The 130184-nt window shown below is 35.0% G+C and overlaps 13 protein-coding genes, 1 long non-coding RNA gene and 2 pseudogenes across 15 annotated transcripts; 12 read left to right on the top strand and 4 right to left on the bottom strand.

Moving 5' to 3' along the window:
- The first annotated feature begins 2268 nt into the window (after positions 1–2268).
- LOC125828255 (26S proteasome regulatory subunit 7 homolog A-like) lies at positions 2269–15702 on the top strand. 2 transcript variants are annotated; one of them, XM_049507569.1, is made up of 11 exons: positions 2269–2432; positions 4314–4395; positions 4524–4615; positions 4697–4774; positions 5308–5369; positions 5874–6018; positions 6149–6367; positions 6445–6626; positions 6808–6983; positions 8271–8371; positions 15411–15702. In XM_049507569.1, the coding sequence occupies exons 1-11, from the start codon at positions 2337–2339 to the stop codon at positions 15465–15467; spliced, it is 1290 nt and encodes a 429-aa protein (XP_049363526.1). In that variant the 5' UTR covers positions 2269–2336; the 3' UTR covers positions 15468–15702. The 2 variants fall into 2 exon arrangements, with proteins under 2 accessions (XP_049363526.1, XP_049363533.1); XM_049507576.1 differs by lacking the exon at positions 15411–15702 and having other exon boundaries at positions 8271–8660.
- Positions 9328–11379, bottom strand: LOC125831307 (protein STRUBBELIG-RECEPTOR FAMILY 7-like; annotated as a pseudogene).
- Positions 11702–14296, top strand: LOC125828443 (uncharacterized). The gene is made up of 4 exons (XR_007443049.1): positions 11702–11733; positions 13835–13916; positions 14045–14136; positions 14218–14296. It is a non-coding gene; the product is annotated as an uncharacterized LOC125828443 (long non-coding RNA).
- A 689-nt stretch (positions 15703–16391) lies between the features above and the next one.
- LOC125828154 (protein STRUBBELIG-RECEPTOR FAMILY 7-like) lies at positions 16392–21486 on the bottom strand. The gene is made up of 16 exons (XM_049507473.1): positions 21400–21486; positions 20786–20921; positions 20591–20662; positions 20441–20506; positions 20262–20333; positions 20100–20171; positions 19799–19870; positions 19651–19716; positions 19488–19547; positions 19105–19394; positions 18117–18403; positions 17746–18011; positions 17254–17386; positions 17003–17139; positions 16762–16918; positions 16392–16531 (listed from the first exon to the last, which is right to left on the bottom strand). The coding sequence occupies exons 1-16, from the start codon at positions 21482–21484 to the stop codon at positions 16424–16426; spliced, it is 2079 nt and encodes a 692-aa protein (XP_049363430.1). The 5' UTR covers positions 21485–21486; the 3' UTR covers positions 16392–16423.
- A 3402-nt stretch (positions 21487–24888) lies between these two features.
- LOC125828112 (glutamate receptor 2.8-like) lies at positions 24889–28501 on the top strand. The gene is made up of 5 exons (XM_049507420.1): positions 24889–25207; positions 25404–26740; positions 26879–27191; positions 27284–27690; positions 27797–28501. The coding sequence occupies exons 1-5, from the start codon at positions 24922–24924 to the stop codon at positions 28340–28342; spliced, it is 2889 nt and encodes a 962-aa protein (XP_049363377.1). The 5' UTR covers positions 24889–24921; the 3' UTR covers positions 28343–28501.
- A 2730-nt stretch (positions 28502–31231) lies between these two features.
- On the top strand, positions 31232–34644 carry LOC125828058 (glutamate receptor 2.8-like). The gene is given in 6 exon segments (XM_049507366.1): positions 31232–31282; positions 31285–31591; positions 31681–33020; positions 33160–33472; positions 33567–33976; positions 34072–34644. Coding segments are annotated over 6 exon segments (2979 nt in total). The 3' UTR covers positions 34630–34644.
- A 4584-nt stretch (positions 34645–39228) lies between these two features.
- Positions 39229–42675, top strand: LOC125828076 (glutamate receptor 2.8-like). The gene is given in 6 exon segments (XM_049507381.1): positions 39229–39279; positions 39281–39590; positions 39745–41078; positions 41200–41512; positions 41604–42010; positions 42121–42675. Coding segments are annotated over 6 exon segments (2970 nt in total).
- Positions 42676–55679: 13004 nt separating this feature from the next.
- LOC125831505 (uncharacterized) lies at positions 55680–58572 on the bottom strand. The gene is made up of 6 exons (XM_049510683.1): positions 58413–58572; positions 57741–58268; positions 57274–57572; positions 57071–57207; positions 56091–56829; positions 55680–56030 (listed from the first exon to the last, which is right to left on the bottom strand). The coding sequence occupies exons 1-6, from the start codon at positions 58570–58572 to the stop codon at positions 55680–55682; spliced, it is 2214 nt and encodes a 737-aa protein (XP_049366640.1).
- Positions 58573–59084: 512 nt separating this feature from the next.
- Positions 59085–67033, top strand: LOC125831497 (glutamate receptor 2.8-like). Its single transcript, XM_049510675.1, has 7 exons — positions 59085–59241; positions 63637–64005; positions 64175–65236; positions 65319–65494; positions 65616–65928; positions 66020–66426; positions 66536–67033. Exons 1-7 carry the CDS (start codon positions 59085–59087, stop codon positions 67031–67033), a joined length of 2982 nt encoding a protein of 993 aa, XP_049366632.1.
- Positions 67034–68632: 1599 nt separating this feature from the next.
- Positions 68633–73874, top strand: LOC125831488 (glutamate receptor 2.9-like; annotated as a pseudogene).
- Positions 73875–79993: 6119 nt separating this feature from the next.
- On the bottom strand, positions 79994–81561 carry LOC125831472 (uncharacterized). Its single transcript, XM_049510656.1, has 4 exons — positions 81369–81561; positions 81194–81257; positions 80379–81109; positions 79994–80028 (listed from the first exon to the last, which is right to left on the bottom strand). The coding sequence occupies exons 1-4, from the start codon at positions 81559–81561 to the stop codon at positions 79994–79996; spliced, it is 1023 nt and encodes a 340-aa protein (XP_049366613.1).
- Positions 81562–86837: 5276 nt separating this feature from the next.
- LOC125828103 (glutamate receptor 2.8-like) lies at positions 86838–90550 on the top strand. Its single transcript, XM_049507413.1, is given in 6 exon segments — positions 86838–87254; positions 87451–88305; positions 88308–88786; positions 88925–89237; positions 89330–89736; positions 89846–90550. Coding segments are annotated over 6 exon segments (2886 nt in total). The 5' UTR covers positions 86838–86968; the 3' UTR covers positions 90392–90550.
- Positions 90551–93436: 2886 nt separating this feature from the next.
- Positions 93437–97176, top strand: LOC125828093 (glutamate receptor 2.8-like). Its single transcript, XM_049507402.1, has 5 exons — positions 93437–93784; positions 93874–95213; positions 95487–95799; positions 95894–96303; positions 96399–97176. The coding sequence occupies exons 1-5, from the start codon at positions 93499–93501 to the stop codon at positions 96954–96956; spliced, it is 2907 nt and encodes a 968-aa protein (XP_049363359.1). The 5' UTR covers positions 93437–93498; the 3' UTR covers positions 96957–97176.
- A 6966-nt stretch (positions 97177–104142) lies between these two features.
- On the top strand, positions 104143–107837 carry LOC125828067 (glutamate receptor 2.8-like). The gene is given in 6 exon segments (XM_049507372.1): positions 104143–104194; positions 104197–104499; positions 104655–105994; positions 106116–106428; positions 106520–106926; positions 107036–107837. Coding segments are annotated over 6 exon segments (2970 nt in total). The 3' UTR covers positions 107591–107837.
- A 1396-nt stretch (positions 107838–109233) lies between these two features.
- On the top strand, positions 109234–124959 carry LOC125828121 (glutamate receptor 2.8-like). Its single transcript, XM_049507428.1, has 6 exons — positions 109234–109409; positions 121725–121922; positions 122031–123358; positions 123509–123821; positions 123908–124314; positions 124414–124959. Exons 1-6 carry the CDS (start codon positions 109322–109324, stop codon positions 124957–124959), a joined length of 2880 nt encoding a protein of 959 aa, XP_049363385.1. The 5' UTR covers positions 109234–109321.
- LOC125828085 (glutamate receptor 2.9-like) lies at positions 116266–119741 on the top strand. Its single transcript, XM_049507389.1, has 5 exons — positions 116266–116556; positions 116744–118086; positions 118241–118553; positions 118650–119056; positions 119157–119741. The coding sequence occupies exons 1-5, from the start codon at positions 116271–116273 to the stop codon at positions 119739–119741; spliced, it is 2934 nt and encodes a 977-aa protein (XP_049363346.1). The 5' UTR covers positions 116266–116270.
- Positions 124960–130184: the final 5225 nt, after the last annotated feature.

Below are 130184 nucleotides of genomic sequence, written 5' to 3'. Positions count from 1 at the left end.
AAAAATGTTTGGCTGTATAGGTAATTTTCTCCTTTTTTTAGTAAGAATGGCACCAAATAGCCACTTGTAAATTTACCTTGTTTACATAATTGACTTTTTAGTGACTTTTAAAAAATTTAGGGTAGAAAAATTAGAAATCAAACTTCAAAACTAATCTTACTCATTTTAGATAACAAGATTCATATAGATGAAATTGTAGCGTAAATAAATTTTGATGCTCTTGAATTTCAGTGAAAGAATATATTAATTTCAGTCATAAATAGACTAATAATTCATCTAATTCAAAATCAAAACTAACTTCAAACCGTTGGGTCTAAGTTAGAAACTTCACACCTGTGATTTCAACTTCAAATCCACATGTTTGAAGTTAATTTTTAGGTGGCTAAATTTTAAATTTTTATCTTTTTTTGCAAAATAGGAACCCTAAATGAAAAAATGGCATAGCATAACAACCTATAGACTTTATTGGCAACAAATAGCCCACTTTAAACTTTTTAGCAAAATTTTTTTTAAAAATATTTATTTGACATTAAATAGCCACATTCTTTCTTTTTTTTATAAAAAATGATTTTTTCTTGATTTTCTCTCTCCATTTCCTAGCAGTTAGCACGTTTGCTTTTATTGTTTCTTTTTTCTCTCTCCTTATAATTTGTCAATAGAAAAAGTTACGTATTTTTCAATTCTCTTTTTCTTCCCTTTTTTTCTCCCTCTTTCAAGTTTCGGATAAAGATCAATCACAATAATAACTCTTCACAATAAGTAACTCAAATCATATCAATTTTTTTATATTGATTGTCTAGCTTATTTTTAAAAAGTTGAGACTTTCTACATTTTTATCTTGTAGTTGGATGCAAGATTATTATTTTTTTACAAATTTTTGTATTTGTATTATAATTTTACATCGTTTCCTTCCCCCAAAAAATTGCAACGTTTCATGATTTATGAAATTGACGTTTTTTCAATTTTTGATAAATAATTAATTAATATATTTATGACAATTTTTTAAAATATTGAATTTTGTTGATTGAATTTGATCATGAATATTTATTTTGTCTCCAACAAATGTATCTAAATTTGCTAATGAATACAAACGAACACATACCAATGTAAAATTATTTAAATTTGTTAATGAATTTCGTTGATTGCATTCCAAAATAGTAATGCAAGCAACTATATATCTATGTAAAATTAGAAAGATACTAATGCAAACAAATGTATACCAATTTATAAATAAATATGGGCGAATGTATCCAATATATATGTATACCTATGTAAATCTGAAAGATATTAATGCAAATAGATGTATACCAATTTATTATAATTACGAACAAATGTATCCAATACAAATGTAAAATTAGAAAGATATTAATGCAAACAAATGTATACCAATTTATAAATGAATATGGACGAATGCATCCAATACAAATGTATACCTATGTAAAATTTGAAAGATATTAATGCAAATAAATATAAATGTATACCAATTTATAATGAATACGAACAAATGTATCCAATACAAATGTATGCCAATCTATTAAATGAATATGAATTAATGAATACCAATACAAACAAATGTATACAAATTTGTTAAGTGAATATGGATTGAGCTCAAAGGCAAAATAATTGGCAGGTAATGAACTCATAGGAATACCTTTAAAATAAGAATAATCATAATTAAAATATTATTTGCTAATTTTAAGAAAAGATATAATTCTAAACAGTAATAGAGATGTCATTACTTTTCTTTTATTATTTTTAAAAATATGAAATAATTTGAAACGAGAGAGTTTTGAATAATCTTTTGCTAGTTTTAAGGAGAAATGGTTGGAAGTTAGAAGAGAGATGAAATTATTTTTTTTAAAAAAAATACGTAATAATTTAAAAGGAGAGAGATAATTCTAAATAATTCTTTTTACTAATTTTAAGGAGTAATGGTTGGAAGTTAGAAGAGAGATAATATTATATATCTTTTATTATTTTATTTTTTTTTAAAAAAAAATATCTACTTTTAAGGTAATATGTGCCAATTTTTTATTTGTTTATTTATTGCTAATTAATATATATTGCCAATTGTATATAACACTTGTCTATCTGCGTCAATTCCTCCCTAAATATGGCTATTTGTGCACTTGTGCCTTGTTTTAAATCTTACTATATTTCCCCAAAAAAAAGGTGACCGGGCCGATTTGGATATATCCGCCCGAACAGGTTACATGTACCGGGTTTTATAAAAGCGAAAGAGATCTCATTGTTCTTATACTTTCCTTGTTGCTTCTTTCTCAAGAAATTTTTCGAAATACAGATTTGTGAGGAGAACGAACGCATCTGAAAAATCCATGGCACCCGCAGCAGCCGATATCGAAGATGAGATCAAGGACGAGAAGAACCCACCGCCACTTGATGAAGATGATATTGCTCTACTCAAGACTTATGTACTATTTCTTCCCCTAATCTTTAACCCTAATTCTTACCTATTGGCTCTATCTATTGATTTTAATTCATTTTGAACTGTTAATTTTTCATTGCGCACTGTTGGATAACTGAGATGGTACAGAATGTTGCAGAAATGTAATTTTTGATATTATCTTTCGTTTTGTTACTAAGTGGGTTCGAATTTGAAGAATGTTTGAGCTATTGAAGGTAGTGATTTGCGTTTATGGATTTAGGTGGATGTTTTATAGGTGTGGATGCGTGCAGCTAGCAACATCTCTCATTTTCATTATGCTCAAAACCTTTTTTAGGTTATCAATGTTTTGGGGGAATAGTAGTTCAATTGGTTGACTATCTGACTACCTTCACACCTTGTTGGTGAGGGTTCCACTACCCACCTTGTAATCCCCTCCCCATAGCGCCATTTTTTTGGAAGACATAGAACATGGCCCCCTTCTCGTCATTAGAAACTTGAGCTTAGCTTGAACCTACTTAAATACAGCTTATCAGGGAATTCCACTCTCTTATGTCTCACTCAAGTGAATTGGTTTAGGGAGCATAAACTATGGATAGTTCAATTATCAGAACTAAGGATGGATTCAATGGGAGAAGTCTAGGTGCGTTCCTTAGTGGGAAATAATTTTTCCCCTGGGCTGTAGCTCTGGTCTATCTAGTAACGGCCTCTAAAAGTTATGTTTGGAGTGTCAACATAGGGGTCTTGTTCGTCGCTTGCTACCTTTCTAACAAGCCTTTGAGTCGTCAGGTGTGATTGACTGAATATGCAGCCATGGAACTGTTGAGTCACTTATGAGACTCGTGACCAGAGTTGCTCATAGCATAAGTATAACTTTTTATGGTCTGAGAGGATCTGTAATATTACTTATGTTGCATTGCTCTTTTTGCTTTTGTTTTTGTGCTTTCTAATTTGTATTTTGCAGCTTAGAATTGATTTTTAAAAAGTTAAATTCAAGCTGTCAATTCACTTTTAGGAATGAAAAAACCAATCATATTTTCTCCACCTAATTACATGCCATGTTTTTAGAGGCAGAAACATATCAGAGAGATTATATGTCTGCGAGTATGAGTTACACTTATATCTGAACCATTCTTGTGCAAATTTGGTGAACTGCAGCGGGGCATGTGTGGTCCATGTGATCTTCTTGTTCCTTATAAGTTGCTTTCTGGTTTTGTACTTCTAGTGGGAGCTCTTGTTCTCCTACATAAGCTCCTCCACTGTTGTAGCTGATTCCCCATCTGTTATGTTGAGCTAATGCCTGGGAGCTCGGTAGGTTTAGGTCACTCTAGGGTATTGAGGCTCTCCTGTTAAGCACGGATAAGTTGCCTTGGTCAATTGTGCCTCTCATTATAAATAAAATTTAAATAGATTTTTTTTTGATGAATGAGAAATCTGTTCGGGGTCAACTCTTTAAGACCAATTGTGTCATTCGAAGTTTGGTGATAATGACCTGCCCTTGTACCCTTCTCCAATGAAAATACCAGGCTTAATTGGTACAGCACAGGAGTCAAACCTCTTACCTAAGTCACAAGTTCCTCCACCTTTGCTACTTGAACTAAGCTATGAGGGCAAAAAAATAGAAGAAATATGCATATCTATCTTTTTTGTTTTTTGAGAAATTATTCAGTTGTAAGATTGAGTCAGTGAGGTGCACGTGTTACTCTAGGCCTAAGTCACACGTCCCTCCTCCTTGCGAGCCTTTTGGTACAATGATCCTTCTGCATGAAGTACATGATGTAGATGAAATGCAAGATATGATTGGGAATTGCCGAACTTGTAATTATATTTTGTAGTGCTAGCTCAGTGAATGTTCACAATATATAAATTATTCTCACTACCTATCAACAAAATATAATGATTTTTGCAGGGCCTGGGACCTTATTCGACCAGCATAAAGAAAACCGAAAAGGAAATCAAGGAAATGGCCAAAAAGATAAATGATTTATGCGGTATGTTTGTTATGTCTCTTGTTGATTTTGTATTTGATTAAGTAAAGGGACTTCTTTTTGTTCTTTTCAAACCTTGTGTCTCTTTGTTGCACATTCTTGTGAACTACATCTTAAATAATTTACCATAGGTATTAAGGAGTCTGACACTGGGTTAGCTGCACCAAGTCAATGGGATCTGGTTTCTGATAAACAGATGATGCAGGAGGAGCAACCTCTTCAGGTGTGTTTCATTGAAATACAGATCTGTTGCTCTTTTATTACTCAGGTACATTGAAGTATTAATTGAATTCTTTTGGAGCAGGTTGCTAGGTGTACAAAGATAATTAGCCCCAACACTGAAGATGCAAAATACGTGATAAACGTCAAGCAAATTGCAAAGGTATGCATCATGTCTTTCCAACATAGTATTTTGTTCTGTTCTATCTTCTAGTAACACCTCTATTGGTGAATGTATGGGTGGTATCTGGAAGGAGGGTGCCTGGGAAGCCAGGTTTACTGTTAAAACTGGAGAATCAAAATCTATATCCAATAACAGATGGAATGTTTTTTCCTTAACAAGACATAAGACAGTGTGAAGCTTGATAATTTTGAGGTTCAATTTAAACATGTGAAATTTCTTGTTATCATGATAGTAGTAAAACATTTGGTTTTTTCAATCCATCTTCCAAGAAAACATATTGATATTATGGACACTTTCCATGTGTTTTTTGATAAGGGATATTTTCAGGGTTATTATGTCTTCAGCCTGAAAGGTTTACCCTTCTTTGGGGTTGGGTATATGTTTTTAGTTATCACAGATGTTTGCAACATTGTTTGTTGGATTCACTCTTTAATGAAAGGACTCTGATCACCCTTTTTTCCCCCCCACCCTGATCACCTTTTTATTTGACTATACTCATTTTATTCCCGCAGTTTGTTGTTGGATTGGGTGACAAAGTTTCACCAACTGATATAGAAGAAGGCATGCGAGTCGGGTATATTCTTATTCTCCTCTTTCTCACTCTCTCACAATAGACTCATACATCCCAAAAAGAACAAATCTCCTGAAGTGGTATTCTAAAGCAAAGGAAGTTAACTGTGTAACTGCATTGTCTTCTGGTAGCTGTATTTTAGAATCATATGTCATGTTGCACAAGAGTGAGTTTGTCAAAGGAAGTGGGTTACTGCAACATATGATCCCCTAGAACATAGTGATCTTACTGAGAACTTGTGAGGATTTGCAGATACTAGTTATCGATTGCTTTATTGGGGATGGTTAGGTGGAATATTCATTTCATGTCCTTGTGGATGGAATTGTATTGCTTAGATATCTTTTAATATTGGGGATACCTAGTGTTCGGCATTCTCATGCTTTATAGGTGGAACGAAGAAGCTTTAGTGGGAAAATCTAGTTCTGTATATAACAGTAATAAAACTAGCCAAGGCTTCTGCTTTACCAAATATTGTCAGTCTCTCTGACCAGATTGTTATTGTTGTAGGGTTGATCGGAATAAATATCAGATTCAAATTCCTTTGCCTCCCAAAATTGATCCTAGTGTTACCATGATGACTGTTGAGGAAAAGCCTGATGTGACATATAATGATGTTGGTGGATGCAAGGAACAAATTGAAAAGATGCGAGAGGTATTCATGATTGTATACTATGTTATTTATTGTCTGTCCAACACTGACCTTGTTCTGTTTAAAATTCACGGTATTATATTACTTGATTGGTATGTTTGCCTGCATAATGAAACTTTTCTTTTAATTACAGGTTGTTGAGTTGCCCATGCTTCACCCTGAAAAGTTTGTGAAACTTGGAATTGATCCCCCAAAGGGTGTTCTCTGCTATGGGCCTCCTGGTACTGGGAAAACACTGCTTGCTAGAGCAGTGGCAAATCGAACAGATGCATGCTTTATTCGTGTTATTGGCAGTGAGCTTGTTCAGAAATATGTTGGTGAGGGAGCTAGGATGGTTCGTGAACTGTTCCAGGTCAGAAGTAACTGTGTTGGTAGCTTCTTTAGCAAGTTGTTGTAGTTTGATTGCTGACTAGCTTTTTGGTATGGCAGATGGCGCGCTCTAAGAAGGCGTGCATTGTTTTTTTTGATGAAGTAGACGCTATTGGAGGTGCACGATTTGATGATGGTGTAGGTGGAGACAATGAGGTTCAGCGTACCATGCTTGAAATTGTGAACCAACTAGATGGATTTGATGCTCGGGGGAATATTAAGGTTCTCATGGCCACCAATAGGTTAGTGTTCTCTCTTTGTTTTAGCTTTTTGTCCCAGTAGTCTCTCTTGTGGGTTGTACTTGCTGGGATAACTTTGGGTGATTTATTTGCAGCATGATAACTGAGTTCTTCAAACTGGGTGTTATCCATGGCTATTGTATTTGGTGGCTAACTACTGTAATGCATTTTATTTTGTTTGCAGGCCTGATACACTTGATCCAGCATTGCTACGTCCTGGACGTTTGGATCGCAAAGTTGAGTTTGGTCTACCTGATCTAGAGAGTAGGACCCAGATATTTAAGATTCATACACGGACAATGAATTGTGAGCGCGATATTCGATTTGAACTTTTGGCACGTCTCTGTCCAAACTCTACAGGTAATCTCATATACATTGACATATAATAGAATGATTCATGTATATTGCTTCCGAAGTTGCATATTAAACATCAATTTCGTATTTGATTTTGTGCACAATGTTCTTTTAAAGAGCTCTTTCTCCTAATTATAATGCCCTCTCTTTTAAGTCTGCCCAAAACGTATAATAATTTTCTAGAAGGGGAAGTTCTACCACATCTGAACTCAATTTTATTTTCTAATATCTCAAACTTTTGTATGTATTTCAGAAATTATTCAATTCTACATGCTTTCACAACTTCCAAGAATTTAAATTCACACCCTGATGTTTTATTTACCAAACATAATTTGGCAACTTTTCGATTCTATTTACTAGTTTCCTCATTGAACACAGCACAATGTACAAATGAAACCTTTCATCTTAATTGTCGTGCTGAGGAAAAATGAGAGGAAGGAGTAATGGAGTATAGTCCTTTGGTAGTTTCAATCAAGTGTTGCTTAGGTACCTGAGCTTGTATTTTGTGCAAAAGTACAACAGCAAAGGCACCCATTATTACTCGCATTCCAATTTTTCTTGTTACATTCTGAATCAACTTACTTTTGTTTCATGTAGCGGGCTTTTCTTGTTTCTTGATAAAACTTGAACATGTAAAAATTTTCCACAAAAAAAACCCTCCAAGTGTTCTTTGGCAGTCCATTAATGTAATCTTGACCTGTTCTGTTGAAATGAATATTGGGATTTACATACATAATGTGGTGTACCCTCCCCAAACCCCACTTTGTAAGACTACACTGGGTATTCTGTTGTTGCCTTGTTGGTGTTGTACATAAATACTGTGGTCGGAGGACTTAGATAGCTTGGTTTGTTACCCACAATGTTGGATGGGTTTATATCAATAGGATTTTTTTTTTCACAACTTTATATTAATAGGAATTTTAGGGTGAGTATTTACAGAATTAGATCTCCTTGAGCTTGTCCATTGACCAGTTAAAAGCCAAAGTTAAGGTTGCTGGACCCAGAGGAGAATTTTGAAAGAGGTTGATATTTTAATTGCGTTTGATGCATTTAAAGAGTGAATTTGGCAGTAAGTTAGCTACTTTTCCGACTTTATGGCATTTAAAACAATATGATGAAGTGATGGCAAATATGGAGGTCTAGAGAAGGTTTACTTTCATGTAAAGAGAAGTGATAAGTTCACTTGTATTTATTTTTGGACAAATATAATTTCACTTAGATGCATCACTTAAATTTTCAAAATACGACAGGGGCTCTCACTTTTGACCTTTTAATTGATTTGGTTTATTCCAGGAGCTGATATAAGAAGTGTGTGCACGGAGGCTGGAATGTATGCTATTCGAGCAAGGAGGAAAACTGTTACGGAGAAAGACTTTTTAGATGCCGTCAACAAGGTCATTAAAGGATATCAGAAATTCAGTGCAACACCAAAGTACATGGTCTACAATTAATTGGACTACTTTCTATTTGGTCCAAACAATCAAGTGTTGGCAGGAATGGAGTGACATTGCTATTTGCCATTTAGTTATCCTGTGTACTCAATTTGATAATTCTTACTGTCCACTAAGATTTTATTACCTGTTTATTCATCTTTGGTGCTTCTGTTTGTTGCCAACAAAGATGCAGGACCAACTTCTGCGTTGTAATGCCTGATGACGTGGTGTTTTGAGTTAAAATCTAAGAGCTGTAATGATAGCTAGCTTTCCCTCTTTACTTACTTTAATTCAATTTCATTCCTGTGATGTCGGCTTCTGCTGTCAGCGCTTGTGTTTGTCAAGGTAGGTATCTGATTGGCAAAGTAGTACTGTTATTGTCGTACTAACAGCAAGCGATAGCTGTGTCCTAATCTGCCTTAATTCTTTTTATCTTGTGTTTGCCTTCATCGATATTGCAAGCAACACTATTTTCCCAGGTGTTCACTCAATTAGACGCTTAAAGTTTCATATGCATTCTTTGTGGTGTCGTAATTGCTTAGTATGAATGAACCTCTGCTGGAAGGTAGATGCAAAACTGGTAGTTTTCGAAGTAGTATAAATAACATGCAGTTAAGAGCCTCTTTTTCAAGAGTTATTCTATGTTTATCTGGCAGATGTCAATTTAACCTGTCGTTGCTACCAATATCTTGGAACAGAGTACAAATGCTGGTAACCATTCATGTATGTGTTATAAGGATCTGTGTTAAGTGAAAAATAATTTATGTATGTATTGTAGGGTGATCAGTGAGAAGCAGATCAGGTATATATATTGTGAACGATATTTTAGCATAGGGTATTTAATCAAATACGACTGCACCGAAGAAGATATTGCTGGGCTGATCAGGATCAGATGATCTCCTATAGTAGCAAACAGTTTAAGAGAACCATTTGTTGTAATAATCAGCAGGTCTTGAACATATCTCTTCAGTCCTGATCATTATTCTCTTGCTCATATTTGCTCGTTGCACTAGCCGGACTAATGCTTGAACCACTTCAGACATAGGTGGCCGGAACTCAGGCTCAAGTTGACACAAAATACACCAACCATTGTGATAGTGAGCGCGATTTAGTGGAGTACTTTATTGTAAATTGAACACATGGCATGTAGCAGCTTTCAGTACAAAAGGAACAAACTACTTCTCATTTTACTCTAATGAGATGTTATGTCATGTTTAAGACCACATGTTTCAAATGTTTTCATTTTTTTTTTTAAACTGTGTCAAATCACATGAATTGAAACAGCGGGAGTATTACCTGAACACAAAGGGCAATAACATCAGCAAACCGGGAAAGAGATTTGACAGAATATAGTCCAGATAGAGCTGGATCAACCATCTTTTCCAGGGCATCAATATCATGGAGCTGTGGGGTTGCCCATCTAACTAAAGACTGTTCAGATCTTGGTCTTGAGCTGAGTGGAGGAGAGAAGAACACACGTATATTATTATTTGTCTTAAACAGATTTTGGGTTCAAAATCATTAAATTAACATTTACCTATCGAAAGGTTTTGACCAGTACAAAGTTCCAACATAACAACTCCAAAGCTGTATACATCACTCATGGAGTACACTTCCCAGATATAGCAGCCTCCGGTGCGCCATATCCAGGCTCTATATTATGGTTCAATCCCTGTAGGGAGAAAAAATAAAGGGTCCAAGTTGAAGCCATTTAGAAGATACTGATGTGGAGTTTTAGGAAATTATACTTGGCAAAAAACAAATTTATTAAGTGTTACCTGATCTGCATCAGCCATAAGGTTTGCTAACCCGCTGTCTGATAGATGAGGATTGAGATCAGCATCAAGTAAAATATTTTCAGATTTTATATTTTTGTGAACTAAAGATGGAGAACAAGCTTCATGTAGATACCTGCAAATTAAAGGATGCTTAGATTTAGCTACCCAAAATAGAAAATTTATTGTGATTAGATCTAGTGGAAAGCCAGCATACGCGGTGTTCTACAACTTAAAATAATATAATTGCTTTTCTATTCGAAATATTATTGAAACATTTTTACATGCTTACTAGTCATCAATGTTTTAAGGAAAACTAGAAGATTTATGATAGGGTAGTTTACTTGTCTCTTTGTACCAATACCTTTCTCTCTCTCTCTCTCACGTTCTGCTTATTGAGTTGTTCTATTCTGTGACACTTATCCTTCTATACTTGCTTCCTTGTTTGCAAAGCATGTATTGATGGATCATGTTGTAGCTAATGGTTGGAGTCATTGGTTTGTTTGTGCTGCTTTTGGCCTGTGTAATCCCATATTAACTGCAGTCTTGCACTTGGTGGTATCCACAGGTATTAGGAATCTGCATCCACCGTCACTAACATACATGTTACCTGTAGGTTTCTTTGATTCAGTTACGACATTTCCTGCAATAATATCTTCGTAGAATTATAGCTTAGTGCAGTGAACTTGAAAGCTATAACTCTTCATTTTGTTTTAGTGGTTGTGAAGAAGCTTAGTTTCAAAATTGTGGCTTCATATTAACCAAATCTGTATTAGAGCGTTTAGGCTCTTGACTCTGAATGTTGGATGTAATTGATAGTTTTCAAGTTCAGACTTCAGATGTGCATGCTTGAGCATCTTTTAAACTGTCTCATAAGATATCTTGTTTTGTTAGCCGCAGAAAGGAAGCAGAAGAAGTACACAGTTTCGAACAGAAGAATAAGTTAATGCATATGGTTCAAAACTAGTCCAGTGTTGTTCCCAAATTTTCAAATCAAAAACTTGAAAGGGGGAGGATTAGTAAAATAATTATAATCACAAGTAAGGGATGCACTACAAGTTGAACTTCAACCAATTTCGATGCTCTTGTATTTCAGTCATCTAATAACTCAACGAATTCAAAATCAAAACTAACTTCAAACCGTTGGGTCTAAGTTAGAAACTTCACACCTGTGATTTCAACTTCAAATCCCATGTCTGAAGTTAACTTTTAGGTGGCTAAATTTTAAATTTTTTGCAAAATAGGAACCCTAAATATGGCTATTTGTGCTCTTTTACCTTCTTTTTAATCTTTTACTATATTCCATTGGGCCCAAAAAGAAGGTGACCGGGCCGATTTAGATATATCCGCCCGAACAACCACATGTACCGGGTTTTATAAAAGCGAAAGAGATCTCATTCTTCTTATACTTTCCCTTGCTGCTTCTTTCTCAAGAAAAATATAGATCTTTTTGCTCTTTGCTATTTGTGGGAAGAACGAACGCATCTGAAATCTATGGCATCCGCAGCCGCCGATATCGAAGATGATATTGCTCTACTCAAAACTTATGTACTATTTCTTCCCCTAATCTTTAACCCTAGTTCTTACCTATTGGCTCTATCTGTTGCTTTTGAATTCATTTTGAACTGTTAATTTTTCATTGCGCACTGTTGGATAACTGAGATGGTACAGAATGTTGCAGAAATGTAATTTTTGATATTATCTTTCGTTTTGTTACTACGTGGGTTCGAATTTGAAGAATGTTTGAGTCATTGAAGGTAGTGATTTGCGTTATTAGGATTTAGGTGGATGTTTTTGTAGGTGTGGATGCGTGCAGATAGAAGTATCTCTCATTTTCATTATGCTCTAAAGCTTTTTTAGGTTATCAATGTTCAGGGGAATAGTAGCTCAGTTGGTTGACTATTTGACTACCTTCACCTTGTTGGTGAGGGTTCCACTACCCGCCTTGTAATCCCCTCCCCATAGCGCCATTTTTCTTTGAAGACATAGAACATGTCCCCCTTCTCGTCTTTAGAAACTTGAGCTTAGCTTGAACCTACTTAAATACAGCTTATCAGGGAATTCCACTCTCTTATGTCTCACTCAAGTGAATTGGTTTATGGAGCATAAACTATGGATAATTCAATTATCAGAACTAAGGATGGATTCAATGGGAGAAGTCTAGGTGCGTTCCTTAGTGGGAAATAATTTCCCCCCTGGGCTGTAGCTCTGGTCTATCTAGTAACGGCCTCTAAAAGTTATCTTTGTAGTGTCAACATAGGGGTCTTGTTCGTCGCTTGCCGCCTTTCTAACAAGCCTTTGAGTCGTCAGGTGTGATTGACTGAATATGCAGCCATGGAACTGTTGAATCACTTATGAGACTTGTGACCAGAGTTGCTCATAGCATAAAATATAACTTTTTATGGTCTGAGAGGATCTGTAATATTACTTATGTTGGCCCCCAAGGCCTAGCTCAAGTGGCAAAAGGTGGAGGACTTGTGGCTTAGGTCGCAGGTTCAAGCCCTACACCATGCAAAGCGAAGCCCGGTATTTAAGTGGAGAAGGGTAGAGGGGCGGGCCCATTATCCACCGAGTTTAGAAGGCTGTGATTGGTCCAAAGGGCGGGTCACAGATGGTTTTCTCGGTTATCAAAAAAAAAAATATTACTTATGTTGCATTGCTCTTTTTGCTTTTGTTTTTGTGCTTTCTAATATGTATTTTGCGGCTAAGAATTGATTTTAAAAAAGATAAATTCAAGCTCTCAATTCACTTTTAGGAATGAAAAAACCAATACATATTTTCTCCACCTAACTACATGCCTTGTTTTTAGAGGCAGAAACATATCAGAGAGATTATATATCTGCAAGTATGAGTTACACTTGTATCTGAACCATTCTTGTCAAATTTGGTGAACTGCAGCGGGGCATGTGTGGTCCATGTGATCTTGTTGTTCCTTATATGTTGTTTTCTGGTTTTGTACTTCTAGTGGGAGCTCTTATTCTCCTACATAAGCTCCTCCACTGTTGTAGTTGATTCCCAATCTGTTATGTTGAGCTAATGCCTGGGAGCTCGGTAGGTTTAGGTCACTCTAGGGTATTGAGGCTCTCCTGTTAAGCACGGATAAGTTACCTTGGTCAATTGTGCCTCTCATTATAAATAAAAATTAAATAGATTTTTTTGATGAATGAGAAATCTGTTCGGGGTCAACCCTTTAAGACCAATTGTTACCTTGGAAGCTTGGTGATAATGACCTGCCCTTGTACCCTTCTCCAATGAAAATACCAGGCTTAATTGGTACAGCACAGGGCTCAAACCTCTTGCCTAAGTCACAAGTTCCTCCACCTTTGCTACTTGAACTAAGCTACGAGGGAAAAAAAAAATAGAAGAAATATGCATATTTATCTTTTTTGTTTTTTGAGAAATTATTCATTTGTAAGATTGAGTCAGTGAGGTGCACATGTGTTACTCTAGGCCTAAGTCACACATCCCTCCTCCTTGCTAGCCTTTTGGTACAATGATCCTTCTACATGAAGTACATGATGTAGATGAAATGCAAGATATTTGGGAATTGCCGAACTTGTAATTATATTTTGTAGTGCTGGCTCAGTGAAAGTTCATGATTTATAAATTATTCTCACTACCTATCAACAAAATATAATGATTTTTGCAGGGTCTGGGACCTTATTCGACCAGCATAAAGAAAGCCGAAAAGGAAATCAAGGAAATGGCCAAAAAGATAAATAATTTATGCGGTATGTTTGTTATGTCTCTTGTTGATTTTGTATTTAATTATGTAAAGGGACTTCTTTTTGTTCTTTTCAAACCTTGTTTTTCTTTGTTGCACATTCTTGTGAACTACATCTTAAATAATTTACCATAGGTATTAAGGAGTCTGACACTGGGTTAGCTGCACCAAGTCAATGGGATCTGGTTTCTGATAAACAGATGATGCAGGCGGAGCAACCTCTTCAGGTGTGTTTCATTGAAATTCAGATCTGTTGCTCTTTTATTACTCAGGTACATTGAAGTATTAATTGAATTCTTTTGGAGCAGGTTGCCAGGTGTACAAAGATAATTAGCCCCAACACTGAAGATGCAAAACACGTGATAAACGTCAAGCAAATTGCAAAGGTATGCATCATGTCTTTCCAACATAGTATTTTGTTCTGTTCTATCTTCTAGTAACACCTCTATTGGTGAATGTATGGGTATCTGGAAGGAGGGTGCCTGGGAAGCCAGGTTTACTGTTAAAACTGGAGAATCAAAATCTATATTTTGTGCAAAAGTACAACAGCAAAGACACATTATTACTCACATTCCAAATTTTCTTGTTACATTCCGGATCAACTTACCTTTGTTTCAACTTTCATGTCATGGGCTTTTCTTGTTTCTTGATAGAACTTGAATATGTAAAAAGTTTCCACAAAAAAAACCTTCCAAGTGTTCTTGGGCAGTCCATTAATGTAATCTTGAACTGTTCTGTTGAAATGAATATTGGGGTTTACATACATAATGTGGTGCCCTTGAGCCAAGGGTCTATCCCAAATAGTACCCCTACCTCTGAGGTAGGGGTAAGGTTTGTTTACACTCTACCCTCCCCAAACCTCACTTTGTAAGACTACACTGGGTATGTTGTTGTTGCCTTGTTGGTGTTGACGTGTTGTACATACATACTGTGGTCGGAGGACTTAGATAACTTGGTTTGGTACCCATAATGTTGGATGGGTTTATATTAATAGGATTTTTTTTTCCGCAACTTATATCAATAGGAATTTTAAGGCGAGTATTTATAGAATGAGATCTCCTTGAGCTTGTCCATTGACCAGTTAAAAGCCAAGGTTAAGGTTGCTGGACCTAGAGGAGAATTTTGGAAGAGGTTGATATTTTAATTGAGTTTGATGCATTTAAAAAGTGAAATTGGCAATAAGTTAGCTGCTTTTCCGACTTTATGGCATTTATGGAGGTCTAGAGAAGGTTTACTTTCATGTAAAGAGAAGCGATAAGTTCACTTGTATATATTTTTGGACAAATATAATTTCACCTATATGCATCACTTAAATTTTCAAAATATTGTAGTAATGAGATGTACAAATACGACAGGTAGGGGACCACTTCTGACCTTTTCATTGATTTGGTTTATTCCAGGAGCTGATATAAGAAGCGTGTGCACGGACGCTGGAATGTATGCTATTCGAGCAAGGAGGAAAAATGTTTGCAGAGAAAGACTTTTGGATGCCGTCAACAAGGTCATTAAGGGATATCAGAAATTCAGTGCAACACCGAAGTATATGGTCTACAATTAGTTGGGACTACATTTTCTTTGGTACAAACAATCAAGCATTGGCAGGAATGAAGTGACATTGCTATTTGCCATTTAGTTGTCCCGTGTACTCAATTTGATGATTTATGCTGTCCACTAAGATTTTATTACCTGTTTATTCATCTTTGGTGTGCTCCTGTTTGTTGCCAACAAAGATACAGGACCAACTTCTGCGTTGTAATGCCTGATGACTTGGTGTTTTGAGTTAAAATCTAAGAGCTGTAATGATACCTAACTTTCCCTCTTTACTTATTTTAATTCAATTTCATTCCTGTGTTGTCGGCTTCTGCTGTCAGCGCTTGTGTTTGTCAAGGTAGGTATCTGATTGGCAAAGTAGGACTGTTATTGTCGTGCTAACAGCAAGCGATAGCTGTGTCCTAATCTGCCTTAATTCTTTTTATCTTGTGTTTGCCTTCATCAATATTGCAAGCAACACTATTTTCCCAGGTGTTCACTCAATTAGACGCTTAAAGTTTCACATGCTTTCTTAGTGGTGTCGTAATTGCTTAGTATGAATGAACCTTTACTGGAAGGTAGATGCGAAACTGGTAGTTTTCGAAGTAGAATAAATAACATGCAGTTAAGAGCCTGTTTTTCAAGGTAATTCTAGGTTTATCTGTCAGATGTCAATTTAACCTGTCGTTGCTAACAGTATCTTGGAACAGAGTACAAATGCTGGTAACCATTCATGTATGTGTTAATAAGGTTCTGTGTAAGTATAGATAATTTATGTATGTATGTAGGGTGATCAGTGAGAAGCAGATTAGGTATATATATATATATATTGTGAACGATATCTTAGCATATGGTATTTAATCAAATACAACTGCACCGAAGAAGATATTGCTGGGCTGATCAGCATCAGATGATCTCCCATAGCAGCAAGCAGTTTAAGAGAACCATTTGGTGTAACAATTAGCAGGTCTTGAGCATATCTCTTCAGTCCTGATCATTATTGTGTAACCTCTTGCTCATATTTTCTCGTTGCACTAGCCGGACTAATGCTTGAACCACTTCAGACATAGGTGGCCGGAACTCAGGCTCAAGCTGACACAACATACACAAACCATTGTGATAGTGAGCGCGATTTAAGGGAGTACTCTATTGAAAACTGAACACATGGCATGTAGCAGCTTTCAGTACAAAATGAACGAACTGCTTCTCATTTTACTCTAATGAGATGTTATGTCATGTTTAAGATCACATGTTTCAAATGTCTGCATTTCTATCTTAAACTTTGTGTCTAATCACATGAATTGAAACAACGAGAGTATTACCTGAACACAGAGAGCAATAACATCAGCAAACCGGGAAAGAGATTTGACAGAATATAATCCAGAGAGAGCTGGATCAACCATCTTTTCCAGGGCATCAATATCATGAAGTTGAGGGGTTGCCCATCTAACTAAAGACTGTTCAGATCTTGGTCTTGAGCTGAGTGGAGAAGAGAAGAACACACGTATATTATTATTTGTCTTAAACAGATTTTGGGTTCAAAATCATTAAATTAACATTTACCTATCGAAAGGTTTTCGACCAGTACAAAGTTCCAACATAACAACTCCAAAGCTGTATACATCACTCTTGGTAGTACACTTCCCAGATATAGCAGCCTCCGGTGCGCCATATCCAGACTCTATATTATGGTTCAATCCCTGTAGGGAGAAAAAATAAAGGGTCCAAGTTGAAGCCATTTAGAAGATACTGATGTGGAGTTTTAGGAAATTATAATCTAGAGTAAGGCAAAAAACAAATTTATAAAGTGTTACCTGATCTGCATCAGCCATAAGGTTTGCTAACCCACTGTCTGATAGATGAGGATTGAGATCAGCATCAAGTAAAATATTTTCAGATTTTATATTTTTATGAACTAAAGATGGAGAACAAGCTTCATGTAGATACCTGCAAATTAAAGGAAGCTTAGATTTAGCTACTAGAATCAACCTACTCATAAGAATTGGAGAGGTCGCGGCCATAATAGAAAATTTATTCTGATTAGATCTAGTGGAAAGCCAACATACGCGGTGTTCTACAACTTAAAATAATATAATTGCTTTTCTATTCGAAATATTATTGAAACACTTTTACATGCTTACTAGTTACTAGTCATCAATGTTTTAAGGAAAACTTGAAGATTTATGATAGATAGGGTAGTTTACCATAAAAAAATATCTGAAACCAAGCAAACAAAAGTTTTCTCCAAGCTGCATTAATCTTATGTGATGCCTAATGAAAGTAATTTTGTAAATTATGAAACTCACTCTAGTGCTCTTGCTGTGCCAAGTGCAATCTGAACTCTGCTATCCCATGTTAGTCGCGGGTTGTCTTCATCCATTCGATGCAGGAAATCATGCAGAGAACCATTTCTGTGGAATTCATAAACTAGCAGGTGCTGCTCATCTTCTGAGCAATAACCAATTAGTTCTGTTACATTTGGATGATCCAGCTGGGATATTTCAGGAATCATCTTTAGAAAATCTTCAGGATTCCGGAGCTCAGATGAATAAAGTTTCTTGACAGCGAGAACCTATGGAATAGGAACTTAAACGATCAGAATCACTTACATCAGCATAGGTAATGTTAGCTGCAACAAGAAACAGTTAAAACGACAAACAGAACTAATAGATATTACTTTGCCATTGTCAAAGTGAGCTCGATATACACTTCCAATAGATCCGTCACCAATAAGGTTTTCTACACTGAAGCTGTCAGTAGCTATCTGTACGTCTTCAATTGAAAATCGCACAACTTTTCTTTCAGTTGTACGATTTTTCTTCTGTGGAACAATGAGTTTTTCTGAAATGTCATCTCCACCAATGGATTTATGAGTATTAATAGGTGGAGGTCTTAGAGACACTACAGTGGGAGTTTCAATAGCTTCCATGCTTGCTGTAGATGGAGCTTGACTGAGTTTCGTATCTGCAGCCAAAATAGGTGATGAATAGAAAAATACAGGTTCCAAAACTAACACAAGATTAAAAAACAATAATACTAGTAATTAGAGAAGGGCAAATGTAAGCTGGAACTCTGATGGAATGACAATACAGAACTTAAAACAATTGAGGTAAGGCTTAAGATGTATGAAATACCAAGTTACAAATGAAGCCGCAAAAGGGAAAGATAATTCATCATTATGGACATGCTCACTTGAACATGAAATGAAGGACGACGAGTTCAAAAGGAAAACTAAATTTCCAAAATTCACCTGAGGTGATTCAGTACCTTTGCTGGAACTTGCATCCAGAGTTAAGAGTATTCATATATATAAAGGCAACTACATTTGCAATATGACAGCCTGGTGCAGTTTCCGCTATGCGCGGGGTACGAGGAAGCATCGGACCACAATGGTCTATTGTACACAACCTTATCCTGCATTTCTGCAAGAGGTTTTTTCCACAGCTCAAGCCTGGTCACATGGAAATAACTTTACCAGTTATGCCAGAGCTCCCCTTTGTGTACCACAATAAATTCAGCTCTATATTCAAATTAGATAACATGGCAAGAAAGGATCGTATCCACCATAAGAGTGTATATATGTTGAGATATTGAAGTAAGTATCAGCAAAACTAACCAGCTATGTTTCTCAATTGACCCAAAAAAGAAGTCATAAAATTATATACCTTGTACTTCATGTGACTCGGGAACAAATGGCTGAACGTCAAGTTTTTCTATGTCTGTTGACGACTTCCTGCGTCTTTTCTTGATAATACAGATTACTGCAACTGCTCCAACCACTGAAACTGATATAACTATGCCTGCAACGCCTCCACCACCGATACCAGATTTCTCACCACTATCACTTTTACCTCCACCGCTGGAAGAATTGCCATTGCCTCCTGATTTGTGACTTTGAGTGGACTTGTTCGCAGGGGCTGCAGGCCCTGAGCTCCCTGTGTTACTGTTAGATTTTCTACAATTGTATCACAAATCGTGAATTCAGTTAGAAAGTTATTTTCTACAAATATTCAAGGATGAAAAATAATTTGCAGACTGAAACACTCACTGCATTATCTCTTTAAACTTCTCTGGAATCCCACCAGTAAACTGATTGTTTTCAATATTCCTAAAGCACAAAGGAATCAACAATATAGTAACTGAGAAAGCCATGAAATGGAACATTCAGAGATCGATAACATTCACACACACAAAGATGTTGCATAACTCACAGATCGTCAAGAGGAAGATTGGCGAGGACATCAATATTTCCAGTGAACTGGTTGTTCTGCAGGTAGCTGCACAACACAACAATACTAGAAAGTTCAATGACACTCGACCAATACAGTACAATAATGAATCAGAAGATACGCGTCTTACATTTTCTTCATGCTAGTCAGTGACTTAAAGCTTTGAGGAAGTTTACCGGTCATCGAATTGAAAGAGATATCTCTGAAGCATAAATGTAAACAATCAAAGTAAGAAACACGGGATACAACATAATATAATCAACGAAGAAGAAGAAAAGATACTTTCACTCCGTGACAACAGTTCACATGATAAACAGAGGAGATACTGCATTTATCTATCGAGAATAGCACAAGATACATTGAAAATCTCAATCATCACAAGGTAATATCAATCTGTATAAGAAAAGGAAGAAATCGAGACAATGCCTTACAATATGTTGAGAGAAGAAAGTGATCCAAACATGTCATTTAGTTCTCCTTGAATTTGATTATGACTGACATTTCTACAGTCAGGCACATACAACGGAGAGAAAATCAGAACAACGAGTGTAATAATACTATACATGTAAATTTAATTTTAAAAATTCACTTACAAGTATTGAAGGGAAGTTATTTGTGAAACGGAATAAGGTAGGACACCGGTAAAACCATTACCAGCAAGGTTACTGCAATACGAGGCAAATGGCAGAATGATTTTGTAAGTAACTTCGTAAAAAATACTAGCGCCTGGAATTGAGCAAAGAAAGAAGAAATTAGGCCTAAAAACACATACAGTCTCTTTACATTTGGAGGAAGCTGGTAAGGTATCTGGTTTCCGAGATTATTGTTGCTTATGTCACTGCAAATTACAACATCTTACAATGTAAATACAAATAACAGAACGAATTAAGGAAATAGTAATTGAAGCCATTGATCATCTTACAAGTTGGTTACAGATGTTAAACTCGTTAGTTGGTATCCCATTGATCCGGATAGTCCTAAACCGGATATCTGGCTGAAGGAAAATGAAACGAAAACTGAAAATCAGCAATTGCCAAATCAATTAACTAACGAGAAGTTATCAAATAAAGTGTATCTCGAAAAAACGATAGGAGGATGGCGAAGAGAACATAATTACATTTCAGTTACTCTATTGCCCGAGCAAGTAATGCCTTTCCAGGATTCTCCACAAGGATCACCACCATCTGATGAGCTCCATTTTGTAAGCTGCCCCGGTGAATTTAGGGAGCTATACATCACTTTCAGGGCAGAACCTGATAATCAAAGTTGCACGGCACCAACGAAATTATTGAGAACATATAAATACACACACAGAGACTAAGAACAGCTCCAAAAAATAAATAAATCAAACTCCACTGTTTTGTTACTAAATTTATAACAATTTTTATTTTTTTTTGCATGTTGTGAACTCTTTGGCTTATCGTCGGGCTTTTTAGTGAAAATTAGCAACCTAGCTTAGCTATAAAAAGTCTCGGGTTTGAGCTTTGAGAATGAAAAATTACAAGTAGGAAGTGCTCCCCGGTAATGAGTCCGAATTAATGGGAGACAACAAAGCGGATATCGAACACTGGAAAAGAAAAGTAGTACACCAAGTGTTCCACGCCTTATCATAAGTTAACTACGAAATTCTTTCTTATTTACAGAGAAAGTAACTTCCAAATTAATCATCAGTGCCGTGAATATATTAATTTCTTTATGATTCAGCTACGTAGCACGTAGAATTAAGCTAACCGTCGGATGGATCTGTGTCTGCATTGATGAAGCTGCAGCCATGCAAAATGAAGAAGAGTAGGGCCACCTTTACCACCAAGCTCATCCTGCCCCCACCTTCTTCGCGTTCAATTGAACCCAATATTTTAATACGGAATTTTATCAAATAGTACTGTAACATTAAATTTCGAACTCATAATGTGATCAGATGGATTCAATAGTCATAACTTAAAAGGTTGATCCATCAAATTTAAATTCTAAATTCGTCTATGTCTCTGAACTCGAAAAAAAAATCAAGGCTTTATTAGAAAAAAATAGAGTAATCCTCTTGACAAATTAATAGGAGAAAGAAATGGACGATCTGCAAATCTTCTTGTATATAATCAATGATACCAATGGATGATCTATAAATTTATGGTCAGTAAAGCTGACTGAAGAATTAGATTAATGGCGGATCGGAATAGTTAATAGGAACTGGAAATTTATATATAATAAAAAATGCAGAAGAAAAATGGAGTTAATAGGTTAACGTTGATAAATTGGCATGCACGATAAATTTGGTGCGGGGTGAGGAGGGAAGAAGGAGTGATAGCTGAAAATGGAAATGTGAGGGAGGGAGAGAGTTACGGGTATCGGGTTGCCCTATAAGGTGGGGTGTGGGTTTATTTCGGAATTTAACCTGTTATATTTGTTTCTTTGTTTCAATTTATTTGTGTTGTTTTCCATTTTAGCAACTTTTTGATTCTAAATCTGCAGTTTTGACAATAATATATTTAAGATCCTAAAATTAAATGACAATTTTAATATACATATATATATATATATATATATATATATATTTTATTTGTCTTCGTTTATAATCACAAAATTCAAAAAAAATAAAAAATAAAAATTGTACCAAGTTAAAACTAAATTACACCATAATTTGCACGAATATGATGTAAACCATTTGGAGATAAAAAAGAAGAGAAATTATAATTTGATATATGAGTAGAGGTAATTTGATAGTGTAAAATCTTTTATACCATCTATGAAAGTTGACAAATGACAACCTAAAGTAACATTGATACAAAGGAAAAATGACCTGATATATCCTTTTACTTTGCTATTTAAAATTTATATCATTATTACAAAAGTAATTTATATATATCCTATTATACAAATGACTTAAATATATAATATTATGACATGTAATTTTATATCGCGATATGAAATTGAACGTCAAAACTCCTAGTACTCGTATTTCAAGAATAGTCATTTTGCAATTATATCCTTTCCTATTTTGAATAGTCTTCCACGTGATGAATTCTTCTTCTCCCACTTTTAACACATTTTCCGCTTTATGTCTTCGTTCCATGCACCTTCCAAGCCTCGAAGATAGTGAGTAGTGATGATGACAAATCTACAAACTCATTATCTGGACTTCTTGTATAAATTTTTTGATGAAATTCGGGTTGAATCACCATATATCCATATACCTTCTGCTGATTTTTATTCAGATCTGTGTTGATTCTCTCGGGACTAATGATGTAACTGATCCGTTTTACTGACAGACAAACCCATCTTTTGCTCCAAAAAAAAACGCAATTTTTCACTTCCCGCTTAGAGTTGATTAACAGGTTTGATAACTCTATGCAAAATGTTGCGGCTGTGGTGGAGGCCGGAGGGAGGTACAAGAGCCCCGAAAGAATCTGGCTTGGCGGCGGGTTATATGGATCACAATGGATAGTCGAGCATGTCGTGACATCTGACGACGTTAGGGTTATCAATATCCAGGAGAATTTCAATCCCTCGGGATGCGAACGCAGTGTAAAGTTCACCGGTGGGCATTTGTTGGACCTTGTACACGGAACTTCCGAAGCCAGTGCCGGGAAGAAGGGAAAAATTCACCATGGTTCCGCTGCTCAGAGGAAGAGGGTGGTGCCGCCGTGAATAAGGAATAGGCGGCGGCATGATGGATTTAGTGATACTGGGAGAAACTCTGGTATGTATTTTCTTCTCTCCTCTGTTTTCCGCAGAATTAGGGATGTAAATTGGTAACAATAATGTTCTAATCCCATCATCTCTAAAAATATTACTCCATTCGTTTCAATTTGTTTGGCCCTACTTTTCTTTTAGCTCGTTTAAAAAAAGAATGCCTCTTTCATTTGTTTGCAACTCCTTAATTCAAAATTTTTATGTCACATTTTGGTACATTTGACATGTCGTTAATTCAAGACCACAAGATTCATTATTTTTTTGTTTTCTTAAACTTAGTGCCAAGTTAAAACTAGACAAATAAATTGAACAAAGTATCATATTTTATAAGATCATATATAACTGTATCAATTTTCATTCAATATCTGCAGAAAATGTTTGCACAAACCAAAAATATTGATTGAGAAAAAAAATGTACAAGTTAGAAGTATTTGTTTTCTTTTTGTTTTTGCTTTTCAAATTTTATTGTTGTTTTTGTTTTTGCCATCACCATCTATGTAGGGGATATGATTTAACGGAGTTCTGTGGCATGAAAGAATTCAATGCATGCATCCATTGTTAAGAAACTCAAACGAAGTAGTATCTTTGTTATGTTACAAAATAGATCAAAAAAGGAAATTAGTACATAAGATGCCAACTTATTTTAAATATTACGTAATATTGCTACATAAAACATGAATGAATGGGGTATATGGAGAGGTTTATGAGATAATATCACAATAAAAGGGCTACAGATAATTAATAGTACTGAACTTATAATGCAGGTGCTTAGCAGATAAGATTTTCAACAGCAGACAGAGACTATAGTTATGGATCCTTCATCAAAAAGATAAAGAACATAGTTATGGATCAAATATAATGAAAGATTATAGGATCACTACTGCTTGGAAGACGAACAGTAATATGTTCAATTCGACTTCATAGGTAAGTTTCCAAGCAGCTTCCTCTTGCATTAACAATTACAGTAAGGCAATGACATTGACAGTTACATACACAATCATCTCAAAATCCAACCATCCAAGTTAATTACTTCTGACATCTAATTGCATACTCATTCTCATACATGATGCTATCTCGGAGTATTGGCCAATCAGAGAGGTGCATGTTGGTGTGTTTGCTTGTTTGGTGTGCAAGCTATTACTACTGACCAAGTCTAAGCTCAGCTGTTTCTGAAATTTCACCTACTAGATAGTCAGCATTAAATGGAATAAAAAGTAATTAGCGATTGGTGGAATGAGTCAACCAAATCAATTTTGTCACTGAGTTCATTTAGTCAGTTTTTGATTTGGTCAAACTTAGGAGGAAGCTTTACTAACTTGTTGTAGCTCCTAAGTCTTCTCTCTCAATAACCAAACGGCATATTTTCAACTATTTGTTCTTTGAAAACTTTATCTTTGACTTTTGTGTCTACATTCATAGCTAAGGTATTTACTGGTAGAAGTTTATGAAGCTCCCTGATATCATATATCTAGAGCAACACAGTTAAGAGAGCTTTAGACACTTCTCTTTAAGGTGATTACTGCTTCTTGCTCAACTCTCAGACTACTTTCTGCCAGAGTTTTTCAAATGCAAAATCCAAGATGCAGCTTTCTAATTCTTTTCATTCAACTTGTTTCCATCATTAGCTTTTGCCACTACGCAAGGCAAATAAGAGGTGAAGATAATAAAACTAGTGCTATAGAGGTGGATGTGGGCATAATTCTTGATCTGGAAACAAATGTGGGAAAAGTAATGAACATATCTATCTTACTAGCCCTGGCAGATTACCATGCCAACGCTAGTCGCGGTGCCATTAAGATAGTTCCTCATTTCAGGGATTCCAAGAGAGATGATGTTGAAGCAGCATCTGCTGGTAAATTTAGCTCCATGATTTAGTTGTGTTAAACTAACATGTCTTACTCTCTTTGCTTCACGAGTCAGACATATTCTGGTAGTTGGTCATTCATGCACTATTTGCATAAGATACTCTCTTTTCTCTAAGATATTGGTTATCCTATTTTAAAAGGGATTTTCAGATGACTTCTTACAGTTTGATTGTGTATATGCAGCCATATACTTGCTAAAGGATGTCCAAGTGCAAGCTATCTTTGGGCCACAAATGTCTACACAAACTGATTTTGTGATTGACATAGGGAACAGAACAAAAGTTCCTATCATTTCTCCAGCAACAAGTCCTTCACTCTCAGTCAAGGAAAATCCCTTTTTCATTAGAGGAGCACTTCCTTCTTCCAGCCAGACTAAAGCCATTGCAGCCATTGTTAGAAACTATGATTGGAGGCAGGTTGTGATCATCTACGAGGATAGCTCCTATGGAACTGGGATAGTTCCACATCTGACTGATGCTTTACTGGAAATCAACACTTTAGTCTCCTATAGAAGTGTTATTTCTCTTTCAGCCAATGATGATGAAATCCTCAAGGAGTTATACAATTTGAACACAAAGCAGACCAGGGTATTCATCGTGCACTTGCAACCATATCTTGCCTCACGCCTTTTTCTCAAGGCCAAAGAAGCCGGGATGATGAGCAGTGGATATGCATGGATCATCACAGATGTGCTAACAAGTCTTCTGGACTCGGTAGATCATTCAGTCATTGAGTCATCAATGCAAGGTGTTCTTGGTATAAGACCTTATATTCCAAGATCAAATGAGCTTAATAATTACACGAGGAGATGGAGAAAGAGATTCCGTCAAGAGTATCCAGACATGGACCCAGTTGAACTCAATGTTTACGGGCTATGGGCATATGATAGCATCACCGCATTAACAAAAGCAATAGCAAAAGTGGGCACTACCATCATCCCAAAATTCAAGAAAGCAGACACTACAGAGAATTTAACGGACTTAGATGCACTTGGAACCTCAGAATTTGGATCTCTGCTCCTTGACTCTATGCGAAATACAACGCCAAAAACAGCACTAAGTGGTGAATTCCGTATCATTGATGGAGAATTGCAGCTATACACATATGAGATTGTGAATATAATTGGGAAAGGTGAGAGAAGCGTTGGATTCTGGACAGAGAAGGATGGCATTTCGCAGAAACTGAAGATGAATAGTAAAACAGCTAAGAGTATGAATGAGCAACTAGCGGCCATCATTTGGCCTGGTGAATCTATTATTGTTCCGAGAGGCTGGGAAATACCCACAAGTGGGAAGAAGTTGAGGGTTGGAGTTCCTGTCAAAGGAGGGCTGGAGCAATTCATTAAAGTGGAAATAGATGCCAAAACACAAGCAGTAACTGCAACTGGTTTCATTCCAGATGTCTTCAAAGAAGTCATCCAATCTTTGCCATACGCCATCCCTTACGAATTTATTCCATTTCCAATAGATAGCCCCACTTCTCAAGACTATGATGATCTTGTTTACAAGATCTCCTCAAAGGTAATATCCAATTCTTTTTTGAATTAACCTTTTTGGCTGAATACCTTACATGCTCCTTTCCGGGACTTCCATTTCTACTTTCTTCTTTGACTGAGATCAACCATAAATACTAAAATAATCGTTGTTTGCTTGAACCAGGAATATGATGCAGTTGTAGGTGATGTGACCATTTTAGCGAGCCGAGCCAAGTATGTGGATTTCACATTACCTTTTTCAGAGTCCGGTATTTCTGCTGTTGTGTCGGTAAGGAATGATGATAGAAAAAATGCTTGGATTTTCTTGAAACCTCTAAAGAGCGAGCTTTGGATAACAACAGGAGGATTCTTCATCTTCATTGGTTTTGTGGTTTGGGTACTTGAACATCGTGTAAACAAAGAGTTTCGAGGACCCAAACACAAGCAAGTTGGGATGATATTCTGGTTTTCCTTCTCAACTCTCGTTTTTGCTCATAGTAAGTCTCTAACACAAAGCAAATTATATACAAAAAGCTTTAGGATTTATCATTGTTTCTCAACAAATCATATATATGGCTGGTTGTTTCAGGAGAGAGGGTAACTAGTAACTTTACAAGATTTGTGCTGATTGTGTGGGTTTTCGTGGTTCTGGTGCTGACATCAAGTTATACAGCCAACTTAACATCTATGTTGACAGTGCAACAGCTCCAACCTTCTATAACTGACCTCAATGATCTCATCAAGAATGGAGAATATGTTGGGTACCAAGAAGGTTCCTTTGTCAAAGATGTCTTGAAGCATATGAAGTTTGACAGTTCCAAGTTCAGAAGTTATAGCACATTGGAAGAGTATAGTAATGCCCTCTCAAGAGGAAGTAAAAATGGAGGTGTTGGTGCAATTGTTGATGAACTACCTTATCTCAGACTCTTCCTCAACAAGTATTGCAGGAAGTATATTATGGTCGGTCCAACATACAAGGCCGCTGGCTTTGGATTCGTAAGAATGTTGCACTCCAGTGATGTTTCAGAACGTGTTTACATTTGTTTAGAATGGTTTATGTTCTAAATAATTTAATCTTTTATTTCCCCCCAACTTCTGGCAGGCATTTCCAAAAGGATCTCCTTTGGTACCTGACGTCTCAAGAGCAGTCTTGCAGGTGATGGAAGGAGAGTTTATGAATAACATAATACAGAAATGGTTTGGGAATGAAACAGATTGTCCAAAGCAAGATGGAATGGCTATAGCATCTAGCCTCACACTAGATAGTTTTATGGGCCTTTTCCTCATAGCTGGTGTATCAGCGGGCTCCGCTCTTCTCCTATTCTTCCTCATCTTCCTTTATCAGAATAGAGAAATCTTAGCCACTGATGATTCAGTATGGCAAAAGCTTTCTGCAATAGCAAATGCCTTTGATAAAGAGAAAGACAACTCTAATTCTATGTCAGAAGAGCCATCTGAAGGCAATGAAATCCAAACAGCTATGCTGTTTGCAGAAAGTGAAGCTTCTACAGAAATATTGCCCCACCTTCCTTTGCAAAGCCCAGAAATCAGAATTTCCGACGGCTTAGGAGCATCCCCTGCACTTGAAGGGTTCTCTACAACAGAACCTGGAACTCCAGTTCATGAAAACATTACAGGGGCAACTTAAGAGAGATAAGCCAGGTTTAAAATAGTTAAACCATATTATATTTGCATTAAGAGGCGTCTCTAGTATTTAGAATTTATGGGTTTAACCTTCAACATCTTACAATTGAATTCCTTGCACTTTTGTAATATGCATTCAAAATTAAATATTTATTGAATTACTAATTTTCCGCATATATTTGCGTTCCATGTCAAAATTAAACTTCCGCACCAATTTAAGCCCTTTGAGTTATCAGAAAGGATCAGATGCAATTATGAAATTCTGGAAGACAAATTTCTACCTATGAAATATTTGAGAAGGGAGCCATTATTATCTTCTCTAGCTTAACATTAACTCTATTACGAGTCTGGTCGATTAGGACTATCATCTGCAAATAGCATACACCATATAGTATTTTTAGAAATCAAAATTACCTAACATAAGTTTTCTAAGTAATATGTCCACCCCTAGGTATATATGATCATAGCAGATAACTATTATTATCCACCCATAGTCATGGATAATAAATAATGAAAGCTTATAGGACCAGCATTGCATGTTAGACAACTTCAACATCATATACGTAACTTCTCAAGCAGCTTCCTCTTGCATTAACAATTACTACCCCTCCGTTTTAAAAAAAATGACCTACTTTTCTGTTTAGTCTGTTTTAAAAAAAATGACCCTTCTTTTTTTGGCAACACTTTAATTTCAGCTTTTCACGTGACATGTTTAAAGTCATAAGATTAAAAAACATTTTGGTATATTTAACATAACTTTAATTGAAGACCACAAGATTGAAAAGTCACGTTTATTTTCTTTAACTCCGTATCAAATTAAACTAGGTTACTACTACTGACCAATTTATCATATTCATATATTACTAAAAGTGGGAAGCTCCAACCTTTAAAGTTGAATTACCATTTTACCCCTTCATTATATTAAAATGTTACGAATTATTTAATTAATTAAAGAGTAAAAATAAAATTATAATTCACCCAAGGCTTAATTACATGTTCCAGGTTCAAAAACAAAATTCTGCGTGTTTAGATAAACAAAACATCACAACATTTTAAATTCTTGGCTACGTTAATAGGTATATAATTTAATAAGATAATTACTATAAAAACCTGCAGTGGTTTATGACTTTATATGATTTTCTATAGCACTAACATTATAAGTTCAAAATTACTTTAAAGAGATAAAAATAATTTCAGAAAGAGTCTTTTTCACTATCCCATTAACTACACATACGTACAATGTATGTTATTTATTTATGTCATTTATTAAATTAATAAATTTATATTATCTTGAGCTCGTATTTATAAAATTTTTGCAGAAATTGAAGAGTTGTTTTTCATTATTCAATACAGATTATTATATTTGTCAATTTCCTCCATATATCAGTTTACACTTCTGCATTACTCTTCTTTTAATCAACATACTTCTTTATTCATAGTTAGGTAAATATATTCTACTGATTTTTTCTTCTCTTCCTCTTATTACAATTTTACATTTTTCATTCCAATTTATTGATACGATTTTTCCTAATTTTGTCTTTCCTTTTTTTAATAGAAATTGTGTGCAATCCATATTATAATGCAAAAAGAAAAATTGACTTTATAGTGTTTTAAAAAATATAGATATAATTGTTGTTATGCATTTCAAGTTTTCTTTATATATACACGGTTGAATGTTAATGTATGGATTGAAAGTTTCTCAATGAATTGTAGGGATTATTGCAAGGTATGATTGATTAAACTCATTAGAAATACATATTCTTATTATGCTTATAGTTTGAAATTTGAGGGTATCTATTTTGATTTCTTATCTTATACATGTTTTCCAATTTATATCACAATCAATTTTTTTTATACATATATTTATAACTATAGGCATATATTATGCAACCATATAATATGGGATATACGTGCAACACACGTATCCAAAGACTAGTAACTGAAAACGCGTAAACTAAAGATTACTAGTCGCATCTAGCCTTGTCCAAGTTGGAAAACAATGGTCTCTTCTACTTATTGATTTAATTGTGGAATTTGTAACTGCGCTAAATTTGTCAACTTTCTATGCCTCAGCCAAAATTTGGGAAGTCCTTTCAATACAGAAAAACTACATCATTAGACATACTTCACTATCATATATACTATTATATTCTATACTTTTAAAATATTTCGTATACTATCACTAATTAAGAGTTTCCTATCATATATTGAGGAAAATACATTTGGCTTACATGTATTTTTGCCATCAGATACACAAAAATAGGGAGATAGGGGAACGAGATGAGGAAAGAGGCAAGCGGGATTTGTTATGTATCCCAGATACATGTGAATCACACTATATGCACATAAGATACATTTATGTGTATGTATCTGGTGTGATTCACATGTATACATAGGAGAGTGAGAGATGGGAGAGAGGCAAGCGAGATTTGTTATGTATCCCAGATACATGCAAAGTCACTTAGATACAATGTATCTAGAGCAAATTACACCTAATTTTGATCCTAAGTAACCTCAGATATATGTATTTGAATGTATCTGGACATACCAAAATCTAGTAAAATACGTAATATTGTAAACTACAATGTATTTAAGTAATTAACTCCTAAATTAGTTGAATTCATGTAAGTTCCCTTCAATATATCCTCTAGATAGTACACACAAAAAGTAATTGGGTGTTGGGGGAATGAGTACCAATCAATTTTGTCAAATTTTGATTTGGTCAAAACTGAGGGGTAGTAAGCTTACTAGCTTAGCGGTTGTAGCATTTGTGAAAAGTCCTCACTTTCAATAATCAAACGAATACTTGATTGTCAACCATTCGTTCTTTGACTTTTCTTTCTGCATTTATGGAGTTTGGTCTTATTAATTATAGGAAAATTTATCATTCTGAATGGTGGTTATCTTGCACAAGCACAACTGCTTGTTGCCCAACTCTCAGACTACTTGCTACCAGAGTTATTTCAAATGCATAATCCAAGATGCCACTTTCTAATTCTTTTCATTCAACTTATCTCCATCATTAGCTTTTACCACTATGTGGTTCGAATAAGAGGTGAAGATAATAACACTAGTGCTGTAAAGGTGGATGTGGGTATAATTCTTGATCTGGAAACAGATGTGGGAAAAGTAATGCACATATCTGTCTTACTAGCACTTGAAGATTATCATGCCAACGCTAGTCGCGGTGCCATAAGGATAGTTCCTCATATCAAGGATTCCAAGAAAGATGATGTTGAAGCAACATCTGCTGGTAAATTCAGTTCCATGATTTACTTCTGTTAAACTAGCATGCATATCTTACTTTGGGTAAATTCTTATGGTCTGATTGTGTATGTGCAGCCATATACTTGCTAAAGGATGTCCAAGTACAAGCTATCTTTGGGCCACAAATGTCTACACAAACTGATTTTGTGATCGACTTAGGGAACAGAGTAAAAGTCCCTATCATTTCTCCAGCAACAAGTCCTTCACTTACAGTCAAGGAAAATCCCTTCTTCATTAGAGCAGCACTTCCTTCTTCCACTCAGACTAAAGCCATTGCAGCACTTGTTAAAAAATTTGATTGGAGGGAGGTTGTGGTAATCTATGAGGATAGCCCCTATGGGTTCGGGATAGTTCCACATTTGACTGATGCCTTACTGGAAATCAGCAGTTTAGTTTCCTATAGAAGTGTTCTCTCTCCGTCAGCCAATGATGATCAAATTCTCAAGGAGTTATACAATTTGAATACAAAGCAGACCAGGGTGTTTGTCGTGCACTTGCGACCATATCTTGCCTCCCGCCTTTTTCTCAAGGCTAAAGAAGCAGGGATGATGAGCAGTGGATATGCATGGATCATGACAGATGTGCTAACGAGTCTTCTGGACTTGGTAGATCATTCAGTCATTGAGTCATCAATGCAAGGTGTTCTTGGTATAAAACCTTACATTCCAAGATCAAATCAGCTTAACAATTACACGAAGAGATGGAGAAAGAGATTCCGTCAAGAGTATCCAGACATGGACCAAATAGAACTCAATGCTTTCGGGCTATGGGCATACGATGGCATCACCTTATTAGCAGAAGCAGTAGAGAAATTGGGCACTACTGCTATCCCAAAATTAAAGAAACCAGACACTAGAGAGAACTTAACAGACTTAGACGCACTTGGAACGTCAGAAGTGGGATCTCAGCTCATTGACTCTATGAGAAACACAGTGCTAAAACAAGGATTAAGTGGTGATTACCGTATCATCGATGGAGAACTGCAGCCATTCCCATATCAGATTGTGAATATAATTGGGAAAGGAGAGAAAAGCATTGGATTTTGGACGGAGAAGGATGACATTTCATGTAAACTGAAGAATGGTAAAACAGCAGCTAAGTGTAATAATAAGCAACTAGGAGCCATTTTTTGGCCAGGTGATTCAACTATTGTTCCAAGAGGCTGGGAAATGCCCACAAGTGGGAAGAAGTTAAGGGTTGGAGTTCCTCTCAAAGGAGGGCTGGAGCAACTCATTAAAGTGGAAAAAGATTCAAAAACACAAGCAGTAACAGCAACTGGTTTCTGTGCAGATGTCTTCAAAGAAGTCATCCTATCTTTGCCATATGCTCTCCCTTACGAATTTATTCCATTTCCAATACAAGATCCCCTCACTCTTCCAGACTATGATGATCTTGTTCACAAGATCACTTCACAGGTAATATATAATCCTTGTTCCAATAAACCTCTTAGGCTCTATATCTTACTAACATGGTCCTTTTTGGGACTTCCATATCTATTTTCTGCTATTACAATCAACTATACATACTGGAATAATCAATGTTTGCTTCAACCAGGACTATGATGCAGTTGTAGGTGATGTGACCATTTTAGCGAGCCGGTCAGAGTATGTGGATTTCACATTACCTTTTATAGAGTCAGGTATTTCTATAGTTGTGCCGGTAAGGGATGATGATAGGAGGGATGCTTGGATTTTCTTGAAACCTCTAAAGAGCGAGCATTGGATAACAACCGGAGCATTCTTCGTTTTCATTGGTTTTGTGGTTTGGGTACTCGAACATCGTGTAAACAAAGAGTTCCGAGGACCCAAACGCAAGCAAGTTGGGATGATATTTTGGTTTTCCTTCTCAACTCTCGTTTTTGCTCATAGTAAGACACTAACTCAAAGCATATTATTATATACGAAAGATATAGGATTATTCCTTGTGTCTCAACAAATCATATATATGGCTGGTTGTTGCAGGAGAGAGGGTAACAAGTAACTTAACAAGATTTGTGCTGATAGTGTGGGTTTTTGTGGTTCTGGTGCTGACATCAAGTTATACAGCCAGCTTAACATCTATGTTGACACTGCAACAGCTCCAACCTACTATAACAGACCTCAATGATCTCATCAAGAATGGAGAATATGTTGGGTACCAAGAAGGTTCCTTTGTCAAAGACGTCTTCATAAAGCGCATGAAATTTGACAGCTCCAAGTTCAGAAGTTATATCACATTGGAAGATTATGATGATGCCCTCTCAAGAGGAAGCAAAAATGGAGGTGTAGGTGCAATTGTTGATGAACTACCTTATCTCAGACTCTTCCTCAACAAGTACTGCAGGAAGTATATTATGGTCGGCCGGACATACAAGGCTGCCGGCTTTGGGTTTGTAAGATTGTACACCCCACTGATGTTTCAGACACTGTTAACATATATATTTAGAATGATTTGTTGTTTACTCAATCATCTAATCTTTTATTGCAGGCATTTCCAAAAGGATCTCCTTTGGTACCTGACGTCTCGAGAGCAGTCTTGAAGGTGATGGAAGGAGAGTTTATGAATAACGTAATACAGAAATGGTTTGGGAATGAAACAGATTGTCCACAGAAGGATGAAACGGCTATAACATCTGATAGCCTCACGTTAGATAGTTTTAAGGGACTTTTCCTCATAGCTGGTGTATCAGCAGGCTCCGCTCTTCTCCTATTCTTCCTCAACTTCCTTAATCAGAATAGAGAAATCTTAGCCACTGATGATTCAATATGGAAAAAGCTTACAGCAATTGCAAAAGTCTTTGATGAAGAGAAAGACAACTCTAATTCTATGTCAGAAAAGCCATCTGAAAGCAATGGAAGCAATGCACCTAAACTGCTCGCAGCAAGTGAAGCTTCTCCTGAGATATTGCCTGACCTTCCTTTGCAAATCCCAGAAATCAGAATTTCCGACGGACTAGGAGCATCCCCTGCTGCTGAAGGGTTCTCTACAACAGAACCTGGAACTCCAGTTCATGAAACCATTACAGACACAATTGAAGAAAGATGACACCTATAGCTACTACCATAATTGTGACACACCTGAATAGGGCCCTATATGAGATTGCACAGAGATGAGCTAGCTTTAGGGTTAGTTAAACCAGATTACATTATATCTTTGTTACTGATCTTGGCCAGAATATTAGCATCAAGAGGTGGCTAAAGGATTCCATTTGATGGATTTAACCCTTACTTTTTTTTTTTTTTTTTTTTTTGATGACAAGGGAAACCCGCAGCCCCTACCCTTTGGGTGCGCACAGGGTAAAACCCCCGCTCCTATGCAATAGCTCGCAAACCACATAGGGGCCTTACTTTTTCTTAGTGGTTTCTTTTTCAATATTATTATTACTCATAGAATGTATTCGTCCACTAACGGTCAATGGACCAAGTCCCTTGAAAGAAAAATTGTGTGGAAAATAAATAACACAAAGTAAAACAAATACAAGAGTTTTACGTGGAAAGCCCCTTGTTCAAGGGAGGAAAAAACCACGGTCTGTCTCACAGGATTTAACCCAACTCCATTATCATCAGAAGTGCAAAGCTTCAGATTACAAACTCTTGTAACGTAGGAATTAAACTCTTAATCCCTTCCCCTCATAGTAACAACTCTGTTACTCAAAAACTAAGCAATAACTCTATGACCCACTAAATCAACTAGTTATAGTTGATCTAGAATTCAAGAATACAACATAACTAACTCTAGCTATAACTCGGAATACTCAGAAAAAACTTCAAATGATCTGATTCCTTTATAACGTAGGAATAGATCTTACAAGTATAAGCACAGAAATATAAGCCCTAAAAACACCTAAGAACGATGATAACTCTATCATTTATTGAGAAATATTTCCCTGGGAGAATGACTTTTGCTGTTGTGAATTTTTATATTGCAAAAACTTGAGTTTGTGTCAATGTCAAAGAGGTGTATTATAGGATGGACCCAAACTCTTGAAGCAATGCCCTGCCATTGGCTGAATGTCTGCTTCAAAATATGCGCACCAACCACAGCAGGTGTTCCAGCTTTTAGACCGCTGTTTTTTTCATAAACGGAACTCTCAATCTCTCTTGGAATCTGGTCGTTCGTTAGATCTCAAAGTTTGTTAAATCATCAAAATTTTAGAGACAATTTAAATAACATTAGTACTTTGTTTTGTCTTCACTGTTTATGTAGAGGATATAATTCAATGAAACCATATCATATATATTTCTTTCAATATGTGCAAATAATGTTTGCAGAAACCAAAAATATTGCAAACTAGTGTTGTTAACAATTTAATACTACTAATGTTACCAATCCAAAATATATTGCAAACTAAAAAGAAAAACAAGTTTAAAAGATAATAGACGGTTATATCTTATTGTGATCATATCAGAAAACGACCTCAGTATATAATCATATATATATATAAAAGAGAACCCTAGGCCTGCCTAGGTGGCGCCATCACAAACCAGGATTCCTTTTTTAATTAATATATTTACAAAACTATCCTTCCCCTTTCATAAAAAGTTGCGACTTTAATGAAAAGTTGTGACTTTTATGAAAAGTTGCGACTTATATGAGCACTTGCGACTTTTATGAAAAGTTGTAACTTCTATGTAGAGTTGCGACTTTTATGAAAAGTTATGTCGTTTATGAAAGGTTATGACCTTTCCAAAAGGTTGTAACTTTTCCAAAGAGTTGTGACCTTTCCAAAAATGCACATTAAACATTTGTTCACACTACCCTTTGTTGTCAAGCTATAAATAGAGTGATTTCCTCTCATTTTAAAACAACGAAAATTTTAAACTTCTTCTTCTTAACCTGCACAATTAAATATTCGTGTACAATTTTTTTCCTTTCTGTTTCATCCTTTTAATTACAGATCCTGGTATTTTTTTTACAGTCATTAATTTATGCTTATGTTATTAATTATTGTTTTTGAGTACATGTTTTAAACTTGTGTTTATGTTTCTGCAAAGTTATTGTTATAAGTATTTGTTATTACAGATTAAACAACACATGTTAATTGAGTATTCATGCAAGTTTTCTCTACTGATCATGAAATTGTTGAAGGTACAGTAAAAAAATTCCTTAAAGATCTATACTATTATTTGTCATTATCACATAACTCAAGAACATCTAATGAATGAATTATTCAGGAAATAACAAATTAATGGTTATTTAATCATCATTAAAAGGGAAAAAAAGAGAATAAAATAAGAATATATATACACAAAGGCGTTTCGTAAGAACAAGAACACATTTAAGTTGCATAGATTTTACAATTGTGATATATGTCTCAGGAAAAAATTCAAAAATTTGTTAACATATTCAAAAAAGAAATTACTTACATTATTAATGCTTGTTATATGTAATCTTATATGTAAGATAATATAGTGTTTTAGTTTTTATGACTCATATGTTTTAAGTATTATTTTATAAATTCAGTGATTTTACTAGTCATAATTAATGGAAGATTATAGGATCACCTCAACTGCATGTCAAATACCTTCAACATCATACACGTAACTTCCCGAGCAGCTTCCTCTTGCATTAACAATTACTCTCTCCGTCTCATTTTATGTGGCACTGTTTAACTTGACACGATATTTTTTTTTTTAAAAAAAGACTTTTAAACTTGTGATCTAAAACAATCCTTAGATATTTGTGTGTTTGTAAATAATTTCATTAAGGATAACAGTGAATTTTAAGTGAAATTGTTTCTAGGGAAAAAACTCAAATATGCCATCGAACTTTGAGAAAGGTCATATATGTCATTCGTTAAAAAATTGGCTCATCTATGCCATTTTCATTTGAGAAAAACCTCATTCATGTCATTATTTATTAACTGAAATAGCATAGATGAGACAAACTTTTAACGGATGTCATAAATGAGTTTTTTCTCAAAGTTCGATGACATATTTGAACCTTTTCTCGTCTATAGAAATGATTTAATTGATGACATGGCCAAATCATGATTGACCACGTGTATAAAATGATCTTACAAAACCAAAATTATTTTTAGTTAACAACTAATGGTATGGATGAGTTTTTTCTCAAACGAAAATGACATAAATGAACCAAACTTTTAACGGATGACATAAATGAGTCTTTTCTCAAATTTTCAATAGCATATTTGAGTCTTTTCCCTTGTTTCTAATTATAGTAAGATGAGCTTGTTTTTTGGAACAGACTAAAAAAAAAGGGTGCCACATAAATTGGGACAGAGGGAGTATATATATATATATTGAGACAATGACATTGACACCTACATGTATACCCAACCATCCTCATTCCAAGATTCCATCTCCATGTTGGGTATGCTTGCTTTGTTTGGTTTTGCAACTTGCAAGCAAGTTAATAAGAAAAATTTTATGGTGGTAGAGGCATAAATATGACTTTGGTAGGTAAGAAATTACTTTTTTGATAAAGAAAATATGGGGACCCTACCTTTCTCATCTTATGTTCTATCTTTCTTCTCTCCTTTAGCTCCTCACCCCTCATCTTCATCATTTTTTTTTATTTTTTTTAAATTCTTTATTTTATCTTATATTTTATATTATAAAAAATATAAAAGGGAAAGGAATAGAGCTCATGAGTAAAAAAAAAACTGATTTGAAAAATTTACCAATAGAGTTTTTAAAAAAAAAAAAAAGTGAAGGGAAAAAAATGGAGGATGGAGATTTTTTTTAAAAAAAAAAAGTGAAAGGAAAGGTATTATAGTAATCCTTCACATACCAAGTCATATTTGTGCCTAGAGGTGTTCATGGTTCGATTTGAATTGATTATTGGTTAAAATCAAAACCAGATCAATTTAGTCGGTTTCTAAATTCTAAAACTAAACGAAAAAAATAATTGTCGATTTGGTTCGATTTTTTTTTGTTTTTTCGGTTTGGAAGTAATAATTTTTTTGAAGACATATATATAAACACAGACACCTAGTACATAAACAATCCACATGAAAGTTACTGTGGATTCAATTAAGCAATATTAGAGTTATTATAATTACACGTTCAGTTTGGTTATTTTTACAGTTTTAAAACCAAACCAAATATCAATTTTTTAATCGATTTGGTCCGGATTATGGTTCAATTTGTTTTTTTAACCATAAACCGAAACAACCCTACAAGTTGTGCCTCTACCACCATAAAGGTTTATACTACTGACCAATTCTAAACTGAAACTGTCTAAGTAAACTAAAGATTACTAGTCATAGCTGCCCTTTTCCAATGTCCAAGTCATAGAAACAATGGTCTCTTCTACTTATTTGTAACTGAGCTAGCTCTCAACTTTCAACATGACTGAGCCAAAATATGGGAAGTCCTTTTAGTAGCCTCTAGATAGTCATCCAATGAATACAAAAACTTCTTTGGGTATTGGGAGAATGAGTACAAATCAATTTTGTCACCATGTTCATTTAGTCATTTATTGATTTGGTCAAAACTGAGACTTTACTAGCTTGTGGTCTAACATGTGTGAAAAGTCCTCTTTCTTTAATAATCAAACTAGTATATTTTAAACCATTTGTACTTCTTTGAAAACTTTGACTTTTCTTTCTGCAGTTATGAGGTTTGGTCTTATGTAATTGTAGAAAAGTTATAGTTAAGATACCTTTAAACACATCTCTGAATGGTGGTTATACATCTTGCACAAGCACAACGCTTCTTGCCCAACGCTCATATTACTTTCTACAAGAGTTTTTCAAATGCATAATCCAAGATGCAAATTCCTAATTATTTTCATTCAACTTGTTTCCATCATTAGCTTTTGCCACTATGTAATTGGAATAAGAGGTGAAGATAATAACACTAGTGCTGTAAAGGTGGATGTGGGCATAATTCTTGATCTGGAAACAGATGTGGGAAAAGTAATGCACATATCTATCTTACTAGCTCTTGCGGATTATCATGCCAACACTAGTCGCGGTGCCATAAGGATAGTTCCTCATATCAGGGATTCAAAGAAAGATGATGTTGAAGCAGCATCAGCTGGTAAAATTCAGCTCTAAGCTTTACCTATGTTAAACTAGGATTATTTTTCTCTCTTTGCTTCAAAAGATTCATTTTTTTCTCTAAGATATTACTTTTGCTATTTTGAAAAAGAGATGTTCAGACAATTTCTTATAGTCTGATTGTGTATGTGCAGCCATATACTTGCTAAAGGATGTCCAAGTGCAAGCTATCTTTGGGCCACAAATGTCTACACAAACTGATTTTGTGATTGACTTGGGGAACAGAGTTAGAGTTCCTATAATATCTCCAGCAACTAGTCCTTCACTTTTAGTCAAGGAAAATCCCTTCTTCATCAGAGGAGCACTTCCTTCTTCCACTCAGACAAAAGCCATTGCAGCAATTGTTAAAAACTATAATTGGAGGGAGGTTGTAGTAATCTATGAGGAAAGCCCCTATGGAACTGGGATACTTCCATATTTGACTGATGCCTTGCTGGAAATCAATACTTTAGTCTCCTATAGAAGTGGTATTTCTCCTTCAGCCAATGATGATCAAATCCTCAGGGAACTATACAAGTTGAAGACAATGCAGACCAGGGTGTTCATTGTGCACTTGCAAGAACATCTTGCCTCCCGCCTTTTCCTCAAGGCCAAAGAAACCGGGATGATGAACAGTGGATATGCATGGATCATCACAGATGTGCTAACGAGTCTTCTGGACCTGGTAGATACTTCAGTAATTGAGTCATCAATGCAAGGTGTTCTGGGTGTAAAATCTTATGTTCCAAGATCAAATGTGCTTGACATGTTCACCAAGAGATGGAGAAAGAGATTTCGTCAAGAGTATCCAGACATGGACCAAGTAGAACTCAATGTTTTCGGGCTATGGGCATATGATAGCATCACCTTATTAGCAGAAGCAGTAGAGAAATCGGGCACCACTGCTATCCCAAAATTCAAAAAAGCAGATAATAGAGAGTACTTAACGGACTTAGATGTACTTGGAACCTCAGAATTGGGATCTCTGCTCCTTCACTCTATGCAAAACACAGCGCTAAAAACAGGTCTAAGTGGTGATTTCCGCATTGTTGATGGAGAATTGCAGCCTTCCCCATATCAGATTGTGAATATAATTGGGAAAGCAGAGAGAAACATTGGATTCTGGACAGAGAAGGATGGAATTTCACGTAAACTGAAGATGAATGGTAAAACAGCTAAAACTAATAATAAGCAACTAGGGGTCATCATTTGGCCTGGTGAATCTACTATTGTTCCGAGAGGCTGGGAAATACCCACAAGTGGGAAGAAGTTAAGGGTTGGAGTTCCTGACGGGCTGGAGCAATTCATTAAAGTGGAAAGAGATCCAACGACACAAGCAGTAATTGCAACTGGTTTTGTTCCAGATGTCTTCAAAGAAGTCATCCTATCTTTGCCATATGCTGTCCCCTACGAATTTATTCCATTTCCAATAGCACATAGCCCTACATCTAAAAACTATGATGATCTTGTTCACAAGATCACTTCTAAGGTAAAATTAACCTCTTCAGCTGAATAACTCACTTACATGCCCCTTTTTTGGACTTCTTATCTATGTTCTGCTTTTGCGACCAACAATAAATACTGAAATAATCAATGTTTGCTTGAACCAGGAATATGATGCAGTTGTAGGTGATGTTACCATTTTAGCAAGCCGATCTGAGTATGTAGATTTCACATTACCTTATTCAGAGTCGGGTATTTCTGCAGTTGTGCCTTTAAGGAATGATGATAGGAAGAATGCTTGGATCTTCTTGAAACCTTTAAAGGCCGAGCTGTGGATAGCAACCGGAGCATTCTTCGTTTTCATTGGTTTTGTGGTTTGGGTACTCGAACATCGTGTAAACAAAGATTTTCGAGGACCCAAACGCAAGCAAGTTGGGATGATATTTTGGTTTTCCTTCTCAACTCTCGTTTTTGCTCATAGTAAGTCTCTAACTCAAATCAAATTATAGACCAAAAGTTTAAGATTTCTCCTTGTTTCTCAACAAATCCTATATATGACTGGTTGTTGCAGAAGAGAAGATAACAAGTAACTTATCAAGATTTGTGCTGATTGTGTGGGTTTTCGTGGTTCTGGTGCTGACATCAAGCTATACAGCCAGCTTAACATCTATGTTAACAGTGCAACAGCTTCAACCTACTATAACAGACCTCAATGATCTCATCAAGAATGGAGAGTATGTAGGGTACAAAAAAGGTTCCTTTGTCAAAGACGTCTTGACACGCATGAAATTTGACAGCTCCAAATTTAGGAGTTATAGCACATTGGAAGAGTATAATGATGCACTCTCAAGAGGTAGTAAAAATGGAGGTGTTGGTGCAGTTGTTGATGAACTACCTTATCTCAGACTCTTTCTCAACAAATACTGCAGGAAGTATATTATGGTTGGTCCGACATACAAGGCTGCCGGCTTTGGATTTGTAAGATTGTTGTACTTAACTGATGTTTCAGCAAGTGTTAACATTTATTTTAGAGTGGTTAGTGGTTTACTCAATGATCTAATCTTTAATTTTCCTACAACTTGTTGCAGGCATTTCCAAAAGGATCTCCTTTGGTACCTGACGTCTCAAGAGCAGTCTTGAAGGTGATAGAGGGAGAGACTATGAATAGCATAATCCAGAAATGGTTTGGGAATGAAACAGATTGTCCAAAGCAAGATGGAATGGCTATAGCATCTAGCCTCACGCTCGATAGTTTTAAGGGCCTTTTCCTTATAGCTGGTGTATCAGCAGGCTCGGCTCTTCTCCTATTCTTCATCATCTTCCTTTATCAGAATAGAGAAATCTTAATCACTGATGATTCAATAGGAAAAAAGCTTTGTGCAATAGCAAAAGTTTTTGATTTAAAGAGAGACGACTCTAATTCTATGTCAAAAAAGCCATCTGAAGGGAATGAAAGCCTAACGGCTACAGTGTTTGCAGAAAGTGATGCTTCTATTGAATTATCGCCCAACCTTCCTTTGCAAAGCCCAGAAATCGGAATTTCCGATGGCCTAGGAGAATCCCCTGCTTCTGAAGAGTTCTCTACAACAGAACCTGGAACTCCAGTTCATGAAACAATGTCAGGCACAATTGAAGAAAGATGACACATATAGCTGCTAACATAATTGTGACACACCTGAATAGGGCCCTACAAGAGATTGTACAGAGATGAGCTAGCTTTAGGGTTAGTTAAATCAGATTACATTATTTCTTTGTCACTCTTGGCCATAATATTAGCATCAAGAGGTGGCCTCCAGGATTCCATTAGATGGATTCAACCCTTACTTTTTCTTAGTTGTTTCTTTAGCAATTTTATGTTCACTTTGTTTTTTTCATCACTACTTATGTTGTTGTTGTACTCTCATGTTTGGAATATAATTAAAAGAAATATGTGTGGCATGAAAGAATTCAATACATGCATCCGTTTTCAAGAAATTCAAATGAGGTAGTTTTGTTATGTTACAATAACAGAACAAAATCAACACATAAGATGCTAAATTATTTTTTGATTACATAATTCTTATATAGAATATGAAATAATGGGGTTATATGTGAATAACCACATGAGAGATTTGTGCAATGTTTTGATAACAAAGAGCAATCTGCAAATCCCAAATGCAATAAGAAAGAAAGATATAGTAGTAGTGAATTTATAATGCAGGTCCAAGAACTGGCCTAGAGGATAAGAACATCCGAAGCAATTAGCAGATAATGACCATAGTTACAGATCATAAATAAGGAATGGTTTTAGGATCACTGTTACATGGAAGACAAACAGTAATATGTTCAGTTACACAGGGCGGATGGCGAATATAAGTATAAGATTTGCATTTTCGACACGGATCATAAAAGTATATGTGACAAATCACTAAAATTTTAATTAATAATAGAACATGAACCCATAATTTCAAAGTATAACGGGCTCAATAATAAGAACCTAAAAATTGAACCCATCAAATCAAAATCTTATGTCCCATCTGCTCCAACATATATCATAGGCAACTTCCCTAGCAGTTTCCTCTTGCACTAACAATATTAGTCTAGTAGTACATAATTGAAACACCAAAATTGATTGACCAGAAGAAAGTCTAGTAGTACATAATTGACTAGTCAATGCGTTCTTACTCATTTGACTTACAAAGATGACTCTTAATTCCCTCTTTGTTTTTTTTTATAACCCTTCGTGGATCTTGACTAATTTCATCGAATACCTATAGACTTTCACCACCAACATAGAACTTATACTCAAATGCTATTAGTTCAAAACAAGGTTATCCGATGATAATAATTCCGGGATCATAACCATGAAAGATTATTCACATTCCAGCACCCAAGGGTGTGGCATAGTGACAAAGAAAACACTAGATAAATAACAACATAACCCCAATGGTCCCTTATTATAACGTGGCGAAGTAACATTCCCAAAAGAGAGAAGATAATCAATTAATAAAGCATTTTCCATATTGGGGGTCGACAAACCAAGTTCTCTATACTTTATACTATCTCATGAAGTGTTTGTTTGTTTATTCACCAAACCTACAACAAGCTAGGGGAAAATTCTATGTTACTCATTCTGACTTGTTCCCCAGAATACATTTGAATCTTCGTGGACCATTACATCTCTTGTAATTGGTGGCTGAAGACAAACTTAGACCATTGAAAATTAAACATTGATGAATCGAAGTGTCACCCTTATTTGACCTTTCAAATGAACGGAAGCAGAATTCGAAAAAAAATCATGTTAGGAAAGACTAGCTAGAACTCCTGTGTATAGGGCACGTTACAGAGACACAATGAATACGATGTAAAATGAAGATATGTGGAAAGATTGCAACTGCAAATGATATACTTACAAAGGGTAAACTAACAATCTGAAGCACTACAGAGAGCAAATTAACACAATGCTCAAGTAAAAGCAGGCAGGAAGTATCCACTTATATTGTGTTCTAGCTTTAGCAAATTACAAGAGTTTCAATTATTCTTCTTTTTATGAGATAAGGTAAGCATTCATGTTTGAGAGTATTAAACATTTAAAGTGATTGGTAAACAGCTAATAAGCACCACTTATCCTTCTTTTATTATTTTTTGTAAAGTATACGCACTACTTACCCTATGTCCCTATCAGTAAAAGGGCACAAGTCACAGCTAAGCAAAAAGCTCCAATAGTTCTGTATGGTGCTTTACCAAATACATCAGCAAATTGTCGTACTGCAACAACTTCCAGTGTTATAGTTGGAAAATCATCAAGAACTGTTCTCATTTCACTGATAAAGACCTTAACTTGTAAGCAGTAAGAATAAATCAAGGGAAATACTATGCAACAACAACGATATTCCTAGTGTAATCCCACAAGTGGGGTCTGAAGAGGGTAGGATGTACGCAAACCTTACCCTCGCCTCGGAAGAAGCAAGGGAATACCCTAAACTATGATATTGTTAATGGAATCTAAAAGACTTTTAGACTAAGTGGTTAGGGTGGACGGCTGATTTGTAATGAAAAAGAAGTGTGGGTTAAGAAGGAGGTGGATGAAGGAGAGTGAGTGTAGTGGATGAAATTCCAAGAGAAGAAGAAGAAGAAGAGAGGCCGGGGGGGTACGGAGGAGAGAGGGGTGGTGTTTTTTTTTTTTTTTTTTTAAAACAATTGTGGTATTTTTTTTTATTAATAAACTTGAAAGAGAGACAATTGGACCCCATACATCTCCTCGGGCAAAGCCCAATCCCAACACAAGCCCAAAATAAATAGATAAAAAACAAATAGGAGGAGAGAGGGGTGGGGTGGGAGAGGGATGGTTGAGGAAGATGGGTTTTTAATTATTATTTCTTAAAATTGATTATTATTATTTAAATAATTTTAATGTAAAATACTTTATTTACTCGCTGTCAAACGCGTGTAATCACATGATTATCCAACTCAACATTATCAATGCTACATAAGTTCGGTCAATGGTCAAGGGGGTTTAAAATATTGTGTTCTGATGAGTTTAGGGGTTCGGACGGAGGAGAGAGGGGTAGGGTGGGGTGGGAGAGGGGATGGTTGAGGAAGATGGGTTTTTAATTATCCTTTTTAAATTGATTATTATTATTTAAATATTTTTAATGTAAAATATCTTATTTACTCTGTCAAACGTGTGTAATCACGTAATTTTCCAACTCAACATTATCAATGCTACATAAGTTCGGTCAATGGTCAAAGAGGTTTAAAATATTGTGTTCTGATGAGTTTAGGGGTTCAGACGGAGGAGAGAGGGGTGGGGTAGGATGGGAGAGGGATGGTTGAGAAAGATGGGTTTTAATTATTTTTTTAAAATTGATTATTATTATTTAAATATTTTTAATTTAAAATACCTTATTTACTCACTTTCAAAGCATGTAATCACGTAATTTTCCAACTTTGCATTGTCAATGCTACATAAGTTCGGTCAATGATCAAAGAGATTTAAAATATTGTATTCTGATGAGTTTAGGGGATCAGACGGAGGAGAGAGGGGTGGGGTGGGGTGGGAGAGGGATGGTTGAGGAAGATGGGTTTTTAATTATTTTTTAAAATTGATTATTATTATTTAAATATTTTTAATTTAAAATACTTTATTTACTTGCTGTCAAACGCATGTAATCACGTAATTTTCCAACTCAGCATTATCAATGCTACATAAGTTCGGTCAATGGTCTAAGAGGTTTAAAGTATTGTGTTCTGATGAGTTTAGGGGTTCAGTTGGCAAATTGATAAGTAGGAGGGTTCAACTTACAAACAGAGCCAAGTACATGGGTTTCCCAGGTCATTCCGTCATTTTATTATTACTTTGTTTTGTCTTCACTACTTATGTAAAGGATATAATTCAACAAAGTAGAATAAGGAGTTAACATATACATGTATAGGGGTGTACATGGTCGGGTTGGTTCGGGTTTTTCAAATATCAAACCAAATCATTTGTGTCGGATTTTTATATTTATAAACCAAACCAAACTAATAAAACTCGGGTTTTTTCGATTTTTCGGGTTGTTCCGGTAAAGTATTCATACAAACATATAATTTACTTGTAATTCAATTATTTCTTTAGTCCTACCAAATTACAACTATCTAAGACGTTTCTTAAAAATATAACACAATATGATATGATTAATGACACTAAAATATCCAACAAAAATAATAATAATGAAATCGAGTAAAACAAATATTGCAAATTAACAAGTCATAATGAAAATGATCATAATTTAAAAATACTAAATCATGCTAAAATTAAGTTTAAGAAGTATTAGTTACATGACTAAATATTAAAGGAAATTAAATTAGGTTATGTATTTTAATTGTCTAAACCAATGTAAAACTAAAGAACAAATATTCAATATTATTGTCGTGTTGAATTGATTTTCTTTTTGCATTAGTATTAATTTAATTTTGATTTAAGCTTTATTATAATTAGTTAATTATCAACATTTGTGGACTATAATTTTATTGGCTCATTCATAATTCTAAGTTTCAAACTTGAAATAATATATTAAAAGATAAAAACTATGAAAAAGTATAAGAAATATTTAAAAATTATATCAAAGTAAATATTTTTATGTATAAAATAAAATTTTAAAATTATATATATAATGTGGGGTTGTATTTTTTTAGTTAAAACCAAACCAACCCAAATATAGTCGGGTTTTTTTTTTCAAAACCAAACCAAGTCAAACCAAACCACTAGTCGGGTCTTTTTTCTGGATTGACTCGATTTGTAGTTTGGTTTGGTTTTCGGTTCGGTTTGATACACCCCTATACATGTATATGTATGCTACTGAAGAAAGTATGTAGATATAATTTTATAGTTATGTGGATCAACTTTTTATTAATTATAGAAAAGGGCCAAAAATACCCTTGAACTATTTGAAAAGGTCTAAAAATACCCCTCATTCATCTATTGGGCTAAAAATACCCATCCATCCACTTTTTTGGTCCATCTCTACCCTTAAAACTAACAACCACTTTTTAAAAAATATTTATTATTATTATTTATTACATGTCATTTTCCTATTGGATAAATTAAATCTCAACCCATTTAATTTTCCCCTACCCACCCATTGTAGTGAACATGACCCAAACCCAATTAGAAGACCCATTAAAAAATAAATTGATTGAATTTTTCTCCCCTAACCCCAAGCCTCTTTCTTCTTCCCTCTTTTATTTTTCAAAATATTTCTAGACTACTTTCAATCAAATGATACAATGTCCAGTGCAATCTAGATAAGTGTATGATATGAAAATTTGTTGATGGTGTCTAGTTAGTATAATGTTCTTAATTATAATTACTATTATTGTTGGTATGATAGTGAAATTGTATTTAGTTTGATTAATATTATTACGTTTAAGGAGTTGGAATAATTCGTAAATTTCATTGTAATGTATTCCATCGTTAATAAAGTAAATTTGAACCACTTTTATTTTCGTTTTTGGACCAGCTTTGGTGCTGTTTATCATCAAATTTTGGTCCAGTTTTTAATCTCATTATGGTGCACTTTCATTGCCTTTTGGCCTCTGTTTCTTTACAGTTTTGATTTAGTTTTTGGTATAATATAGGTGCAGGTTTGCTTCTGTTTTGTTATAGCTTAGGTGCAATTTTGATAGATTTTGGTGTAGTTTTTTTACGTGATGGAAAGAAGACTGCAAAAATCAATACTCCTTGAATCCTTCAACTTCAAGTTAGTATTGCAGCGGAAATTGTATTATTTGATTGACTATTATCTTGAAATTTTTGAATAAGAAAAGAGGGAAGAAGAAAGAGGCTTGGGGTTAGGGGAGAAAAATTCAATCAATTTATTTTTTAATGGGTCATCTAATTGGGTTTGATCATGTTCACTACAATGGGTGGGTAGGGGAAAATTAAATGGGTAGAGATTTAATTTATCCAATAAGAAAATGACATGTAACAAATAATAATAATAATAATTTTTTAAAAAGTGGCTGTTAGTTTTAAGGGTAGAGATGGACCAAAAAGGTGGATGGAGAGGTATTTTTAGCCCAATAGATGAATGAGAGGTATTTTTAGACATTTTCTAATACTTCAAAGGTATTTTTAGCCCAATAGATGAATGATAGAACATGAGAAAGTAAAGTTAATTAATTTTCAAAATACAGTTTAATTCATAAAAAAATGTAACTATTAATACGTAACTTTGTGATCTTCATATTTTAATTTTTTTTATTGTTATTGTTAGAAGTTCTCAAGTTTTTGAAATTTCAGAAATTACTGTTATGATCTGGTCCGAACTCAAAATGCAAAAGTATTTGATTAGGATATAAACGACTTAGTAAAATTGTTTTTCTCTCTCAATCTACTTTTTACCAACATATAAATTATCTAGATAAAAGAAAAGTGACGTGACACATATTTTTGGCCAAGAATCATATTTATCTTCTTTTTTTCTCATTTTTTGATAATTTTTCTTATTTATATATATCTTATTGTTGTACAAAAATGAATATGTCAATTATATTCCTTCATTTATTTATAGATTTTTTAATAGAAAATTTTAATTGTTTTTATTTTCATGACTTTTGATGATCATAACTCCTAAATTATATTAATAATTATGTTCATAATATCATTTGATATTTAATTGTCTTTATTTTCCTTACTTTCATGACTTGATCATATCTCGAAAATTATATTAATAGTCATGTTCATGATATCATTTGATATTTTATGTTGTTATCCTATAAATAAAGGCATTATAAAATTTTATTATAAAAATATGGGAAAAGGGTCAAAAATACCCCTCAATTTTAGTTTATTAGTTGAATATACTCATGCCGTTAAAAAAAAGTTATTTATACCTTCATCGTTATTAATTTCACTATTTATACCCCTCAATTGACAGAAATCCCCAAATCAAACAAAATTGACCCGATTTGTTAAAAAATAACCCATTCCCCATTTTAAATCCATGCATGACCCATCTATCTATCTTAAACCCAAAATAATTTAACTCATTTTCCTTACCCTTTAGCCACCATTTCTACAAACTTTTTTTATTCTTCCTTTTAAATTATTTTTCTCCAAATTCTAGAGTCAGCTAGCTCAAAAAGTGAACATCATCATCGCTGCCTCTTCTCATGACTGCAAAAAGCAGACATTTTTGTGAGAAGCACATTTACCTATCTCACCAATTCCCTTACAAAGTTAAATTCTAATAATAGTGAATAAAGATACTACACTAAAATGATGAAAAAAGAAATAGTGTGTAGGTGAGTGTGCACTAAAAGGAATCAGAGAGTTTGGAGAAAAAAATTAGAAGGAAGGATGGGGTGTGCAGATGTTTCTGCAAATGAGTAGGATCTTTGGGGAAAACATTACAGGAGGTGGGGGTTGTGAATTTTCTTTTATTGGTTTAATTTATTTTGTTGTAATTATTTGGGTAAAATCTATGTCTTTGATTCTCTCCAATTGTCAGCTTCGAGCTCCGGTGACGACGGTTTGCTTCGGAAACGGCCATGGCCGACCACGATGCCACTCTCCTTCTTCTCTTTCCTCCATTAGTAGAGTCATCATACTCGTCTAAAAGTGCTCAGATCGGATCGATTTTTGTGTGTTTAGGTGCTGCTCGACAATGTCTTTGAAGTCACGTCACACCACATCTCCCTCTCTTCCCTGTTAATGTTAAATTCGATCAACAAAACTATTGCTCCAAAAAAAAACTTTATTTTTTCTGATAAAATTTACTCCATTGACCGGTTGTTTTCATTTTATTTTCTAGTATTTCTTGGCTGCTCCATTGTTGTTAAAGAAAAAATAAAGTTCAAATGAAGAATCAGGGCAGAATTGGGGAAACACAATTGGAGAAGTAGCTCCAAATGAATTTTCTTTTTAGAATGGGTATAGAAAATGGGTTAAATTCTTTTGGGTTTAAGATAGATGGGTTGGACATAGGTTTAAAATGGAAAATGAATCATTTTTTAAGAAATCGGGTCAATTTTGTTTGATTTAGGGATTTCCGTCAATTGAGGAGTATAAATGGTGAAATTAGTAACGGTGATGGTATGAATAACTTTGTTTCAACAATAGAGGTATATTTAACTAATAAACTAAAATTGAGAATATTTTTGACCCTTTTCCCTAAAAATAATCAAGTGTGTGTGTGTATATATATATATACTATAATTTATTCAACTCTCTTATTTATCAAGAAAATTTTTAAATTTCATCTTTTAATTCTCTTAATAACAAATTTGTGTTTAAATTTATTATTATTGAAAGTAAAAAAAAATATTTTATTTTTCCCACATCAAAAAATGGAGTTATCTTTTGGAGAGTTATTGCTTCAACTTATTTATAATAATTACAACAATAATATTGTAATAATAGGAATAATTATTTTGATGTTGTTAAACTTTTATTGTCCCACATATATATATAAATTGAAAAAAATTATCTAACTCTTGATACTTTTTCTACATCTTGAACACTACATACTCATATTTTTAAAAAAAAAATTATTTCTTCATCACTATCTGATAATTTTAATACGACAAAATTATGTGTTTAATTTTATTTTATTTTTATTGTAAAAGTATAACCTCAACGGTAATGTTTCACTGTAGCAACTTAAGTATCTCTTTTCACAATGCACACTATAAGAATGAAAGTTTAAATATAAATTAAAATATTAATGGATCTTATGCGACACAAATATGTATCAAATGAGTGTCACTACGAGCATCGGATATCGAAAAAAAAATCTCTAACTTTTGAATTTTGTGTATAACTATGTTCGAATATAATTCAAATATTTTTTTCCCTCACGATGATTTAGCACAAATATATTTTGATTTTCTTATTTCTATTATATAGTCATTTATACAAAAAAAGAAAGTCACATAATTTACGATAAAGTAGATTTAATATTAATGGTTGAATCAATAATATTGCTATAAAATCATGAAATTTAGTATGAAACTATGATAATTAGATTGTTTATTTAACTAAAGCTTTTCATATCAATTTTATATTTTCATCTTTTTATCAGCAATTTTAAATTGAAACTGTAGCATGAAACTTTTTTAACAATTTTTCTGAATAGATAATATCAGAATCGTAACTTAATTTGTATTTCTCCCTTTTATTATATTATTTATTAGAATATTTATCAAATGATGACATTAATTATTTAAAAATATATTTAATATTTTTTTATACACACACGTACACTAGTAATTAATTATACATGCCACAAAATGAATGATTATCCCTTGCTAATCACACCCGTGAAGCAAACAGACAAAAAATTAAATAATTAAGAGTAATTATAAACCAATATTTTTTAGTTTAACATCAAGATATTAAAGAATCTAAAAATTTGAATTCACTTGTTGAACAACGAAGCTTAGGATTTTATTTATCATTGATGTGAGACATTTCTTTCATTATTATCCTCATATATACCGTACAAATCCAAATTCTTTATATGAGATTTCATGATCCAATTCGGTGCGTCACATGCTCACGTTCATGAATAGGAAATAATTTCCACCTCCGCAATTGTTTGGTTTCCTGGGAGCCCACATCAGGTTTGTCTTTAATGTCATGTTAAATTAAATTTTGAGTACAACTCACACTTCAAAAATTAATTTAAAAGAAAGAAGGTTATCCAAATCTTGTAATTAAGAAGCCTATAATTTCATTCATTCACTAACATAAAATATTTCATTTGTTAGTTACTTTTCTAATTTGATTTTCATCACTCAAATTTAAGAAATCAATATTTTTGTCATCGATTTAATTAATTGTCAATCGGCTAAGTTGAAAGAATATTGATATAAAAAAACAAAAAAACACTAAGCTTTCAAATTATATACGATATGAGACTATTGAAATAAGACCGAAAAACATAGTCTATTTTAATTTTGAGAAAATTTTAGAAATAGCAAACATAATAAAGCTCTAATAATTGCGCTCCATAGCTATATTTTTGTTTGATATGGAGGCTGTTGTTTGTATATTTCTGCACGTTTGTATATTTCACTTGCGAATATACCAATAGGATAAATATATACAAATTATGCATTTATACATTTATGAATTTTTCAGAACTCCATTTATATATTTTGCTTGTCAATATACAAACAAGGTAATTTATTATAAATAATAAATCGTATACAAATAACTAGGGTAAACATATACAAAATTCTGGATTTTTACTATCAGGAATCGAATTATACAAATTCTAGATTTATACAAATTATGCGAATTATACAAATCAGGTCAATAGCAAGAATTGAAAAAATTATAGCCGCGAATCACAATTTTCTAAAACTATAGCTATATCACCTAATACAGGCTAAATATTTACTATTCTGTATAATTTTCCCATTAATTTTTAACGTATTAGCTTGAGTCGGGAGAGCGAAAGTATAAAAATTTTGCACTTTTGACCTTATTTTGTGCTAATTTTTAGTTTTTGTGTTCGAGATAAATAACTTTCTGATAACACATATATATACATATATTGCATTTATGTCCTTATTTTGTGCTAATTTTTAATTTTTGTGTTCAAGATAAATAACCTTCTGATAACATATATATATATATATACATATATTGCACTTTTGTCCTTATTTTGTGCTAATTTTTAATTTTTGTGTTCAAGATAAATTATTTTCTGATATATATATACATACTTGCATTATAATATCCGCAACTTATGCCTTACATGACTTTTCTCCTTTACAGATTATATATTTTACTAGATATAAATTCGACTGTCGAAGAACAAAAATTGAAAACTCGCTTATTAAATGATAATTCTTGCCATTTCATTAGTTCATAAAAAATATAAACAAAAATTACTATATTATTGAGTATATGACTATAACAAATGTATCAAGTATCCACTGCTACCTATGAAAAAGATAAGGTAAAAGGGTCAAAAATATCCCTCAATTTTGTTTTATTGGTTGACTATGTCCTTACCGTTAAAAGTGAAGTTAGTTTTGCCTCTACCATTACTAATTTCACCATATATACCCCTCATTTGACGGAAAGCCCCAAATCAACTCAAATTAACCCGATTTCAATTGAAATTACCCAATTATCTATTTTAACCCAAACCCGACCCACTATACTAAAGAAACTCATACCAATTAAATCCCTAGTTCATGTCTTCTCCTCCTTAGCACCACTTTCCCAATTTCCCCTCCCAAAATAACGAAGTAAATTCACGAGATCAAAGATTGTTTCAATCTGATTTTACAAGCTTAGTGTTCTTTTGAAAAACAAAATTTCAAACCCCCTTTTTTTTATGCAAAAAAGGAAAACATTTTCATTATCACTGAATCAGTATTCATAAATACAACAACTAAATCCATTAACTAATATCATATATCAAGCATGTTAAGATCAGAGAATCGAGATACTCTAGTAATGAATAGAAGATCAACTTGCTTAACAATGGAGAGAAAACTCTTTCTTCAACACTGAAAGTCTTTACAAGAGAATCATTATTACTACTACATTCATTCTAATACTATCTCATCTATATATACAGTCAGTTAATAAGCTAACAAACTAACAGATTCTAACAAACTAGATTTGTTAACTTAACTAGTCTGTTAGAACTAAGTGACAACTGTACATTTTACTAGCTTCTCAACATCCTCCCTCAAGCTAGGTGTATGAAAAACATTCTTCATTCCTAGCTTGGTAAGTAGATACGCATGTTGCACACAAGTTAATCCTTTGGTGAGTAAGTCTGCAGGTTGCTCTGTTGTCTTCAAGTACATAGGTTGAACCAATCCTAGTTGAACCTTCTCTCTGATGAAATGACAATCAATGTTTATGTGTTTTGTACGCTCATGAAAGACTGGATTGGCTGCAATCTGTATTGCTGATTTGTTGTCACTATAAACAGGCATATGCATCTTCATCTGCACTACTAGTTCTTTGAACAGTCCTATTAGCCACACAATCTCTGCAACTGTTGATGCAAAGCTTCTGTATTCAGCCTCAGCTGAGCTCCTCGATATAGTGTTCTGCTTTTTGGACTTCCATGATATCAAAGATTTTCCATATGTGACCATGTAACCAGTAATGGACTTCCTGTTATTTGGACAAGATGCCCAATCTGCATCACAATATGCAGTTAGTTGATTATCAGCATTGGTACTCGTAAAAATTCCCAACCCTGGTGATTGTTTAACATACTTGACTACCCTTATTGCTGCATCCATGTGTGATGTCTTGGGATTATGCATAAACTGACTTAGAAGCTGTATTGCAAATGTTATATCTAGCCTTGTAATAGTCAAATAAAGTAGCCTTCCCACCAACTTCTGGTAAATAGTAGGATCACTTAATAGTTTATCATTCTCATCAGTGGGAGGAAAATGCAGATCAAATTCTGTAGTTATAAGTTTCTGATTTAGTTCAATAGGTGCTCCAACATGCTTAGAGCTGGACAACCCCATATCTGAGATAAGTTCAAGGCAATACTTCCTTTGGTGCATAAAGATCCCTGTTGCATTTCTGGCAAACTCAATCCTTAAGAAATATCTCAACTCCCCCAAATCCTTGATTTTTGTCTTTGAGAGCCTTCTTTGTTTTTAAGATTAGTTTGAGATCATTCCATGTGATCAACAAATCATCAACATACACCAATACCACTACCAAACTCTCACCTCGATGCTTTGTGAATAAAACGTAATCATAATGGCTCTGCTGGAAACCAGAATTAGCTAAAGCCGTGGTTAGCTTGATATTCCATTGCCTACTTGCCTGCTTGAGTCCATACAGTGACTTGGTGAGTTTACACACTATCCCCCTCTCACTGTTATGCCCAAATCCCATAGGTAACTCCATGTATACTTCTTCATTTAAGTCACCTTGAAGAAAAGCATTAAAAACATCCATTTGATGTATTTGCCAGTGATGTGCAGCAGCCAAGCTTATGACAGCTCGAACAGTCCCCATCTTCACAACAAGAGAAAATGTTTCTTGATAATCCAATCCTTCTCTTTGGTTGAAACCCTTGGCTACCAACCTAACTTTGAATCTATCTACCTCTCCATTAGCCTTATACTTCACCTTGTACACCCATTTACATCCTATGGCTTTTTATATCTTTAGGCAGCTGTGTTAGCTTCCAAGTGTGATTTTCTTCCAAAGCATGGATTTCATTCTGCATAGCTTCAAGTCTTCAACCCACTTTGGATCCTGTATGGCTTCCCGATAAGATGCAGGTTCCTTTTCTTGAGATAGCTTAGTAACAAAGCTTCTATAAGTTGGTGTGATGCTGTTATAATCAACCATATCGACAATGGGATACAAGCAATTACCAGCTAGCTTCTTGGACAAAACATAGTCTATGTGCCACAAAGGAGGCTTAGCAGGTCTATTTGATTTTCTAACAACAGCAGCAGGAACAACAACATTAGGTAAGACTGATGATGTGGTCTGGTTTTGCGACATATCATCAGGCTGAGAAGCCTGATTATCCTAAAGAACTGCAACATCAGAGGAAACACATGTGTTGTGTGATTCACAAACTTGACTGTCATTAGGTTGGCCTTCATCATTAGAACAAATAGTGTCATTTCTGCTTATAATACATGGAGTAAGCTCACAATCTTCTACATGTGAGTTTAGCATAGGAAATATTGGATCAATAGTATCTCCTGAACTTGATAATTGAAATGGAAATTCCCTTTTATAAAATGTGATATCTCTGCTAACAAAAATAATCCTTGACTCAATGTCTAGCAATTTATATCCCTTCTGATTGACAGCATACCCAAGTAGCACAACCTTTCTAGCCTTTGGTGCAAACTTATCATCTTTCCTCAAACTAGTAGCAAATGCCAAACACCCTATCACTCTCAGGTGAGTTAAAAAAGGTTGTTTGCCAAACATAATTTCATATGGTGACAAGTTTTCCAAAACTGTAAGAGGTACTCTATTTATGATATATGTTGCAGCTTCTATGCATTCACCCCAAAATCTATCTGGCAAGTGCCCTTGAATTTTGATAGCTCTTGTTGTCTCTAACAAGTGCCTATGCTTCCTCTCTACAACTCTACTTTGTTGTGGAGTATGTGAACAAGATCTTTGGTGAATGATCCCATGCAATGCAAATAAATCATGACAGTTAGAACTCATAAACTCTCCTTCATTATCAGACCTGAACACCTTGACACATTTCCCAAACCGATTCTTTATCATTGCTAGAAATTGTTTCAGTACAACAATTACATCAGATTTCAAATGAATTAGGAAAGTCCATGTCCATCTAGACTTATCATGAACTAAAGTAAGAAAATACTTCATTCCATGATGAGTAGCTATCTTATATGGACCCAGACATCCATATGTACTAAGTCAAAAAACAACAGCTACTTTGGTACTACTTATTGGAAAAGGGACTCTAGTTTGTCTAGCTTGTGGACAGATAATAGTGATCAATAGAAAAACTATCATGAGTCTTAAACTCTTTTATTCTTCTAAGTACTCCCATAGGAACATGTCCCAACCTTTGATGCCAAAGTGCAGGATCTTCATCTAATCTGCTGGCTGCAGACAGTGCCTTTTGTGGTATTGCTCTCCAGTGTAGTACATATAATCCATCATCTACCTCACCAATCCCCTTGACCTTCCCAAACAAGAGATTCTGAAATACACAGTGTGTAGGAAAGAAAGAAATATAGCAGTTTAATTCTTTTGTCAGTTTGTTCACAGATAAGAGGTTAAACTTAAAATCTGGTATACACAAGACATCACTGATCAGGTCACTCTCATTTAGTTGAAAACTTCCAATATGTGTAACTGTGGCCAAATCCCCTGTAGGTAGCTGTACTTTACTTGTACTTTTTACCATATTCCCAGCATACAAATAGTTGTGATCACATATCATATGATCTGTAGCTTTTGTGTCTATAATCCATTTCAAACATAAACTAAGATTACCTGCCATATTCACATTGCTGCTGCTGCAACTGCTTTTCTTCAACGCATCAATCATAGTATTAATTTGATCTAGTGAAGATTTGTGTAACAGTTGTAATAGTATTTGTTCATGTGTCCCCTGGGTATTGTGCATTGGTTCTTCTATGCCCATGTGTGCCTTCTTATCCACCTAATCCTGCACACAATGTGCCTTAGAATATATTGTACCTCCTCTCATTGCTAAGTGATCTTGCATACCTCCAAGCACAGCATTAACCTTCTTCTTTCCTTTAAAATTGTCAAGATAACCAATCAATTGGTAGCAATCCGCTTTGACATGCCCAGTAGCATGAAAATGGTCACATTTCTTTAGTTTGTTACAGTCTGCCCTAACATGCCCTTTCATGTTGTAGAAATCACAATACAGAGACTGATAATTCTTCCTGGGATATTGTTGCTGCTTATTGTTTCTAGCAGTGTAAAGAGCTAAGGACTCCATCCCTTCACTAATGTGACCTGCAATTCCCTTCTGACTTTCATCCTGGATTATTAGTGCATAAGCTTGATTCACATTAGGCAAGGTGTGCATCATTAAGATTTGACCCCTAGCTTGTGAATAACTATCATGCAACCCCATTAGAAACTGTAACAGACGCTGATACTGCATATGTTTAACATACTTCTTAGCCTTATGACAATCACAACTAGGTGGGGGTAAAATAGAATCATATTCATCCCACAAATTTTTCAATTTGGTGAAATAAGTTGAAACTGTTGAGACTCTCCCTGTGTAAGAGTGAAAATGGTCCTATGCAATTGATATAGTCTAGATCTATTGATTTTATCGAAACGCTTCTTAAGATCAAGCCATACCTGGTAAACACTGGTTGAGTATAAGATTCCACTAAGTAAACTCCTTACTAACATTACAGATTAACCAAGAGATGACCACTGCATTGCATCGATCCCAATTTTTCTTCAAATTCCCTTCAATATCAGTGCGCAAAACAGAGCCATCAATGAATCCCAATTTGTTCCGTCCAAGCAATGCAATCTCCATAGCCCGACTCCACAGGGTATAATTCTCCATCCCTGTTAATTAGATCCCTATTGATAGTGCTCCTGGTACATTCGATGAACTCAAAAGCAGTGGATGATTGTGATCAATCATCACTGAGCTTCTATTAATGGCTTCTCCTTGAAGTCTGCTACCCGATCCTCCAGATTCTTCTTCAATCGCCATGATCGAACGATGAAACAACCGAGATAACAAAAAAATTCAGCAAGACGACGAGCTCCTAGAACATTCGCCCACGCTCTGATACCATGTTAAGATCAGAGAATCGAGATACTCCAGTAATGAATAGAAGATCAGCTTGCTTAACAATGGAGATAAAACTTCTTCTTCAACACTGAAAGTCTTTACAAGAGAATCATTATTACTACTACATTCATTCTAATACTATCTCATCTATATATACAGTCAGTTAATAAGCTAACAAACTAACAGATTCTAACAAACTAGATTTGTTAACTTAACTAGTCTGTTAGAACTAAGTGACAACTGTACATTTTACTAGCTTCTCAACAAAGCACAGGCACATGGATTATCAACGGCGAGCTCGTCGAGTTCCACTTACCGCTGACGGTCGGAAAAGTGTAAAGAAGGGGAGCATTACGGATCCAATGCCTCTAGTGCCATCTTCCACCAGTGACAAGGACATTCATGCCATTAAGGGACCATCGATTGGCTCTTCCGGCACATCGAATTGAGCTGCAGTTCTTCATCCATGGCCTTATTGTTATACAATTTCTGGGTTTTGGAGTTTGAAATTTGAACTTGACAGAAGCAGTGTGTGAAACCAAGACGGATTCCCACATATTTTTCCCGATTTCCCTTTGTTTTTCAATACTTTCGAAAATATGGTCACTTAACCTCCGTGATTTTCAAACTTAAATTTTGAAATATCATTTGATACAATTTTCCGGCGGCGGAGGGTAATTCCTCCTGAAATTGGCAGAGATAATCCTGAATCGTTGACGACGATCTTTCATGTACTGATAAAATATGGCGAAGATAAAACAAGCGAGTGAAGTAATTGCATAGCTTCCATGGAAATTGATTTGAGCTACTGATTTCTGAGATGTTTGATTGAAGAAATCAAGAATCAAACCAATCCCAAAAATTCTAATAAAAAGAAAAAAAAGAGGAACTGAAAGAAGAAGAAGCAGTAGTATTGATGTTAGAAGCTAAGAAATGGTTTCTTTAAAGTGTTCTTTTGAGAATGGGTAAGAGAAATGAGTTAAATGTATTCAGAGGAGTCGGGGCATGGGTTTATTTACAGATAAAGAAACTAAAAGAGAAAATCAGGTTTGGATTAGATATGAAGAAAATGAAAGAGATGAAGAATATTAGAGAGATGGGTTTGGGTTTTAATTTGGTATTTCCTTAATTCATTAGGTTTAGTGGGTCAGATTTGGATGAAAAGAGAAAATCGGGTTATTTTAATTAAAATTGAACAATTTGAGTTGATTTGGAGCTTTCCGTCAAATGAAGGGTATATATGGTAAAATTAGTAACGGTAGAAGTAGAACTAACTTCACTTTAATGGTAAGGACATAATCTATCAATAAAATAAAGTTGAAGGATATTTTTGACCTTTTTTCCAAAAGATAATATTTCGTACAAAGTTGGTTAAATTCGTACCAAGAAATTGAAAAGGACAAATAAGTTTAAAAAATATATTAAAAGTTCCGTACCATTTTTTTTTCTCCGAAGTTCCGTACCAGTTGAAGTATATCCTAAATAAAACGTCTAATGGACCTACGTGGCATACTTTTAAAATAAAAAATACAAAATTCCACTCACATTGTTTTAAGAAAATTATTCCAACTTTTCTGTTATAAGAATTAGTCATATTCAAAATTTAAAAAAGGACCAATAAAAGAAATGTTTCCATGTAAAAAGTGAGTAATTTAGAAAAAAAAAATAACAACTTTATATAGAGTAATATTTTTATTCAAACATCAAAATCAAACACAATAAACAAAACCATAAATACCATTTTCAATTTATTTATTTTGAAAATTACTGACCCTTGAAACTCCATATAGCCAAGATTTCACAACTTCAATTTATTTGACTTCCCTTTTTTTTCCACATATTTTTATTTATTATTATTTTAATTAAAAAAAATCAGGGAGGTGAGAATTAAATTCATCAGTATTATTACTAGATAGAAGTATGATTCTAAATTGTTTTTACTTTTATCAGTAAGAAAATTTATGAACGTTACATATATTAACGTAGATATAATTTTTTTGAAACGAGTTATTTTAACTATTATAAAAGTAGAATAACTTGAGTTAAACAAGAGAGAAAGAGAGTATAAAAATAACTCATCCGATCTAGACTTGAGTCACATTGTATATGATATTTCGTATAGATATTAATTGACATAAAAAAAAGTCACTATTAATTACTTTTTATGTTATTCATTTTTCTAAAAATGATATCACACTTTTGAATTCATCAAAATGTACTATTCCAAAAGGATTCAATAGACACTCATTTAACAATATTTTTATAAAGTATAAAAACATAGATTTTATCACATATTATTTCTCCGTTTATTTATAAGTAATATAAAAACTCAAAGTCAAACAATTTTGATCAAGTCTCACCTTGTTTGTGCTAAACACTACCCCCCTCCCCCCAAACCCCAATCAATATATAGATCATTATTATTATTTTTATTTCTATTAATTTGAATTTACTTCGCGTACGATCTAATTCGAGGAAAAGCGATTCCCTATCAAATTAATTTTCAATATTCAAAACTCAATCTAAAACTTCTAATTAAAAAAGCAACCACCCATTCATTACACCATATTCTTTAGTGATTGATATTTTTCTTTATTTAAATTATCTCCCAATTTTATTATGACAATAATAATTGCGTCTCAATTCAAAACTAATCAAAGTTTATTATAAAGATTCTCTATGTACTTGATGTACTTTTTTTGTCCCATTTATAGTTAGTGTTGGTCTTTGTCATCATCATTAGTACTCTACAAAAAAGCCAAACTGTCCCAAAAATCAAATACACAAACAAACAACACTAGTTTAGATTATATAATTGTATTTCGGATGACTATCTACAATTTGTGTGCTTTGAAGAATGAATACAATAATAATAGGTAAGGAAGGGGCACATAAATGGAAATCTTTTTTTTTTTTAAAAAAGATATAATTATGCATTCTTTTTTTTTTTTGCCTAATTTTTAATATACAATGCACAATTAAAAACTAAAATTAAGAATTTTAAAGATTGGAGGAAGAATACATAAATGCATATTAAGATATCTAATAAAGAAGACAATTATAGTGGGAGACGAAAAGTTGAATAATTGAATTAATTTTTTTTGAGCTATTAAAAATATAATAAATATATAAATATTCCAAAAAAAATAAAATTACATAAATAAATTTTAAAAAGAATATATTTACATAAATAAATTTTAAAAAGAAAAAACCAATGAAAATTGGGGGAAAATAAGGCTCTTTTTTTTTTTTAATATTTATTATTACGTATTACATAAATAAATTTAAAAAGAGAAAACCAACAAAAATTGAAGAAAAATCTATATATATAATAAAGTTAGATATAGGCAAGGTGATGTGGCACATCTCTATGACCTCTATTCTTACTTTATATATATATATATATATATATATATATATATATATAATAAAGCTAGATATAGACAAAGTGATGTGACATCTCTCTATGACCTCTATTCATATTTAATTTTTTTCTCCTTTTTTGGGGCATTTTTATGTTTTTCTCATCATTTTTAATTTAGTTATTATTTATATATAATTAATGTTTTGTTGTAAATATATTATATTTATGTGGATGTCCATAACTTCAAGGTGTAATTTCACCATTATATGTAATAATACTCACACCTTCACCATCTTCTCATTTATCTTCTACACCCCTTGATCTTCCCTACATTCTCAAAAATTAATATCATGTTTATTGTTATCTCTTTGTATGCCTTTTTATAACCATATAAATAGAGGTCTTGAGATTGTGTTATGCATTTGAAGATTTGGAAAACACTTGATTATACTTGGAAGAATAAGAAAACTCTCTCTTGTCTCTCTACATTTCTTGTCTTTTTTCTCACTTATGTTATTACTCTTTTCAGCTTTGTTTTAATACATGTTTTCATTCTTGAAAAGTTACATCTAATGGTATTTACCTTCATAAAAATAAATGTATTGATACTTTTATGCCTATCTTAGTGGGGGTTCGGGCGAACCCAATAGCTTTTCCGTAAATCCTATACTTGTATTAAAAAATTAAATAAATATATATGTATATTAACTTGTGAACCCCTTAACAAAACTAATTGATGGCTTAGTGGTAAGGAAGGGGTCTTGGGAATGCTTTCCCATGCTAGAGTTGTGGGTTTGAACCTCTTCGGCTATTTATGCAAACCTCACAAATAAAAATAAAAATTAATTAAAAAAATATAAGATCAACAATTAGAAAAAGCAAAAAAAAAAAATAAAAAAATCTCGTTTCTTATATATTGTCGTTCGTTAATTTGTCGGTTATATTTAAAGTTATTGTTCTGTTCTAAAATCTAGAACCCCAAACCCCTAATTACCCAGCCATCCTTATTCCAAGATTCCATTTCCATGTTGGGTGTGTTTGCTTTGTTTGGTTAATACTACTGACCAATTCTAAACTGAAACCGTGTAAGCTAAAGATTACTCGTCATAGCTACACTTTTCCAAGTCATAGAAACAATGGTCTCTTCTACTTATTTGGAACTGAGCTAGCTCTCAACTTTCACCATGCATGACTTAGCCAAAATGTGGGAAGTCCTTTTAATAGACTCTAGATAGTCATCAAATAAATACACAAATGTCATAGGTTATAATTGGGAGAATGAGTACCAATCAATTTTGTCACTATGTTCATTTAGTCATTTATTGATTTGGTCAAAACTTAGGAGGAGTCTTTACTAGCTTGTGGTCTAACAAGTGTGAAAAGTCCTCTTTCTTTAAGAATCAGACAAGAAGTAATATTTTAAACCATTTGTTATTCTTGAAAAACTTTGACTTTTCTTTCTGCAGTTATAAGGTTTGGTTATATATCTTGCACAAGCACATCTGCTTCTTGTCCAGCTCTCATATTACTGTCTACTAGAGTTTTTCAAATGCATAATCCAAGATGCAAATCCCTAATTATCTTCATTCAACTTGTTTCCATCATTGGTTTTTGCCACTATGTAATTGGAATAAGAGGTGAAGATAATAACACTAGTGCTGTAAAGGTGGATGTGGGCATAATTCTTGATCTGGAAACAGATGTGGGAAAAGTAATGCACATATCAATCTTACTAGCTCTTGCAGACTACCATGCCAACACTAGTCGCGGTGCCATAAGGATAGTTCCTCATATCAGGGATTCAAAGAAAGATGATGTTGAAGCAGCATCAGCTGGTAAAACTCAAGCTCTAAGCTTTACCTATGATAAACTAGGATTATCTCTCTCTTTGCTTCAAAAGATTCACTTTTTCTTTTTCTCTAAGATATTACTTTTCCTCTTTGGTTTTCCTATTTTGAAAGAGATGTTCAGACAATTACTTATAGTCTGATTGTGTATGTGCAGCCATATACTTGCTAAAAGATGTCCAAGTGCAAGCTATCTTCGGGCCACAAATGTCTACACAAACTGATTTTGTGATTGACTTGGGGAACAGAGTAAGAGTTCCTATAATATCTCCAGCAACAAGTCCTTCACTTTCAGTCAAGGAAAATCCCTTCTTCATCAGAGGAGCACTTCCTTCTTCCAGCCAGACTAGAGCCATTGCAGCAATTGTTAAAAACTATAATTGGAGGGAGGTTGTAGTAATCTATGAGGAAAGCCCCTATGGAACCGGGATACTTCCATATTTAACTGATGCCTTGCTGGAAATCAATACTTTAGTCTCCTATAGAAGTGGTATTTCTCCTTCAGCCAATGATGATCAAATCCTCAGGGAGCTATACAAGTTGAAGACAATGCAGACCAGGGTGTTCATTGTGCACTTGCAAGAAAATCTTGCCTCCCGCTTTTTCCTCAAGGCCAAAGAAGCCGGGATGATGAACAGTGGATATGCATGGATCATCACAGATGTGCTGACGAGTCTTCTGGACCTGGTAGATACTTCAGTAATTGAGTCATCAATGCAAGGTGTTCTGGGTTTAAAATCTTATGTTCCAAAATCAAAGGAGCTTGACATGTTCACCAGGAGATGGAGAAAGAGATTCCGTCAAGAGTATCCAGACATGGACCAAGTAGAACTCAATGTTTTCGGGCTATGGGCATATGAGAGCATCACCTTATTAGCAGAAGCAGTAGAGAAAGTGGGCACTACTGCTATCCCAAAATTAAAGAAACCAGACACTAGAGAGAACATAACAGACCTAGATGCACTTGGAACCTCGGAAGTGGGATCCCTGCTCATTGACTCTATGCAAAACACAGAGTTAAAATCAGGACTAAGTGGTGATTTCTGTATCGTTGATAGAGAACTGCAGCCATCCCCATATCAGATTGTGAATATAATTGGGAAAGGAGATAAAATCATTGGATTCTGGACAGAGAAGGATGGCATTTTGCATAAACTGAAGATGAATGGTAAAACAGATAAAACTAATAATAAGCAACTAGGGGTCATCATTTGGCCTGGTGAATCTACTATTGTTCCGAGAGGCTGGGAAATACCCACAAGTGGGAAGAAGTTAAGGGTTGCTGGAGCAATTCATTAAAGTGGAAAGAGATCCAACGACACAAGCAGTAATTGCAACTGGTTTAGGGCCAGATGTCTTCAAAGAAGTCATCCAATCTTTGAAATATGCTGTCCCTTATGAATTTATTCCATTTCCAATAGCACATAGCCCAACTTCTCAAAACTATGATGATCTTGTTCACAAGATCACTTCTAAGGTAAAATTAACCTCTTCAGCTGAATAACTCACTTACATGCTCCTTTTTTGGACTTCTTATCTATGTTCTGATTTTGCGACCAACAATAAATACTGAAATAATCAATGTTTGCTTGAACCAGGAATATGATGCGGTTGTAGGTGTTATTACCATTTTAGCAAGCCGATCTGAGTATGTAGATTTCACATTACCTTTTTCAGAGTCGAGTATTTCTGCAGTTGTGCCTGTAAGGAATGATGATAGGAAGAACGCTTGGATCTTTTTGAAACCTTTAAAGGCCGAGCTGTGGATAGCAACCGGAGCATTATTCGTCTTCATTGGTTTTGTGGTTTGGGCACTTGAACATCGTGTAAACAAAGATTTTCGAGGACCCAAACGCAAGCAAGTTGGGATGATATTTTGGTTTTCCTTCTCAACTCTCGTTTTTGCTCATAGTAAGTCTCTAACTCAAATCAAATTATAGACCAAAAGTTTAAGATTTCTCCTTGTTTCTCAACAAATCCTATATATGACTGGTTGTTGCAGAAGAGAAGATAACAAGTAACTTGTCAAGATTTGTGCTGATTGTGTGGGTTTTCGTGGTTCTGGTGCTGACATCAAGCTATACAGCCAGCTTAACATCTATGTTAACAGTGCAACAGCTTCAACCTACTATAACAGACCTCAATGATCTCATCAAGAATGGAGAATATGTAGGGTACCAAAAAGGTTCCTTTGTCAAAGACGTCTTGACACGCATGAAATTTGACAGCTCCAAATTTAGGAGTTGTAGCACATTGGAAGAGTATAATGATGCACTCTCAAGAGGTAGTAAAAATGGAGGTGTTGGTGCAATTGTTGATGAACTACCTTATCTCAGACTCTTGCTCAACAAATACTGCAGGAAGTATATTATGGTTGGTCCGACATACAAGGCTGCCAGCTTTGGATTTGTAACATTGTTGTACTTAACTGATGCTTCAGCAAGTGTTGACATTTATTTAGAGTGGTTAGTGGTTTACTCAATGATCTAATCTTTAATTTTCCCACAACTTGTTGCAGGCATTTCCAAAAGGATCTCCTTTGGTACCTGACGTCTCAAGAGCAGTCTTGAAGGTGATAGAGGGAGAGACTATGAATAACATAATTCAGAAATGGTTTGGGAATGAAACAGATTGTCCAAAGCAAGATGGAATGGCTATAGCATCTAGTCTCACGCTCGATAGTTTTAAGGGCCTTTTCCTCATAGCTGGTGTATCAGCAGGCTCTGCTCTTCCCGTATTCTTCGTCATCTTCCTTTATCAGAATAGAGTAATCTTAGCCACTGATGATTCAATAGGAAAAAAGCTTTGTGCAATAGCAAAAGTCTTTGATTTAAAGAGAGACGACTCTAATTCTATGTCAAAAAACCTTCCTTTGCAAAGCCCAGAAATCGGAATCTCTGATGGCCTAGGAGAATCCCCTGCTTCTGAAGGGTTCTCTACAACAGAAACTGGAACCCCAGTTCATGAAACAATGTCAGGCACGATTGAAGAAAGATTACACATATATAGCTGCTAACATAACTGTGACACACCTGAATAGGGCCCTACAAGAGATTGTACAGAGATGAACTAGCTTTAGGGTTAGTTAAATCAGTTTACATTAGGTCTTGGCCATAATATTAGCATCAAGAGGTGGCCTCCAGGATTCCATTAGATGGATTCAATCCTTACTTTTTCTTAGTTGTTTCTTTAGCAATTTTATGTTCACTTTGTTTTTTTCATCACTACTTATGTTGTTGTTGTTGTACTTATGTTTGGAATATAATTAAAAGAAGTTATATGTGTGGAATGAAAGAATTCAATACATGCATCCGTTTTCAAGAAATTCAATTGAGGTAGTTTTGTTATGTTACAATAATAGAACAAAAACAATAAAATCAACACATAAGATGCTAAATTATTTTTTGATTACATAATTCTTATATAGAATATGAAATAATGGGGGTTATATGTGAATAACCACATGAGAGATTTGTGCAATTTTTTTATAAGAAAAAGCAATCTGGAAATCCCAAATTAAATAAGAAAGAAAGATCTAGTAGTAGTGAATTTATAATGCAGGTGCTAGAACTAGCCTAGAGGATAAGAACATAGTTACAGATCATAAATAAGGAAAGGTTTTAGGATCACTGCTACATGGAAGACAAACAGTAATATGTTCAGTTACACAGGGCAGATAGCGAATATAAGCATAAGATTTGCATTTTCGACACGGATCATAAAAGTATATGTGACAATTCACTAAAATTTTAAGAAATAATAGAACATGAACCCATAATTTCAAAGTGTAATGGGCTCAATGGTAAGAACCTAAATATTGAACCCATCAAATCGGAATCTTATATCCCATCTGCTTCAACATATATCATAGGCAACTTCCCTAGCAGTTTCCTCTTGCACTAACAATAACAGTGTCAATGAGCCAATCAAGTGCGGGAGAGTGTTCACCCAAACCCCCTCGACAAAAAATTTAAATGTATATATAGGATATATTTTCTATGTTGATGTACATATAAATTGTGAATCCCTTAAATAACATGCAAAAGGTTAGCTCCGCAAATCAGGAAATTCAAAATACACCCCAATGTCCAAGGTTCAATTCTCAAGGACTGCATTATCTTTTACATTTTTATTTTTCGAAACTCTCAGAGTAAAAATCTTGAATCAGCAAGCCACTAGAGCCAATGGTGGTGGTTGTTTCATTATTGAGTGTCCAAGGAAATTAATACTTTTTACATTTTTATTTACAAATCCCCCATGAATGAAAATCCTAGATCGGCCCAATGGTGGGTGTTGTTTCATTATTTGGTGTCCAAGCAAGTTACTAATGACCAAGTATAAACAGGAACCATGTAAAATAAGCACCATTCCAAGGTCAATCAAATGAGTTTTTGTCACTGCATTCGTTTGTCAGATTTTTATTGGGTCAAATTGAGGAGGGAACTTACTAGTTAAGAATGTATGAAAAGTCCTCTCTCAATTATTCTTTGGAAACTTTATCTTTGACTTTTCTTTCTACATTGCCTTATTATAGTTTTGTAAGGTATTTACTGGTCCAAGTATATGAAGTTCCCAGATTCTGAAACCATATATCTAGAGCCACACAGTTAAGAGATTATTAGACACATCTCTAGAAAGTGGCTAATTACTTGCACAAGCAGAATTGCTTCTTTCCCAACTCTCAGACTATTTGCTACCAGAGTTTTTCAAATGCAAAATCAAAGATACTACTGCCTAATTCTCTTCATTCAACTTGTCTCCATTATTAGCTTTTGCCACTATGTAATTCCAATAAGAGGTGAAGATGAAACTAGTGTTGTAAAGTTGGATGTGGGTATTGTTCTTGATATGGAAACAGTTGTGGCAAAAGTAATGCACATATCTATCTTACTAGCTCTTGAAGATTACCATGCCGCCGCTAGTCCCAGAGCTATTAGGATAGTCCCTCACTTGAGGGATTCCAAGAAAGATGATGTTGAAGCAGCATCTGCAGGTAAATTAATTCAGCTCCATGATTTACTTCTGTTAAGCTAGCATATCTTTTTCTCTTTTCTTCTTTTTTCCCTTTGGTTTTCTGATCAGACAATTCCTTATAGTCTGATTGTGTATGTGCAGCCATATACTTGCTAAAGGATGTTCAAGTACAAGCCATCTTTGGGCCCCAAATGTCTACACAAACTGATTTTGTGATTGACTTAGGGAACCGAGTAAAAGTCCCTATCATTTCTCCAGCAACTAGTCCTTCACTTTCAGTCAAGGAAAATCCCTTCTTCATCAGAGGAGCACTTCCTTCTTCCAGCCAGACTAAAGCCATAGCGGCAATTGTTAAAAACTATAATTGGAGGGAGGTTGTAGTAATCTATGAGGATAGCCCCTATGGAAGCAGGATACTTCCACATTTGACAGATGCCTTGCTGGAAAACAACAGTTTAGTCTCCTATAGAAGTGGTATTTCTCCTTCAGCCAGTGATGATCAGATCTTCAGGGAGCTATACAAGTTGAATACAATGCAGACTAGGGTGTTCAGCGTACACTTAGAATCATCTCTGGCCTCCCGTCTTTTCCTCAAGGCCAAAGAAGCCGGGATGATGAGCAGTGGATATGCATGGATAATCACAGATGTGCTAACAAGTCTTCTGGACCTGGTAGATCCTACAGTAATTGAGTCATCAATGCAAGATGTTCCAGGTGTAAAATCTTATGTTCCAAGATCAAATTAGCTTGACATATTCACCAAGAGATGGAGAAAGAGATTTCGTCAAGTGTATCCAGTCATGGATCCAGTTGAACTCAACGTTTTTGGGCTATGGGCATATGATAGCATCACCGTATTAGCAAAAGCAGTAGTGGAAATGGGCAGCACTGCTATCCCAAAATTCCAGAAACCAGACACTAGAGAGAACTTAACGGACCTAGATGCACATGGAACCTCAGAATTGGGATCTCTGCTCCTTGACTCTATGCAAGACACAGTGCTAAAAACAGCACTAAGTGGTGAATTCCGTCTCATCAATGGAGAATTGCATCCATCTCCATATCAAATTGTGAATATAGTTGGGACAGGACAGAGAAGCGTTGGATTCTGGACAGAGAAGGATGGAATTTCATATAAACTGGAGATAGATGGTAAAACAGCTAAGAGTAATAATAAGCAACTAGGAGCCATCATTTGGCCCGGTGAATCTACTATTTCTCCGAGAGGCTGGGAAATACCCACACAGCGGGAAGAAGCCAAGGGTTGGAGTTCTTGTCAAAGGAGGGCTGCAGGAATTCATTAAAGTGGAAAGAGATTCAAAAACACAAGCAGTTACTGCAACTGGTTTCTGTGCAGATGTCTTCAAAGAAGTCATCCAATCTTTGCCTTATGCTGTCCCTTACGAATTTGTTCCAGTTCCAATAACACGTAGCCCCAATTCTCCAGGATATGATTGTAAGAATAGGAATATGTTTATGCAATCCTATTAGAATAGGAATAGGTTTATACAATCCTATTAGAATAGGAATAGGTTTATACAATCCTATTAGAATAGGAATAGTAATAGAAATAGAAATAGGAATACTAAATAGTATCCTACTTGGTAAAGGATTGTATTCTAGGGTCTATAAATAGGGTCTCAATGTAATAATGTAAATAACAACAATTCAATAATATTCTTTTCCTATATTTCTTACATGGTATCAGAGCCTCTACGATCTTGGTAGAAAATCTAAGAGCTTACGCTGCCGGCGAGCGGCTATTACTAATATATGCTGCCCGTCTGGCCAACGATTATGTTAGCCGTCACCGTGTATCTTTCCGATGACTATTTTCTCATATCTAATTTGTGTAGCACCGTGCCATCATTCCGGTGACTACTTTCTTATATCTAATTTGTGTAGCACCGTGTCATCATTTCGGTGACTACTTTTTCATATTTAATTTGTGTAGCACCGTACCAGTGACTATTTTTTCATATTTAATTTGTGTAGCACCATGCCATCCTTCTGGTGACTACCTTTTTTTTGCATATCTTATTTGTGTAGCACCGTGCATCTTTTCGGACTACTTTTCATATTTAATTTGTGTAGTACCGTGGATTTTTTCGAACTATTTTCTCATATCTGAGTTGCATAGCATCATGTGTCTTTTCAGTGACTCCTCAGATTTGATTTGCATAGTTCCATTCGTCTTTCCGGTGACTCCTCAAATCTGATTTGCGTAGGGTTGTGCCATCATTCCAACCCTACCCGTATAATTTTTCTTTTTTAGCAGGGTCGTGCCATCATTCCGACCCTACTCATATTATTTCTCTTTTTCAATAGGGTTGTTCCATCAATTCGAACTATCCTATATTTTTTCTATTTTCTAGTTGGGTTGTGACATCATTCTGACCCTATCCATATAATTTTATTTCTTAGATTGTGACCACTTTTAGCCATCAAATCTAGTACTCCGACATATGAGCATGTTCTGGCCAGTTTTTCGGTGACTTGTTTGATATCGACTCGTCTATTGATTTCAACATGATCCATATACTTTATACTAGATTTTGAGCACTTACAACGACCGCTGCATTGTGAAGAAGTCTATATGGAGCAACCACCTAATTTTGTTGCTCAGGGGGAGTTTAGTAGCCTTGTATGTTGATTACGTAAGTCACTCTATGGTCTGAAACAGTCTTTGCAAGCTTGGTTTGGGAAGTTCCAACACTGTAATTTTATCACTCTGTGTTTTATCGGCATTGGTTTGGGAAGTTCCAACACTGTAATTTTATCACTCTGTGTTTTATCGGCATTCTGCATCAAATTCAGTATTTCATGAGAAGACCAAGCACATTAAGATTGATTGTCAATTTTGTGAAGTCGAGTGATCAACTTGCAGATATCTCACCAAGCCCCTCATCAGTCCTCGTGTTAATTACATTTGTAACAAGCTAGGTACATGAATTGTATACACTAGCTTGAGGGGGAGTGTAAGAATAGGAATATGTTTATGCAATCCTATTAGAATAGGAATAGGTTTATACAATCCTATTAGAATAGGAATAGTAATAGAAATAGAAATAGGAATACTAAATAGTATCCTACTTGGTAAAAGATTGTATTCTAGGGTCTATAAATAGGGTCTCAATGTAATAATGTAAATAACAACAATTCAATAATATTCTTTTCCTATATTTCTTACAATGATGATCTTGCTTATAAGCTCTTTTTTAAGGTAATATCTAATCCTTGTTTGAATTAGCCTCTTTGGCGGAATACCTTACCCACATGCTCCCTTTGGATTTTCTTATTTTGCTTTTTCTTTGGCAAAAGCACTGAACCAACCATTGTTTACTTAAACCAGAAACATGATGCAGTTATAGGTGACATGACCATTTCAGCGAACCGATCCAAGTATGTGGATTTCACATTACCTTTTACAGAGTCGGGTATTTCTGCAGTTGTGCCAGTAAAGGATGATGACAAGAAGAATGCTTGGATTTTCGTGAAACCTCTAAAGAGAGAACTTTGGATGACAACTGGAGCATTCTTTGTTTTCATTGGTTTTGTTGTGTGGGTACTGGAGCATCGTGTAAACGAAGAGTTTCGAGGACCCAAATGCAAGCAAGTTGGGATGATATTATGGTTTTTCTTCTCAACTCTCTCTTTGCTCATAGTAAGTCTCTAACTCAAAGCAAATTATAGACGAGAACTTTAGAATTTCTAAACAAATCATATATGGCTGGTTATTGCAGGAGAGAGGGTAACAAGTAACTTTACAAGATTTGTGCTGATTGTGTGGGTTTTCGTGGTTCTGGTGCTGACATCAAGCTATACAGCCAGCTTAACATCTATGTTAACAGCACAAAAGCTTCAACCTACTGTAACAGATCTCAATGATCTCATCAAGAATGGAGAATATGTAGGGTACCAAAAAGGTTCCTTTGTCAAAGATGTCCTGAAGGGCATGCAATTTGACAGCTCCAAATTTAGGAGTTATAGCACATTGGAAGAGTATAATGATGCACTCTCAAGGGGTAGTAAAAATGGAGGTGTAGGTGCAATTGTTGATGAACTACCTTATCTCAGACTCTTCCTCAATAAATATTGCAGGAAGTATACTATGGTTGGTCCGACTTACAAGACTGCTGGTTTTGGATTTGTAAGATTCTCTCTGCGCCTGGAAATGTTCCATAATTGAAATTATACTATCCACGGTAGTTCGCTCAATCTAATCTTTTATTATCACACAACTTCTTACAGGCATTTCCAAAAGGATCACCTTTGGTACCAGATGTATCAAGAGCAGTCTTGAAGGTGATGGAGGGAGATATGAATAACATAATTCAGAAATGGTTTGGGAATGAAACAGATTGTCCACAGAAAGATATAATGGATATAACATCTGATAGCCTCGCGCTAGACAGTTTTAAGGGACTTTTCCTCATAGCTGGTGTATCAGCAGGTCCGCTCTTCTCCTATTCTTCCTCAACTTTCTTTATCAGAATAGAGAAATCTTAGCCACTGATGATTCAATATGGAAAAAAATTTCTGCAATAGCAAAAGTTTTTGGTGAAGAGAAAGACAACTCTAATGTTAAGTCAGAAAATCCATCTGAAGGCAATGTTAGACAAACGGCTACGTTGTTCGCAGCAAGTGAAACTTCCCCTGAAGTATTGCCCGACCTTCCTTTTCAAAGCCTAGACATCAGAATTTCCGACTGCCTAGGAGCATCCCTGCACCTGAAGGGTTCTCTACAACAGAACCTGGAACTCCAGTTCATGAAAACTGAAGAGAGATTGAATAGAGCCCTACAAGAGATTGTACAGAGATGAGCTAACTTTACGGTTAGTTTGACCAGATGACATTAAAACCGTCTCTCTTGGCCATAATATTTGTATGGCATAATACTTAAATATTCCTTTAACTTGGTCTCATTTCACATTGATACTTTCCAATTTTTGTGTGCACAAGTAGGCACTTAGTTGTATAAAGTTGAACAAGTAGACACATGAGTCTTACGTGGCATTATCCACTAGGACCACCATGTAGGACGCAAATTGCCATGTAAGATGCCACATTGGACGTTGGTGTTTATTTGTTCAACTTTTTACAAGTTTAAGTGTCTATTTGGGTACATCCAAAGTTGGAGGGCATAAATATGAGTTGATGCCAAGTTAATGAACATATTCATGTATTATCTATTTGTATCAAGAGCTGGTTCTAGAATTTAGATATGATGGGTTCAACATTTAAGTTCTTAAGATTGAATTCATTGCACTTCTGAAATTATGAGTTAAGTATCTGGAATCGTCAGAATCATTGAAATTCTACCAGTTTTCCACTTGTATTACGTTCCGTGTTGAAATTATTGTATTTGCTTTATATACTTTGAGAAAATCAACACATTGTGATGCCAAACAATCAAATTCCTCCATTGATGAACATCAAGTTCATATGAGAAAGGAAGAAGAAAGTTCTGGAAGAGCTAACTGGAAAAGAAACTATTTCATTGAATGAAAAATTAAGTAGTGATTGTTACATGTGACTCTGTATATATAGATACACGAATTGTAAGCTAGCTAACCAACTTTATGCAAATCTGACTTTCTGTAACCAACTCTAACTAACTAACTCTGTGAAACAGTAACAATGCTAACTAACTCTGTTAACTAACTATGTGAACTTTAACTAACTAACTTATATTTCATCACCCCCCCACAAGTTGGAGGTAAGTGAGTTTACAGACAACTTGGTTAATAGTGTAGTATGTTTAACTCCAGTTAAAGCCTTTGTAAAAATGTCTGCCAACTGTGAATCAGTGGAGATGTGGTGAAGTGTGATCAGGCCTTGTTGAAGTTTGTCCCGAACAAAATGGCAATCGATCTCTATATGTTTTGTCCTTTCATGAAAAACTGGATTCTTGGCAATGTGTACTGCAGCTTGACTATCACAAAAAATCTGTATTGGCAATGAGCAATGCACACACAATTCATTCAGTAACCTTTCAAACCATACTAGCTCTCCTACTACTTGTCTCACAGCTCTGTATTCTGCTTATGCAGAGGATAAAGAAACTGTGGCTTGTTTCTTAGACTTCCAACTGATAGGACTATCACCCATAAGCACTAGATAACCACTAACTGACTTCCTTGAATCAGGACAAGCAGCCCAGTCTGAGTCACAATAGGCACTAACAGTAAGGTCAGGTTTGTTTGAAATGAAGATTCCCATTGTAGGATCTTGTCTCAAGTATCGAAGAACATGATAACCTGCTTTCAAGTGTGGTTCTCTGGGTGTTTGCATAAATTGGCTGAGATGCTGCACACTATAGGCTATATCCATCCTAGTATTTGTAAGAAAGTTAAGTTTTCCTATCAACTTCCTGTAATAGGTAGGATCAGACAATGGCTTCCCATCTGTGGCTTTCAACTTTTCAGTACAATCAAGGGGTGAGGCTGCAACTTTACAGTTGAAAGAATCAAACTGTAACACCCCGTATTCAAAACAGACCAAAAATGCAGATTTTGAGAAGTTGCAGGTGCAACTTACGGTCACCATCCACGGACCGTAGGTCAGACCACGGCCCATGCTGGTGGACCGTGGTTCACCACTGCAATCCCTCCCCAGCCAGCTCAGAAAAATTGGCTAAGTCTCGACCCACGGACAGACCCACGGTCCGTAGATCAGACCACGGTCCGTGGTTTGTGTCCGTGGATCAAGACCTCCTTTACCCAGCCTCTGACATGACCTACGGTTTACCAGCACGGACCGTCGTTCGATCCACGGTCCGTAGGTCTGACCGTAGATCGAAGGTTAGCAGCCAGTTAGCTGAAAATTCTGATGGGTCAACTTCAGATGATCATAACTTTTAGCACAAAATGAATTATGTGTCCCATAACATATGGTTAGATAGATAATTGAATTATCTTTCCAACGCCACCGAGTTTGCTAAATTCCGACCTCCGAGTAAAAAATTATGCTCGTTTTAGTGAAGGCCTGTCGAACAGGCTTGACTTACGGACGCAATCTACGGACCGTAGATTGACCTACGGCCCGTAGGTCCAATCCGTAGGTCACTCCGACAGCAGTTAATTCAGGGGTCTTTTGGTCTTTTCCTATTTCGTTTAACCCCTAAGATACGTCGTTTAGACCCTAAATCATGAGGTTTTAATTAGTTTAAGCCTAGAAACATAACTAGAACTTGCCTTAGTCAAAATCATTAATCAAACTTAGAAAATTAGAAGCAAGAGAGGAGAAAAAGGTCAAGAACCCTAGTTCAAGAACGCAGCGAGGTTTCTTCAGTTCCAGCCCCGAAATCAAAAAATTTCTCCGTGGAATTCGTCACCAGGTATGTGGGATTTCACTAGTGGGTTCCTTTCGCCCATTAGGTCCCTAGAATTCAGTCAGATTCTTGATTCCATGATTATGAACAGACCTAGGGTTTCTAGAATTACAGCAGATCATCATGAATTAGTTATTTAAATGTTCCAAATCAGATTAATCAAGTTATTGCTCAGTTTATCGCATGAATTTCAGAACCCTAGCTATGTATTTCTTTAGTTCTTGAATTACACATGCTAGGTCAGATATTTCAGTATTCAGTTTTACATGCCTCAGTTTATGAATGCATCATTATCAGATTAATTGTTGCATTCTCAGTTTGCATGTTCAGTTTCGAGCTATCCAGTATTTACAGAAATTCAGTCATAACTAGTTAACCACTTAATTCATTGGGAGTAGCATAATACCGAGTTGGACTAGGGTTTCAGCGTACCCATATAGTCCCAGAACTACGAGCCACGTAGGTGTAAGTCCCCTATGTGGGCAACATCAGTTTAGTGATCACGCCAGCATGCCTCTATACCTCTGGCAGGGTATATTGGGTCCTCTCGATGGGGCGTATACATCGGACTCCACATTTAGCTCATGTGGTTTTATGTCGGTTATTAGTAGCTCCCACAGTTCAGTCAGACTCTATTGCATTGACCATATTTCAGTACAGTCAGTATTCAGTCTCAGCATGTTATAAATTTGGTCATTGCATTCAGTTAGCTCAGTATTCAGTATCTATATCATGTTCAGATTATTTCATTGCTTTATTGCTTTGTTCAGTTATATGTTCTTTCAGTTTTACTCTATCTTGCATGCTCAGTACCTTTCAAGTACTGACGCATACGTGCGCTACATCTTCTTGTGATGTAGGTTCAGGTTTTCAGTATCCAGATCACGCTTAGATCAGTTCTCGATCTTCAGTTCAGCAGAATCAGTTGGTGAGTCCTCATTCTTCGGGGACAATAGTCATGAGTTTCTTTTCAGTATTTTAGTCCTTTAGTTTCAGTTTTACTAGATCTAGTTGGGGCATGTCCCAACATTTCTAGTCAGTTTAGAGGCTTATTTCAGACATAGTTAGATTCAGCTTAGTGTTTTGAGTTTGATATTTCTTTTGTATTAAACTCTCAGATTTGATATATTCAGTTATAGTAAATAGGTATTCCCCATCTTTTCAGATTTATTTATAAATTAGCTTCCGCATCAGTTGATTATCTTTAGTATGCTCATGATCATGCCAGCAGGGTTAGCTTGGGATCACTTGTGGTCCTAGGTCCCGTGTCCGCGTCTCGGGGGTAGCTCGGGGCGTGACACAAACTCCTTCAAGAGGTCAGTGGTAAACTTCCTTTGTGAAATGAGAACTCCATCAGGCCTGTACAATATTTCTAACCCCAAAAAATAGTGTAGTCTACCTAGATCCTTTATCTTGAACTGATCATGCAAAAATGATTTCAAAGAATTGATTTCCTCCAAATCAGTTCCAGTCAAGATCACATCATCTACATAGATGGCAACAAACACCAAAGAAGCTCCCTTTCTCTTATAAAATAGTGAATAGTCACTATCTGAATGTATGTATCCTTTTGAACAAAGACTGCTGGCCAATTTTTCATACCATTGTCTACTAGCTTGTTTCAAACGATACAATGATTTCTTCAGTCTGCACACCATACGTGGACTGTCCACTGCAAGACCTTGTGGCAATGTCATATATACTTCCTCATTCAAGTCACCATGAAGGAAAGCATTATTAACATCCAATTGATACAGATTCCAACCCCTCTTGACAGCCAAGGTGATAAGGGTCCTAACAGTGGTCATCTTAACCACAGGAGAAAAAGTCTCATTATAGTCTATACCAGCTTGTTGAGTATACCCCTTAACTACTAGCCTTGCCTTGAACCTCTCCACATTACCATCTGCCTTATGTTTGATTTTGTATACCCATTTACAGCCAATAGCATTCTTCCCTTTGGGTAGGAGGACCAGTTCCCAAGTATTATTTGCATACAATGCTTCAAATTCTTGTGTCATTGCCTTCTGCCAGGCAGGATACAAGATTGCTTCTTCATAGGAAGAAGGTTCACAGTCATGTGATATAGTTTCAATCAACTGCTGACTATTAGAACATAAAGAGGTGAAACAAACACTATCATGGTTGGACACAAAAGAAGTGAGGGAGTGATGTGGGCTGGAGGTACTTGTAGTGGAATGTAGGTTAGATAGAGTGTAATTATATTCTTTCAAGTAGGTGGGAGTATGAAGTGGTCTAGTTGTTCTTCTAAGAGTAGGTACAACATCACAAGATGGAACAGAAGCAGACATGGATTGTGTGGTGGTTAATGGTGAATGGGTATTCTGTCCTGCAGGTGAGGTTGTGTTTTCAGCAGTATCATTGATTACTTGATTAGTGGGGACTTCATGGGATGTGTTAAAGTCCAGTAATTCATCATTAGAAAACATGCTTGTTGAATATGGAGTGTAAGTAGAAGTGTTGGAGTGATGGATTAAAAGCTTTAAAACAGAAGGAAAACTAGAACCATCAGGAGCAAGTACAAAAGGAAACACAGACTCATGGAAAATAACATCTCTAGATACATGGACTCTTTTGGTAGCTAAATCTAAGACCTTGTAACCTTTTGTATTGAAAGGATAACCAACAAAAATGTGTGGTGTTACCCTTGGTTCAAACTTGTCCTTGTGAGCTTTTAAAGTAGTGGGAAAACATAGGCATCTAAAACTTCTAAGATGAGAGTATGTAGGTGGTGTATGGTACAGTAGTTCATAGGGAGTTTTATTCTGTAAAGGTTTAGAAGGCAATCTGTTAATAAGGTATGTGGCTGTTAATACACACTCTCCCCAGTACCTCATGGGCAATTTAGACTGAAATAAAAGGGATCTTGCTGTCTCAAGGAGGTATTTGCGTTTTCTTTCAACTATGCCATTTTGTTGAGGTGTATATGGACAAGATTTCTAGTGTATTATTCCCTTTTCTTGGAAAAATTGAGTGGCCTCAGTAGAGGTGAATTCCAGACCATTATCACACCTGATGGTCTTCAATTTGGTATGGAATTGATTTTCCACAAGACATATGAAAGCCTTGATTGTTTGTAGAGCATTACTTTTGCACCTTAGCAGTTGTGTCCAAGTTGATCTAGTGAAATCATCTACCATGGTTAAGAAATAGTGATAACCATCATGAGTAGGAATGTGATATGGTCCCCATAGGTAAACGTGAAGTAACTCAAAAATTTTACTAGTGATAGTTGTGCTATTTGAGAATGGCATTCTAGGTTGTCTAGCCATGGGGCATATGGCACAAGTGAAAGGTTGTTTGGTAGAGAAAGGAACAGGTATAGTTGGAATTCTTTTCATTTTTACAAAAGGTACATGACCTAGTCTAGCATGCCATATGAGTTCATCTGTATGAGAGTTATCAGACTTAGCAATAAAAGAAGAACATTCAGTAAGATGACATGAAGAAGAACCAGGTTTGGGACAATCATCTTTATTATCAACAGGACAATGTCTTACAGTAGATGATGTTGAAAACTCATTACACTTTACTAAAGAAGGAACAAAAGTACAATGACTGGAAATGACATGAGGTCCTTTGCTCTTAGTTGAAGATGAACAACAGTTATGACACTTTGAACATAGGAAATATAGGCCATTCTTGGCTCTACCAAGTTCCAGAGGGCTCTTCAGAGAAGGGCCCTGCAGTAAACAAGAAAAACTGTTAAAGCTTACCACACCTTTGAGTTGAAATGCTAGACAATGAACTGATATTAGATTAAACTTGAAACTAGGAACAAACAACACTTTCTGTAGAGTTAAAACTGGACTTAAACATACATCACCAATCTCAGTCACTTTAACTTTGTAACCATTAGGTAGGCTGATAAGGAAAGGATATGGTAATGGTCTAATGTTTGTGAGAGTGTTTTTATTGTAGGTCATGTGATGTGATGCTCTCGAGTCTATGATCCAAGAGTCAGCAGTTAATTTTACACATCTACAAGAAAGATCACATATCTCAGTAATGGAAGAGTAACAAGCAAGTATACCTGCCAGATTCACAGCTCCACTTAGCATGTTGTCTGAGTTAGGAGCTCCATGTCCAACCTGCAGGGATCCCAAAAGATTGAGCAGCTGTTCATATTGATCTTTGGACAAGTTCAAAGGCATTTGTTTCCTCAACTCAGGGTCTTCTTCACAGTGGTTCCTATCATTCTCAGAGGTGCACATATTTGCTGCAGAACCAACACTCTTCCCCTTGGTAAACTTCGAGTTGGATGGATATCCATGAAGTTTGTAGCATCTTTCTCTTGTGTGACCTGTTCTCCTGCAGAAATCACAAAACAAGGAACTCCTGCTGGTGCTAGAATTACCTCTAAACACATTTGTGTTATTCAAATTCCCAGAGACTCCTGTGCTCCATTTAGAGGAATTGTAGTTTGTTCTGGGGCCTCCCTTAGATCCTGTACTACTGGCAAGAGCATTCAGTGAAGTTGAGTCCAAAGCTGTGTGGTTGTGAGGTCTTACTTCCCTCTGTTTTTCCTCTTGAGACAAAATGGCAAAAGCTTGTGCCATACTAGGCAGGGTACTCATCATGAGAATGTTTCCTCTGATGACAGTGTACATTTCATTCAGTCCCATCAAGAATTGTATGAGTCTTCTATCTTGTTCAACTTTGACCAACCTTATCTTACCACCACAAGTGCAAACACAACTACATTGAGAGCTTACATCGACAGTGCTCATCTCTTCCCAAAGTTTCTTCATTTTTGTGTAGTATCTAGTAACATCCAAGGTGCCTTGGACAAGATCATTTATCTCCTTTTGAAGCTGGTACAGCTTACAGCCATTAGTCTAATCATACCTTTCTTCCAATTCAGCCCATAATTCCTGTGCATTGTTAACGTACTGCAGACTATCCCTTAGATCTGGTGACAAGGAATTCAAAATCCAAGAGGTTACCATATCATCACACCTCTCCCACTACTGGAAGCTAGGATCATCTGGATTTGGTTTTACAACTTTCCCATTGATAAAACCTGTCTTACTCTTAACTGACAAGGCCCTAAGAACAGCTCTCCTCCAGGATCTATAACCAGTACCATCGAAAACTCCAGGCAATAGAAATGAACCTGCATTCTCGGAAGGGTGTAGATAGAAAGGACTAGGAATCTCAATCCTAACTGTGGATGTAGAACCACTTGGAATTGGATCAACTTGTTGATCAACCATATCGAAAAGAGATCAAGTAACAAATTCAATTTGAGGAACAACAACTGAAACTCAAAATTGAAACAGCAAAAGAAACTCGAAAAAAAACTTTGAGAATTGAAGCTCATAGACTATTGTAGATGCGGAAAGGAAATAGGATCTATGCCCTGTGCTTTGATACCATGAGAAAATCAACACATTGTGATGCCAAACAATCAAATTCCTCCATTGATGAAATCAAGTTCATATGAGAAAGGAAGAAGAAAGTTCTGGAAGAGCTAACTGGAAAAGAAACTGTTTCATTGAATGAAAAATTAAGTAGTGATTGTTACATGTGACTCTATATATATAGATACACGAATTGTAAGCTAGCTAACCAACTTTATGCAAATCTGACTTTCTGTAACCAACTCTAACTAACTAACTCTGTGAAACAGTAACAATGCTAACTAACTCTGTTAACTAACTCTGTGAACTTTAACTAACTAACTTATATTTCATCATACTTGACTTTTTATAAAAAGTATATGGGGAACAGTTTCTCACACCACCCTTTCCCGACCTCAACCCAGTGGGGTTACATTGATTATGTTATTATTAAGTCAAAATTAGTGGTTCACAAGTTGAACCCAAGTAAATAAGGAAGCATTTGCCTCTATTTTCCTAAAGGTTTTGCAGGTGGCAAATGAAAGATTTCAAAGGAATAGGAACAGCCATATAAACATTTCTGCAGCTATGACAGGCATTATGTTTAGTTTTGAGATAAAATAAACCACACACAATGTCGATTACAAAGAGGAAATTAAAGATAGTAGACCACAAAGCATGTAACAAGAGAGGATCATTTAGGTTAAACTCTAACTGCCAAATATATATACATATACAAAGCAAGAGAGAATTGTTTCACCTTGAATAAGCATTTAAAGGATCAGATTGTGTTATTTTAAAATTGTGGAAGAAAGAAAAAAAATGTACCTTGAATACGTATTTGAGAAGAGAAACATTATTATCTCCATGTTAGTCAGCAAAACTGTTATTCCATTGTTTGCATCTAATTCTGGATTCTCTGCTTTCCGCACCTAACAATGTGTATTACTCCTCCGTCCCTATTTACTCATCAAATACTCCTTCATCTTTTTTATTGGCTTAAGTCATATGCGCTCCCTTAAAATTGTTTGCATATTTCAATTAGAAACCTCAACGTAGCCTCGTACCTATTGAACACTTAAATCTTAACAAATTTATACCTATTTAACACAAAATAATAATCAATAAAAAGACAAACATGCGTGCATCTCAAACACATAAACATACTAAATAGACCAATGAAATAATGACACGTGTCGATTGGATTAACTTATTTTTAAAATTTTATTTAAATAATTCAAAAGGAATTTTAAAAAGAAAAACCAAAAATGATTTTTGAATTAACCCATCCCCACTCCCACCCCACCCCACCATTCTTCTTCATCTTCTCCATCAGAACTAATTTCCCTTTGCACTGGGCCGTTGTATCTCAATCGTCAGTATACCATCGCCTCCCCTTTCTTCTCCATCAAATCTTATTCCTTTCACCGACATCGATAATACACCATTGATGTCCAGTTAAGCTACCCCTTATCCACCTTTCATTTTAATAGAATTACATCTTCCATTCATTGTCTTCATTTTCTTTTCACTACCAATCATTTATCACAATTATAAGAAAACTTTTATCGAAAAAAATCAATTACTTCACTGAAAAATTATTTTCATCGAAAATAATGGACCTTCGCCGGAAATATTTGAGACTATAATTAAATCTATATAAAAAAAAAAAGGAAAAACCTGATAGTCTTGATCTTGATCGTTCTTGAACTTAAGTGCTTGAATTCTTAAACTTGTAGCTTTATAGAGAATTTTATGGCGTTTGTACCACGAATTTTCTCTAGCTTCTTGTTTAGAATTTTCTGTCTTCTATTATGAATTATGAGGACCCCTATTTATAGTTTTAGAATAGAGGAGTTGTGATTGGAACATGATTCCCTTCGACCAATCAGATTTAAGTGACATGTCATATGAGCTTTATGGGGCGGGCTTGTCACTTTGACACATGTCATGATTCTATTGGCTTATTTGTTTGACTTGGCATGCCACGTCATTTGCCATGTGGCACCAAAAGAATGGGCCTCTAGGATAAGATGACATTGGACTTAGCAAATTGGGCTCATATATAGTCCAAATCAATTAATTTTGACTTTAAAGAAATTCATATTTATTGGACTTGAATAATTAGCCCAATTATATTAATCCATAATATTTATTTGGACTAATATATTCATGAATTTAATATAATTCGAATCATCTTATAAAATTATATTTAATAAATTTTAAATGATTACAAATGCCCCCTGCTTCAAGTCTTGTCGAGATATTTTATTTTTTTAAAGACTAGACTTGAAGTAATTAATGAAGATCTTCTTTAATCTGTGTCTGCATTGATGAAGCTGCAGCCATGCAAAATGAAGAAGAGTAGGGCCACCTTTATTACCAAGCTCATCCTGCCCCCACCTTCTTCACGTTCAATTGAACCCAATATTGTAATACGGAATTTTATCAAATAGTACTGTAACATTAAATTTCGAACTCATAATGTGATCAGATGGATTCAATAGTCATAACTTAAAAGGTTGATCCATCAAATTTAAATTCTAAACTCGTCTATGTCTCTGAACTCGAAAAAAAAAATCAAGGCTTTATTAGAAAAAAAAAAGAGTAATCCTCTTGACAAATTAATAGGAGAAAGAAATGGACGATCTGCAAATCTTCTGGTATATAATCAATGATACCGATGGATGATCTATAAATATATGGTCAGTAAAGCTAACTGAAGAATTAGATTAATGGCGGATCGGAATAGTTAATAGGAACTGGAAATTTATATATAATAAAAAATGCAGAAGAAAAATGAAGTTAATAGGTTAACGTTGATAAATTGGCATGCACGATAAATTTGGTGCGGGGTGAGGAGGGAAGAAGGAGTGATAGCTGAAAATGGAAATGTGAGGGAGGGAGAGAGTTACGGGTATCGGGTTGCCCTATAAGGTGGGGTGTGGGTTTATTTTGGAATTTAACCTGTTGTATTTGTTTCTTTATTTCAATTTATTTGTGTTGTTTTCCATTTTAGCAACTTTTTGATTCTAAATCTGCAGTTTTGACAGTAATATATTTAAGATCCTAAAATTAAATGACAATTTTAATATATATATTTTATTTGTCTTCGTTTATAATCACAAAATTCAAAAAAAAATAAAAAATAAAAATTGTACCAAGTTAAAACTAAATTACACCATAATTTGCACGAATATGATGTAAACCATTTGGAGATAAAAAAGAAGATAAAATATAATTTGATATATGAGTAGAGGTAATTTGATAGTGTAAAATCTTTTATACCATCTATGAAAGTTGACAAATGACAACCTAAAGTAAATGGTTAGTAACATTGATACAAAGGAAAAATGACCTGATATATCCTTCTACTTTGCTATTTAAACTTTATATTATTATTATGAAAGTAATTTTTATATATTCTATTATACAAATGACTTATATATATAACATCATGACATGTAATTTTATATCGCGATATGAAATTGAATGTCAAAACTCCTAGTACTCGTATTTCAAGAATAGTCATTTTGCAATTATATCCTTTCCTATTTTAAATAGTCTTCCACGTGAATTCTTCTCCTCCCACTTTTAACACATTTTCCGCTTTATGTCTTTGTTCCATGCACCTTCCAAGCCTCGAAGATAGTGAGTAGTGATGATGACAAATCTACAAACTCATTATCTGGACTTGTTGTATAAATTTTTTGATGAAATTCGGGTTGAATCACCATATATCCATATACCTTCTGCTGATTTTTATTCAGATCTGTGTTGATTCTCTCGGGACTCATGATGTAACTGATCCGTTTTACTGACAGACAAATCCATCTTTTGCTCCATAAAAATCCGCAATTTTTCACTTCCCGCTTAGAGTTGATTAACAGGTTTGATAACTCTATGCAAAATGTTGCGGCCGTGGTGGAGGCCGGAGGGAGGTACAAGAGCCCCGAAAGAATCTGGCTTGGCGGCGGGTTATATCGATCACAATGGATAGTCGAGCATGTAGTGACATCTGACGATGTTAGGGTTATCAATATCCAGGAGAATTTCAATCCCTCGGGATGCGAACGCAGTGTAAAGTTCACTGGTGGGCATTTGTTGGACCTTGTACAGGAACTTCCGAAGCCGGTGCCCGGAAGAAGGGAAAAATTCACCATGGTTCCGCTGCTCAGAGGAAGAGGGTGGTGCCGCCGTGAATAAGGTTATAATTATTTTGTTTAATATTTTGTTTTTATTTGTTAAATGTTGAATGAAGAGAAATCATTCATAATATTCTTTTATTTTCTTAGTTTATATTGAAGCCTAGTTTTTCGTCCATCTTGTTATTCACCGTCTCATTCATAAGTCAATGTAATTTTTTTTCAAATGTATTAACATTGTTTAGTATAGTCAAATATGTATGTTGTTAGCCTCATAAAAATTACAAATAATATTAGGTATATTTTTATATCTTGAACCCACTTCGTGAAAATCCTGGGTCCGCCACTGCTTAGCAGATAAGATTATCAACAGCAGATAGAGACTATAGTTATGGATCCTTCATCAAAAAGATAAAGAACATAGTTATGGATCAAATATAATGAAAGATTATAGGATCACTACTGCTTGGAAGACGAACAGTAATATGTTCAATTCGACTTCATAGGTAAGTTTCCAAGCAGCTTCCTCTTGCATTAACAATTACAGTAAGGCAATGACATTGACAGTTACATACACAATCATCTCAAAATCCAACCATCCAAGTTAATTACTTCTGACATCTAATTGCATCCTCATATTCTCATACATGATGCTATCTCGGAGTATTGGCCAATCAGAGAAGTGCATGTTGGTGTGTTTGCTTGTTTGGTGTGCAAGCTATTACTACTGACCAAGTCTAAGCTCAGCTGTTTCTGAAATTTCACCTACTAGATAGTCAGCATTAAATAGAATAAAAACTAATTAGCGATTGGTGGAATGAGTCAACCAAATCAATTTTGTCACGGAGTTCATTTAGTCAGTTTTTGATTTGGTCAAACTTAGGAGGAAGCTTTACTAATTTGTTGTAGCTCCTAAGTCTTCTCTCTCAATAACCAAACGGCATATTTTCAACTATTTGTTCTTTGAAAACTTTATCTTTGATTCATAGCTAAGGTATTTACTGGTAGAAGTTTATGAAGCTCCCTGATACCATATATCTAGAGCAACACAGTTAAGAGAGCTTTAGACACTTCTCTTTAAGGTGATTACTGCTTCTTGCCCAACTCTCAGACTACTTTCTGCCAGAGTTTTTCAAATGCAAAATCCAAGATGCAGCTTTCTAATTCTTTTCATTCAACTTGTTTCCATCATTAGCTTTTGCCACTACGCAAGGCAAATAAGAGGTGAAGATAATAAAACTAGTGCTATAGAGGTGGATGTGGGCATAATTCTTGATCTGGAAACAAATGTGGGAAAAGTAATGAACATATCTATCTTACTAGCCCTGGCAGATTACCATGCCAACGCTAGTCGCGGTGCCATTAAGATAGTTCCTCATTTCAGGGATTCCAAGAGAGATGATGTTGAAGCAGCATCTGCTGGTAAATTTAGCTCCATGATTTAGTTGTGTTAAACTAACATGTCTTACTCTCTTTGCTTCACGAGTCAGACATATTCTGGTAGTTGGTCATTCATGCACTATTTGCATAAGATACTCTCTTTTCTCTAAGATATTGGTTATCCTATTTTAAAAGGGATTTTCAGATGACTTCTTACAGTCTGATTGTGTATATGCAGCCATATACTTGCTAAAGGATGTCCAAGTGCAAGCTATCTTTGGGCCACAAATGTCTACACAAACTGATTTTGTGATTGACATAGGGAACAGAACAAAAGTCCCTATCATTTCTCCAGCAACAAGTCCTTCACTCTCAGTCAAGGAAAATCCCTTTTTCATTAGAGGAGCACTTCCTTCTTCCAGCCAGACTAAAGCCATTGCAGCCATTGTTAGAAACTATGATTGGAGGCAGGTTGTGATCATCTACGAGGATAGCTCCTATGGAACTGGGATAGTTCCACATCTGACTGATGCTTTACTGGAAATCAACACTTTAGTCTCCTATAGAAGTGTTATTTCTCTTTCAGCCAATGATGATGAAATCCTCAAGGAGTTATACAATTTGAACACAAAGCAGACCAGGGTATTCATCGTGCACTTGCAACCATATCTTGCCTCACGCCTTTTTCTCAAGGCCAAAGAAGCCGGGATGATGAGCAGTGGATATGCATGGATCATCACAGATGTGCTAACAAGTCTTCTGGACTCGGTAGATCATTCAGTCATTGAGTCATCAATGCAAGGTGTTCTTGGTATAAAACCTTATATTCCAAGATCAAATGAGCTTAACAATTACACGAGGAGATGGAGAAAGAGATTCCGTCAAGAGTATCCAGACATGGACCCAGTTGAACTCAATGTTTACGGGCTATGGGCATATGATAGCATCACCGCATTAACAAAAGCAATAGCAAAAGTGGGCACTACCATCATCCCAAAATTCAAGAAAGCAGACACTAGAGAGAATTTAACGGACTTAGATGCACTTGGAACCTCAGAATTTGGATCTCTGCTCCTTGACTCTATGCGAAATACAACGCCAAAACAGCACTAAGTGGTGAATTCCGTATCATTGATGGAGAATTGCAGCTATACACATATGAGATTGTGAATATAATTGGGAAAGGAGAGAGAAGCGTTGGATTCTGGACAGAGAAGGATGGCATTTCGCAGAAACTGAAGATGAATAGTAAAACAGCTAAGAGTATGAATGAGCAACTAGCGGCCATCATTTGGCCTGGTGAATCTATTATTGTTCCGAGAGGCTGGGAAATACCCACAAGTGGGAAGAAGTTGAGGGTTGGAGTTCCTGTCAAAGGAGGGCTGGAGCAATTCATTAAAGTGGAAATAGATGCCAAAACACAAACAGTAACTGCAACTGGTTTCATTCCAGATGTCTTCAAAGAAGTCATCCAATCTTTGCCATACGCCATCCCTTACGATTTTATTCCATTTCCAATAGATAGCCCCACTTCTCAAGACTATGATGATCTTGTTTACAAGATCTCCTCAAAGGTAATATCCAATTCTTTTTTGAATTAACCTTTTTGGCTGAATACCTTACATGCTCCTTTCCGGGACTTCCATATCTACTTTCTTCTTTGACTGAGATCAACCATAAATACAAAAATAATCGTTGTTTGCTTGAACCAGGAATATGATGCAGTTGTAGGTGATGTGACCATTTTAGCGAGCCGAGCCAAGTATGTGGATTTCACATTACCTTTTTCAGAGTCCGGTATTTCTGCTGTTGTGTCGGTAAGGAATGATGATAGAAAAAATGCTTGGATTTTCTTGAAACCTCTAAAGAGCGAGCTTTGGATAACAACTGGAGGATTCTTCATCTTCATTGGTTTTGTGGTTTGGGTACTTGAACATCGTGTAAACAAAGAGTTTCGAGGACCCAAACACAAGCAAGTTGGGATGATATTCTGGTTTTCCTTCTCAACTCTCGTTTTTGCTCATAGTAAGTCTCTAACACAAAGCAAATTATATACAAAAAGCTTTAGGATTTATCGTTGTTTCTCAACAAATCATATATATGGCTGGTTGTTTCAGGAGAGAGGGTAACTAGTAACTTTACAAGATTTGTGCTGATTGTGTGGGTTTTCGTGGTTCTGGTGCTGACATCAAGTTATACTGCCAACTTAACATCTATGTTGACAGTGCAACAGCTCCAACCTTCTATAACTGACCTCAATGATCTCATCAAGAATGGAGAATATGTTGGGTACCAAGAAGGTTCCTTTGTCAAAGATGTCTTGAAGCATATGAACTTTGACAGTTCCAAGTTCAGAAGTTATAGCACATTGGAAGAGTATAGTAATGCCCTCTCAAGAGGAAGTAAAAATGGAGGTGTTGGTGCAATTGTTGATGAACTACCTTATCTCAGACTCTTCCTCAACAAGTATTGCAGGAAGTATATTATGGTCGGTCCAACATACAAGGCTGCTTGCTTTGGATTCGTAAGAATGTTGCACTCCAGTGATGTTTCAGAACGTGTTTACATTTGTTTAGAATGGTTTTTGTTCTACTCAATAATTTAATCTTTTATTTTCCCCCAACTTCTGGCAGGCATTTCCAAAAGGATCTCCTTTAGTACCTGACGTCTCAAGAGCAGTCTTGCAGGTGATGGAAGGAGAGTTTATGAATAACATAATACAGAAATGGTTTGGGAATGAAACAGATTGTCCAAAGCAAGATGGAATGGCTATAACATCTAGCCTCACACTGGATAGTTTTATGGGCCTTTTCCTCATAGCTGGTGTATCAGCAGGCTCCGCTCTTCTCCTATTCTTCCTCATCTTCCTTTATCAGAATAGAGAAATCTTAGCCACTGATGATTCAGTATGGCAAAAGCTTTCTGCAATAGCAAATGCCTTTGATAAAGAGAAAGACAACTCTAATTCTATGTCAGAAGAGCCATCTGAAGGCAATGAAATCCTAACAGCTATGCTGTTTGCAGAAAGTGAAGCTTCTACTGAAATATTGCCCCACCTTCCTTTGCAAAGCCCAGAAATCAGAATTTCCGACGGCTTAGGAGCATCCCCTGCACTTGAAGGGTTCTCTACAACAGAATCTGGAACTCCAGTTCATGAAAACATTACAGGGACAACTTAAGAGAGATAAACCAGGTTTAAAATAGTTAAACCATATTATATTTGCATTAAGAGGCGTCTCTAGTATATAGAATTTATGGGTTTAACCTTCAACATCTTACAATTGAATTCCTTGCACTTTTGTAATATGCATTCAAAATTAAATATTTATTGAATTACTAATTTTCCGCATATATTTGCGTTCCATGTCAAAATTAAACTTCCGCACCAATTTAAGAAGCCCTTTGAGTTATCAGAAAGGATCAGATGCAATTATGAAATTCTGGAAGACAAATTTCTACCTATGAAATATTTGAGAAGGGAGTCATTATTATCTTCTCTAGCTTAACATTAACTCTATTACAAGTCTGGTCGATTAGGACTATCATCTGCAAATAGCATACACCATATAGTATTTTTAGAAATCATAATTACCTAACATAAGTTTTCTAAGTAATATGTCCACCCCTAGGTATATATGATCATAGCAGATAACTATTATTATCCACCCATAGTCATGGATAATAAATAATGAAAGATTATAGGACCAGCATTGCATGTTAGACAACTTCAACATCATATACGTAACTTCTCAAGCAGCTTCCTCTTGCATTAACAATTACTTCCCCTTCGTTTTAAAAAGAATGACCTACTTTTCTGTTTAAAAAAAATGACCCTTCTTTTTTTGGCAACACTTTAATTTCAGTTTTTCACGTGACATGTTTAAAGTTATAAGATTAAAAAACATTTTAGTATATTTAACATAACTTTAATTTAAGACCACAAGATTGAAAAGTCATGTTTATTTTCTTTAACTCCTTATCAAATTAAACTAGGTTACTACTACTGACCAATTTATCATATTCATATATTACTAAAAGTGGGAAGCTCCAACCTTTAAAGTTGAATTACCATTTTACCCCTTCATTATATTAAAATGTTACAAATTATTTAATTAAGTAATTAGTAAAATTAAAATTATAATTCACCCAAGGCTTAATTACATGTTCTAGGTTCAAAAACAAAATTCTGCATGTTTAGATAAACAAAATGTCACAACATTTTAAATTCTTGGCTACGTTAATTTAGAAACAATTAATATTTAAAGGAAGCTGCTTTTTTAAAATGTTAGTCATATTAAATGTTAATAATAGCTAAAATAATAATTTCTCATTTTACAAGCTTTTCAAAATTAATTTTATACATTTTCGGAATGATTATAAATAATTAAAAATAAATAATAGGTATATCATTTAATAAGATAATTACTATAAAAACTTGCAGTGGCTTATGACTTTATATGATTTTCTATAGCACTAATATTATAAGTTCAAAATTACTTTAAAGAGATAAAAGTAATTTCAGAAAGAGTCTTTTTCACTATCACATTAACTACACATACGTACAATGTATGTTATTTATTTATGTCATTTATTAAATTAATAAAATTATATTATCTTGAGCTCGTTATAAAATTTTTGCAGAAATTGAAGAGTTATTTTTCATTATTCAATACAGATTATTATATTTGTCAATTTCCTCCATATATCAGTTCACACTTTTGCATTACTCTTCTTTTACTCAACATACTTCCTTATTCATAGTTAGGTAAATATATTCTAGTGATTTTTTCTACTCTTCCTCTTATTACAATTTTACATTTTTCATTCCAATTTATTGATACGATTTTTCCTAATTTTGTCTTTCCTTTTTTTAATAGAAATTGTGTGCAATCCATATTATAATGCAAAAAGAAAAATTGACTTTATAGTGTTTAAAAAACTATAGATATAATTGTTGTTATGCATTTCAAGTTTTCTTTATATATACACGGTTGAATGTTAATGTATGGATTGAAAGTTTCTCAATGAATTGCAGGGATTATTGCGAGGTATGATTGATTAAACTCATTAGAAATACATATTCTTATTATGCTTATAGTTTGAAATTTGAGGGTATCTGTTTTGATTTCTTATCTTATACATGTTTTCCAATTTATATCACAATCAATTTTTTTTAATACATATATTTATAACTATAGGCATATATATGCAACCATATAATATCGGATATACGTGCAACACACGTGTCCAAAGACTAGTAACTGAAAACGCGTAAACTAAAGATTACTAGTCGTATCTAGCCTTGTCCAAGTTGGAAAACAATGGTCTCTTCTACTTATTGGTTTAATTGTGGAATTTGTAACTGAGCTAAATTTGTCAACTTTCTATGCCTCAGCCAAAATTTGGGAAGTCCTTTCAATACAGAAAAACTACATCATTAGACATACTTCACTATCATATATACTATTATATTCTATACTTTTAAAATATTTCGTATACTATCACTAATTAAGAGTTTCATATCATATATTGAGGAAAATACATTTGGCTTACATGTATTTTTGCCATCAGATACACAAAAATAGGGAGATAGGGGAACGAGATGAGGAAAGAGGCAAGCGGGATTTGTTATGTATCCCAGATACATGCGAATCACACTATATACACATAAGATACATTTATGTGTATGTATCTGGTGTGATTCACATGTATACATAGGAGAGTGAGAGATGGGAGAGAGGCGAGCGAGATTTGTTATGTAACCCAGATACATGCAAAGTCACTTAGATACAATGCTTCTAGAGCAAATTACACCTAATTTTGATCCTAAGTAACCTCAGATATATGTAAATGTATCTAGACATACCAAAATCTGGTAAAATACGTAATATTACAAACTATAATGTTTTTAAGTAATTAACTCCTAAATTAGTTGAATTAATGTAAGTTCCCTTCAATATATCCTCTAGATAGTACACACAAAAAGTTATTGGGTATTGGGGGAATGAGTACCAATCAATTTTGTCAATTTTTTATTTAGTCAAAACTGAGGGGTAGTATGCTTACTAGCTGTGCGGTTGTAGCATATGTGAAAAGTCCTCACTTTCAATAATCAAACGAATACTTGATTTTCAACCATTTGTTCTTTGACTTTTCTTTCTGCATTTATGGAGTTTGGTCTTATTAATTATAGGAAAATTTATCATTCTGAATGTGTGGTTATCTTGCACAAGCACAACTGCTTGTTGCCCAACTCTCAGACTACTTGCTACCAGAGTTATTTCAAATGCATAATCCAAGATGCCACTTTCTAATTCTTTTCATTCAACTTATCTCCATCATTAGCTTTTACCACTATGTAATTCCAATAAGAGGTGAAGATAATAACACTAGTGCTGTAAAGGTGGATGTGGGTATAATTCTTGATCTGGAAACAGATGTGGGAAAAGTAATGCACATATCTGTCTTACTAGCACTTGAAGATTATCATGCCAACGCTAGTCGCGGTGCCATAAGGATAGTTCCTCATATCAAGGATTCCAAGAAAGATGATGTTGAAGCAACATCTGCTGGTAAATTCAGTTCCATGATTTACTTCTGTTAAACTAGCATGCATAACTTACTTTGGGTAAATTCTTATGGTCTGACTATGTATGTGCAGCCATATACTTGCTAAAGGATGTCCAAGTGCAAGCTATCTTTGGGCCACAAATGTCTACACAAACTGATTTTGTGATCGACTTAGGGAACAGAGTAAAAGTCCCTATAATTTCTCCAGCAACAAGTCCTTTACTTACAGTCAAGGAAAATCCCTACTTCATCAGAGCAGCACTTCCTTCTTCAAGCCAGACTAAGGCCATTGCAGCACTTGTTAAAAACTTTGATTGGAGGGAGGTTGTGGTAATCTATGAGGATAGCCCCTATGGGTTCGGGATAGTTCCACATTTGACTGATGCCTTACTGGAAATCAGCAGTTTAGTTTCCTATAGAAGTGTTCTCTCTCCGTCAGCCAATGATGATCAAATTCTCAAGGAGTTATACAATTTGAATACAAAGCAGACCAGGGTGTTTGTCGTGCACTTGCGACCATATCTTGCCTCCCGCCTTTTTCTCAAGGCTAAAGAAGCAGGGATGATGAGCAGTGGATATGCATGGATCATGACAGATGTGCTAACGAGTATTCTGGACTTGGTAGATCATTCAGTCATTGAGTCATCAATGCAAGGTGTTCTGGGTATAAAACCTTACATTCCAAGATCAAATCAGCTTAACAATTACACGAAGAGATGGAGAAAGAGATTCCGTCAAGAGTATCCAGACATGGACCAAATAGAACTCAATGCTTTCGGGCTATGGGCATACGATGGCATCACCTTATTAGCAGAAGCAGTAGGGAAATTGGGCACTACTGCTATCCCAAAATTAAAGAAACCAGACACTAGAGAGAACTTAACAGACTTAGACGCACTTGGAACGTCAGAAGTGGGATCTCAGCTCATTGACTCTATGCGAAACACAGTGCTAAAACAAGGATTAAGTGGTGATTACCGTATCATCGATGGAGAACTGCAGCCATTCCCATATCAGATTGTGAATATAATTGGGAAAGGAGAGAAAAGCATTGGATTTTGGACGGAGAAGGATGACATTTCGTGTAAACTGAAGAATGGTAAAACAGCAGCTAAGTGTAATAATAAGCAACTAGGAGCCATTTTTTGGCCAGGTGATTCAACTATTGTTCCAAGAGGCTGGGAAATGCCCACAAGTGGGAAGAAGTTAAGGATTGGAGTTCCTCTCAAAGGAGGGCTGGAGCAACTCATTAAAGTGGAAAGAGATTCAAAAACACAAGCAGTAACAGCAACTGGTTTCTGTGCAGATGTCTTCAAAGAAGTCATCCTATCTTTGCCATATGCTCTCCCTTACGAATTTATTCCATTTCCAATACAAGATCCCCTCACTCTTCCAGACTATGATGATCTTGTTCACAAGATCACTTCTCAGGTAATATATAATCTCTGTTCCAATAAACCTCTTTGGCTCTATATCTTACTAACATGGTCCTTTTTGGGACTTCGATATCTATTTTCTGCTATTACAATCAACTATTTATACTGGAATACAAGATCACTTCTCAGGTAATATATAATCTCTGTTCCAATAAACCTCTTTGGCTCTATATCTTACTAACATGGTCCTTTTTGGGACTTCCATATCTATTTTCTGCTATTACAATCAACTATTTATACTGGAATAATCAATGTTTGCTTGAACCAGGACTATGATGCAGTTGTAGGTGATGTGACCATTTTAGCGAGCCGGTCAGAGTATGTGGATTTCACATTACCTTTTATAGAGTCAGGTATTTCTGTAGTTGTGCCGGTAAGGGATGATGATAGGAGGGATGCTTGGATTTTCTTGAAACCTCTAAAGAGCGAGCTTTGGATAACAACCGGAGCATTCTTCGTTTTCATTGGTTTTGTGGTTTGGGTACTAGAACATCGTGTAAACAAAGAGTTCCAAGGACCCAAATGCAAGCAAGTTGGGATGATATTTTGGTTTTCCTTCTCAACTCTCGTTTTTGCTCATAGTAAGACACTAACTCAAAGCATATTATTATATACGAAAGATATAGGATTTTTCCTTGTGTCTCAACAAATCATATATATGGCTGGTTGTTGCAGGAGAGAGGGTAACAAGTAACTTAACAAGATTTGTGCTGATAGTGTGGGTTTTTGTGGTTCTGGTGCTGACATCAAGTTATACAGCCAGCTTAACATCTATGTTAACAGTGCAACAGCTTCAACCTACTATAACAGACCTCAATGATCTCATCAAGAATGGAGAATATGTCGGGTACCAAGAAGGTTCCTTTGTCAAAGACGTCTTCATAAAGCGCATGAAATTTGACAGCTCCAAGTTCAGAAGTTATATCACATTGGAAGATTATGATGATGCCCTCTCAAGAGGAAGCAAAAATGGAGGTGTAGGTGCAATTGTTGATGAACTACCTTATCTCAGACTCTTCCTCAACAAGTACTGCAGGAAGTATATTATGGTCGGCCGGACATACAAGGCTGCCGGCTTTGGGTTTGTAAGATTGTACACTCCACTGATGTTTCAGACACTGCTAACATATATATTTAGAATGATTTGTTGCTTACTCAATCATCTAATCTTTTATTGCAGGCATTTCCAAAAGGATCTCCTTTGGTACCTGACGTCTCGAGAGCAGTCTTGAAGGTGATGGAAGGAGAGTTTATGAATAACGTAATACAGAAATGGTTTGGGAATGAAACAGGTTGTCCACAGAAAGATGAAACGGCTATAACATCTGATAGCCTCACGTTAGATAGTTTTAAGGGACTTTTCCTCATAGCTGGTGTATCAGCAGGCTCCGCTCTTCTCCTATTCTTCCTCAACTTCCTTAATCAGAATAGAGAAATCTTAGCCACTGATGATTCAATATGGCAAAAGCTTACAGCAATTGCAAAAGTCTTTGATGAAGAGAAAGACAACTCTAATTCTATGTCAGAAAAGCCATCTGAAAGCAATGGAAGCAATGCACCTAAACTGCTCGCAGCAAGTGAAGCTTCTCCTGAGATATTGCCTGACCTTCCTTTGCAAATCCCAGAAATCAGAATTTCCGACGGACTAGGAGCATCCCCTGCTGCTGAAGGGTTCTCTACAACAGAACCTGGAACTCCAGTTCATGAAACCATTACAGACACAATTGAAGAAATATGACACATATAGCTACTACCATAATTGTGACACACCTGAATAGGGCCCTATATGAGATTGCACAGAGATGAGCTAGCTTTAGGGTTAGTTAAACCAGATTACATTATATCTTTGTTACTGATCTTGGCCAGAATATTAGCATCAAGAGGTGGCTCCAGGATTCCATTTGATGGATTTAACCCTTACTTTTTCTTAGTGGTTTCTTTTTCAATCTTATTATTACATACTCATAGAATTCTATGTATGCGTCCACTAACAGTCAATGGACCAGGTCCCTTGACATAAAAATTGTGCGGAAAATAAATAACTCAAAGTAAAACAAATACAAGAGTTTTACGTGGAAAGCCCCTTACTCAAGGAAGGAAAAAACCAAGGTTTGTCTCACAGGATTTAACCCAACTCCATTATCATCAAAAGAGCAAAACTTCAGATTACAAACTCTTGTAACCTAGGAATTGAACACTTAATCCCTTCCCCTCATAGTAACAACTCTATTACTCAAAAACTAAGCAATAACTCTATTTCCCATTAAACCAACTAGCTCTAGTCGACCTAGAATTCAAGAATACAACATAATTAACTCTAGCTATAACTCGGAATACTCAGAAAAAACTTCAAATGATCTGATTCCTTTATAACTTGGGAATAGATCTTACAAGTATAAGCACAAAAATATAAACCCTAAGAACGATTATAACTCTATCAGGTCCCTTGTTGTTTATTGAGAAATATTTCCATGAGAGAATGACTTTTGCTGTTGTGAATTTTTATATTGCAAAAACTTGAGTTTGTGTCAATGTCGAAAAGGTGTATTATAGGATGGACCCAAACTCTTGAAGCAATGCCATTGGCTGAATGTCTGCTGCAAAATATGCGCACCAACCACAGCAGGTGTTGCAGGTTGCAGCTTTTAGACCACTGCTTTTTCATGTACGGAACTCTCAGTCTCTCCTGGAATCTGGTCCCTCGTTAGATCCCAAAGTTTGTTAAATCATCAAAATTTTATAGACAATTTAAATAACAATTAGTACTTTGTTTTGTCTTCACTACTTATGTAGAGGATATAATTCAATGAAACCATATCATATATATTTCTTTCAATAAGTGCAAATAATGTTTGCAGAAACCAAAAATATTGCAAACTAGTGCTGTTAACAATTTAATACTAATGTTACCAATCTAAAAAACATTGCAAATTAAAAAGAAAAAAAAGTTTAAAAGATAATAGACAGGGTTATATGTTATTGTGATCATAGCAGAAAACGACCACAGTAAATAATCATAAATAATGGAAGATTATAGGATCACCTCAATTGCATGGAAAATAACTTCAACATCATACACGTAACTTCCCGAGCAGCTTCCTCTTGCATTAACAATTACTCTCTTCGTCCCATTTTATGTGACACCGTTTGACTTGACACGATATTAAAGAAAAAAAAAGACTTTTAAAACTTGTGATCTAAAACAATCCTTAGATATTTGTGTGTTTGTAAATAATTTCATTAAAGGTAACAACAAATTTTAAGTGATTGTTCTAGGGAAAAAACTCAAATATGTCATCGAGCTTTGAGAAAGGTTCATATATGTCATTCGTTAAAAAATTGGCTCATCTATGCCATTTTCATTTGAGAAAAACCTTATTATGCCATTGTTTGTTAATTGAAATAGCATAGATGAGACAAACTTTTAACGGATGACATAAATGAGTCTTTTCTTAATAATCGATGATATATTTGAACCTTTTCCCTTTTAAAGAAACTAGTTTCTGGGTACGTGCATCGCGCGTGTTGCCAAGTGTACCCATTACTATAAACTTATAGTATATGACAATCGTGCACCACATAAGTCCTTAGACATCTTATTATAATGTTTGACTTGTAAATGTTAAGTATTTATAGCATTTATATTGCACTAAAAAGTATAAATGATGGTGGATATAAATAAGAAGATTTTTCACCAATTAGTGTTACACAGATAATTGTTTGAGTAAGAGTGTTTGTTTGAAAATTAAAATAGTTATCTAAGTTTATATGGATCATTGATAATGAACTTTATACTTTTAGATCTCCTTATTATTAATTAAAGAGGCAATATACTAATTCATGAGATAATGAACTAATTATAAATGCATGTATAGTCATTCAACATATCTGCCAAATATTTCATATTATCCGTGTAAAACACGAGGAAAGGCTCAAAATAGTCTCTCATCTTTGGGTTAAGGCTCAAAGTCATCCTTGAGTTTTCACATAGAACACTAATAGTCCCTCATTTTGCAATATTGGTGCACTTTTGGTCCTCCTCAAAAAATTTGCCTATTTTTTAACATTATTTTGTCCACAATTTTATGTAAGGAATATCCAATCGTCTTTTTATATATTTAGTAGAAATAATAACTCTATGTGAGAGAAGGTGATAAGAAGAACACATTGTTCTGTTCAGTAGAAATATTACTACAGCTAAACTAATTAAGAACATCTTAACATATGACGTTAGAAGAAAAGAAAAAAAATTGTACTATTGCACATGAAATTATCTTGATGAACCTCTCGACTTTACCTGCAATACAATTTCTACTTAACAAAACAAGATGTTTTTCTTCTCACATCCTCTCATATGGAGTTATTATTTCTACTAAATATATAAAATGATGATTGAACATATCATACATAAGTTATGGATAAAATTAGTTAAAAAATAGGCAAAATTTTGGAGGAGGACCAAAAGTGCATCAATATTGCAAACATGAGGGACTATTAGTGCTCCATGTGAAAACTCAAGGATGACTTTGAGCCTTAACCCAAAGATGAGAGACTATTTTGAGCCTTTCCTCTGTAAAACACAAATGATTTGGCATATAATAAAATATCTAATCTTTCATTGAGATAATTTTTAATTTCATTTGGAAATAAGAAATATAATATTGTACATGTTCCACGCCAATAATTATATAAAGTCTAAATAAGTAATATATATTTAATTGTAATCTAGACACAATTTTTCTTATATAAGCAGAGAACATATTTAACTAAAAAGGAATAAGAAAAGAATACATAATAAAAAAACATTTAAAACTAATACAAAAATCACTTACAAATGGTCATCACTATAAGCACTTTACATAAAGTAGTACAAATAATTCATTATTTTGTTGTTATTCATACAACATGATAAAAAAAAAATATTATTTCCTTCCAAACATTCTTTACAATTAATCAATCAATCATTCATAACTTCTTCGATCCAAATACAACAATAATGTTATTACCCTTAAAAATTATACAAAGATTGATGACAACTTTTCTTCTGCGGTCTATGACTATGACCAGAAAGGAAATAAAAAAAGAAGAAGAAAGAAATGATATACCAAAGATGAGAAAATGAATCTTAATTATAAGAGATAATTGACATTAACATACTTTAGTAAGAAGATCATATATGGGATTTGTAAGTTCATTTCCCTATCTAGGTGACTTTAAATAGGAAAACCTTAGGTGAGGGAGATGAAAGGGAAAAAAAATAAAAGAGGCTCATCAGTTTCCTACTTAATTATGTAACCTTTGGTCTTCACCTGTAATTCATTGAACAATATAATTAGGAGTCTTTTTGTCTTCTTGATAATACTTATTTATAACAATATAAATAAATTGTAACCGAAAGTATTTGATAAATTTGATATTGGCTTAATGTGTAACTCCCTTGTAGTAATTAAAATTTACTATTTAATATTTAATTAACAATTTATTAGATGATTATCAGTATTTGTATTTAATATAGGGATAAAATGGTAGTCTAATTTTTGCCTAACATTCTTCCCACTTTTAGTATAATATGATATGATGAAATGATTTATGATATATGATTATTAATTTCTTATTATATACCTATAGATTATAGATGATAAGTATTATTAAATTAGAAATTTAAATTAGGAATTAGCAAAAGTCATTAACATGTTAATTAAAATGAAACAATTTAATATCTAAATTAAATAGTTAAATGTTTTATAACATGATAGTAGGGGTAAAGTCGTAATTCAACTTTTAATTTTTTTGTTATAGATGATAAGTATTATTAAATTAGATATTTTAATTAGGAATTAATCTAAGGAAGCGCAAAAGTCATTAACATGTTAATTAAAATGAAACAATTTAATATCTAAATTAAATAGTTAAATGTTTTATAACATGATAGTAGGGGTAAAACCGTAAATCAACTTTTAACTTTTTTTTGTTCCCACTTATAGTAAATATGATATATGATGATTTAATTGATGACATGGTCGAATCATAATTGACCACGTGTATAAAATAATTTTACAAAGCCAAAATTATTTTTAGTTAACAATTAGTGGCATGGATGAGTCTTTTCTCAAATGAAAATGATATAGATGAACCAAACTTTTAACGAATGACATAGATAAGACTTTTCTCAAATTTCAATAGCATATTTGAGTCTTTTCCGTTGTTTCTAATTATAGTAAGATGACATTGTTTTTTAAAACAAACTAAAAAAAAAAAAAGATGCCACGTAAATTGAGACGGAAAGAGTATATATATATATATGTATGTATGTATATTGAGACAATGACATTGACACCTACATATATACCCAACCATCCTCATTCCAAGATTCAATCTCCATGTTGGGTGTGTTTACTTTGTTTGGTTTTGCAACTTGCAAGCAAGCTAATACGAAAAATTTTATGGCAGTAGAGGCATAAATAAGACTTGGTAGGTAAGGCATTACTTTTTGATTAAGAAAATATGGGACCCTACATTTCTTATGTTCTATCTTTCTTCTCTTCTTTACAGAGGCGGATTTAGGATTTGGAGGTCTTGGGTGCTACATCGTTCAAGTAAGATAAACGGGTCGGTTGCTTTAATTTTGGGTTACAATTCGGATTATTATCTTTTTTCATTTTTATAAACAAATCGATCAAACATGCATGTTGGGAATTAAAGGCCTTATTCACTTAGACTTTGAGGAAAAATGATTTTTTTTTTTCAAATTAAAATTCGAGCTTGTATAAACCATCTTATAGTGTTAACTTAATATATTCATATTCCATTGACTTTATTTGTTGTTGCAAATATATTGTAGAGAGAATAAAATTGTAGTTTCAACCTAGTCATCTTACTAATTAGTAAGAATGTCGGTGAGGATCGAAAGAACTTTTAAATTGAAAGAACTCTAGTAATAATATTCATCATTTTTAAAACTTATATTTTTTAAAAACTACTATTTAAATACATTCTTAATAATATGTATGTGATATTGATAATTCAGTATTCATTAACTGATAAAGAATAAACACGCGACATTCATATCAATAGATTAATAATTAGTGAAAGTGAAAGTTTAAAAAAATTAAGAATTAACTACGGTAAAAAGGAGTCAATTTGAAATTAATAAAGTATAGTAAATAAATAAGAATGAATGGAAGAAAACAAAACTAAAGCCCTTCACACATTAATAAAAAAAACAAAAAAGAAAAGAAAACAAAAAAAGAAGCTTCACTACGCACAAACCAAGCAAAAAAAACAATGCTAGTAGTGAGGTTCGAACTTGCATTGCAAGCGTGGCATGTCATGCCCTTTACCAATTGAACAATTTATCATTTCATTCAGTGGGTGGCAAAGCTAATACTCCCTCCGTCCCATTTTATATGAGGTACTTTGACTCGACACGGAGTTTAAGAAAGAAAGGAAGACTTTTAAAACTTGTGGTCCACAATGAATGATAGAAATTTGTGTGGCTGTAAATCATTTCATTAAGGGTAAATAAATATTTTATAGTTAGATTGTTACTTTATATATAAATGTGTCATTCTGTTTGGGACTGACTAAAAAAGAAAATGAGTCATATAAATTGGGACAGAGGGAGTATATATTAACATCTGATAAATATATACATATATACAACAATTTTTCCGAAATCACCGGGTGCCATGGCATCCCACCCGTACCCTTAGATCCGCCCCTGCTCCTTTATCTCCTCACCCTCATCTTCATCATTTTTTTTTCTCATTTCTTTTTTAAAAAATTCTTTATTTTATCTTATATTTTATTATATAAAAAATATAAAAGGGAAAGGAATAGAGCTCATGAGTAAAAAAAAAACTGATTTGAAAAATTTACCAATAGTTTTTTAAAAAAAAAGAAAGTGAAGGGGAAAAAAATGGAGGATGAAGATTTTTTTTTTTTAAAAAAAAAAAGTGAAAGGATAGGTATTATAGTAATCCCTCACATACCAAGTCATATTTGTGCCTAGAGGTGTTCATGGTTTGGTTTGGATTGATTATTGGTTAAAATTAAAACCAGATCAATTTAGTCGGTTTCTAAATTCTAAAACCAAACAAAAAAAATAACTGTCGGTTCGATTTTTTTTGTTTTTTCTATTTGAAAGTAATAATTTTTTTGAAGACATATATATAAACACAAACACCTAGTACATAAACAATCCACATGAAAGTTATTGTGGATTCAATTAAGCAATACTAGAGTTATTATAATTACACGTTCAGTTTGGTTATTTTTACAGTTTTAAAACTAAACCAAACCAAATAGTGTCGATTTTCAAAACTTAAAACCAAACCAAACCAAATATCAATTTTTTAATCGATTTGGTTCGGATTATGGTTCAATTTGTTTTTTTAACCATAAACCGAAACAGCCCTACAAGTTGTGCCTCTACCACCATAAAGTTTTATACTACTGACCAATTCTAGACTGAAACCGTGTAAGTAAACTAAAGATTACTAGTCATAGCTACCCTTTTCCAATCCAAGTCATAGAAACAATGGTCTCTTCTACTTATTTGTAACTGAGCTAGCTCTCAACTTTCAACATGACTTAGCCAAAATATGGGAAGTCCTTTTAGTAGCCTCTAGATAGTCATCCAATGAATACAAAAACTTCATTGGGTATTGGGAGAATGAGTACCAATCAATTTTGTCACTATGGTCATTTAGTCATTTATTGATTTGGTCAAAACTGAAGAGGAGGCTTTACTAGCTTGTGGTCTAACAAGTGTGAAAAGTCCTCTTTCTTTAATAATAATTAAACCAGTAATATTTTAAACCATTTGTAATTCTTTGAAAACTTTGACTTTTCTTTCTGCAGTTTGGTCTTATTTAAAATTATAGGAAAGTTATAGTTAAGATACCTTTAAGACACATCTCTGAATGGTGGTTATATACCTTGCACAAGCACAACTGCTTCTTGTCCAACTCTCATATTTCTTTCTACAAGAGTTTTTCAAATGCATAATCCAAGATGCAGATTCCTAATTATTTTCTTTCAACTTGCTTCCATCATTAGCTTTTGCCACTATGTAATTGGAATAAGAGGTGAAGATAATAACACTAGTGCTGTAAAGATGGGAATAATTCTTGATCTGGAAACAGAAGTGGGAAAAGTAATGCACATATCTATCTTACTAGCTCTTGCAGATTATCATGCCAACACTAGTCGCGGTGCCATAAGGATAGTTCCTCATATCAGGGATTCAAAGAAAGATGATGTTGAAGCAGCATCAGCTGGTAAAATTCAGCTCTAAGCTTTACCTATGTTAAAATTCAGCTCTTTGCTTCAAAAGATTCACTTTTTTCTCTAAGATATTACTTTTCCCTTTAGTTTTTCTATTTTGAAAGAGATGTTCAGACAATTACTTATACGTCTGATTGTGTATGTGCAGCCATATACTTGCTAAAGGATGTTCAAGTGCAAGCTATCTTTGGGCCACAAATGTCTACTCAAACTGATTTTGTGATCGACTTAGGGAACAGAGTAAAAGTCCCTATAATATCTCCAGCAACAAGTCCTTTACTTACAGTCAAGGAAAATCCCTTCTTCATCAGAGGAGCACTTCCTTCTTCCAGTCAGACTAAAGCCATTGCAGCAATTGTTAAAAACTATAATTGGAGGGAGGTTGTAGTAATCTATGAGGAAAGCCCCTATGGAACTGGGATACTTCCATATTTAACTGATGCCTTGCTGGAAATCAATACTTTAGTCTCCTATAGAAGTGGTATTTCTCCTTCAGCCAATGATGATCAAATCCTCAGGGAGCTATACAAGTTGAAGACAATGCAGACCAGGGTGTTCATTGTGCACTTGCAAGAAAATCTTGCCTCCCGCCTTTTCCTCAAGGCCAAAGAAGCCGGGATGATGAACAGTGGATATGCATGGATCATCACAGATGTGCTGACGAGTCTTCTGGACCTGGTAGATACTTCAGTAATTGAGTCATCAATGCAAGGTGTTCTGGGTGTAAAATCTTATGTTCCAAGATCAAATGAGCTTGACATGTTCACCAGGAGATGGAGAAAGAGATTCCGTCAAGAGTATCCAGACATGGACCAAGTAGAACTCAATGTTTTCGGGCTATGGGCATATGATAGCATCACCTTATTAGCAGAAGCAGTAGAGAAAGTGGGCACTACTGCTATCCCAAAATTAAAGAAACCAGACACTAGAGAGAACTTAACAGACCTAGATGCACTTGGAACCTCAGAAGTGGGATCTCTGCTCATTGACTCTATGCAAAACACAGAGCTAAAATCAGGACTAAGTGGTGATTTCCGTATCGTTGATAGAGAACTGCAGCCATCCCCATATCAGATTGTGAATATAATCGGGAAAGGAGAGAAAGTCGTTGGATTCTGGACAGAGAAGGATGGCATTTCGCATAAACTGAAGATGAATGGTAAAACAGCTAAAACTAATAATAAGCAACTAGGGGTCATCATTTGGCCTGGTGAATCTACTATTGTTCCGAGAGGCTGGGAAATACCCACAAGTGGGAAGAAGTTAAGGGTTGGAGTTCCTGACAAAGGAGGGCTGGAGCAATTCATTAAAGTGGAAAGAGATCCAAAGACACAAGCAGTAATTGCAACTGGTTTAGGTCCAGATGTCTTCAAAGAAGTCATCCTATCTTTGCCATATGCTGTCCCCTATGAATTTATTCCATTTCCAATAGCACATAGCCCTACTTCTCAAAACTATGATGATCTTGTTCACAAGATCACTTCTAAGGTAAAATTAACCTCTTCAGCTGAATAACTCACTTACATGCTCCTTTTTTGGACTTCTTATCTATGTTCTGCTTTTGTGACCAACAATAACTACTGAAATAATCAATGTTTGCTTGAACCAGGAATATGATGCAGTTGTAGGTGATGTTACCATTTTAGCAAGCCGATCTGAGTATGTAGATTTCACATTACCTTTTTCAGAGTCGAGTATTTCTGCAGTTGTGCCTGTAAGGAATGATGATAGGAAGAACGCTTGGATCTTTTTGAAACCTTTAAAGGCCGAGCTGTGGATAGCAACCGGAGCATTATTCGTCTTCATTGGTTTTGTGGTTTGGGTACTCGAACATCGTGTAAACAAAGATTTTCGAGGACCCAAACGCAAGCAAGTTGGGATGATATTTTGGTTTTCCTTCTCAACTCTCGTTTTTGCTCATAGTAAGTCTCTAACTCAAATCAAATTATAGACCAAAAGTTTAAGATTTCTCCTTGTTTCTCAACAAATCCTATATATGACTGGTTGTTGCAGAAGAGAAGATAACAAGTAACTTATCAAGATTTGTGCTGATTGTGTGGGTTTTCGTGGTTCTGGTGCTGACATCAAGCTATACAGCCAGCTTAACATCTATGTTAACAGTGCAACAGCTTCAACCTACTATAACAGACCTCAATGATCTCATCAAGAATGGAGAATATGTAGGGTACCAAAAAGGTTCCTTTGTCAAAGACGTCTTGACACGCATGAAATTTGACAGCTCCAAATTTAGGAGTTATAGCACATTGGAAGAGTATAATGATGCACTCTCAAGAGGTAGTAAAAATGGAGGTGTTGGTGCAATTGTTGATGAACTACCTTATCTCAGACTCTTGCTGAACAAATACTGCAGGAAGTATATTATGGTTGGTCCGACATACAAGGCTGCCGGCTTTGGATTTGTAAGATTGTTGTACTTAACTGATGTTTCAGAAAGTGTTGACATTTATTTAGAGTGGTTAGTGGTTTACTCAATGATCTAATCTTTAATTTTCCCACAACTTCTTGCAGGCATTTCCAAAAGGATCTCCTTTGGTACCTGACGTCTCAAGAGCAGTCTTGAAGGTGATAGAGGGAGAGACTATGAATAACATAATTCAGAAATGGTTTGGGAATGAAACAGATTGTCCAAAGCAAGATGGAATGGCTACAGCTGCTAGCCTCACGCTTGATAGTTTTAAGGGACTTTTCCTCATAGCTGGTGTATCAGCAGGCTCCTCTCTTCTCCTATTCTTCCTCATCTTCCTTTATCAGAATAGAGAAATCTTAGTCACTGATGATTCAATAGGAAAGAAGCTTTGTGCAATAGCAAAAGTCTTTGATTTAAAGAGAGACGACTCTAATTCTATGTCAAAAAAGCCATCTGAAGGGAATGAAAGCCTAACGGCTACAGTGTTTGCAGAAAGTGATGCTTCTATTGAATTATCACCCAACCTTCCTTTGCAAAGCCCAGAAATCGGAATCTCCGATGGCCTAGGAGAATCCCCTGCTTCTGAAGGGTTCTCTACAACAGAAACTGGAACCCCAGTTCATGAAACAATGTCAGGCACGATTGAAGAAAGATGACACATATAGCTGCTAACATAATTGTGACACACCTGAATAGGGCCCTACAAGAGATTGTACAGAGATGAGCTAGCTTTAGGGTTAGTTAAATCAGATTACATTATTTCTTTGTCACTCTTGGCCATAATATTAGCATCAAGAGGTGGCCTCCAGGATTCCATTAGATGGATTCAACCCTTACTTTTTCTTAGTTGTTTCTTTAGCAATTTTATGTTCACTTTGTTTTTTTCATCACTACTTATGTTGTTGTTGTTGTTGTACTTATGTTTGGAATATAATTAAAAGAAGTTATATGTGTGGCATGAAAGAATTCAATACATGCATCCGTTTTCAAGAAATTCAATTGAGGTAGTTTTGTTATGTTACAATAATAGAACAAAAACAATAAAATCAACACATAAGATGCTAAATTATTTTTTGATTACATAATTCTTATATAGAATATGAAATAATGGGGGTTACATGTGAATAACCACATGAGAGATTTGTGCAATTTTTTGATGAGAAAAAGCAATCTGCAAATCTCAAATTAAATAAGAAAGAAAGATCTAGTAGTAGTGAATTTATAATGCAGGTGCTAGAACTAGCCTAGAGGATAAGAACATAGTTACAGATTATAAATAAGGAAAGGTTTTAGGATCACTGCTACATGGAAGACAAACAGTAATATGTTCAGTTACACAGGGCGGATGGCGAATATAAGTATAAGATTTGCATTTTCGACACGGATCATAAAAGTATATGTGACAAATCACTAAAATTTTAATAAATAATAGAACATGAACCCATAATTTCAAAGTGTAATGGGCTCAATGGTAAGAACCTAAATATTGAACCCATCAAATCAGAATCTTATATCCCATCTGCTTCAACATATATCATAGGCAACTTCCCTAGCAGTTTCCTCTTGCACTAACAATAACAGTGTCAATGAGCCAATCAAGGGCCGGAGGCGGAGAGTGTTCACCCTAACCCCCTCGACAAAAAATTAAAATGTATATATAGGATATATTTTCTATGTTGATGTACATATAATTGTGAATCCCCTAAATAACATGCAAAAGGTTCTGCAATTCAGGAAATTCAAAATACACCCTAATGTCCAAGGTTCAATTCTCAAGGACTGCATTATCTTTTACATTTTTATTTTTCGGAACTCTCAGAGTGAATCCTGAATCAGCATGCCACTAGAGCCAATGGTGGTGGTTGTTTCATTATTGAGTGTCCAAGAAAGTTAATACTTTTTACATTTTTATTTACAAATCCCCCATGAATGAAAATCCTAGATCGGCCACTCGATCCAATGGTGGGTATTGTTTCATAATTTGGTGTCCAAGCAAGTTACTAATGACCAAGTATAAACAGGAACCATGTAAAATAAGCACCATTCCAAGGTCAACCAAATGAGTTTTTATCACTGCGTTCATTTTGTCAGATTTTTATTGGGTCAAATTGAGGAGGGAACTTACTAGTTAAGAATGTATGAAAAGTCCTCTCTCAATTATTCTTTCGAAACTTTATCTTTGACTTTTCATTCTACATTGCCTTATTATAGTTTTGTAAGGTATTTACTGGTCCAAGTATATGAAGTTCCCAGATTCTGAAACGATATATCTAAAGCCACACAGTTAAAAGATTTTTAGACACATCTCTAGAAAGTGGTTAATTACTTGCACAAGCAAAATTGCTTCTTTCCCAACCCTCAGACTACTTGCTACCAGAGTTTTTCAAATGCAAAATCAAAGATACTACTGCCTAATTCTCTTCATTCAACTTGTCTCCATTATTAGCTTTTGCCACTATGTAATTCCAATAAGAGGTGAAGATGAAACTAGTGTTGTAAAGGTGGATGTGGGTATAGTTCTTGATATGGAAACAGTTGTGGCAAAAGTAATGCACATATCTATCTTACTAGCTCTTGAAGATTACCATGCCGCCGCTAGTCCCAGAGTTATTAGGATAAGCCCCTCACTTGAGGGATTCCAAGAAAGATGATGTTGAGGCAGCATCTGCAGGTAAATTAATTCAGCTCCATGATTTACTTCTGTTAAGCTAGCATATCTTTCTCTCTTTTCTTCTTTTTTCCCTTTGGTTTTCTGTTCAGACGATTTCTTATAGTCTGATTGTGTATGTTCAGCCATATACTTGCTAAAGGATGTTCAGGTACAAGCCATTTTTTGGCCACAAATGTCTACACAAACTGATTTTGCTATTGACTTAGGGAACTGAGTAAAAGTCCCTATCATTTCTCCAGCAACAAGTCCTTCACTTTCCGTCAAGGAAAATCCCTTCTTAATCAGAGGAGCACTTCCTTCTTCCAGCCAGACTAAAGCCATTGCAGCAATTGTTAAAAACTATAATTGGAGGGAGGTTGTAGTAATCTATGAGGATAGCCCCTATGGAAGCGGGATACTTCCACATTTGACAGATGCCTTGCTGGAAAACAGCACTTTAGTCTCCTATAGAAGTGGTATTTCTCCTTCAGACAGTGATGATCAAATCCTCAGGGAGTTGTACAAGTTGAATACAATGCAGACCAGGGTGTTCATCGTGCACTTACAATCATCTCTTGCCTCCCGCCTTTTCTTCAAGGCCAAAGAAGTCGGGATGATGAGCAATGGATATGCATGGATAATCACAGATGTGCTAACAAGTCTTCTGGACCTGGTAGATTCTTCAGTAATTGAGTTATCAATGCAAGGTGTTCTGGGTGTAAAATCTTATGTTCCAAGATCAAATGAGCTTGACATGTTCACCAAGAGATGGAGAAAGAGATTTCGTCAAGTGTATCCAGACATGGATCCAGTTGAACTCAATGTTTTTGGGCTATGGGCATATGATAGCATCACCGCATTAGCAAAAGCAGTAGTGGAAATGGGCAGCACTGCTATCCCAAAATTGAAGAAACCGGACACTAGAGAGAACTTAACAGACCTAGATGCACTTGGAACCTCAGAATTGGGATCTCTGCTCCTTGACTCTATGCAAAACACAGTGCTAAAAACAGCACTAAGTGGTGAGTTCCGTCTCATCAATGGAGAATTGCATCCATCTCCATATCAAATTGTGAATATAGTTGGGACAGGACAGAAAAGCATTGGATTCTGGACAGAGAAGGATGAAATTTCATATAAACTGGAGATAGATGGTAAAACAGCTAAGAGTAATAAAAAGCAACTAGGAGCCATCATTTGGCCTGGTGAATCTACTATTTCTCCGAGGCTGGGAAATACCCACAAGCGGGAAGAAGCCAAGGGTTGGAGTTCCTGTCAAAGGAGGGCTGCAGGAATTCATTAAAGTGGAAAGAGATTTAAAAACACAAGCAGTTACTGCAACTGGTTTCTGTGCAGATGTCTTCAAAGAAGTCATCCAATCTTTGCCTTATGCTGTCCCTTACGAATTTGTTCCAGTTCCAATAACACGTAGCCCCAATTCTCCAGGATATGATGATCTTGCTTATAAGCTCTTTTTTGAGGTAATATCTAATCCTTGTTTGAATTAGCCTCTTTGGCGGAATACCTTACCCACATGCTCCCTTTGGATTTTCTTATTTTGCTTTTTCTTTGGCAAAAGCACTGAACCAACCATTGTTTACTTAAACCAGAAACATGATGCAGTTATAGGTGACGTGACCATTTCAGCGAACCGATCCAAGTATGTGGATTTCACATTACCTTTTACAGAGTTAGGTTTTTCTGCAGTTGTGCCAGTAAAGGATGATGACAGGAAGAGTGCTTGGATTTTCGTGAAACCTCTAAAGAGAGAGCTTTGGATGACAACTGGAGCATTCTTTGTTTTCATTGGTTTTGTTGTGTGGGTACTGGAGCATCGTGTAAACAAAGAGTTTCGAGGACCCAAATGCAAGCAAGTTGGGATGATATTATGGTTTTCCTTCTCAACTCTCGTTTTTGCTCATAGTAAGTCTCTAACTCAAAGCAAATTATAGATGAGAACTTTAGAATTTCTCAACAAATCATATATATGGCTGGTTATTGCAGGAGAGAGGGTAACAAGTAACTTGACAAGATTTGTGCTGATTGTGTGGGTTTTCGTGGTTCTGGTGCTGACATCAAGCTATACAGCCAGCTTAACATCTATGTTAACAGCACAAAAGCTTCAACCTACTGTAACAGACCTCAATGATCTCATCAAGAATGGAGAATATGTAGGGTACCAAAAAGGTTCCTGTGTCAAAGATGTCTTGAAGGGCATGCAATTTGACAGCTCCAAATTTAGGAGTTATAGCACATTGGAAGAGTATAATGATGCACTCTCAAGGGGTAGTAAAAATGGAGGTGTAGGTGCAATTGTTGATGAACTACCTTATCTCAGACTCTTCCTCAATAAATACTGCAGGAAGTATACTATGGTTGGTCCGACTTACAAGACTGCTGGTTTTGGATTTGTAAGATTCTCTCTGCGCCTGGAAATGTTCCATAATTGAAATTATACAATCCACGGTAGTTCACTCAATCTAGTCTTTTATTATCACACAACTTCTTACGGGCATTTCCAAAAGGATCACCTTTGGTACCAGATGTATCAAGAGCAGTCTTGAAGGTGATGGAGGGAGATATGAATAACATAATTCAGAAATGGTTTGGGAATGAAACAGATTGTCCACAGAAAGATATAATGGATATAACATCTGATAGCCTCACGCTAGACAGTTTTAAGGGACTTTTCCTCATAGCTGGTGTATCAGCAGGTTCTGCTCTTCTCCTATTCTTCCTCAACTTTCTTTATCAAAATAGAGAAATCTTAGTCACTGATGATTCAATATGGAAAAAGTTTTCTGCAATAGCAAAAATTTTTGGTGAAGAGAAAGGCAACTCTAATGTTAAGTCAGAAAATCCATTTGAAGGCAATGTTAGACAAACGGCTACACTGTTCGCAGCAAGTGAAACTTTCCCTGAAGTATTGCCCAACCCTCCTTTTCAAAGCCTAGACATCAGAATTTCCGACTGCCTAGGAGCATCCCCTGCACCTGTAGTGTTGTTCTCTACAACAGAACCTGGAACTCCAGTTCATGAAAACTGAAGAGAGATTGAATAGAGCCCTACAAGAGATTGTACAGAGATGAGCTAACTTTACAGTTAGTTTGACCAGAAGACATTAAAACCATCTCTCTTGGCCATAATATTTGTATGGCATAGTACTTAAATATGCATTTAACTTGGTCACATTTCACATTTATGCTCTCCAATTTTGGGTATGCACAAGTAGACACTTAATTGTATAAAGTTGAACAAGTAGACACATGAGTCCTACATGGCATTATCCACATAGGACCACCATGTATGACGCAAATTGCCATGTAAGATGCCACATAAGACGTTTGTGTTATTTGTTCAACTTTTTACAAGTTTAAGTGTCTATTTGTGTACCCCAAAGTTGGAGGACATAAATGTGAGTTGAGGCAAGTTAAAGAGCATATCTATGTTTCATCTATTTGTATCAAGAGCTGGCTCTAGAATTTAGATATGATGGGTTCAACATTTAAGTTCATAAGATTGAATTCATTGCACTTCTGAAATTATGAGTTAAGTATCTGGAGCTGACGGAACCGTCAGAATCATTGAAATTCTACTAGTCTTCCACTTATATTAACGTTCCGTGTTGAAATTATTGTATTTGCTTTATATACTTGACTTTTTATAAAAAGTATATGGGAAACAGTTTCTCACACCACCCTCTCCCGACCTCACCCCAGTGGGGTTACACTGGTTATGTTATTATTAAGTCGAAATTAGTGGTTCACAAGTTGAACCCAAGTAAATAAGGAAGAATTTGCCTCTATTTTCCTAAAGGTTTTGCAGGTGGCAAATGAAAGATTTCAAAGGAATAGGAACAACCATACAAACATTTCTGCAGCTATGACAGGCATTATGTTTAGTTTTGAGATAAAATAAACCACACACAATGTCGATTACAAAGAGGAAATTAAAGATAGTAGACCACAAAACATGAAACAAGAGAGGATCATTTAGGTTAAACTCTAACTGCCAAATATATATACATATACAAACCAAGAGAAAATTGTTGCACCTTGAATAAGCATTTAAAGGATCAAATTGTGTTATTTTAAAATTGTGGAAGAAAGAAAAAAAAAAATGTACCGTATTTCAGAAGAGAAACATTATTATCTCCTCTTATCTGTAGTGAAATATGTGGCTGTCCTGTGCCCTCAGCACAACTGTTATTCCATTGTTTGCATCTAATTCTGGATTCTCTGCTTTCCGCACCTAACAATGTGTATTACTCCTCCGTCCCTATTTACTCATCAAATACTCATTATTCCTTTTTTACTTGTTCAAATTTGATTTTTTACTAGTCTTTTTATACTTGTTATTTTTTGACAAATCAAGAAAAGATAATATTCTTTACCTTTATTATATCCACAATTTAGTTAGATAGTTAATGTTTTTGAAAAAGTAGAATTAAATCAATTTTAAAATTCTATCAATTAATAGGGGTACGATGGTAAACTCATTAGGTTAATTATAATTTTCTTAATAAGTGTTAAATAAAAAATGGACAAGTAAATAGAGACATGGAGAGTACTTCCTAATTTGATTTCCTTTTTTACTTGCCATTTTTAATAAATCAAAAAAGGACAAATTGTTTCTTCTTATTATACCCTATATTATTTTTTTAACATTGAGTTAATGTTTTGAAAATGTAGTGAGTAAATATGTTTAAGACTCTATCTATCAATAAGGATAAAATAGTAAACTCATTATACTAATCTTTGTTTTTTAATAGGTATGTCAAGTCAAATTTGACAAGTAAAACAGAACGGAGGAAGTATTACCCTCTTTTTTTTCTTTTAGAATTTTTTTTACTGGTTTTTTCTAGTAATATCTATTATTAGACCAAATAGGCATTATTTCGATGACTAAGGTAAATACTTTTCTTCTTTTTAATATATGACTAATCTTATGAAACTTAAATTTTTATTGCTCTAAATATTGCGGGGCAAGAATTATATTTCATGGGGTGTATTGAAAAATTTCAATAATTCACGTGATATAAATTAGATAAAGTATTATCGTTTAATTAATAATTATTCGATCAAATCCGTATTCAGACTTTTAGCTTCACCTCATCAAGTGGGACTGGAAGTGTTATGGAAAAAGATGGGAACGAGTGGGAATCCAATATATTTATTGAATATTTCTTCACATGCATGCAGTTAGTAAGATTTTTATTTTGGACAGCGTAAACCAATACTACGGTAACAGACTAGCAGCGTTGTTTTGGTCCAACATTATATTTCATGGAAAGTGTTGTATCACAAAAATTATATTAATAAATAATTTATTTTATTTTCAAAATTACAAATTTCATTTTTATTATAGCTTTGGAAGATAGATTCTAAATACATTATTATTGAGTTGAATATAAATATTACATTGTTTTAATTTCAAATTTAGTTTACATATGCGTAAAATTATATAAAAGTGTATTTAAATATATAAAGTTCTCATGATAGATATAGGAAACTCCTATATGCAAACATGAATTTACGTGAAATCTTATAAATGAATCATATACTCACTTAATGAGGCTCCATCATTTGCCTAAAAGAGAAAACAAAGATAAACATCATATTGCCTTATGCACTTAGGATGTTCTCGATAAAAAAATAAATTATTCATGTATAAATTTTTGTATAACTTATATGATGTTTGACATGTAGATAGAAAATAAGTTATTCATGTATAAAATGAATACAATGTTGGATTGACTTATGCAGATTTTTGCATAACTAATATATACATAAGTTATGAGAAAATTTATATATTGTTTTATATAAGTATTAGTGTCTTGCAGTCTGTGGCGTAGCTACATTGTTGTCAGGGTGTCCAATTGGACACTCCTCATCGAAAAAATATATTGTATATACAAGTAAAATGATTAAATAACATATTTTGGACACCCTTAACACAACAAGCTATTGTAGTCGAGTGGTTTAGACGCTTGTAATGAGGCAGTCTGGTGTGTTTGAATCCCACTAGCAACAAATGTTTTCCATTTTTTGAAAAGAGGTTTTGTTGTACTATTTTTGGACACCTTTGTAAAAAATTTGGCTCCTGCTTGCAATTTAAAAAAAAAGGAAGATGTAGCAATATCTATCCACTTTTTAAGTCGTGGCTAGTGCATATAACCTTTTTTTTATTTCACATTCGGTGTTTGAAGCCCACTTTAAACCCTAATGGGATTCATTAGAATCACGCGGCTTATTTGGGCCGGGGTGACTAGTGCCTATCACTTTCTACACCATGTTGCATGATGTATTTAATAGATCATATTTGTTAATATTGTCTAACAGAAAAATGGGTCTCTTGAAATGTCAATATAAATTACGTGGACAACAATAAGGTGTCGACTTAAGCCTCATATATTTTCTTTTCAACATCATATTGGCAACTTACTAAGCAACTTCCTAATGCAAATGAATCAATATCGATGCAGTATTTATCGTTTACTTCTTGACCGCGAATACTAAAAGCATAATGGAAGACGGGATGGACTTTTGCCCCCAATTATGGTATGGAGTATGAACTCATATTAGTCAAGCTCTTTACTGATTCTGAAATCTATAAATTCACTGATTCTGAAAAACTTTAGAGAATATCTTTGTAAGTTGGTTACTTGCACAAGCACAACTCTCAAAATGAGAAGTTCAAAATGCCACTTCCTAATTGTTTTGATTCAATTTGTGTCCATCATTAGCTTTTACCACCATATGATGCCAATAAAAGGTGAAGATAATAAAAATAGTGTTGCAAAAGTAGATGTGGGCATAATTCTTGATCTGGAAACAGATGTGGGAAAAGTAATGCACATATCTATCTTACTAGCACTTGATGATTACCATGCCACCGCTAGTCGCAGTGCCATTAGGATAATCCCTCACTTGAGGGATTCCAAGAAAGATGATGTTGAAGCAGCATCCGCTGGTAAATTCAGCTCCTTGATATACTTCTCTTAACCTAGCATGCATATCTTACTTTCTTTGCTTCACGAGTCACTAAAATAAGTACTTTTGGCTTCCCAGAAGCTTGAACAAACAAGCTATCAGACATACTCTGGTAGTTAGTTATTCATGCCCTATCAATTTCTTACAGTCTGATTGTGTATGTGCAGCCATATACTTGCTAAAGGATGTCCAAGTACAAGCTATCTTTGGGCCACAAATGTCTACACAAACTGATTTTGTGATTGACTTAGGGAACAGAGTAAAAGTCCCTATCATTTCTCCAGCAACAAGTCCTTTACTTACAGTCAAGGAAAATCCCTTCTTCATCAGAGCAGCACTTCCTTCTTCCAGTCAGACTAAGGCTATTGCAGCACTTGTTAAAAACTTTGATTGGAGGGAGGTTGTGGTAATCTATGAGGATAGCCCCTATGGGTCAGGGATAGTTCCAAATTTGACTGATGCCTTACTGGAAATCAGCACTTTAGTCTCCTATAGAAGTGTTATTTCTCCGTCAGCAAATGATGACCAAATCCTCAGTGAGCTATACAAGTTGAAAACAATGCAGACCAGGGTCTTCATTGTGCACTTGAGACCATTACTTGCCAAACGCTTTTTCCTCAAGGCAAACAAAGCCGGGATGATGAGCGATGGATATGCATGGATCATCACAGATGTGCTAACGAGTCTTCTTGACTCGGTAGATCCTTCAGTGATTGAGTCATCAATGCAAGGTGTTCTTGGTGTAAAGCCATATGTTCCACGAACAAATGAGCTTATCAATTACACCAAGAGGTGGAGAGGGAGATTTCGTCAAGAGTATCCAGACATGGACATAGTAGAACTCAATGTTTTTGGGCTATGGGCATATGATGGCATCACCTCATTAGCAAAAGCAGTAGAGAAAGTGGGTGGCACTGCCATCCCAAAATTCAAAAAAGCAGATAATAGAGAGTACTTAACGGACTTAGATGCACTTGGAACCTCAGAATTGGGATCTTTGCTCCTCCACTCTATGCAAAACACAGCGCTAAAAACAGGTCTAAGTGGTGATTTCCGCATTGTTGATGGAGAATTGCAGCCTTCCCCATATCAGATTGTAAATATAATTGGGAAAGCAGAGAGAAGCATTGGATTCTGGACAGAAAGGGATGGAATTTCGTGTAAACTGAAAACGAATGGTAAAACAGCAACCAAGTGTAATGATAAGCAACTAGGAGACATTTTTTGGCCAGGTGAATCTACTATTGCTCCAAAAGGCTGGGAAATACCCACAAGTGGAAAGAAGTTAAGGGTCGGAGTTCCAGACAAAGAAGGGCTGGAGCAATTCCTTAAAGTGGAAATAGATTCAAAAACACAAGAAGTAACTGTAACTGGTTTCTGTGCAGATGTCTTCAAACAAGTCATCGAATCCTTGCCCTATGCTCTCCCTTACGAATTTATCCCATTTCAAATACTGGATAGCCCCACTTCTCCAGACTTTGATGATCTTGCTTATAAGCTCTTTTCTGAGGTAATAAAGTATCTAATCCTCATTCGAATTAGCCTCTTTGGCTGAATACCTTACATTACATCCATGCTCCCTTTAGATTTTCTTATTTTGCTTTTATTCTGGCAGAGGAAGACCAACCATAAGTACTGAAATGATCATTGTTTACTTTAACCAGAAATTTGATGCAATGATAGGTGACATAACCATTTCAGCGAACCGATCCAAGTATGTGGATTTCACATTACCTTTTACAGAGTCAGGTTTTTCTGCAGTTGTGCCAGTAAAGGATGATGACAGGAAGAATGCTTGGATTTTCGTGAAACCACTAAAGAGCGAGCTTTGGGTAACAACAGGAGCATTCTTCGTTTTCATTGGTTTTGTGGTTTGGGTGCTCGAACATCGTGTAAACAAAGAGTTTCGAGGACCTAAACGAGAGCAAGTTGGGATGATATTCTGGTTTTCCTTCTCAACTCTCGTTTTTGCTCATAGTAAGCCTCTAACTCAAAGTAAATTATATATGAAAGCTTTATATTTATCCTAGCTAGTTTCTCAACAAATCATATATATGTGGTTGGTTGTTTCAGAAGAGAGAGTAACAAGTAACTTTACAAGATTTGTGCTGATCGTGTGGGTTTTCGTGGTTCTGGTGCTGACATCGAGTTATACTGCCAGCTTAACATCTATGTTGACAGCGCAAAAGATTCAACCTACAATAACAGACCTTAATGATCTCATCAAGCGTGGAGAATATCTTGGGTACCAAAAAGGTTCCTTTGTCAGAGGTGTCTTGAAGAGCATGAAATTTGACAGCACCAAGTTCAGAAGTTATAGCACATTGGAAGAGTACAACGATGCCCTCTCAAGAGGAAGTAAAAATGGAGGTGTAGGTGCAATTGTTGATGAACTACCTTATCTCAGACTCTTCCTCAACAAATACTGCAGAAAGTATATTATGGTTGGTCCGACTTACAAGACTGCTGGCTTTGGATTCGTAAGATTCTCTCTGTATCTGGAAATGTTCCATAATTGAAACTATACTATCCACGGTATTTCACTCAATCTAATCTTTATTTTCCCGCAACTTCTTACAGGCATTTCCAAAAGGGTCACCGTTGGTACCTGATGTATCAAGAGCAGTCTTGAAGGTGATGGAGGGAGAGTTTATGAATAACATAATACAGAAATGGTTTGGGAATGAAACAGATTGTCCACGGATAGATGGAATGTCTATAACATCTGATAGTCTCACGCTGGATAGTTTTAAGGGCCTTTTCGTTATAGCTGGTGTATCAGCAGGTTCCGCTCTTCTCTTATTCTTCCTCAACTTCCTTTATCAGAACAGAGAAATCCTAGCCACTGATGATTCAGTATGGAAAAAGCTTTCTGCAATAGCAAAAGTTTTTGATGAAGAGAAAGACAACTCTAATTCTATGCCGGTAAATCCATCTGAAGGGAATGAAAGCCAAACAACTACACTGTTTGCAGAAAGTGAAGCTTTCCCCGAAGTATTGCCTGACCTACCTTTGCAAAGCCTAGATATCAGAATTTCCGACAGGCTAGGAGCATCCCCTACTGCTGAAGGGTTCTCTATAACAGAACCTGGAACTCCAGTTCATGAAATCGTTACCGCGACAATTGAAGAGAGATTGCATAGGGCCATACAAGAGATGAGCTAATAGGGTTAGTTAGACCAGATGACATTATAACTTTGTCCCTCTTTGCCAGAATTTAGATATGACGGGTTCAAAGTTTAAGTTCTTAAGATTGAATTCATTGCATTTCTGTAATTATGAGTTAAGAATTTAATATTCGTTGAAATTCTTCTAATTTACTACTTGTTCCTTGTGTTGAAATTACTGTATTTGCTTTTCATAATTTCTAATATGTTTTACTTGAGCCAAAGATCTATGAAACAAGGTAGGATTAAGGCTGCTTACACGCCATCCTCCTCTTTTCTGCTGTTGGAAACTCACCGCTTAGTCGTTCCCTTCAAACCAGTTAATGTATATGTTCATTTCAACATTTTATCTAATATCCATGCAGTGTATACATTATTACTTCGTTAAATCACTTAATCAAAGATAACTTGAATTATTTGGTGTATAATCCGATGGAAGTAAGTATTTACCTCTCTGCTTGATGTGCAAACAATATACTGAGAACGTGTAAGATAAAAGCCACGTTATATGTGCTACATAGTCTGAGACGGATATAGCTCTTTTGTATTGAGTTCATCTGAATCCAGTATTTTTTATGCGGTGCACAAATTTATGTGTAAGAAATCTCTAAAATTGAAATAAATAGTAATTATGAACCCATAATTTTAAATACGTAATGGGTTCAATGATATGTCTCAAATATCAAAACCATAGAACTTAAATTCAGGATCGAGGATCGGTCTTTGAACGTAATGGCCTTAAAATCTCAATTAGAAGATAAGCTGAGAGACAATAGCTTGTACTACTTGGTTAATATTTAGCCACAAGTTTTTAATCAATCATGGTTAGTGGTGGCAAATGAACGGGTTGGGTCAAATTTGGGCAGGTTGAAAATGGATAAACCTAAAATGAGTAATAATTCAACCCGTTCATAATTGATATAGGTAAAAATGGATTGGGTAACAAATGAGCTGGGTAAAATACTAGTTTACCCATATTTTCATGAGTAAATAGTACTCTACTTAAGAATTCAACTTGGAGAAAATACTTTAGTCTTTTTTTATATGAAAAATGTTGAAAATACTTCATTTAGTTTTACTGTAACATAAAAGTCAAAAAAAAAAAATCCTATAACTTTTCAATATAAAATAAATTTATGTAATAACAAGGGAAAAATTATTTTTAATTTCAAAGTAAATGAATATTTGTATTTTAGGACTAAAACATGTTTAATGCACTTCAAGCAATGTGAACACCAATACATGATTTGCTTATTTTACACTATTATTTATTATCCAATATAAAATTAAACAAATAAAAAAATATAATTATAATTAACAAAAGAAATGTACATTTAAAATATATATTTTTGGAGGGCCAAAGACTTTACCTTTTCAATTACAAGAAAAATAATTAGTTCTATAGAACATAAAAAGGAAGAGAAGTTACAATATTTTTAGTGATATCATGAATTTTGAGTGAATAAAAATTAGAAGCTTAACTCATTTGGCTAATCCATATTTTACCCATATTGTTATGGGTTGAATATGGGTATCAACCCATATTTTACCCATGTAAAAAGTCACTCACCCAATCCATTAAAATATAGGCGGATTGGGTGAATTACCAAAATATGGGCTCATTTTGCCAGCACTAATCATGGTGTATATAATAAAGACACGTTCAAAAGTTTAGCAGCCGGAGAAAAGAAGCATAGACTTCAACTATTCTCTTAGTTGAAAACTTCAACTTTGCTCATTCTGTCCACATTAATAATGGTTTGGACCCATACAAGTCAAGGTCTTTACTGATTGAAGTATAGCAAATTCACTGGTTCTGTACAGAATATCGTTACTTGCACAAGCACAACTCCTTGCCTAACTCTCAGACTACTTTCTACCAGAGTTTTTCAAATGAGAAATCCAAGATGCCATTTCCTAGTTCTATTCATTCAACTTGTGTCTATCATTAGCTTTTGTCACTACATAATGCCAATGAGAGGTGAAGATAATAACTCTAGTGCTGTAAAGGTGGATGTGGGTATAATTCTTGATATGGAAACAGATGTGGCAAAAGTAATGCACACATGTATTTTACTAGCAATTGAAGATTACCATGCTGCCGCTAGTCGTACTGCCACTAGGATAGTACCCCACTTGAGGGATTCCGAGAAAGATGATGTTGAAGCAGCATCCGCTGGTATATTCTGATCCATGATTTACTTCTGTTAAACTAGCATATCATTCTCTCTTTTCGTCTGTTTTTCACTTTGGAACGATTTCTTATAGTCTGATTGTGTATACGCAGCCATATACTTGATAAAAGATGTCCAAGTACAAGCTATCTTTGGGCCACAAATGTCTACACAAACTGATTTTGTGATTGACTTGGGGAACAGAGCAAAAGTTCCTATCATATCTCCAGCAACAAGTCCTTCACTTTCTGTCAAGGAAAATCCCTTCTTCATCAGAGGAGCACTTCCTTCTTCCAGCCAGACTAAAGCCATTGCAGCAATTGTTAAAAACTATAATTGGACAAAGGTTGTAATCATCCACGAGGATAGCTCCATTGGAACTGGGATAGTTCCACATCTGACTGATGCCTTACTGGAAATCAACGCTTTAGTCCCCTATAAAAGTGCTATTTCTCCTTCAGCCAGTGATGATCAAATCCTCAAGGAGTTACACAATTTGAATACAAAGCAAACCACAGTGTTCATTGTGCACTTACAACCATATCTTGCCTCACGCCTTTTCCTCAAGGCCAAAGAAGCTGGGATGATGAGCAGTGGATATGCATGGATCATCACAGATGTGCTAACGAGTTTTCTGGACTCAGTAGATCATTCAGTCATTGAGTCATCAATGCAAGGTGTTCTAGGTATAAAACCTTATGTTCCAAGATCAAATGACCTTGACATGTTCACCAAGAGATGGAGAAAGAGATTCTGTCAAGAGTATCCAGACATGGACCCAGTTGAACTCAATGTTTTTGGGCTATGGGCATATGATGGAATCACAGCATTAACAAAAGCAGTAGAAAAGGTTGGTGGCACTGCCATTCCAAAATTCAAGAAAGCGGACACTAGAAAGAACTTAACGGACTTGGACACACTTGGAACTTCAGAATTGGGGTCTCTGCTCATTCACTCTATGCAAAACACAACACTAAAAACAGGTCTAAGTGGTGATTTCTGCTTCGCTAATGGAGAATTGCATCCTTCCCCATATCAGATTGTGAATTTTATTGGGACAGGACAGAGAACCGTTGGATTTTGGACAGAGAAGGATGGCATTTCGTACAAACTGAAGATGAATGGTGAAACAGCTAAAACTAATAATAAGCAACTAGGGGTCATCATTTGGCCCGGTGAATCTATTACAGTTCCGAGAGGATGGAAAGTAGTTACAAGTGGGAAGAAGCTAAGGGTTGGAGTTACTGTCAGTGGACAGACGAACGAATTCTTTATAATAAAAAGAGATTCAAAAATACAAGCACAAGTTGCAGCTGGTTTATGTGTAGATTTCTTCAACGAAGTCATCCAATATTTACCATATTCTGTCCCTTACGAGTTTATTCCAATTCTGATACCAGATAGCCCCACTTCCCCAGACTATGATCATCTTTATTACACGGTAATACCAAATCCTTGTGTAAAATGACCTCTTTGGTCAAATACCTTACATGCTCCTTTCTGGGGACTTTCTTCTCTACTTTCTACTTTTGCTCTGACTGAGGAAGACCAACCATTAATAGTGCAATAATCATTGTTTGCCTTGAACCAGGAATATGATGCAGTCGTAGGTGATTTGGCCATTTTAGCGAGACAATCTGATTATGTGGACTTTGCATTACCTTTTTCAGAGTCGGGTATTGCCACAGTTGTGCCAGTTAAGGATGCTGATAGAAAGAATATTTGGATTTTCTTGAAACCTCTAAAGAGCGAGCTCTGGATAACAACTGGAGCTTTCTTCGTCTTCATTGGTTTTGTGGTTTGGGTACTCGAACATCGTGTAAACAAAGAGTTTCGAGGACCCAAACACAAGCAAGTTGGGATGATATTCTGGTTTTCTTTCTCAACTCTCGTTTTTGCTCATAGTAAGTCTCTAACAGTCTAACTCAAAGGAAGCTTTAAGATTTCTCATTGTTTCTCAACATATCATATGTATGGCTGGTTGTTGCAGGAGAGAGGGTAACAAGTAACTTAACAAGATTTGTGTTGATTGTATGGGTTTTTGTGGTTATGGTGCTGACATCAAGTTATACAGCCAGCTTAACATCTATGTTAACAGTGCAACAGCTTCCACCTACTATAACAAACCTTAATGATCTCATCAAGAATGGAGAATATGTTGGGTATCAAGAAGGTTCCTTTGTTGTTAACTTCTTGCTGCGCATGCAATTTGACAGCTCCAAGTTAAGAAGTTATAGCACATTGGAAGAGTACAATGATGCGCTCTCAAGAGGAAGTAAAAATGGAGGTGTTGCTGCAATTATTGATGAACTACCTTATCTCACACTCTTCCTCAACAAATACTGCAGGAAGTATATTATGGTTGGTCAAAATTACACGACTAATGACTTTGGACTAGTAAGATTCTCTCTGAATCTTTTAACTGGAAAGGTTTCATAACTGAAGTTATATTACTTCACCCAATCTAATGCACTTTTTCTCCACAATTTCTTGTAGGCATTTCTGAAAGACTCGCATTTAGTACCTGACGTCTCTAGCGCAGTCTTGAAGGTGAATGAGGGAGGAGAGTTTATGAAAAACGGTATACAGAAATACACTAGAAATGACACAGCTTGTCCACAGAACAATGGGACATCTGATAGTCTCACACTAGATAGTTTTAAGGGCCTTTTTCTCATAGCTGGTGTATCAGCAGGTTCCGCGCTTCTCATATTCTTCTTCATTTTCCTTTATCAGAATAGAGAAATCTTAGCCACTGATGATTCAATACAGAAAAGGCTTGCCGCAATAGCAAAAGTCTTTGATGAAGAAAAAGACAACTCTAATTCTAAGTCAGAAAAGCCAGAAGCCAATGAAGAAAGCCAAACGTCTACAATACTGTTCACAGCAAGTGAAGCTTCCCCTGAAATATTGCCCGATCTCCCTTTGCAAAGCCTAGAAATCAGAATCTCCGATGGCCTAGGAGCATCCCCTGCAGATGAAGGGTTCTCTATAACAGAACCTGCAACTTCAGCTAATGAAACCATTACAGAGACATTTTAATTTTGTAACTCTTGGCCTTGATTTTTGCGTCAAGAGGCAGCTTCAGAACTAGATCTGATGGATTTAACCTTGGATGGTTGTCACCTATTGTATTACTGCATTCCCTGTGTACCAATTTATGTGGCAACATTTTGATCTAAAACATTCATTGACCATTTGGTGGCTATAAATCATCTACTACATCATCTTACTTATTCTAAAAGTGGAAAGCCCCATAGTTGAAAGTTGATTTACGAAATTACTCTTCAATAGTTGATTGACAATTTTACCATACATCATTAAAAAATTACCTCTTATTAAATAAAATGTAATATATATTACAAATTACCTTTCCACTAGTGTTGTCAAAGGCGTGTTTAAGCCCTGAAACGAACCACAAAACATGTCAAGTGTTTTGCCTCACTTTGGGCTCGTTTGGTTGGTTAATAAGTTATCCCAAGATTGTAATCTCACCCTCAATGTAGGATAAAAATAACACTACAATCCCAAGATAAGTTATCTTGCAATTTTATCCCAAACAAAGATGGGATAAATTCAGCCTAGAATTAATCACGAGACTAGTTATCCTTTATCCCTCGTACCAAACGAGCCATGTGCTCTTTAGTGTCGTCATCAAGGTTCTAAGACATATTTTTCCTCACCAATGAGCATCTCCGGAAGAGACGACACCAAACGATTGATATTTCACTTTATCGTAATTCATTTCAATTTTTTTCCATATAAGTGTTATTCATGCTTATAATTATTAGTCTTGAACTAAACATATATATTTGTATTGTTTCTCTATTTGCTCCTTTCATTCAAGCCCATGTTTTATATGTGATTTGGCTTAAAACCCCAATGGACCTTAGAACTTTTTTGTGTATTTTTATTTTGATAACACTACTTTCAACTAGACGTCAAAGCCCTCAGGTCCGTGCATTAACATTTTCCATCAAACCTCAAACTTATTTCCAAAGCATTGTATTGGAGTAGTGAACAAAGAAAAGAGTTCAAACTTCAAGCCATGAATTTTAAGGTGGCGCTAGCATTAAAGTTAGAAGATTTGGTTTCGAAAAAACATTCTGGGATGCAAGTTGTATTGGTAATTTGTTCATTGTTTTAGGTTTTTAGTTCAAACTCAAACAAGATAAAGCATAAAACAATTCTACTCAACCCTCTGGTTCCTTCTTACCCCTTTTATATTAACTTGGAACATAGGAAGCAACTCACAAGTTAGCTTAGATGACCAAGGTGGTTATTTTGTGTGTTATGTTCCAAGACGGTCTTCAAACACTCAATGATAAAATTAACCAGGTGAACAATGGGATTGATACATTATGATAGCTGAGTTTCCTTTAAAAACTGAAAATAAGTCACTTGACAACAGAAGCAGGTTCTAAAAATAAAAATTATCACAACTCCATCCAACAAGTATAAATCAAGGTCTATCGGTTATATTATTAGCATATCAATGTTTTATGCAAGTTCCACCAGACGTGCACCATACAAAATTCCAGCACAGTACAAAATTCAGTTGAGAGAAGAAATAAAGCCTGAGATCCAACCTTGTTCTCATTCTTCGGGAGAATCTGAGCAGGTAGCTGTTCAAAAACCAGCAGAAATGTTTATCAGTAAACAAAAAGCACAGCCTGCAATGGTGATAAGACAACAGAGAAAAAAACATCCTCCATGCCCCCATCCGCTCATCTAAAACATAAAAAAAGGTATGTAGATATATGGAACTAATGTTTTCAAAAGTGCATACATCACATGATAAGGCAAACATGACATTTCTTAAAGATACAAAGGAGACACAAAAAAGCTAAATTCCTATTTACCACTATTCATTTGTTTATGACTTTTAACATTTGTGAGAGCTATTCCAATTAAAGAGCATGTATAAACACAAACATAAGCATCTATGTACATCAATCATGTACATTAATATCAATCAGCAGTGGCCCAGGGTGTCATCATAATGATCCTCCACTTCTTTCTATTTCTCTTAATGAGTCCAACTTCCATTCAAATTCCCGTTAGACCTTGTATTATGAAAAATAGGAAAATGAGAAGAAACAAATTATGTTATGAAACATTTCAACATAAAATGATAAGAATACAAATGTATAGATATGATGAAATGTATGAACTGATATCAGGCAGCGATTAGAAGTGAGTACATATTATCTTCTTTTTTTAATGACAAGGGAAACCCACCCTTTGGATGCGCACAAGGTAAAACCCCCGCTCCTATGCAATACCTTGCAAACCACACAGGAGAGATAACCCGCACTAGGAAAGCCCGTGCTTTAGCTGGTAAGGGGTTTTGAACTTGAGGCCTCCAGCATGAAAGTCTCAAGCCCAAACCACCGGGCCACCCCAAAGGGTATATATTATCTTTTTAGAAGAGGAGAATAAGCAAGAAAGAGCACAGGAATAGTACACAAGCCAGTAGACAGTATTAAACAAATGATCAACACTAGCAAGAACATCACGGAATATTTGTTGGCAGTGAATGAGTTCAAATGAGCAATTTAGTCGGGCAAACAGCACAGAGATCATCTGAAAATTCTAAATGATTCTCAGCACCACAAAATCTCCCCAAGTTAATTATCAATCATGCCATGCTTTAGTGGATATCGACATGCAAGACAGAAAGAATTAAGCTTCCACAGTCCACCTAAAAGAGGTAGATAAACTAATAAGATCGCTTTCATTTCAACTCATTGGTTATCTATTTAGTCAGGAGTAGAGTTCATTTAGAACATTTTCATGTCTAGGAGATTGAGAAAAATCTTTTATTGATTAATAGAACTATTTAGAGAACAACTCCCGCAGAAACCAAACAAAGTTAATTATATGAAGAAGAATCTCATATGAACATAAAACCCTAGATTTATTAATGCCACCTATTAACCACTCAAAAGAAAAACCGAGCACAACATATTTGCAAGTTCAATTCATTTACGACTCCCTGCAACGAAATTCCCATCACTAATAACAGCATCCGAAGAATAGTAATAAAAGCAATTACTGAAACATTAACATGAATTGATACACAAAATAAGGGGAAACCAAAGATCTGAACTTTGAGTTTCCTGATCGAAAGGGGGATAAAGGAAACAGAGAGATCGCTTACTCGGTTTCTGAGGCTTGCCATCAGCCCATTTGGAGATGGTGTAATGGACCTTCTCACGGCTCAAAGCTTCGGACTTGTAAGGCTCTTTAAGGCAGTTTCTGACCAGGTTCGCGCATAGGTTTGAGTATGTTATGTAAGTCATGCCTGCCGACCTCCAAAACGGTGCAGCTGCGTTAGATGCCATTTTTCTGCTGCTTTTTGCTTTCTCTTTCTGGATTGCTTTCTCTCGGCTGCGTTTTGTTGCCACGGATGAGATGAGTACCTGCGCACGATACCCTATCAATACAAGGAAATAGGCAAATTTTACTTCTATACCGTAGAAAATTATGATTTCTCTAAAAATATTTCCCTTTTTTCTTAGTTAACTTTGAAAAACATGTTTAGTCCTAAATTTAACTTAATTTTGGAATTTGTAAGTTTAAAAAAATTATATAAATATTTCACTTTTTACAATTCAAATTACTCAAAAAAAATTAAAAAAAATTCTAATCTATATATATATACTAGATACAGGACCCCGTGCCAGCACGGGATACAATATATATATATATATATTTTATTTTTATGTTTATTTTTTATATTATTTTATTTTTTTAATTTATGTAATATTATGAAATTGGAGAAGCTATTGAAATTTTTATATGATTTTTAAAATATTTTAAATTGTTAGTTATTGTGATTTATAGTAATTTACATAATTTTGAAAAAAATATTTATTATTCTCTTTGTTCCGATATTTATGTGGCACATGTAGGATTTCAAAAATTAACCATTTTTTATATGTCTCTTCAATATATTAAGTTGTTAATTATTGTATTTTATAGTACATTTTTAACTTAATTTTTAAATAATATATGTTACTTCCCATGTCCCAATTTATGTGGCATTAATTGATAGATTTTTTGGAGTCGAGCGATTTTTTTTGTTAATTATTGTATTCGTCAATTTCAAACAATATATGTTTATCATCTAATCCATTTTATGTGGTACCGATAGAATTTAGAGAGTCAATCAAACTTTTTATATAACTTTTAAATAATTAAGCTGTTAATTATAGTAATTATAGTATTACTTATATTATTTTAAAATATATTTAAATATTATATGTTACTCTTTTTATCCTAATTTATATGGTATTGATAGAATTTAAAGTGTCAAATAATTGTTAATTATTGTGATATATAGTACTTTTTATGTAGTTATATATATATATATATAATTATTTTTAAGTATACTAAATTGTTAATTATTTTAATATCTTTTTTAAATATGTAATCAACTAAAAAAGGTGAGACGTGATAATTAAAATAAAGAAATACACAATAGTATTGGTCAGCCGAGATGATAAAGTTGGGGGGCGGGGGGACTTAAATTAATAAAGATGGATACATGTGTCATTACGGAGATGTTGGCTGGTTTTTTTGTCTAAAGAAGAAAAGGTACAATTATAAAGCACTGTCATATAAGAGTTTTAAGGAGCAAAAGATAGCAAATACCATAATTCTAAACATTGGGGGTGGGGGGGGGGGGGGGGGAACTTAAATTAAATAAAGATGGATATATGTGTCATTATGGAGATGTTGGCTGGTTTTTTTTGTCTAAAGAAGAAAATGTACAATTATAAAGCACTGTCATATAAGAGTTTTAAGGAGCAAAAGATAGCAAATACCGTAATTCTAAACATTAATTGCAAGAGGCAATGACCAAATTGCACTTGAACTTTTCTAAATATGGCAAAAAACAGCCATGTTGAAAGTTTGAAAACTCTCCCTTCTATATAATAGAAATATGGTCAAACATAAAATATTTGGCCATGAAATTACTTTACGGTCCAAAGTTAATCTCCAAAAAAAATAGGTTTGATCATAAAATTTCAAAATTCAAGTTAAAGTTGAATTTCAAAATTTAAAAAAACAACAAAAAGATAAATATCGGTGGATTCGCACCTGAAATCTTTCTACAGATGGTGGGGGTATCCACCCCTATAGCCATGTTCTATTTAGAGGAATAAAATAAAAATAATCTTTCGAAGAAACGGCTGAGTGGTTGATAATTGTACATACCACTTTCATCTAATACAATTTTTTGTAGAATTTTATATGTA

This window comes from Solanum verrucosum, unplaced genomic scaffold (assembly GCF_900185275.1).
Source record: "Solanum verrucosum unplaced genomic scaffold, falcon-dt-bn FXZP01000102.1, whole genome shotgun sequence".
Lineage (NCBI taxonomy): Eukaryota > Viridiplantae > Streptophyta > Magnoliopsida > Solanales > Solanaceae > Solanum > Solanum verrucosum.
The sequence above is the reverse complement of the archived record's forward strand: the minus strand, read 5'-3'. Positions and strand labels throughout refer to the sequence as shown.

What these genes read in the sequence shown, in the direction of transcription:
- LOC125828255 (XM_049507569.1), top strand. Translation starts at nt 2,337, where the DNA reads ATGGCACCCGCAGCAGCCGATATCGAAGATGAGATCAAGGACGAGAAG. An exon ending in AGGAGGAGCAACCTCTTCAG is followed by an intron (nt 4,616 to 4,696) that starts GTGTGTTTCATT and finishes CTTTTGGAGCAG; the next exon opens with GTTGCTAGGTGTACAAAGAT. An exon ending in GAAGAAGGCATGCGAGTCGG is followed by an intron (nt 5,370 to 5,873) that starts GTATATTCTTAT and finishes TTATTGTTGTAG; the next exon opens with GGTTGATCGGAATAAATATC.
- LOC125828154 (XM_049507473.1), bottom strand. Translation starts at nt 21,484, where the DNA reads ATGAGCTTGGTGGTAAAGGTGGCCCTACTCTTCTTCATTTTGCATGGC. An exon ending in CTTTCTTCTCTCAACATATT is followed by an intron (nt 19,871 to 20,099) that starts GTAAGGCATTGT and finishes TTTATGCTTCAG; the next exon opens with AGATATCTCTTTCAATTCGA. An exon ending in CTCACTTTGACAATGGCAAA is followed by an intron (nt 18,012 to 18,116) that starts GTAATATCTATT and finishes CCTATTCCATAG; the next exon opens with GTTCTCGCTGTCAAGAAACT.
- LOC125828112 (XM_049507420.1), top strand. Translation starts at nt 24,922, where the DNA reads ATGCAAAATCCAAGATGCAGCTTTCTAATTCTTTTCATTCAACTTGTT. An exon ending in TGTTGAAGCAGCATCTGCTG is followed by an intron (nt 25,208 to 25,403) that starts GTAAATTTAGCT and finishes GTGTATATGCAG; the next exon opens with CCATATACTTGCTAAAGGAT. An exon ending in TTTACAAGATCTCCTCAAAG is followed by an intron (nt 26,741 to 26,878) that starts GTAATATCCAAT and finishes TGCTTGAACCAG; the next exon opens with GAATATGATGCAGTTGTAGG.
- LOC125831505 (XM_049510683.1), bottom strand. Translation starts at nt 58,572, where the DNA reads ATGGAGAATTATACCCTGTGGAGTCGGGCTATGGAGATTGCATTGCTT. An exon ending in GGTCATCTCTTGGTTAATCT is followed by an intron (nt 58,269 to 58,412) that starts GTAATGTTAGTA and finishes ACTCTTACACAG; the next exon opens with GGAGAGTCTCAACAGTTTCA. An exon ending in GGTTAATGCTGTGCTTGGAG is followed by an intron (nt 57,573 to 57,740) that starts GTATGCAAGATC and finishes AATCTTCACTAG; the next exon opens with ATCAAATTAATACTATGATT.
- LOC125831497 (XM_049510675.1), top strand. Translation starts at nt 59,085, where the DNA reads ATGGATTATCAACGGCGAGCTCGTCGAGTTCCACTTACCGCTGACGGT. An exon ending in TTCACAAGATCACTTCTAAG is followed by an intron (nt 65,495 to 65,615) that starts GTAAAATTAACC and finishes TGCTTGAACCAG; the next exon opens with GAATATGATGCGGTTGTAGG. An exon ending in AACTCTCGTTTTTGCTCATA is followed by an intron (nt 65,929 to 66,019) that starts GTAAGTCTCTAA and finishes TGGTTGTTGCAG; the next exon opens with AAGAGAAGATAACAAGTAAC.
- LOC125831472 (XM_049510656.1), bottom strand. Translation starts at nt 81,561, where the DNA reads ATGGTTGATCAACAAGTTGATCCAATTCCAAGTGGTTCTACATCCACA. An exon ending in GTCAGTTAAGAGTAAGACAG is followed by an intron (nt 81,258 to 81,368) that starts GTTTTATCAATG and finishes CCTTGTCACCAG; the next exon opens with ATCTAAGGGATAGTCTGCAG. An exon ending in TGGGCTGAATTGGAAGAAAG is followed by an intron (nt 81,110 to 81,193) that starts GTATGATTAGAC and finishes GGATGTTACTAG; the next exon opens with ATACTACACAAAAATGAAGA.
- LOC125828093 (XM_049507402.1), top strand. Translation starts at nt 93,499, where the DNA reads ATGCATAATCCAAGATGCCACTTTCTAATTCTTTTCATTCAACTTATC. An exon ending in AACTCTCGTTTTTGCTCATA is followed by an intron (nt 95,800 to 95,893) that starts GTAAGACACTAA and finishes TGGTTGTTGCAG; the next exon opens with GAGAGAGGGTAACAAGTAAC. An exon ending in AGGCTGCCGGCTTTGGGTTT is followed by an intron (nt 96,304 to 96,398) that starts GTAAGATTGTAC and finishes CTTTTATTGCAG; the next exon opens with GCATTTCCAAAAGGATCTCC.
- LOC125828121 (XM_049507428.1), top strand. Translation starts at nt 109,322, where the DNA reads ATGCAAAATCAAAGATACTACTGCCTAATTCTCTTCATTCAACTTGTC. An exon ending in ATGATCATCTTTATTACACG is followed by an intron (nt 123,359 to 123,508) that starts GTAATACCAAAT and finishes GCCTTGAACCAG; the next exon opens with GAATATGATGCAGTCGTAGG. An exon ending in AACTCTCGTTTTTGCTCATA is followed by an intron (nt 123,822 to 123,907) that starts GTAAGTCTCTAA and finishes TGGTTGTTGCAG; the next exon opens with GAGAGAGGGTAACAAGTAAC.
- LOC125828085 (XM_049507389.1), top strand. Translation starts at nt 116,271, where the DNA reads ATGAGAAGTTCAAAATGCCACTTCCTAATTGTTTTGATTCAATTTGTG. An exon ending in CTTATAAGCTCTTTTCTGAG is followed by an intron (nt 118,087 to 118,240) that starts GTAATAAAGTAT and finishes TACTTTAACCAG; the next exon opens with AAATTTGATGCAATGATAGG. An exon ending in AGACTGCTGGCTTTGGATTC is followed by an intron (nt 119,057 to 119,156) that starts GTAAGATTCTCT and finishes AACTTCTTACAG; the next exon opens with GCATTTCCAAAAGGGTCACC.